This window comes from Alosa sapidissima, chromosome 1 (assembly GCF_018492685.1).
Source record: "Alosa sapidissima isolate fAloSap1 chromosome 1, fAloSap1.pri, whole genome shotgun sequence".
NCBI lineage: Eukaryota > Metazoa > Chordata > Actinopteri > Clupeiformes > Clupeidae > Alosa > Alosa sapidissima.
Genome location: NC_055957.1, coordinates 41,525,781 through 41,635,906, shown reverse-complemented (window position 1 = coordinate 41,635,906; position 110,126 = coordinate 41,525,781). Strand labels below are relative to the sequence as shown.

The following is a 110,126-nucleotide window of genomic DNA, read 5'->3' as shown; positions in this document are numbered from 1 at the left end:
TAAACATTTATTTATGTATTATTATTAATATCATCCTCACCTAGTCGTGTTAATGTTGAAGCTACCATACATGATCATCTTCAAAAACAGTCAACAAAACAAAAAAGTTATAGCCTTGAAGCTAATCTTCTTTCCACTTTTCCGACCTACGGTCAATCCATCGAAAACCTCTGTAATGATTAGTGCCGTTTTTTTTTAAATTAGGTTTACTTTTTTTTTTTAATTATTATTAGGTTGCCTCTGTGTAATGCTTTACCTTAACATACGGTCGTGTATGCTAGGTTTTGCTTATGAGTTACCGTCATAGACAGGTGGACTGAGCTTCTTATCCAAACAATACGGTTATCTCCCTACGGCGCGAAAGAGAGATTACGTCAAAGCTAGCTTCCCTCCAACCGAACAAGCTAACCATTCTTCTTACGGGTAACCAACGTTACAGACGAGGTAGTGGAGTCTGTTTTGCCTTTGTAGTGTTTATGTGGATTACACAGAAGCTACAATATCGGCACAGGATATATGTTATATGAAGTTATGGTATTTCAAAAAAATCCTAGAATGAATGTGTAGCACCCCTCTACTCTACTTAATAATAAATTGCACTTTAAAGTAAAAGGAGGTGCTTCTATGAGTTACTGTTAAGTTTAGGCCAGTTCTAGGTTCGGCATTAAGGGGGGAGTAAATTGACAAGGACACCAGTATGTAAAATGTTATAAATAAATAATGCAGGTTTATTAAATGCAAGAATATATTTTCTCTAAGAGAAAAGAAGAGAAAATATTAGTAAATAGAAAATAAATAATAAATAAATACAAAACCCTATAAAATAATAAAAGAGCTCTTAAAAATTCAAAGTATCAAATCAATAGTAAAAAACTCAAATGTACAAAAGAAAAGAAATACCCGGGTAAGGTGGTGTGAGTGTACAATGTCAGTGTATGTGTGAAGGCTTATCTGTATCCAGGGAACAGATCCAAGGGGTTGGTTATCCAGTATGAAAGGGCAGTTCAAGGGGTTGGTTATCCAGTATGAAAGGGCAGTTCAAGGGGTTGGTTATCCAGTATGAAAGGGTAGAACAGTTCAATCGATCCAAGGGGACTGACTCGCCATCCAGTGTTCCAGTGTACATAAAAAACCAATCGGAGTTCGAGGTTCAAACAACACAGGTCTTCAACAATCCGTAGAAAAATAGATATAAGGAAAGGTAAAATGATTCAATATGATAGATAGATTTAGAAAAAGTTAGATTAGAGTTAGATAAAGAGTATTATTTTTCTTAAGAGGATTATCAGTAACGTCTAATCAATTTCATTCAAGTGGAGTCTCGAGAGTGAAAAACAAACCCGTCACCTAGGAGATGACTATACCACAATAAAAGTATTTTAGAATACCTGCACTTTCAAGCAGACCAAAAAGAGAATGAAAAAGAAATACATATCATCATGTAAACTCAGCTTCTTGTTCTGGCTACTTCTTCATATTTATTCTATTTATTCATATTTATATATTAAAATATTTATTGAACTCAAACTGTTCTAAAACTAAAGTTATGGTCTTAGTAACCAAACTTTAAGGTGGGTTACACCCTCCCCCCTTAAATCACCCTGAGTCCCTTCATGGGTGTCTACAGGTCTAACTTTCGGAAAGCTATATCCTCAGGAGTGAGTGATTTTCTAGCTCATTAAAAGAGACCATGGCCCTATTAAGACCATCTAATATGGTGTGGGCGAAAGAAATAAGGGGGTTCCCTAGCTGGGAATACTGAAAGCGGCTGGGAGCTCTCCGTGATCTCTCAGATCTCCTGGTGGGAGGATCTTCAGAAGGCACTTCATCATCTGGCACCTCATGGAGTTCAGGTGCTTCCGAGGGCTCTTTCTCCAAGTTCCCAAAGAGGGGGTCATCTTGAGACTCGTTTGCTATGTCTCTCCAACAGTCACCCACGGGCTCAGGAAAGTAATTCTCACCGATCGCTGCTCTTTCAGCTTCTGCAGCAGCAACAGAGACAGGGCTTCCAGTGGCAGCAGCAGAGACAGGGCTTCTAGCGGCAGAGACAGGGCTTCCAGCGACAGTGACAGGGCTTCCAGCAGCAGCAGCATAGACAGGGCCTCCAGCAGCGTCAGCACCACGGATAGGACCCTTGGCAATGGCAGCACCATGGACACGACCCTTAGCAGTGGCAGCATGGACAGAACCTTCAGGAGCAGCAGCACAGACCGGTAAGGCATCATCCAGGGATTCCACAGGTAAGTATCCCTCATGCTTCTCAGGTCCGGCTGGGTGAACAGCTGGGGAGTCATGGCGGCACTTGGGAATCTTGTAGACTCTGGAGAATCTGGTCTCATAGAGAGCCGGGGGAATTTCAGAGCAGGATGAGTCATCACTCTCAGGGTCTGAAGCTTCACTTTCTGACCGTTGAACAGGATTGTTCCTTGTTCGCGGTCGTCGTGTTGTTCCCTTCTCAGATTGCTCTAGAGGTTCCTCATCTGTCAACACTCCACAAGGCAGCAGCAGGTCTCTGTGGAGAGTGCGTGTTGGACCATCTGTCCCCTCAGGTTGGACAACATAGACAGGTAAGTCATTCACCTGCTTGATCACTTTGTAGACACTTGACTCCCACCGGTCAGCCAGCTTGTGCTTGTTCCGTAGCCGCAGATGTCGAACGAGGACACGGTCTCCCTCCGCTAGAGCAGACGTGCGGACAGACTTGTCAAAGCGTCTTTTGTTTCTGACAGCAACCTTCTCTGCATTCTTCATAGCCAGTTCGTAACTCTCTTTGAGGTGAGACTTGAGCTTTGTCACGTATTGAGAGTGGGAGGTAGATTGGACACCTCTAACTGGCAGTCCGAACGCGATGTCAATCGGAAGGCGGGGGCGTCTGCCGAACATGAGCTCATAAGGGGAGAAACCGGTGACTTCGTTCTTAGTGCAGTTGTAGGCGTGAGTGAGGGGTTTCACAAAATCACGCCATCTGCTCTTCTCCTTGTCTTTCAATGTTCCCAGCATACTCAGGAGGGTGCGGTTGTACCGCTCAACTGGGTTTCCACGTGGGTGGTAAGGACTTGTCCTAACCTTCCTGATCCCAGTGATGGCACAGAGCTCCTTAATGGTGTGAGACTCAAAGTCTCGGCCCTGGTCACTGTGGAGTCTCTCAGGGAATCCATAGTGGACAAAGAATTGCTCCCACAGACACCGTGCCACAGTGCAGGCTTTCTGATCTTTGGTTGGAATTGCAACTGCGTACTTGGTGTAGTGGTCGGTGATCACCAGGATGTCTTTGGTGTTGCGGTCAGGTTCCAGGGACAGAAAATCCATACAGACCAACTCCATTGGTCTAGTGGTCTGGATGTTGACAAGGGGTGCTGCCTTATCTGGCTGAGATTTCCGCCTGACGCATCTGCCACAGGACTTGATCTTCCTCTCAACCTCCGCAGCCATCTTCGGCCAATAGAAGCGAGATCTGACCAGGTCAAGAGTGCGGTCGATACCAAGATGCCCCATGTCATCGTGCAGACTCTTGAGTACAGCTGATCTCAACTCATGAGGTAGCACGAGCTGACAGACTGGGCGGGAGTCACACTGCCGGTTCCTGTACAGGATGCCATTCTTGAGTTCCAGGCGGTTCCACTCCTTCGCCATCAACTTGAGCTCTGGAGAAGCAGCCATGAGCTGGGGTGTGACCTGTTCTCCTAACTCAAGCAGGGTGATGACTTGGCCTATGGCAGGATCCGCCCTCTGGTGTCGCCCAAGCTCTTCCTCTGAAAACCTGGGAATGGTGGCATGTCCTTCAAGGCAGTTGTCCTCTTCAAAGGCATCTGGCACCGCCTCAGGATGGAGTGCGAGGGATTCGACCAGCGTCACGGGTGAGTCTGGCTCAGTATTGCAGAGGAGGTGTTTGTGACAGGCAGCGGTGATCACATTTGCAGGTAAGTTGGTCTCAGTAGCTGAAAACAAGTGGTGGGAGGTGAACTGCTTTATCCTCTGATGCTCTTCCAGCGAAGCCTGGTCACTCATCACCTCACTGTGAGGACGTCTGGAGAGTCCGTCTGCATCCTGGTTCTGTTTTCCAGCTCTGTACTTGATGTTAAAGTCAAAAGTGGAGAGAGCTGCCAACCAACGGTAGCTTGCTGCATCCAACTTTGCAGAGGTCAGGATGTAAGTCAAGGGGTTATTGTCCGTTATGACTGTAAAGGTGTTGCCGTACAGGTAGTCATGAAACTTTTCGACAATAGCCCACTTCAAGGCCAAAAACTCTAGCTTGTGAGCTGGATATCTGGACTCGCTGGATGACAGGCCCCGGCTGGCATAAGCAATGACCCGGCTTTGCCCATCTTGCTCCTGATACAGAGCTGCTCCTATGCCGATGGTGCTGGCGTCAGTGTGTAGCACATAGGGCAGCTGTTGATCAGCGAATCCGAGGACTGGGGAGGTTGTCAGTCTCTCAATGAGGGTTTCAAAGGCCTGCTGACATGCAGGAGTCCAGCGGTCTGCAAACGGCTCTTTAGGGTGGAAGTATTTCACGCCAGTCTTGCTCCTATGTCCCTTCCGGGCGGGTGGATAACCGGTGGTGAGGGCATTCAGGGGTTTCACAATCTTAGAGTAGTCTCTGACAAAGCGGCGGTAATATCCAGAGAATCCCAGGAAAGACTGCAGCTCTTTGAGAGTCTTGGGCACTGGCCAGGTGGAAAAGGCTCTGATTTTCTCTGGATCAGTGTGAACTCCATCCCTTGACACGACATGTCCAAGGTAGCGTACAGAGGTCTGGAAGAACCGACACTTGTCTGGGGACAACTTCAGACCGTTGTCTCTGAGCCGTGTCAAAACGTGGGTCAGCCTGGTTTCATGCTCTTCCAAAGACTTGGAAAACACAATCAGGTCATCAATGAAGACAAGGACTTCTTTCAAGTTGATGTCTCCCATGCACTTCTCCATCAGCCGTTGAAAGGTGGAGGGGGCGTTTGTTATTCCCTGAGGCATACGATTGAACTCGTAGAAACCTAATGGACAGACAAAGGCGGTTTTGGGCTTGTCAGTCTCTTCCATCTCAATCTGGTAGTACCCAGACTTCAGGTCCATGACTGAGAACCACTGGGACCCAGAGAGAGCGGAAAAGGTCTCTTCCACATTAGGCAGTGCATAGGCATCTTGGATGGTCTGGTTGTTCAATTTTCTGTAGTCGACACACAGTCTGACGTCGCCACTCTTCTTCCTGACAACCACAATGGGAGAGGAAAAGGGAGATTCAGACTCCCGGATGATTTCTGCGTCAAGGAGGGTCCGGAGGTGTTTACGGACTGCCTCATAGTCTTGGGGATGGATTGGCCTTGACCGCTGCTTGAAGGGTGTTTCATCTCTGAGCTTGAGGTGGTGTTTTACTCTGGTTGCATGGCCATAATCCAACTCGTGGTGGGCAAAGACGTCAGAGAACTGCCTCAGTCTGTGTGTGACTCTGTTCTTCCAGGACTCTGGTACTGGAGATTCACCGAAGTCGAACTTCAAGTCAGGTGTCTCAGCTAAACATGGCTGCTGGTAGGACAGCTGACAACACTTGACTGTCTCAGGCTGCTTGGATTCCAGAGAAGGACTGGAAATGATGTCAAGAGGGGTGCTCAGCTCAGCAATAACGCAGTTCGCAGGTAGTGTGATGTCATGCTCTGTTTCATTTCTGACCCAAACAGGAAGCTTGGAGGGGTGCTGTGATGGCAAAGTGATGAGGCAAGTGTCCACAAAGATTCCACCTGGCAGGGCTGAGGCGGTTGGATGTTCAACTAGGGCACATCTCTCAGCGGTGACATTGCTGGTGCTCACGTGACCCTCTAGAGGAACTTTCCCTCCAGCGGGGACTACGTTGGGCTCTTTCCCTCTAAGCGTCACTGTTCCAAGGTGTCCACTCGTTCGCTGTTTCTTTCTAAGTTCCAGCATCTTCAAGATCTGTGTGTATCCAGGCAAAGGGGAAGTCAGGCTGGAGGTGTGGTGATCACAGTGCTCATCATAAAGCATGTCCAGTGTGTTGGTGCCAATCAGAACAGGTATGTCACTGCTGGAGCGGATGTCAGGGATGACTAAAGCCAGGCTGTGTACTTCAGGTTCTGTGTCAATGAACTCCTTGGGGAAAGCTATCTTGAGCTCTACATACCCGAGGTATGGAACAGACTGTCCGTTAGCTCCCTCAACTTCAAGGAGATGGCTCATGGGATGGATGGGCTGATGAGACAGGTGGTCTTGATAGAAGGACAGAGATACAGTTGTCACCTGAGAGCCTGTGTCAAGCAAGCCGTTGCAGTGCACGCCGGAGATGGTGAGGTTAGCAGTGCACTTATGACCGATGAGCCCTCTAGGGACGTTGGGATGTTGCTTTGAGCCTGCATAAGAGAGCCTTGCTTTAGTCGGTGGAGTGGTGGTGATGGGGCAGGGGGGTTTCTTAGTTCCTGTTTGCCCCCTAACAGAAACTAATGCTGGTTTAAATGAGCAGAACCTGAAACACCATGGACTCTATCCCAGGCCTGCTGCTTCTCTCTGAGCTCCCTTCTCTTAGCATCAACCAGCGCTGGATTTGCCAGGTCACTGCACACTGAGGAGAGGTGGCCATCTTCTCCACAGTTGAAACAGTAACCAGGTTTTGGCCTCTTGGAGACTGTCCCGTCACGCATGGGTAGTGCGTGGTTGGAGTTGGCCTTCAGTCCAGCTCTGTTTACGCCCTCCTTCTTCATTGAAGATTTTTTGGACTGCTCAGACTGTGAGGCTGTCAGGGAGGCAAGCTGAACTTTAAGTTGAGCAATCTCCTCTCTCATTTGCTTCTCACCTGCAGAGAGTGTCTCCGTGAACTGCGTGTCAATGCCGAACTCATCTACATTGCAGTCCCAAACGTGGTGATATTTGGACTGGGCTTTGGTTCTGGAAAGACCCAGGTGCTGAGACATTCTGCTGGATTTTGCAGCCTGTTTATCCTCCTCAGTCCGGAGAAGCAGCAACAGATCAGAGAATGGAGGCGGAGCATTCTTCTTGTTCTCAAGCTGAAGACTGGAGATGAGAGCGTTGTTCCAACAACCTCTACAAAACTGTTTTAACAGCTGGCGGTCAAAGTCATTAAATAGAATGCCTCCTCTTTGCACGACGCGGTTGAGTGCTGTCTGCAGACGGCTCAGGTAAGCAGAGGGCTTCTCGCCAGCATCCTGGTGGGTGTTAAGAAACTTTGCGAAAAGCTCATCGCCATCTTCAACTGTGCCGTAGGCAGAATCAAGGATGTGGAGATAGGCATTGACATGAATGTGAGGCCCTAAGTGTTTCACCAGGTTGGCTGCAGGAGGCAACAGGCTCTCCACAATCTTCCTTGTCACATGCCTTGCAGACACACTCGGGTCAGAAAGGAGAAACTCAGTGTGGCTGCGCCATGTCTCGTAGTCCACTTCATGGTTCGGAGTAGGCAGTCTACCAGAGAAGAACCGCAGCTTAGTGCTGCACAATGTGACAATGTGCTCCACTACCACCTTCTGCACCTCAGGCGTTGTGAGCTGACTCACAGGAAGTGTGTAGGATGGTCGTCTGCTAAGCGAGGGAACATCAGTGTCAAGCTGAACGGGAGGAGGAGTGCCACTAAGAACATTGGCTGCCATGATGGATGGTGAAGCTGATCTGTGGCGATGAAGAGATGCATGCCGGTCGTCAGAGGTTGATGCTGGGCTGTGCATTGTTGAGACACCTGAGCTTTCAACAGGGATGGACGGTAAGGAAGGGGGCGCTTCAGTTCCAAGAGAACCTTGGAGACGGGAGAGCTCATCATGCAGAAGTGACTGCAAGTCCAGACCGCTCAGTTTAGCTATGTCTCTTAAGGAGTCAAGGTATGTCTGTGTTAAATTACTTCCCACATACCTTGAATAAACACTAGACAGTTGCCTAATGCAGTGGACAGTGCTGGGGTCATCTGGGGAAGGCCTATAGAGTGGTAGCTGACCTAGCTTCTCTACTGTAAGCCCTGACTCAAACTCAACAATGACTGTGTTTTGTAATTCTGGATCAGAGCTACTTACGTGTATCACCCGTGAAAAAGGCCCATGTTCCTCTAAAAACCTAAACATTTCTCCATCTGCATCACTATCACTCATACCACTGACTAAGACTGAATTTGGCACTTTAACATTTTTTTGTCTAACCACATCCATTTCAAACATACAGTTTCAATGTAAAATCTGAGTTTCAATGTAAAATCTAAAGTCCAATAGAAAATATGTAAATGCAAAAACAAAATATATATACACTATAAATACTAATTACAAAATTGTCAACACTGCCCCCCTCCTGGCTCTGGCTCGCCAAGTTTTATGTAGCACCCCTCTACTCTACTTAATAATAAATTGCACTTTAAAGTAAAAGGAGGTGCTTCTATGAGTTACTGTTAAGTTTAGGCCAGTTCTAGGTTCGGCATTAAGGGGGGAGTAAATTGACAAGGACACCAGTATGTAAAATGTTATAAATAAATAATGCAGGTTTATTAAATGCAAGAATATATTTTCTCTAAGAGAAAAGAAGAGAAAATATTAGTAAATAGAAAATAAATAATAAATAAATACAAAACCCTATAAAATAATAAAAGAGCTCTTAAAAATTCAAAGTATCAAATCAATAGTAAAAAACTCAAATGTACAAAAGAAAAGAAATACCCGGGTAAGGTGGTGTGAGTGTACAATGTCAGTGTATGTGTGAAGGCTTATCTGTATCCAGGGAACAGATCCAAGGGGTTGGTTATCCAGTATGAAAGGGCAGTTCAAGGGGTTGGTTATCCAGTATGAAAGGGCAGTTCAAGGGGTTGGTTATCCAGTATGAAAGGGTAGAACAGTTCAATCGATCCAAGGGGACTGACTCGCCATCCAGTGTTCCAGTGTACATAAAAAACCAATCGGAGTTCGAGGTTCAAACAACACAGGTCTTCAACAATCCGTAGAAAAATAGATATAAGGAAAGGTAAAATGATTCAATATGATAGATAGATTTAGAAAAAGTTAGATTAGAGTTAGATAAAGAGTATTATTTTTCTTAAGAGGATTATCAGTAACGTCTAATCAATTTCATTCAAGTGGAGTCTCGAGAGTGAAAAACAAACCCGTCACCTAGGAGATGACTATACCACAATAAAAGTATTTTAGAATACCTGCACTTTCAAGCAGACCAAAAAGAGAATGAAAAAGAAATACATATCATCATGTAAACTCAGCTTCTTGTTCTGGCTACTTCTTCATATTTATTCTATTTATTCATATTTATATATTAAAATATTTATTGAACTCAAACTGTTCTAAAACTAAAGTTATGGTCTTAGTAACCAAACGTTAAGGTGGGTTACAAATGGACTTCTATGGGAGTTAGCAGAGAGGTGGTCCCTCCAGCCTACGTCGATTCTTCTACTTCCGGGAATTCGCCTGCCCCCTTGGTCCCGCCCCTTCTACTTCCGGTCCATGGGACCTATCTTTCAAAAAATTATGAACGGGAGTTAATGGAGAGATAACAATTATTTTTTGGTCCAGTTTGAATTGTGCCACAAATTTCACATATGATGTTTGTGAATTTAAAAGATAATTTTTCACGTCAAGAAAATACTGTTGTTCGATAGACTTCAAAAGTTATGTTGGTTTTGTGCGAATCCACTCAGTGGACTACAACGATGTACGTCACCAACGTAATGAAACGATAAGAGCTGTTATGCTAGTTAACGGTTGCATCTTGCTGCCTGCTATGTCACTTAACAGTATGTAATGTACAGTCTATGGACGAATACAACTTACCTGATGTGTTTAATCCTCTGACTCATGGTATTTTCTTCGGCAAGGAAAGCCCAATTAAGACCTGTTGCTGGTATGCTTGTACAATCTAGTGTGGCTGTGAATGAGCTAACGTCACTAGCGCGACTGATGGGTTTGTAGTCGTTGGACATCTGTGGATTAAGCCACACAGTCAACTCAATGTAAGTAAGATAAACGAGGATGCTAATTGTTCTCAGCATTGCCAGCATTGTGTATAATATGACTGTCACTTGGAGGAGACTTGTAGATAACTAACGTTAGCATAATTAGCTAACCGCTGCTAACGTGCTAGCATCGTCACGTCAGGCTGTGCACAGTAGTGTAACATTTATTCACTATACATTAATAAAGTTGAGTGGTTCTGCAATGTAGACTATGTTTCCGTTTTTTTGCAGTACCATGTCCCTTACATGACATGGCCCAGTGTCCTTGTAACATGCATGCAGCAAACCTAGATATGAATGTGATTTCAACATTTCTTTCAAGAAGACATGTAAACCACAAAGACCCGTAACGAGGGGTCTGGAATGTTGGTTACCTAGCAACCAAGACGCTGTCTATTGCTATAGCAATATAGCACTCGTGATCGAGGTATTCATTCACTATCCATGACCAACCCCACTCTCACTTGTGCTATATTGCTTAATTAACTCCTATGAAAAGACAATAATGTAAACATAATAGAATTGCTTGAAGACAAGAAAAAAATAATATATAGGCTACTTTAAGAGCAATATTCCTTGAATTTCCCCTTGGGGATCGATATCTATCTATCTATCTATCTATCTATCTATGTAACAGGGAATAAGTTGGTATGGGGACCGATATCTATCTATCTAACTTGGGGATCGATATCTATCTATGTATATGTAACAGGGAATAAGTTGATATGACCAGATTGTGTAGGAGGGCTAATATATAAAGGATACAAGGATACAAGGAGGTTTATTTGTCACATACATAGTAAACCTGTCACATCACCCCTATTCTTTCTTCAGCTTCACTGGTTACCGGTTCTGTCCAGAATCAAATTCAAAATTCTACTTCTCACTTTCAAAGTACTGACCTTGCTCCTCCTTACCTCTGTGACCTTCTGATCCATTACACTCCATCCCGCTGCTTCATTTATAACCAGAATCTCCTCACTGTCCCCCGCACCAGACTCTCTACCCTGGGTGGAAGGTCTATCAGTGCCATGGCCCCTAAGCTCTGGAATTCCCCCCCTCAATTCCCCCATGACTGTCCCTCCTTTCCTTTCTTCAAAGCTCTTCACAAGACTTTTCTGTTTCAGGAACACTTCTTATCTTCCGCCACTGCATAGACTGTCTTTTTTTCTGTCTTGCATTGTCTTGCTCTGATTTTGTAAAGCGACCTTGAGATGCCCCAATCCCCAAGATGTTTTCTAAGGAAAAACAATATCATACCCAGAGGAGACATTACACATTCCTTGCACCAAAAACAAAAAAAAGGCAAGAATTTGATAATTTGGGACATGTCGCTTGCTAATCTGGGACAATAAAATCTAATGGAATATATATTAGATACTACCATACTTTATGGTGCTACTTTGAAGCTAATTTATAATGGGAAAGGCTGATAATGGCTATGATAATGATTTTAAAATTAAGTTTGATGGCCATGCAAATTACGGGAGTTTTCCGGGAGAAATAACAAAACGGGAGGGTGCTGGGAGATGACCTTGAAATATGGGAGAAACCCGGGAAAAACGGGAGTGTTGACAGGTATGCATTAATCTTATTAATCTATGACCTATCTTCTTATTTTCAGCCCATAGGCTACTACTACTTCCACTGATTAGAATACACCGCGCGCTGTGTCTCCATCTGGCGCTCGTCCATAGCCTATTCTTCGACGACGTTAAATATTATCTTAGACCATGACTCCGCAAAGCCATAACGTGAAAGTTGCTCAGTCTGGTTAGAAGTGTTGGTAAGTGTCTGCTTTAAAACATTTGGATACTCTTACTTCTTCCGGTGCTGTTTCTCTCAAGGTAGGCTATGTTTGTGCAGCCAGGGCTTTGGGTGTGGGTCTTGAGAATTCCGCTCGCTCGTTTTGGTGAAAAAGTGAGAGCTACTTGACAAAATAGGCTATGGAGTTGTCATTAGCCCACTAACAGTCTTGGTTAGCTCTCAATTATGTTCACCAGACGGAATTCAGAACTCACTCACTGTATAACGAACAGTCTGTACCACCATAATCCATTTTTTAGTAGCCTAACTGGGAGATTCAGGAATAACTCAGTAGCCTCTAGGTTTGAAGACATCGCTGCTCAGAGCGTTACAATTGTAGGGCTGTGTTCTTGGAACACTGAAACATGTATGTAATCTGAAATTGAGCACAATATAGGGCCTATATAGTGTTTGCAATACATTCATTATTTAATCATGATGAACTTTGAAACCAGGTTGGAACGGAATCAGCATACTAACTGTTAGGCTACACTGGGGGGTCTATTTTGTTGCTGTTTCACATAGTTAGGCCATGTAGCCTACCGCCGTCATTCTCAGACTCCATCCATATTATAGGCTAGTCAGTGCCATAAATAAAAAATTCTGTAACCCTATAGGCATTTTTGATGAAAGGTAGGCAGGCAGGATATTTTGAAAGTTCAATGTCTTCTGATTATGAATAACACTGTATAACATTGAAATAAGGGTCTCAGTTTTTCACAATTGTTATTGAAACAATATGTGTAGGCCTATTGGTCATAGGCGAGACACTACAGGTGAATAGGGTAACATTTTTAACTTATAGGCATCTGTAGCTAATACCATGAAACTAGTTTGATACTTACATTAACACAAGTAACTTTTGTATTGCAAGTTTTCTGAAATGTAATAGGCTATATGCAAATGAGTCATCCAAATGAAGTAGGCCTAATTTGCATACACTTCCAAAAACGGAAATCTGAACATTGGATGAAGACTTAATTTTGTTGTATTGACACTAGATACGTTTTACTATAGGATAATTTTGGATATATCTTTTCATCATTCAATAAATAAAAAAGTAGTTGTCTGAATATTGGTCATTCAGTAGTCTTCGATATCGATTTTCGCCATAACATAAAATCTTATATTATTCAAGCTATGATTTAAAAAAAAATCCGCTGTAATAGCCTTCAGAATATAGATAAATCTGGAGACTTTGATGTAGGTAAGTGCTATGTTTCAGAATGTGAGGAAAAACTAATTAGAAGTCCAATCAGAAAAATCAGAAGTGTAGTAAAGCCCCACTGCCTGCGGACAACACCAGGATGGATAGCTGCTTCTTCTGACCTCATTCCACGAAACATGAGCATCCACACCTGGCCTTTCTGGAATTCACTTACAAGATCTAGCGCTCTGGGGAAACCCCACTCTCTGCTTGCGCACTCCATAAAGCTGATGAGCTTGGTTTTCGCATTTAGAGGTGGTGGTTGTTGCCTACCTCACCAGCCACACAGGGTCAGCGGTAAATCTACCTGCTATTGCTCCTCGAGAAGACTTATGCAGGAGTTAATGTTTTCAGGCGCGTGCCATGCCGTTTACAATTTGAAGATATGACTGCTTCAGAAATGTTTGCTAACTTCAGGCACAGATATTGTCCTTGCTTTAAGCCATGCTCGTGCACGTGGGCAGTCTTGCCAAGCTCTCACCGTGACTCTGCCTCAGGCCTTTTCGTGCTGGGCATTTTCTGAACGCTATGATGGATGCAACAGGTTTTGCTCATTCCATGCAGGGTGGACCCAGTTGGGCAGCCCTCTGCTGTCTGCTTCGTCTGACAGGCAAAGTTAGACAGGCAAAGTTATCAGCAGTTAGCAACATGCATTTAAGAGCAACTCACAGTCACTACTCACAGTCGTGACTGTGAGTAGTGACAACATTAGGCTATCAACTGTGACATGAAATGTTTGCGCTGCCAACAACACATCTCTATGTCCAGATAGAGACAACACAACACAATGTGTTGTTTCTAACACAGTCATTTTAAGAGTGCATGGTCTTGATGATGCTGCACTAGAATTGGCACTGGCAAGATCTGTGGCTACCTGGGCTCCATGCTTTTAAAAAACTGAGCTGATAAAATTTGTCTGCATTCCCAACCCCCTTTCTCTACTGACTGCACACACACAGCTGGTATAGCATTGTGAACACACCCTTTTTACAACACACCGGAGCCTCAAACCTTTAATGTTCCAATTCTTTTCTCCTGCTCTTATCTGCTCAGGGAGATATGACGCAGGCCAAGGTATGGACATTGAAACAACATTTCACTGGCTTTTTCTAAAGACCAGTGATTTTCAGCTGAAGGATGAAAGGCTTTTATCTCCAAAAGATGGAGGTATTTTTTTTATATTTACATTTTCACTATTCTAAATTGGATTTATTTTTGAAACTAGTTGAAAAGATGGAGGTAAATATGGATTAACCAAGTATGTTTAATATTATATCATCCATGTTAATATTGTTTGCATTGAACAAAAGTGCTAAGAACCATAAACATAAACATATTATGGTCTGTTCATTTCAGAAGTATTGGTTGAGGCTGTCTATCTAAGTGTGGATCCTTACATGAGGTTTGTAATGCTATATTCAGATACAGCATTGCAATGTTTTTGTTTTTAAATATACAGTTAAGAACAAAATTATTCATACCCCTGTGGGGTACTACAAAGCACGTTAGACATATCTAGGCTATGTAGACATATCGAGGCTTGACAAAGCCTTGACTGAGGGGTATACTGTACATTAAGTGATACTACGATTGCAGTTATGTGATATATTTGTCAAACTAGGCTTTCAGCTCAGATCTGTGCGCGTTCTCGGTGTTGGGATGACTTTGGCCAATCGTGTAACGTGGAGACGCACAAGACCGCCTCTATTTAAAAACAATTACTTCCGCATTCATGAGCGATACCTTAATCTACACTGCGGTCATTTTTTGTGTCCAACCTTTAACATCAAATAAATCAATTGTCATCAGTTGTTGTGTGGTATGCACGTCCATAAGGGATATTTGCACGCACAGCACTATTAAAGCGCATTCGAGCTCCAAAATGTTAGTAGAGGCGGAGCTCCACCTGTAAGATATATGACAGAATCCTACACGTGAAAGAACTTCGTTTTTAAGACAATTGATTGGTCAGTGTGCGGTAGATTACACAATTTGAGCTATAACTTAGCACATAACCTCCTCCCGACCAGGTTTGGTTGACAGCATAAGATACAGTGATGGCCAAAAGTATTGGCACCCATGCTAAAGGTGACTGAAAAGAGGAATATAAAATCATCTTTGGGAAATTGATCGTAATGCCTTAAGTGAAAAATGAGGAAATATCTAACCTTTAAGGACACCAATTTTCTTAGTGAATGAATAATGTATCATAAATAAATAAATGTTCTTCCTTAAAATACAGGGGTCATAAGTATTCCCACCCCTATGTTAAATTCCCATAGAGACATTGCATTGATGCTCATTGAGCTCAATGCAAATCAAACCAGCTAATAGGCTAACTGAAATAACACCCATGCCAATCTCTAGGTATGGTGAAGGGTATGTGATGATGTGGGGCTATTTTAATTCCAAAGGCCAAGGTAACTTTATCAGGATGCACAGTATTCTGGATCCATGAAATAACTGGCCTTTAAAAAGAAAAATCTGCCTGTCTCTATGGGAAAAAAATCTGACTTAGCTTATAAAAAAAAAAAATCTGAAAAAAAAAAAGCACATGGGCAGAGTATGCCTACACCGAACAAATGTGCCAAGTGCTACCTCTACCTCTTGGGTGGCTTAGAAAGGCATCTTTATCGAACAGATTTGCTTAAGTATGTGCTGGGCTTTGGGAGACACCTTCAATCCATTTTATAATTTGGAGTCCTCCAGTGCCAATAAGCTGTCACTTTTCATCTGACTGTCGCTTTCCAAAAATATTGAAGTCTTAAAAAGTGGTTTCGTCCCTTATCTCAAGAACCAGTGTTTTAACTTCAAATGGGATGTGCATTTTTAGGTTTTCACCCCCGAAATTGTACTGTGCCTACTTCAGAAGTCACTTTGGCCTACCATCAAATGCTTGACCTCTTTAGAAAGCGGAGACCCTGTAGTGTCTTTGGAAACAAACAGAATAACTGTGTGAAGTACTGGCACAGAGTTACAGAGAATATACCGCTTGTTTACACAGTGTAAAGATGGCGGAGAATGCAGGTAACAGTCGGGGATTTGCTATGATTTATATTAATTTAATACTTTTGTTTAACTCTGTAACCCCTAAAGACGAGAGACTGAATCTCCTGAAGAGGCGTTTATGAATCGTATGCACCAACACTGGCATCGCCAAACAAAACAAAACGACAACTAAAGTCAGCGACTCCACAGGCTAATATTTATGATAAGGACTAACGTTATAGGCTACTGCACGATATAGGCTACTGTTGTCATACAAATACAAGCATTTAATTATTATTATAGAATTTTGATTCTCAGAGGGCCTACTAAAATGGGTCATTTTTCTCAATTGCTTAATAGATGATTTATTTGTTTCATATATGTGTCTATTTATTTACTGCATAGCCTATCCTACATGGGGACCATTAGTAGTCTATAACAATGCACCAAAAACCTGCGAAGTACCTGGTGAAAAACCTGGTAATTAGGTGATTTCAGTGAGTTTAGATTGTACAACACAATGAACAATGCCAGGGACACGTATTGGGTTGTAGCCCATTTGAATAGTAATCTCCAAATCTCATGGCATATGATATTCTCAAGCACACAGAAAGGTGGAATATAACTTATTACAGCTTAAACACACTACAAGAATTCCAAAAATATATCATTTAGGCTTTTTAAGATTATCTATCCTCATATTTTCATATTAGATTTACATACAAAATAGAACCATGTATAGATTTATGTCCTCCAAAGTTTGCAGGAAGGTGGAATATGTTGTAATTAGGGATGCAAAATATTGATTAATTCATTAATCATTCATTGATTGACCTTATCGATCGATTAACAATTAACTGATTAGCGGCTTTTCCCCTGAGAATGTAAATTTCTCACGGTATCAATAGTGTCTTTAACATTATACTTAACTTATATTTAACTTATATAGCCTACTGAATAAAAATGCATGTTATATTGCTCAATTGATGTTTTATTGTACCAGTTGGGATATGGTACAGATAATGGCATTAGTATTTTAACAAAATAAATTATGCACAGAAAATTAAAATACATAAAAAAAATAATTGTGCACTGGCTCACCTGTTGCATGTAAAACATTAAGCAGCATAAAATAAATTTTAAATAGAAATTTAAACAAATGGGTAGGCTTAGCCTACACTATATTAAGCCTACATATAATATCTGGTAAACTACTTATATGAAAAACTTGAAACATTAGCAGCAACACTTATAATCCCCCTTGGTCTGAGAAAGGTAACAGTAAGATTACTAGCCCTCGAAACTTCAAATATAGAACTGAACACAACTTAAATCATCCCTGAGGTGACAGTAAAATTAGAGGGTGTCCCTTAGAACAGTCAAATGAAGATACTGTATAGGCTACCTCTCCTGAAACAAAAACATTCCTGTCACAATGTGTTTTGAATAGGCTCCTGACCTAGACTCCTATATTTTTTAAGAAAATAAGCATATTAACATGGTCAGGAGTAAGTTGTGTGCACAGTCTGTTTACAGTGAGGCCAGCTGCTGAGAATACACGTTCAGATGGGACAGACGTGCCCGGTATGCACAGATGGTGTGCCACATTTACCAGCCACAGAAATCTTCCTTCATTGACTTTTCACCATTCTGTGGGACTGGAATCAAGGAGTGGTGAGGGATCCTTCAGAAACATGTCCTTCTGGGGCAGGCGTGGCCTACTGATTAGCACTTCGGACTTGTAACCGGAGGGTTGCCGGTTTGAACCCCGACCAGTAGGAACACCTGAAGTGCCCTTGAGCAAGGCACCTAACCCCTCAGTGCTCCCCGAGCGCCGCTGTAGCAGACAGCTCACTGCGTCGGGATTAGTGTGTGCTTCACCTCACTGTGTGTTCACTGTGTGCTGAGTGTGTTTCACTAATTCACGGATTGGGATAAATGCAGAGACCAAATTTCCCTCACGGGATCAAAAGAGTATATATACTTATACTTACACTGTGACAATGTGTCAGTGATAAGTTATTCACCCCATAATCTGTTAATATATATAGCTCAAATGAGATGTCATGTCATGTCAGTTAAGAGTTTAATTAATTAATGACCATAGATTACCTTCATCCGTTCACCCAACAAAGTATCTTTGATACATTTAAGCAATATAAAGTATATATTTTATAATAGCCTTTACTCTCTAGATATTATTCAACATGAATTGGGACATGTCCCACCTTCCTCCACAGTTGTGTCCAAATAGAGAAAAGGCCAGGAGCTTCTTTCCACAGGAGCAATCCAGCTCTCAGCAGTCAAGTGTCTTTCTGCTTTGGGATGAGCCTATCAACAGGTAACTGCCTGGAAATCAGAATCAGAAAGAACATTTTAAATGTTTAGAGTACCAAGAAAGAAACTACAATCTCAGTGTTTCTTTTGACATGTTCAAACATACAGATGACTAAAGTTCACCTACTGTATACAACACAGGCCTATGTCTTGAAAATAGTGCACTAAAGTATTTGAGGAGGGTGGAATAAGTCTTAATTCATGTTAATGGTTTGGGTTAAGTGCTTAGTTATGGTTTGGGTTAAGTGCTTAAATTAGCTGTGTAGGCCAGAATGTATGTTGGTTCATCAATATGGGTCTATATACACTAGACATAGACCCAAGGTTGGACATGTCTTAATTCATATTAATTGACATCTACAGGCTTTAAGAAAATATATAGTTTAAGTGGTTGAATCAATAGTCTCTTACTGCTGGAGGCCAAAATGTATAAGCTGTACAGGAGGTGATCAGCCACACTGGTGCAGACATATTCACTGTGTAGATAAACTTAGGCTATAGAATTATGCATGGGAAAAAGGCCGGGAAAAAGAAAGTGTATCTATTTGCGTATCAACATTTACATCAATTGCCATCTATGCACTACTTATGCTAACAAACACCTGTCCAAGACCAGGTACCTGTCACAAGCACAGAGAGAGAGAGAGAGAGAAGAGAGAGAAGAGAAGAGAACAGGTAGCAGTTGGCGGACCATTTCCTCAGGTTGCCTGAGGTGCTGGTCCTGGGCCCTCATTACTTCCTAACTCTGAAATCCTATATTATCTCAGGCATTACAGAAACATGTTCCCTCACTGCATCCAGGGAAAAAATCCTATCTTAACTGAAGATAGGAATTTGCCCATTATAGAACCATCCTAACTCAAGAATTTCCTTACTTAGGAATTCTAACTTAGGATGGCACAGACCCGGTCCTAAATTCAAAATAACTGCCAAAACAACAACACTCACAACAACAACACTCACATCCACACCACTCACAACGACACTACAACAACAACAACACTCACAACAACAACTCACAACAACAACAACATTCACAACAATAACAACACTCAACTCACAACAACACTCAACTCACAACAACACTAACAACACCAACAACACCAACAACACTCACATCCACATCCCAGTAAGCCCATGACATTCTCTATTCCTGTATTGACAAGAAATAGAACACAAATGCATCGAGCTTATAGGGTAAACCAGTCCAATCTCCTACCCGTACCACATCAACCTCAGATTTCCCCCATGGATCATATTTCCCCAACACTTAAACTAACAAAACTAGCACTCCTAAATATCAGATCTCTTTCAAACAAATCATTCTTAATTCATGATCTAATTTGCACACACAACCTTGATTTTTTACTTTTAACTGAGACATGGTTAGATCAAGCAAACAGTGCTGCTACTCTCATCGAATCAGCTCCCCCAAACTTCAGTTTTTTGAGTGCTACCAGAGCAAATAAAAGAGGTGGGGGGATAGCCACAATTTTCAAGACGTCTTTTCAGTGCAATCAGTCGTCATTCGGTGACTTTACTTCATTTGAATATCTGTGTGCATGCATTAAGTCTTCTCCTCAGATTTTATTACTGACAATTTACAGGCCTCCAAAACATTCAGCTAAAGTTTTTCTTGAAGAGCTAGGTGAACTGCTATCAGTTGTTTGCATAGAGTTTGACTGTCTTATTATATCAGGGGATCTAAACTTGCATGTGGATAATCCTGAAAACAATTATGCCAAGGAATTCATTGCACTAATCGATACTTTCTCCCTAACACAGCATGTACAGGGGCCAACACACTCTCTCGGCCATACCCTCGACCTTGTTATCACAAAGGGTCTCGATGTCTCTACAGCTGTTAAAGACCTGGCCTTATCTGATCATTTCTGCGTGTTCTTTGATGTGTCTATGTCCCCACACACTCAAAACACAGCTATGATGGTAAAAAGGAGAATCATAAATGATCAGACAAGTGCTCTCTTTGAGCAAGCACTTTCACTAAAGTCAAGTCAACTGTCAGACTCTGAAGACTTATTTGATCACTTTAATGCAAAAATTGCAAACATTATGGATGACATTGCTCCATTACAATTCAAGAAAGTTAAGGACAAACAGAAAGCACCATGGAGGCAAAATCCAGCAGTTAAACTTCTAAAAAGAGAGTGTAGGAAGACTGAAAGAAAATGGCGTAAATACAAACTTCAGATCCACTATGAAATCCATAAAGAGATGCTCCGCACATATAACTCTGAAATATGCAAAGCAAGACAGTCTTTCTTTTCTAACATTATCAATAGAAGTTCAAATAACACTCGTATTCTATTTTCAACTGTTGATAAGTTAACAAATCCCCCCTCACAATTAGCGCCTGAACTTCTCTCAACTAATAAATGCAATGAGTTTTCATCTTTTTTTAAAGGTAAAATTGACAAAATCAGACTCAGCATATCTGCTCAATTACAAATTCAACAACCTGAACTTCCAGCAACAAACAGAGGGAAACTAAACTTGATGTCAGAGTTCAGCTTGATAGACTACGAAACACTTGAAAAAACGGTACAGAATCTCAGCCCTTCCACATGTGTCTTAGACACTCTGCCTACCAATTTCTTCAAAACTGTTTTTCACCTCATAGCGGCGGATGTCCTTCAAATTGTAAATGTATCATTGCTGTCTGGCACTTTTCCTAAGTCACTGAAAACAGCTGTTGTAAAGCCACTTCTCAAGAAGAATAACCTGGATGCCTCCATGCTAAACAATTACAGGCCCATATCCAATCTACCTTTTATTGGCAAAATTATTGAAAAAGTAGTCTTTAATCAATTAACCACCTTCCTAACATCAAATGGGTATTTTGATTACTTTCAGTCTGGTTTTCGGGCAAATCACAGCACTGAAACAGCTCTCATTAAAGTTTCCAATGACATACGCCTCAACACAGATTCAGGTAAAACATCAGTCCTAGTGCTACTGGACCTTAGTGCAGCATTTGACACTGTTGATCACAATATTTTACTACACAGACTAGAACACTGGGTTGGATTTACAGGCATAGTTATCATCTGGCTAAAATCATATCTACAAGAAAGGAGCTTCTTTGTTGCCATCGGAAACTGTACCTCAACAACAACGTCCTTGACCTGTGGTGTTCCCCAGGGGTCGATCTTGGGGCCACTATTATTCAACCTCTATATGCTCCCACTTGGACAAATCATTCAAAATAATTTGATTTCATATCATAGCTATGCAGATGACACACAAATTTACTTAGCTCTATCACCAAACAACTATGGTCCTCTTGAATCTATGTGTCAGTGTATAGAACAAATCAACACCTGGATGTCTCAAAATTTTCTTCAGCTGAACAAAGAAAAAACTGAAGTAATTATATTTGGTAAAAATGAGGAAAGACTTAGGGTTGCCACTCTCCTTGACACAAAAGGGTTGAAGGCAAAGGATACTGTTTAAAACCTTGGTGTATTAATTGACAGTGATCTAAATTTCAACAGCCACATGAAATCGATAACTAAATCAGCTTTTTACCACCTCAAAAATATTGTCAAACTCAGAGGGCTGATGTCAAAACATGACTTAGAAAAACTCATTCATGCATTTATCTCCAGCAGGGTTGATTACTGCAATGGACTGTTCACAGGCCTTCCTAAAAAGACTATTAAACAGCTTCAGGTGATACAAAATGCAGCAGCTAGGACTCTAACAAAAACTAAAAGAACTGACCACATTACTCCAATTCTTAAGTCCTTGCACTGGCTTCCAGTAAGTCACAGAATTGACTTTAAAGCACTATTGCTTGTTTATAAATCAGTAAATGGAGCAGGACCTAAATACTTGTCGGACATGCTTCAGCAGTACACACCTTCTCGTCCTCTCAGGTCCCAGGTGAAAAACCTGCTAGTAAAACCTACAGTTAGAACTAAACATGGTGAAGCAGCTTTTAGCTGCTATGCGGCTCAGCTGTGGAACCAACTTTCGGATGACATTAAAAAGGCCCCAACTGTAGCCAGTTTTAAATCTAGACTTAAGACCAAACTGTTCTCAGACGCTTTCTGCTAACTGTGCCGAGTTACAAATTCTGAATCTGCCTCGATAATTATTCTACTTTGTCTTTTATTACTTTTTTTACTACTTTTGCCTTTGTTTTTGCTTACTAATTATTCTTTATTTTTAAATGATTTTACCTTGTGTTTTATGTTTTCTTTTTATTATGATCTTTACCTTTTAACTATTCTTTGACTATATTGCCCTTCTATGCTTTTATTTGTTATTATCGTTTGGTTTTGTTTATGTAAAGCACATTGAATGACCTCTGTGTATGAAATGTGCTATATAAATAAACTTGACTTGACTTGACTTGACTTGACTTGACTAACACTCACATCCACACCACTCACAACAACACTCACAACACCAACAACACTCACAACAACACCAACAACACTCACAACAACAACAACACTCACAACAACAACAACACTCACAACAACACCACCCCAGCAATGATTTCAATTTCAGAGGGGTATTTACAAAACACGTTTTAAACATGTTTCATCCAGTCCTTCCAGTTGCAGAGTTCGCAGGGGCCTGCACAATAAATTGTTATAAAATCGCGATCTCGATTCACCCCTGTGCGCAATTTAATTTTTAAATGACTTCGATTCTCATTTCATTTTACGAGCCGACTGCATCACAAACGCTGCTACTTTCTTCTGTGAGTTTTAAAGCGCTCTCAAATGCTGTAATGCTCTCTCTCCCTTCTAAGTTCTCACAAAGGTCAGGGATTCACCCTCAGCCAATGACAAAGCGCCTTTTAGTCACATGTTTCACTGGTGGAGCGAGCACAGTGGCCTAGTCAAAGATCCTTGATTACTAGCAAGATAGAGCAACGTAATTTGTTACTATGGGAGCAAAACGGGACAGTTCCGGTCTGCATAAGTGGGAGTGTCACCTTACGTCACTAAATAAACTTTCTCTCTTAATAAGCAATAAGAACAGATAAACCTAATTGTGTTCACAGTATTATTGTCTATAATCATGTATGATACCAATGAATCATTCTTTAGGACATGATATGAATAATTTAATTAGTCATGTGAACCGAGCTAGCTAGCTAGCTAACGCTAGCTTAAAATGCTATACAAGTGGATGGGAGTAGCTATGGCAATACAGCTATGCGCTAACAAGTGACTAGTAGTTGAAGGACTTCGCTTAAACTTAATATACTGTTGCAAATTCACTTGAGTATAAACTATCCACTTTAACTAATGTAAGTAATGTTATTCAGCTAGTTGTCATTTCAAAGAAATTACACTTATCCGTTTAAAATTTTACCTTAGCTAAGAGGATAGCTAGCATGCTAACAATCGGACACTAACTGGCAGCAGCATGGTCTGATATTAAGTTATTTTATCACAAATCCGAACGCTAATTACACTTTTAGGCTTGAAATGATCCCAAACACTTACAGATTATGACAAAAATTTCCAAAAAACCCTCAACAAATCCAGAAAGACATAATGACCAATTTATTGGTAAAATTCCACAAGTCTCCATTGACATTAGTGCAGCGAGCATAGACATAATATACATAGACGCCGCATCGACCGCTACTCCTTACTAGCGCTGACGAGATTTGGAGCCGCCATCTTGGACCGGTCATCCACTCCACTCAGTGTAATCTGTTTGGCCTGTGAGATGAGCTGTCAGCGCACTTAATTAATCATATCTCACTGAATACCGAACAGATTCTCACTCGGTTTTTTTTGCTGCAAAGGTCATACATGTAGCTATGATACAGGACACATGATTTAGCGTATTTTAATATTCATAGTGGGTTTAACAGTAATAGAATATTCTGATATATGATATAAAGTGACCTGACGTCCGATATCAAAACTGGGAACATAATCCATCTTTGACAGCATAGACAAAACTAGTTTGATACAAGTTTAATGAGTTAAATATAGTTCACAGTTGACAGAAAAGTTCCATCAACAGCATTATTCACAGAAAGGTTCTATAAACATTTAAGTGAGATCAGTGCCATTCAGACATCTGAGGGGTATTCCAAGTAGGCCTATGTGGTTTAGTGACAAACTTGGGTAAATTGACAGAATAAGTTGTAAACCTTCCAGTAGAAAAGCTGTATACAGGAAACATGGTTGTGTGTATTTTAATATTCATAGTGGGCTTAATAGTAATAGAATATTCTCATATATGATATATTATAAAGTGATGACATCCAATATAAACACTGGGAACATAACTAATCCATGTTTGACAGCATAGACAGAAACTGGTTTGATACAAGTTTTAATGGGTTAAATTGACAGAAAAAATCCATTAACATTTTCAGTTCAGTGCCATCAAAAATAAAGTTTGATGAACAGACATTGGTGTGGCATAAGTAAAGGAAATGGAGTAACTGGGTTCAATATCAACAGCATTTGTTAGACAAGTTCCATAAATATTGTAAAGTGCAAGTTTGTAGGTTTGTTTCTGATCCTTAAAAAACAGACATTGGTTTGGCATAGTAAGTGTAACTTCATCAATTCAAGACAAAAAGGTGACTTGTCACTTGTACAGTGTCAATGGGTTCATCAACAGCATCTGTTATTTACAGTTCACAGAAAGCTTTCAGCCCCAATGAAGAGATTAAATAAATAAGAATTAAGAAACATTTTAGAAACTGCTAAGATCAGCCCCGTTCATTGCAATCAGTAAAGAATCGGGGAGTGTCTTCACAGGCTCAGTGAGACAGAGGTTACTGTCATGCAGTTGGTTCTATGATTTCGATAACTGGTGCATGTAATTTTGTATGTTCCCACCTTGCTAAAATTGCTTGGGTACACTTTGGCTAAGAAAAAAGTGCTTCAGACAGCAGGTGGGCAAATAAGATAGCAGTACATAGTGAAACTGGGTAAACTCCCTAAAAGAGGACTGAGTCAACCAGACGATGGGAAAATGGGACACAGAGTGGTGAATGCAGGTGATGAAGGTGGAGCTCATAAATCAAATATTCAGTCACAGTGTAGCAGATGCCCTCCAATACTGCAATGAAGAGCTGCACCTTCCTCAGTTCCAGGGATGTGAGGAGACTATTCAGTTCATTCACAGTCTCCTTGAGCAAGGCAGTTGTTCTGGGGAGATATAAAATAATTAAATTAATAAAATGAATAAAGGAATTTGAGAGGCATCTTATTCTTGTTAGGGTAAATGACATGTGAATAATACAGTGTTGGGCAAGCTACTTAGACATTGTAGTGAGCTAAACTATCAGTTACTCTGCTATGAATAAAACACTACACAATACTACCACCCAGTCAAATGTATTATTAACACAAACACAGCAGTAGGCTAGTTCTCTACATAGGAAGCTACTTTAAATTGTGCCAATTACACATGACAAGAAAAGTGTAGCTTGTGTGGCTAAGCCACTTGATAAATAAAGAAGTTAAGCTATTGAAAAGTTACTTTATTCAGAAAATAGTGAAGCTACCAACACGCTTAGGCTACAAGTAGCAGCTAGCGATTGCCCAATAATATAGGCTACAGTCTGTGCCACTTGTGTAAAATTCGCCAGCCAAATCTAGTATGATTTATTTCTACAATAGCCTTTTTGTGTCAGTTGTAATCTAAGTCAGTGTTATGGAATATGACTTATTAAGTCTCAGTTCAGCCAGGTGAACACCGAGTAAACAGCCTAGCTAGCTGGCTACGATTCTCATACAGTAATATCAAAGATCCTTGCTCCTTCTCAACTCTCTGGTAATATTCTATTCACAAAATACAACCATTAGTACGGTAATGTTAAATCTTACTTGAGAAAAGTAAATCCCCCGAGCCCTGTTTGCGATGGTTCGTCGATGTGAGCAGGAACATGCTGCACAGTACTGGCATCTTGTGTCTTCTGCTGCAACGCAACGAGGAGTATGACCGGTCCAAGATGGCGGCCGCATTTCTCGTTTCCAGCAGCCAATGCGGCGTCTATGTATATTATGTCTATGGCAGCGAGGGTTTACTCTGGTCTGCATAAAGGGGGATTCCCCCCCCCCCCCCCTTGCAATAATCGAACGCGGAAATTGTCGAACGTTTGCGCCTCTCGCTCCGCTCTAACCCTCTCTGGCCTAGTTTGGGAAGCCTTCGGGGCTGCAGCATCGTCCAACTAGTGCGACAGGAAATAAACAACATTGATGTTGATGAAAACGCAGTAGCCTAGCAGTGTTGGGGTAACGAGTTAAAGTTACGCACTACAGTACCGAAGGTAACAGAAGTAAGGTAACACATTACAATTAAAATTTCAGTAATTAGTTACAGTTACTGAATACTGATTCTGGAGGGCACTGTATGTACTATTTTTGGTAGCCTACTGTACTTAAATGGCCAGTACTTTCTTTATTCATTGAAGCCTCTCTATGTTTAGAGGCGCAATGTGCTATAGGTGCCAAAAAATCTATGTTTGGTACTGCAGTTTGCACTGCATTTGCTAATTTGTTTTGTCATGATTTATGTGTACAATAAACATTAGACTTAATGAAAAAAAATCGTGGCAGAGAATTGTGATATCAATTCTAAGCTAAAACATTGTGATTCATATTTTTCCATGAATCGTGCAGGCCTATAGAATAGTGTTAGAAATAAAACTACCCTTGAATTGCATTGCAATAGTTATACTTGTTCCCTGAAGTTGGTAGTAGGCCAGGGGTGGGCAAACTGCGGCCCGCGGGCTGGATCCGGCCCGCCAAGCACTTTAGTCTGGCCCGCCAAGTATTTAATTTGGTTATCAGGCTGCTCGCTATTTTTTTTCCTGTGATAGACGATGTTGGTTAGCTTTACTGCAAACTGCTCTCACTCTTCTTAGAGAACGTTTACAATGTCAATGTCAAAACATCATGTAACATAGAGATGATAGGCCCATCTCCTTTGCAGCTGATCTAACTTGAACGTTATGCTACTCCATTTAATTGGGAACGCGTCCGAGCACTCACGAGAGGGAAAGAGAGGGGCAGGTTCCAGCTGGCTTGTCATTGTTGATAATTGATATCTCCTTCTTATAAGAAACTTTTAAACTGAAATCATATGAAGGCAACAGTAGCTCCCACTACTGACCATTTATAAACTGTGAGAGGGCACAGCCAGCTACAGCAGTAGCCATAGTGGAGCGGAGCTGGCAGAAGATACAGTAATTGAGAACTAAACATGAATTGTTGTCAAAGCGACAGTGCACAATTTATAAATTTGTTAAACAGCATCAATTTAGCAGTATTTAATAAGCAATTAATATTTGGGGGGTCCGGCTCGCTGGCCAATTTTCAAAACCCAATGTGGCCTTTGAGCCAAAAAGTTTGCCCACCCCTGTAGTAGGCATATAAGCAACGGCGGATTGATATTACCTAGGCTACTACTAGGTGTCCCGATTGGAGTCGATTGGAGTGCGCTTTTCTGTTTACTTTTCAGCGCAGTACTACTAACCGGAGCAAGTAAAATTCCGGCGCTGCTAAGAAGCTAGTCCCTCAAAATGTAATGCGATCATTGAAATAAAAGGATAGAATAATCTTAGAAATAAAACTATCAACACAGACATTTACATCGATAGTCTGGCGTTATAATTTATTTGGGTGTCACCGGACAGTGGATGGGTACACTACTAACTGGATAGGACCGTTTTTGCTGCCACTGCTACTGAAATGTACTGTGAATCTGTGACGTGCCTCAAGATCTAACGGACTAATGAGCTGCACCTGAGAGCAGGTCTCCAGCTAAAAGGGCTGCTTCCTCTGCCCTTGGGAGGGCCATTCATACTTTGGGTTTTGGACATGCAACACTGCACTCAGACACATTACAAACACACAACATCCATGCATTACTGATGACTGACTTGGACACACCTCACACTGTTTGTTTGTTTGTTTGTTTGTTTGTTATTTGGTTAGTTTGGTTAATAAATCCATACTTTAGTTCAAAGTCAAAGTCAAAGTCAAAGTCAGCTTTATTGTCAATTTCTTCACATGTTCCAGACATACAAAGAGATCGAAATTACGTTTCTCACTATCCCACGGTGAAGACAAGACATATTTTACCAATTTAAGTCCACAGACAAACATAACATTCAAGTAAACAAAAAAGTAAGTAAATAAGAGGGCACATATAATAATGAAAAAATAAGAGCAGCAAAATTTGGTTGAAATTGTGCATGGACAGTCAATAAAATACTAGTGCAAAGTCAGGCCAATAAAAGGCTTGGGTAGTTCTGTTTGACCTAAGTAATAAAGAAAGTGGCATAGTGGTGCAAGTTATGTAAGAGCAGCAGAAGTGTTGTGTTTTCAGGACAACAACACCAAGTTGTAAAGTGTACAAGTGTGCAAGTGGAGTAGTGCAGTAGTAGTTGTAGTAGTAGTTGAAGATCCAACCTCTCGACTCCCTCTTCGGTTGTGGCCTTACCCCTAGGTCATAACAGCAGCCAATGTGAAAAATGTGAGGTAGTACAAAAACAGTGCAAGATGTACTTACCTAGGACGACTGAAGGAATTGCGACCAAACCAAAGACATGGGTCTAGTGCGAGAGGGTGGGGGTAGAAAGGAGTGTAGAAGTCCAACACATCGGACCAGCTTTAAAAAAAAAAAAAAAAAACAATCTTAATATAATAAAAGCTCAGTTAGAATCAATTCATAAGCATATTTGTTTGTGATACGTTCTACCTCTAAATGTAAGCTTACACAAAGGGAGATAACAGTATTTTTTCCGGCTTTCAGTTTTTCTGAACATGCTAGCGAATGTGTAATTTACATACCGGCTGGCTGTGCCTCTTAAATCACGAAACAATGAATGTCCAATGGCAGTCTACTCAGAGCATCTGCATTTGTGTGGTCTCGGCCTACCTTGTAGATAATGGTGTACTCATATGCTCCTAATGTGACAGCCCATCTCTGTATCCGGGGAGATGTCATCTGTGGTATGGCTCTCATTTCACTAAATAGTGAAATTAGCGGCTTATGGTCTGTCACAATGGTGAACTTTCTCCCGTACAAATATTTGTGGAATTTCTTCACTCCAAACACTACGGCCAGTCCCTCCTTGTCTAGCTGCGAGTCATTTTTCTCAGCGGCATTGAGAGTCCTTGACACAAACCCTATAGGTCTGTCTAAGCCATCTGGCATTTGATGGGAAAGCACTGCCCCCACCCCGTAGGGCGAGGCATCACACGCCAAGATGATGGGTTTGTTTGAATCATAGTGAACTAACACACTACAGGATTGAAGAAGCGCTTTTGATTCTGTGAATGCCTTCTGCTGCTTTGAACCCCATGACCATTTTCCCTCCTTTTTTAATAGGGCATGTAGCAGAGCCAGTAGCGTGGAGAGTTTTGGGAGGAATCTGTGGTAATAATTCAACAACCCCAGGTAAGCTTTCAATTCAGTGACATTTTTTGGTTCCGGGGCTCGGGCTATCGCATCTACCTTTTCTGTCAGAGGATGCAATCCACTGGCGTTTATCTTGTGGCCTAGGAATGCCACCTCTTTACCCATGAACTCACACTTGCTTCTTCTTAACCTCAGTCCGCTCTTCTCCAATCTGTGGAGAACTTCCTCCAGGTTTTCCAAGTGATTTTGTTCAGTGGAGCCTGATATCAGGATGTCGTCCAAATAAATGGCAACATTTGGAATGCCCCCTAAGATGCCCTCCATGGTTCTCTGGAAAATAGCTGGACTTGATGCTACTCCAAATGGTAGACGTGTATATTTGAACAGGCCTTTGTGTGTGTTAATGGTTACATACTTCCTGGATTCTTCCTCCAGAACGACCTGTTGATAGGCATGACTCATGTCCAATTTTGTAAAGTGTTGTCCCCCATTTAACTGCGCAAACAGGTCCTCAACCTTAGGGATTGGGTACTGGTCCACCCGTGATGCTCGGTTAACAGTGAGTTTATAATCCCCACATATTCGGATTGATCCATCAGGTTTTCTGACTGGGACAATAGGCGCCACCCACTCTGCAAACTGCACTGGTTCTATGATTTTGTTGTCCTGCAGCCTCTGTAGCTCTCTCTCTTAACTAGTGGCTTTACAGCATATGGCACTGGTCGTGGTTTACAGAATCTTGGCTGTGCCTCCCTATCCACATTTATCTTTGCTGTGACACCTTTCAGTTGTCCCAACCCCTCTTTAAACACTTCCGTGTGTCTTTCAAGTACCTTTTCCAGCTGTAATGGAGGTGCTGACTCCACCCTGTTGATCAGTTGATCCACCATGGCAAGCTCCTGTAGCCAGCTTCGCCCTAGTAGGTTTGGTCCTTCACCCTCCACTATCACCATTGGCACTGTCTTTTCTGTGTTTTCATTCTGCACCTGCACATGTGCCATGCCCAGCACTCCGAGCCTCTCTCCAGTGTAGGTTTTTAATTTTATCGAACAGGGTTTCAGTTCTGACATTGCTGTTTTCTTCCACAACTGCATGTATTGCTTTTTGCTTACTATGGTCACCCTACAGCCGGTGTCAATTTCCAATGTTACCTTCATTTCATTGATGTTTACTGTGCGAGTGATGGGAGCCACTTTGGATAATTCTTGTGACATGCTATATATGGTGTGAGTGCTAATGTCCTCTGTGTCACTCTCTTCCTCCCCTCTTAGCAAATGCGTCCGCTGCACTTTCCCAAAAACTGCTGTCACCTTTCTGACCCTTGTGTGTTGCTTTCTGTACATTTTGCATACCCGCCTTAGATCTGCAGGCCTTCTTAATGTGTCCCCTCTTACCACAGTTGTGGCAGAGTTCTGTAGCAAACCTACATTCAGCCACCATGTGCTGTCCTTCACAGCGGTAACAACAGGGGAGTTTACGGTGTGTATTCTCAGCAGACACCTTGTGGACAGTTGCTTGAGCTTTTGCCACGTGTGCATTTTGAACAGTGTCCTCTGCTAACATCCCTTGAAGATCTTTCACATCCTTTGATGCTGATTCCATTGCTTGGCATAACTTTAGGGCCCTATCGAATGTCAGGTCTACTTCCGACAACAGCCTCCGTTGCATTCTATCGTCATTCACTCCTCACACTAATCTGTCTCTCAGCATTTGTGGCAGTGTAGCCCCGTATTCGCAATGTTGGGCCAACTTCCTCAACTCAGCCACATAGACTGTAATAGACTCGTTGCTCTTCCGTATGCGTGAATTAAATTTAAATCTTTGCACAATTTCACTGGGTTTGGGGTTGAAATGAGCCTTAAGGATCAGCGTGAGCTGTGCATACGTTTTCTCTTTAGGCACTTGGGGGCTGACTAAACTTCGTAATAAACTATAAGAGGCTAAACAGCTTTCTGTCTGTCTTGGTCTGTGATATCATTTGCCTCGAAGAAAAATTCTAGCATTTCACTATATTCTTCCCAAGATTGAGACATAGCATCAAAAGGAGTAACCGTTCCTATCACCGCTGCCATTCTTCGTGGTTCGGGGATCTCGTGCTCCTCGTCTGAAAGGTTCGCCACACTTGCAGGTTTTCACCGTCTCAACTGAAACTTCTGGCTTTATTCCTCGTCGGCAATTGTGTGATATCCTTGAAGTGCTGAGGAATCACCACATTTGTATGTTCTCCAAACTGGTGTCTTTATAGACCTCTCCAGAATAAGTCCCGCCTCCTAACTTCCGTATCCATCCAACCTTTGGTCGTCAAATGTCTATGAGAAATAACATGGCGTTTTGAAAGATCGTACCTGTCAAACTCTGTAGGTGACAAAGTAGAAAAAGCTGCTGGGCAGATTGGTCTACACACTTCTGCCATCTAGTTTCCACTGGATTTTTTGATTTTCGGTGCCGTCTAAGAAGTATAGTCTATAGTATACTACCAGCCTTTTCTACTTCGCTACCTACAGATGTTTTACCGGTATGATATTTCGAAACGCCATGTTATTTCCCATAGACAATCGACGCCAGGAAGTTGGATGGATACGGAAGTTACGGAGGCGGGACTTATTCTGGAGAGGTCTGAAGGACTGACCGAACACGCATACACACAAGCTGCCACCAGAGCCCGTCTACGGAGAGCCTTGGCACTTCCTATTAAGCCCCATTGTATGGAAATTGGTTGCAGTTCCATTACAATTCCACTGGGGGTGATCGCGGGCGAGTGCAGGTTGAATGGGGGTCTATGGAGCTAGACGGCTAAATGTATCTCTTTCACCTGCTTGTCGTGGAAGAATCGTAGATTTTATTGTAGTTTATGCAAGTTCAATATAGATTTTAGATCAAAAGTTGAATGAACGAGTACTTATGTCCTTTCCATTTCTTACAGGTTGGGTCAGTGTTGCCCATATCACGCTAGCATTGTGCTAATGAATGATGTCATTGACATATTTGAAAGACTTTTTAGAAGACTTACGTGACTTCAAAAAATATAAGAATCAACAGTGTGTATTTTCTTTGCCTCTCCTAGCGAATGCAACATTCAAATTACTACTCAAAAAATTATATACAGAGAAAAGTGGATATTGAGGGGTAAAGCTCCATAGACCTCCATGCATTCTGCATTCGCCTGCGAGCGCCCTCAAGTGGAATCTGAGGAGGAACTGCAACCAGTCCAGAAACCGGAAGTAACCAGACAGTGCCAATTCTCTGCTGCCACCTAGAACCAAGGGGGCAGGCGAATTCCCGGAAGTAGAAGAATCGACGTAGGCTGGAGGGACCACCTCTCTGCTAACTCCCATAGAAGTCCATTCATTCTAGGATTTTTTTGAAATACCATAACTTCATATAACATATATCCTGTGCCGATATTGTAGCTTCTGTGTAATCCACATAAACACTACAAAGGCAAAACAGACTCCACTACCTCGTCCGTAACGTTGGTTACCCGTAAGAAGAATGGTTAGCTTGTTCGGTTGGAGGGAAGCTAGCTTTGACGTAATCTCTCTTTCGCGCCGTAGGGAGATAACCGTATTGTTTGGATAAGAAGCTCAGTCCACCTTACTGTCTATGACGGTAACTCATAAGCAAAACCTAGCATACACGACCGTATGTTAAGGTAAAGCATTACACAGAGGCAACCTAATAATAATAAAAAAGTAAACCTATTTTTTTTTAAAACGGCACTAATCATTACAGAGGTTTTCGATGGATTGACCGTAGGTCGGAAAAGTGGAAAGAAGATTAGCTTCAAGGCTATATGATAACTTTTTTGTTTTGTTGACTGTTTTTGAAGATGATCATGTATGGTAGCTTCAACATTAACACGACTTGGTGAGGATGATATTAATAAATATACATAAATAAATGTTTAACTTTGATGACTTTGAAGGCGAAGGAAGTGTGAGAATAATTTCAGTGTATCTATCATATGAGTTACAAGATTCAGTTCGATGGCTAACGTCACGAAGTTAAGTGTGAGTCTGCGCAGTACTGGGGGGACCAACTGAAAAATCGTTCTATTTGACTCAGTGCCCTCCCATTGAAAACGACGGAGTCTGTTCGTCCATTTCTTTTACTGTCTATGCCTAGAACTCCGGCGTCTTACTCTGCTAGTTGTTTCTCTGCTAGCCGGCATATCACCATAGAACATTAGCTCCCTCTAGAGGATATTCTGATGTATGCTTACGCATTCACTTCACTACAGTATAGGCCTAGGTTTGGACATTGATGGAGGAGCTGGGTGATAAGCTACAACTGCTGGACAAGGCCGCTGGACAATTTACATAGTAGCCTACCCTACAAACGTTTATTTAAATGGCACAAATCAGCACGCATGTAGCACAAATGATCGCGGCTATTTTGAGGAGATTTGGACACTGATGATGGGCTGAATGACGTCACACATGTAACACAGCGTGTTAACTTAAAAACATGGCTGCACAAATGTTATTTTTAACGGCGCAAATCAGCACAAACGATTGAGACCATTTTGGTGAGTTTTGGACATTTGATGGGGGGCTGGTGGCGTCACGCGAGTAATAAATAAACCATAATAACTTAGAAAACATAGTAGCACAAATGTTTATTTTGACGGCACAAATCAGCACAAACCTAACACCTAAGGGGGGGGGGCTGGATGACGTCCCACGTGTAACAAATAACGTGGAATATCTTAAAAAACATAGTAGCACAAATGTTACTTTTAACGGCAGAAATGAGCACAAACGTAGCACAAACGATTGACACTATTTTGGGGAAATTTGAACAAGTATGGGGGGCTAAGTGACGTAACTGACCAGAAAATGTGAAGTTTAATTACTTAAAACCCTTAACAGCACAAACGATCATTTTACGGCACAAACGTAGCACAAAAGAATAGCAGTGTTTTTAATCATTTTTGAATAACATGGGGGGCCAGCTTCACGCAGGTCTTTTAAATTACTTTTACCTAAATAACTGGAAACAGTAGAATTCTAAAGCAAAGGGCATTTTTGTCAGATAATCAGCGAAAATGTCACTGGTGCTGTAATGAATAGCCTAGTAGGCTATTTATAAGAATACAAAATTGTAAATCCATAATCTTGAAAGTACCAAAATAATCGTGATGATGTTTACCATAATCGAGCAGCCCTTAAATATTCCTAGGCTAGTTTCCTCCATCAAATTTCCAAGAATCGGATTAGGCCCACGGGTGGTAGGCTATTTCATGAATGCATCACAAATCAAAGGTTTGTTAGAGAGCGCGCCAACTACGGCGAGAGGGGCTGGGCAAGACCACTGCATGAATGACATCAACGCCGGCCTGGATTCTCCTCCTTTCTTCAGCGTCAACCAGAGAGATACGACCCATTTTGGAAGTTTTTGGCCCGTGCCTTGTGTGCATCTCCAAATCATCACAATGATCATCATAATTGAAGATCAGGTACGGCATGAAAAGTAATGTGTTGTCTTGAGTAGTGTTACCAAAATGTGATTATTTAGTTTCTAGGAAGTTCATCGTGTTAACGTTACATCGCTTGCCTGCCTCAGCCTACACGTTGTTATAAGCTAGCATAGAGGCTAGGTTTTGTCGGCGTTTTTAGCTGTATTGTTGACTTTTGTATTCTAGGCTTTTCGGTAGTTTGCGCATTTAGCTTACAGTATTAAGCAACCAATTTAATGTAGCCGCATCAACATTGTAATAGTAGCACAGGGTCAGATTAATTAATGTTAGTTAATCAATGTTAGCTTCATGCAAACGTGAGTATGTCTGTCCCCGTCGCAGTGGCGGGCATTTTGGGCTGAATGGCTGGAGCAAACTCGGAGTTTGCGTCCTGGCCCCATTCATCAGGCAAAGTTGAATGCTAGGCTACTTTACATTAGCCACTCGCATACACCACTGTTATACTGTGATAATTTTCACATTTTGCGAACGCGTTCAAGTTTAAACGTATTGCATTTTAAATAGCCAGTTTGATTAAACATAATGACACGCAAGGTGCTGCCATGAAGACCGGCTAGCCATGCTAAAGTTAGTGGGAACTGGCATGGTAGTGCGTTTAACGTCATGCTGGGTTTAACGCAATTGGTAGGCCTATTGAGTAGGATGTGACCCAGTGTTTTACTAGGTAGGCTAACGTTATTGATTACTAACAATACCCGAACAAACAATGACTTGCAAACGCAACATTTTGCTTTGTCACACCTCATCTAGTCCGGTCGATTTGGTAATATCCATTGTTTTTGATGCTGAACAGTATGTTGTGTATAGTCCAACACGTGACTCTTGTCCGTGGTTTGTCATGCGATAGGGATTAACGGTACTGTGTGGAGCGGTTTGAGTGCGATCTAGATGACGGCACGAGACACGGATTTGTCATTGTGGCTGTTCGACACCTCAAAGCCAAAATGCTCATGTGAAATCACCAATAACGTAATTTACTCATTGCAATCATGTCCTCGAATTTTTGGTGTCTACTGGTAAGATCCCTGCTAGTCTCCCGACCGCAATAGGCCAAGCCCTGTAGGTTACAGAAACAAATGCAGACACACTCCAGTACAAAGTCCCTAGTGTCATCTGAACTTTAGCCCATTGCTGCAACAAATATCCTTCAGTGAATGCTTTAAAACGCTGATAATATACATGTATCCTTGCAGGGTGGCTTTGACCAGGCATTGGCCGATGCAGGAGACAAACTTGTTGTTGTGGATTTCACAGCAACATGGTGTGGGCCATGTCAAAACATTGCACCTTTTTTCAAAGTAAGTGAACTTTCTACTTTATATTGTCCTCTTGCTCAGATTTCTGTGCTTAACTGCCCTACTAATGGTGCCTGCATTATTTAACTGCATGGGCTGTTTTATTATAGGTGTTATAGCCATTAAAATTAACCTCAGTAAGAGTATAGGCATAGGTTACCACCTGAATCATAGCACACTCTTAAATTCTATCTGACCTGTTGTAGTGTACTTTTAACTTGGCTACTTGGAGTTAACTATTGATGTTTTAGAAAGTACTTAGCTTCTTGTTGATATTTGACTAACATGTTTGAATTTCGTTTTTACTGATTTGCTCGCAATTTACCCGGATATCATAAAAATATTTATGTCTCACACGTAATCATGGGTGAGAGGGTTTTGAGAATCCATACAAGCCACAGCTTCATTCCAGAGAAATGGGAAGTCAGGGGCCTATTCAGTTCAGGGTACATAAGGATTGGCTCCAGAACTCCCAAGTTGTGTGGAATTCAGCATCAGTAACCGAGGCCAACTCATCTTGATGGAGAGAAACCTGAAAAAGTAGATGAGGATGTAGACTTCGTGAAGGGTTTTTGAGGCGAAAAAGATGAGAACTCTGGCGAACGTAAGGTAGAATAATTGGCCTTACGGTACAGTGTGTTTTGTTTGTTTACACCCCGACCCAGGGTCCCTTGCTTGGCTGACCTCCCTTCCCCGTGGAACAGTAATTTTAAACTTTTTTTCATAGGTGTCCCGCTTTTGTGCCTTATTTGACAGGATTACACAAAAACTACTGCCACAATTTTAATGAAATTTGGCGAAAGGGAAGCATGGAAGCATAGCATGGCTTTAGGAAGAAGCGGTAACATTTTGGCAGCTCTGGCCCGCATGGTGCCTCTGCAGACTTTGTTTTAACTAAGGTTGCGAGACACTGCATTCATGGGAGCCTGCTCCATTTGAATTTGACTCCAAAAATGTAATGGGTTCCGTTGTTGGCTCATGCTACCCCTCACCACCATGTTTCATGAAAATCAGGCCAGTAGTGTAGTGGACTTGCATAGTCCTTCCAACCAACCAACCAACAAATGGACAAGAGTGAAAGCATAGCCTCCTTGGGGGAGGGTCTGTTATGGATCCAGCGAGCATTGCCGGAGGTATATACTTTCTGTTGAGTGTCATTTTAGTCCCTGATTAACATTATAATCTGGTCTTCTCCCCTCTCATCTGCAGACACTGTCTGAAAAGAACACAAATGTGGTCTTCTTGAAAGTTGATGTGGATGAAGCACAGGTGAGTTACTTAGGCTAGTCTTTAAGTCTTATTGCTCAATTCAAAGTATTTTGCATCTGATTTTTTTGTGTGTGGCTGTTTACATTGTCTTTATTAAATGTGGTCAATATCAGAGTCCTACCCAGTGTGGACTGGTGACAGTCCCGTACTGACCCGCATATGCAAAAAACAACAACAACAAACAAACACACACACACACACAGCATGCAGCTAGCCCAAGTGACGGACTACCTTTGTAGCTCTCTTCCATTTCCAATGAGTGATGCTGTAACCTGCACCTGAGAGCGTGCTCCCAACTTCTGTGGTGCACCAGTGAAATGTTGGAATAACGTAAATAATGGAATAACCTCTGCTCTGCCAGCGCAAAATTCTAACGAAAGTTGATCAAGATTCATGTAAAAGTTGCATTGATTCCGATATAATTATTCTATGGTGGCTGATTGGTGCTAATGGCCTGCAATTTTTGACAATGCGTGCAAATCGATAAAGCTCTTGCAAATAGACAAAACACAAGCAACTTAAGAAAAAAAAATCTTGATCAATTTGACAACACATCCACAGCATATAGAAAACGCGCTGCAAATTCAAAACACAAAACCAAAATATAGCTGCAAGCAGAATAGGCCGGAGTAGCCACGGCGACAAGATAGAACTCAGCAGACACCCGCGATCAACACTTTCAACAAATGTCACATCAAACCATAGCTGATTTTGTAGGGCTGAAACAGGGCTGAGTATTGCCATTGCCTCCGCCAGCCAGCCCCCCCCACCTAATTACCCCTGCCCTTCCCTACCCGTCCCGTCCCGCCCCTGCACGCACGCATTAGAATTAACTGGATGGAACATGTTGTCATCAGTTTCACATCAAAAAATAAAAGATTGATAAAACACATCAGCAACTACACATCAAAATGCAATATTGCTAATTGCAGCACCCCCTACAGGTCAAAGGTCACCAAATTTTCTGAGCATCCTCCTAATGGGGCCATGAATCTATATACTAAGTTTGGTTATGATACATGACAGGGTTGCTGAGATATGAGCTCACTTCCTGTTTGGCGGCTTCGCCACCAATTTCAATTGGCTGTTACAGCCGAATGCTTCTGTCAGTTGTTCCAGAAAGCAATGCACTGATTAGGCATGGTCTGAAGATGGTCTCTGCCAATTTTGGTGAGGATCCGCTGAAATTTGTGACCTACGAAAACTTGTACGTGTTTTTGATTAAATCCAATATGGTGGCCGAATCAATTACGATGACATCACAAGTTGGCTTGGGTCGGCCTAAGGACTTCCAACAGTATTACCAGACACCACTAGTGCGTTTTAATTCTAAGCAAAACAGCAGCTACAGGCCAAAAGGCATGTTTCTTAATTACAGTGCCCCCTAGAGGTCAAAGGTCACCAGATTTATTGAGCGTCCCCCTGATTGTGTCCTGAGTCCATGCACCAAGTTTGGATTTTATACATGCAAGGGTTGCTGAGATATGAGCTCACTTCCTGTTTGGCGGCTTCGCCGCATATTTCGATTGGCTGTTACGGACGACCGGTTTTAGTTCCGAAGACGAAAAGGAGTATCTTTTGTGAGGCTTGGTCTGAAGATCATGTGTGTCAGATTTGGTGTCGATCGGACAAAATTTGTGACCTGTGAGAACTTTTTAGTGTTTTTGATTAAATCCAATTGGGCCTACGGGTCAAAAGTTTCGTGCGTGAACGCATGTCCAACTTTGGCCTGTTGGTGGCGCTAGAGCGCTCGAGGTGCCGGCATGAAACTTGGTGACATTAATCATGGGACTGTCCCTAATCAGTGTGCCAAATTTCACAACTTTTCACCAGACGGTTCTATGGGCTGCCATTGACTTCAATGACGGAAGCGTAATAATAATAATAATAAGAAAACATAGAAACACAATGGGTGCCTTCCCAGCTTCGCTGATTGGCCCCCAATTCAGACAACACAATGGAAGTGTTTCCGGAAGATACTTAAAAAGTGATGAACACGTCTGGACGCGCTTGGTGCCAATGAGTTAGATGTTGCACACTTGAAGCAAATTATGTTTGCAATTATTTTTGCAAGTGTGTTGGATGGCTGCTTTCATTTATTTCATGAACTGCACTAAAAACATATCACGCTACTTTGTTTGTCTTCCTCTGATCCGTTTGATCTTACTGAAGTAGATGAACTGGACTATTCCTTATCCTATACTGCCACCTACTGGTTACAAAAGGCAACAACGCGAGTAATTACATGGCTACAATATCTTTGAGATTGTATTTCTCCATAAATGCAGTCATATATGTGTGTGTGTGTGTGTGTGTGTGTGTGTGACCCTGCAAGGCAAAACCAGTCGCTTTGCACACAGTGCTATTTTGAGAAAGTCCACGATAAACAAACATACGGGTCAAATTGTCGAATTTCATGTTTTCGCATAATTCGACAGTATACAGTCTGACTTTATTTAGGTGAAGATTCAACACATTAGCAGTCATTTCCTTTGTCCAAGGTTTTACGGTAGAGCTAAAATTGACTCCTTACTCGTTACTCAATGTGTCAGCTCTCTATCGTTCTTGGCAGATGTAACCGAATATGAATTTGTGAAAGACTTGCCTTTCAGGGCACGAACGGTGAAAAGCATGAACTTTTAGGAATATCCTGGCGTCATTTTATGGACCAGGAGAAGTTTTCCATTGACGTAGCGCATTTTAAAAGTAGGCCTATAAACAATCTGTGTACACAGAACTTCCTCTCCCCTTACTTCCCCCGAAATACATTAATTATATTCTATAGTGACACCTTATGGCCGTCCCAGGTATTAACTAGGGGACAGAAAAAGACACTCACTCGGTTGATGAAACTGGACATAGTCAACCACTTCAAAGTCACGCTACCGTAAGGCTAATAATAGCTGTGTCCTCACACTATCGCACATGACAATTTACTTAAAAAGGTGATTTTTCTCCTCTTCTGACGTATCGTGACAGGAGAACCATGCCAACTTTGGATGCGGTTATCTTAGCGATACGTTTTGCAATACCCTCGATATACATATCGTTGGAAAGCTTAGTTAATGGCCGTTCATGTGAGTTAACTTAATTTTGTAAATTTTACCAAAGCGACTGGTTTCGCCTTGCATGGTCTCATATATGCCTTAATTACATGTATGCTTGAATTACATATGCCACTGTTTCTGTGGCATAGACTGTGACAAACCATTCTCCTTCCACATTTGATGTCATCTTTAACTGAGATTAATTCCTCATCTCCTGACAGGATGTGGCTCAGTCCTGTGATAATAGTTTTTTCTGATTGCTTAAGCACATTTTTTGTAACTATTGGCTATTTTTGCAAAACTCTACACACATAGGAAAACCTTTAACCAAATCAGCAAAACATTGTAGTTCTCTTGCAAAAGCTAACACACCTTGCTTACTGTAACACCTTTGTAAAAATGGTGTTTTTGTATCAAACAGTAAGCACAAGCCATCACAATAATAAGCACACAATGTGCCAACTGATGGTATGAATAAAAAACACATCTGGCTTTTGCTTTCTCTGTGCACAAGGTAGGCTATGTCAGTTCGAGGTCATTCTTTCGTCATAGTTCTGTAAACTCTGTTCATCCATTTGATGTCATATTTTAACTGAGATTAATTCCTCATCTCCTGACAGGATGTGGCTCAGTCCTGTGATATTAAATGCATGCCAACATTCCACTTCTATAAGAACGGAAAGAGGGTAAGAAACTCTTCTTTTCCTAGATCTATATGTGACTGCACATACATACGGAACATGGCTGTAACCCTATTACTTCAACTTTTTTTTTTTTTTTAATCTTCTACTGTCTTTATTGTTCAGTGGTGTTTTTTTTAAATATTTATACACTATATACTGCAGTTACTTTTTCTGCTGTAACTGCATGTTGTGTGTGACGTCTGTATGCTACTGAGACCTTGAATTCCCCTTGGGGATCAATAAATTATCTATCTATCTGAAGCTTTTCCGTTATGGTTGGTTCTTAATGTATCCTATTTTCATCAGGTTGACGAATTCTCTGGCAGCAACCAGGCCAAACTGGAGGAGCTGGTCAAAACGCACCAATGAGCATTCATGTCTTGTACAAATATATGGCACCACCAATTATGAGAAACGTCTCCCGTCATCTTTTGCACTTTCTAATTTGTATATTGATCTTTTTTTTTATTATTTTTTTTAGCAAAAACATATAGTAACATTTTGGTTAGAATCAACTACCTTTTCATTAGGTAATAAGTTCATAATAATTGCAAACAGTTTTCTTGTCTCCATATGATTGCTAGAGTTGTACCCTAAGCAAACTGGGACAATCGCTAGACAGAATTAAACATCTCTTGGTGTCAATAAATGGGGGGGGTAGTTCTGTATTTTTTTTGAAGGCTTGTGTGGTCACAGATCTGTCCTTGTGAGTGAGATGGCACGTTAACCTATAGTATTGCACCCTCTGCTATTATTGGCATCACTGATAAAGAGGACTAAAAGCGTTGTACGAAGTTCACATTGGTGAATTAGCTTAATCTCACATCTGAACGAATGAGAAACATTCAACCTATATTTCAAGTAAAAATCTGCCACAACATCCATCAAGTTTCCAGGTCAAATGATGTAGCCTATAGCCTTTTCAACATGGGAAAGACCAGGTAATACAGTTATGCAATAGAGAATGCATAAGGCAAAAGTGTGCTGATTGGGGAATGGATTAAAGCCACAGTATACACTTCACAATCTTATGAGGTATGTTTTTATCAGCAGCAGCTAGTACTGTCTTTATTTTAGTTCTGAATATGGTCATCATTTGAAGGCTATAATATAGTTATGTGGTTTGGGATCGGAACACCCCTGTGGAAATGTAAGAAAAGGCTTCATGGCATGTTTCCTACATACGCCAGCATGTTGGCATGCATTTTTCAATGCCCACTGGGATGTTAATTGAGTCAGTGTTTGTATTTGACAAGCTTGCTAGACCAAAACCTTTAGATCTGCAAGTCGAAAGAGGTGTAAGCACTGCAATTCTAAATAAAAGGAGTGTTCCATTTTGAGCTAAGCTCAGGCATTGTATTGTCGGTTGCACCGACCACTTTTACACAAGAACAAAGCTCCTAAGATTTGCTAACCAAGCACAACACCCATTTCCTAAAATCATACTTGCAATCATAACAGAATGCACTGCAGTCGCCTAACTGTTTTGGATACAACATGTACAATGCATACTCTGCAGTTTTTTTTTTTTTTTTTCATTTTTATTTCCTGTCACGATTCCCTACTATAAGACAGAACATTGGAGAGCAGCTCCTCTGGTCCAGTTAATACAAGTCACAGGAGAATGCCCATGGATTCTTTAAGAAGTGTAAATTCTACACAATCGGATCACGTCAATTCAGAAAATAAGGATGCAGAGGAGGATGTAGCTATCCACAGGTATGCAAGTAGGCCTACTTCTACTTGGCCTAAGATAAGAATGGAAATTACTGGGATCCGTTTGACTGGTAATCAAACTTATACTTTACTCTTTCTCATATACAGACATACAGTACACGTCTATCTTTTGTATAGAGGGAAAAAACAGCAAAAAACATTCTTTTCTACACAGGACATGTCTGGTACAGAGTGGTCACGGGAACTCTAGGGATGTTGTGTGTTCTCTTGCTGACTGTAGTTGTAATCCTCTCAGTGGAGAGATTGCATTTAAATTCCACCTGCAGTAACTGTACCTCAGAGAGAGACCTGTTGCAGACTAATCTTTGCAGAAGGAGAACACTAAAGTGAAAAGCCGGCTCTCTGATCTTGGTGAGTTTCTATTTGGAGATATGTGTGCTGTCCAAGCCTGACACATAGGCTACCTTACTGTTTAATGATTCACGTTCCCCCCACAACAACCCAATGCATGTTGAGACCATTGATATCACAGGTTTGTTTTAGTTAAGAAGGATTCTCTGGATAATATGTTTACAGAAGCCTGTCTTGAAATTGTATTACTTAAGTCCATGCCTTGGAGTATTAAATCTTCTCTATTTCCATTTAACTCAGTGAGACATCTGCAGGACGGATGGATCTTTTTTGCATCTAGTTTATACTATTTATCTACTGAGAGGAGGTCATGGGATGAGGCCAGAAAGGACTGCATATACAGGGGTGCAACCTTGGTGATCATAAACAACAGAGATGAACAGGTTTGTGTGTGTGTGTGGACTACAACTTAAAAGAATCAGGTGCCTGCACTCTATTTCTCCCATATGTTTAATGTGCTGCAACGTTTAGACCCTGAACGTCATTCTTTTAAGTGGTACCCAGCCCCATTTGCCCTGCACATCATCGGTGGGGATGTGGACACTACTACTGTTTTGTGTGTTCTAATAATTAGAAATTTAATTAGAAAAATAAATGTTGAATATTTATGTTGGTCGATACATTTTTGCACAATACTTAGCCATAGAGCATCCCACCATCATGATTCTGAACCCCCTACAACACAAATACAAATAGATATTTTTCCTGCCATGCTGCAATGGTGATATTTAAAATAAAAATTTTTTAAAAAAAAAAAGATGCCATACAGGGCTCTACAGTGCGCCCATTTCACTCGCACATGCGAGTAAAAATGATGGCGTGCGAGTGCAAAAAAATATTTAGGCGCACTGGTGCGAATGACTTCTAACCATGTCAATTTTTGTCTACAAAATACACCGCAACATCGAGAAACATTACTGTGCAAACCCTAGAATCACATCGCGAATGCAGCATAAAAACTGCACCTCCCATCAACGCTAGCAGTTTCACGTTGTGACTCGCTAGTAGTCGCTTCTATCAAATCCAAGAGCGCGCAGAAAAAGTGGAAAGTTAGACTAGCCAGCCAAGATGCAAAGATTGAAGAAATTAGTTCTTCTATCCACCGAATTCATCGGATATAGGAGGAACAGGATGAGAGTCTGAGAATGCGGTGAGAGAAGGAAAGGTAACCTAACATGTCTTTTAGCCCAGTTGACGTATTGGCAGAGGTGGAAAGTAACGAAATACATTTACTCACGTTACTGTATTGAGTAGTTTTTCTGTGTATTTTGTATTTTTTAAGTAGTTTATAAAATCGGTATTTTAAATTTTACTTGATTACATTTTGAGTGAAGTATTGTACTTCGCTACATCAAAAATCCCATCCGTTACTTGAGTAAAAAAAAAAAGGAAACGAAACGAAAACGGAAAGGGAGAGAAAAAAATCCCTAAACCACTAGTGATGATGATCAGCATGTAGCCTACAACAGGACATGAATCAAGCTGGCGCCATGCAGTCTTTCTGAAAGTGATGGAGACTGGATCACGAAATGCATCAGATTAGCCTAACCTATGAAAGTGTATTTTTCGCTATTCCAATCGGTTGTCTCAGTTTGTTTTAGCACTAATGATTGCGGAGATATTTAAGCAAACACCATGGGATTTCGTGTTTTGACGTTTGTGCTCACCTTTCTTTGGAAAGAAGTTTATTAGCAGTTGTTTCCCCTCATTTTGATGTCTCTCTTTTTCCTGTTTTGGCCTTTGTTTTTAGTAACCTGACTTGGCTTTCTTGGAGAAAGACATTGCACCAGCAGCACAACAATTAGATGTCCACTACTAGCGATGCTCAACTAAATAAACAAAAGATAGGCCTAGACTACCTTATGAATCGTGCAGGCGGACTAAACCATTAGCTCTTTAGCAAGGGAGAGTGAGAGTGACCTTACACAGTTTTCACTATGATTTGTATACAAAATCCAGTCAGTCAAACTTTAAATTTCGTCTGACATTCATTTTTGACATTTAATTTGGAAGTTAAAATATTCAGGTAAAATAAATATATGGTGGAAATAAGTATTGAACGCTTTTTTTTTTTTTTTTTAGTAATTAGCCTAAACTTCCAGTGAGTCTATTCGAAATTTTCACCACACATTATATTAACACACATATAAAAAATCCAAACATAAGAGTTTTGTGTATTAAAGTGGAATGACACAGGAAAAAAGTATTGAACGTGCCTACTGAAATTTCTTCAATACTTTGTGGAAAAGCCTTTGTTTGTAAAGACAGCTTCAAGACATTTCCTGTATGACAAAACTTATTGGTCGCAGTATCAGGTCTGATTTTGGCCCATTGTTCTAAACAGATTCCAGGGGTCCCTCTTGTGAATCCTGATCTTTAGTTACTTCCAGAACTATTTAATTGAATTGGCTGCGTTCAAGTCTTTCTGGAGCTTTCTCCGAGTGGTCCTTGCCTCTTGGAATTGACTATCCTTCTGACTCCCTGGTCAGAAATATTACGAGGAGATCCTGTGCATGGCTGGTTGATGATGCAGTGATGTTTCTTCCACTTGCAGATAATGGCTCCCATGCTGCTTACTGGAAGATTCTGATGTTTTGAAATGCATCTGTAACCAGTTTCATTGATATGTTTTGCAACAATAAGGTTGCAAAGGTCTTGGGAGAGCTTTTTGCTTTTATCCATCATGAAATGTTTCTTGTGTGACACCTTGGTAATGAAAAACCTTTTTATAGCCCATCAATATGTAAGCTACTAACCAAGCTTATATTAATTTGCACAGATAGAAAGGATAACTACTCTCTATACAGATTCCAGCTCGTTCCTTCCCTTTCCTTAGTGCTTTTTCTTAGCGTGTTCAATACTTTTCCCCTGTGTTATTCCACTTCATTACATGACTCTACTTATGGAGTTGTTTGGATTTTTGTATGTGTGGATTACCTGAGTTATTACTAATGCCTGGTGAAAATGTTGTGCCCCCTGTATTCCACTTTTCACGGGCCCTCTCCTCCATTGGGGCCCTATACTTCCCACTTTCCCCCCCAGTACGATGCCCTTTAATCTGCTGAACCTTCTGCTCGTTTCCAAATATAAAAAAAACTCTCTGCAACTCAATATTGGCCTGCCTGCCTCAGCTGCCTGTGAGGGGCTTTTCAGTTGTGCTGGATTACTGTTCACTGCAAAGCGACCCAAGGATGAGTGCAACTAACTTTGAAAATCAATTACTGCTCAAAGTTAAAGGAGAACTCTGGTGATTTTTCACATAGATCTCCATTTCTCAACGTCCTTTTCAGTCAAGTACCTCCACTCGGCGGCCATATTGCAACACTTTTTGGGCACTTATCGTGCATCTATTTCAGCAGAAATGCGTGTGCGTAAGGCTTCACAACACCAATCTTGCTCCAGCAGCGAGATCACAACAGATGATTGGCACGATGTCTTCACAGCACACCACATGATTGGCTCAATGTATTTTACAACACACCACATGATTGGCTCAATGTATTCACATGTCAACGTTTTGCCGCCGAAGGGTTGTGATATGTGTAGACATATGATGTGTAGACAACTGCCATATTGGTGTTACAAACTAACCCCATGCATTACTATGGAGGATTTTTTGAGTGCTGTATCTCCTCATTAGAAAGTCTTTGGTAAAACTGGTTGTTCTGGTACCCCCCCCCCCCCAAAAAAAAAAGTAACTAAGTAACTTTTACTTAAAGTACATTTTAAATGAACTACTTTTTACTTTTACTTGAGTACATTTTCAGATCGGTATTTTAACTTGTACTTGAGTAATATTTCATCAAGGTATTGGTACTTTTACTTGAGTACAATATTTTCGTACTTTTTCCACCTCTGCGTATTGGCTGCAATATGCAAAATATAGCTGTAGCGAACAGGCACAAAAGTAGCCTCCCGTAATACTCCCATTTTATTCAAAGGTAGAACGCTACTGACAACTCCAGGCTTCCACGCATGCTTGTTTGTTTACACCGAATACAAGCTGAAGTGCAAAACGAAAGTAGGCCTAACGTTTGCCTACTGCCCCCATCAATGCAGATATTTCAAATAAAAAATAAAAGGATAAAAAAATATATCCTTGATAGCCTATGTTGGGTTTTGTGGAAGAGATAATGGACTGTTTTAGTAGTAGTATTAGGCAGTATGCAGTCAGATAGGTCACCATGGGCATATTTGGATTAGCTACAGATGGATTCACAAATAAATAAATTAGCCTACATTTGTCAGGATACTTGATATACAGGCTAAATGCAAATATGGCAATGTATTATATTATTTTACATTAACAAAATGTAGGAAAATAGAACAGACTGAAAATAAAGTAGGCACTGATCTTTAAAATCCTGTTTCCTGTAGCCTAAATGTTCTCATTCTTAATATTCGCAATTGGTGCACTGGCATGTTTAACTGTTAGCTGCAGTGTAATGTTAGATTATGTGTAAGTTAAGTACAGAAGTGACTGTGCGCCCAAATTTTTGTCTGTGCTCCTAATTTTTTTTTACTTGGGCGCACAAGTGCTCCTGGAAAAAAATGTTAGTGTAGAGCCCTGCCATATGTTTCTGATGAAGGTGGCTCTTTAAAGGCCATTAGACCTCAGTCTTTTTGAACCAGAATCAATGGAGCATATAACCACTGACTGAAACTTCTTGTCTTTCTAGTCCAACCCCAGCCTAGGCTACATCTTTGTTAAACATCTTGTGTAAGTTAGGACACATTTCTTTGTCATGTAGGAATTTCTGACCAAAATACAAAATGAATACTGGATCGGGCTAATGGAAAAGGATGGAGTGTGGAAATGGGTAGACGGCAAGGCCCTCACTGATGGGTGAGGCTAATCTACTTAAAAAGTAATGTCCAGTCAGACTCATTTTTTATGCAGCTGATGATGCACATTGTCTACTGAAACTGTTGTGCTTCCATGTTGTTTTAGGTTTTGGGATAAAGGTCAGCCAAATAACTACGTTGGAGAGGAGGACTGTGCTGAGATCAGATCTAGATCAGATTTCCACAACTGGAATGATGATGTGTGCTCTAAGTCACAACGTTGGTTGTGTGAGAAAAAAAGACTGTAGGCTTCCACAGGGCGACCCTTCCACATGATCATTCTTAAACAGCTTCAGCTAGTGATTTGGCAAAGCTTTCTGCATGAATCAGATATGCTTGGTATATCCATTACTCCCAGAAAGACTCGGAGAGAGAATGAGAATCAAAGATTTTAATTCACAAAGAAATTAACTAAGTATTGGAGTGTAACATTTAATATAATTAACAATCTAAGGCGTAGGCCCCAATATATAAAGACTTAACAATATTAGTGAGGCATAAGTTCCAATATAGATTTTGAACTTGAGTGCTAAAGCATTTCTCATCTATCATTGTGAAAGTGTAGCACAATGTGTTTTAGATGCTTCTGTAATAAAGTTTTATTCAGCAAACAAACATGCTTGAGTTTCGAATAAAGCAGTTCATAGTCTCTACCGATAACCTCTGAACTCTGAATAAAGTCTGATTTTGTTGTCATATTATGAGAGTGAGAATTTATATTCTTATTTACAGTATTGAGCGTGTCAACATTTTTTCAATAAGAATATTTCTGATGAGGTTATTCACATGACATTTTCACCATTAACTCCACACATACCATATAAAGAAATCCAAACATTAAAGGAAAACTTGGCAGGATTTCCCCCTCTGCTGGAGAAATTGTGCATTATGCTATTTCAAACTGGGAAATGGTAACGATAAAGCACATGGATTTGTTTACAAGCTAGCGAACGGTTAGCATAAGTTTGGCAGAACTATGTGGATGTTACAAGGTAAGAAACACGATTTAAAACTAGTTTCTTGTTTCTCACTTCTCTTTCCGGGACGGTAGTCTCAATGTTGCAAGGTTGGTTTTTCGCCTGAGGACGCTAGGCGCAGCGGGGAGTCACCATTTTCACCGGAACAGGTCATTTAACCATCCAAATGATTTCTAAACGGGTTTATTACGTTGAAATAGTTGCCACGTTCCCCTTTAAAGTTAGTAAGTATAGTTATGTGTAATACCGTGAAATGAGACAGAAAAAACGTAATGACCACGCTAAGAAAAAATAGTACACCAAAGCTAGGAAAAGCTACCAAAAGGAACCAGATGAAATCTGTTGGTATAAAGTAATTATACCTCCTATCTGTGAATTACTGTCAGCTGGGTTTTGCTGGGACATATTGATTGGCTAAAAGGTCTTTTGTTACCGAGGTGTCACAACAAACATCTCATGATGGGTAAAGCAAACATCTCTCCCAAGACTTTCGCAAAATTATTGTTGTAAAACATATCAATGAAACTGGTTTCAGATGTATTTCAAAACATCAAAATATTACAGCAGGCAGCATTGGGGCCATTATCTGCAAGTGGAAGGAACATCACGGCATCATCAACCAGCCACATACAGGACATATACTTACTGAAAGAAAATGTTGACTTCAATACTTTCTCCCTGCTGTATGTATTTTGGCTTATAGCCTAAAACTTTCAGATATCTGTCAACCGAAAAGATATTAGAACCCCTTTCCACATCTGAGCGATATGAGGAATTCTAGAATGGATCTATTTTTTTGTGGTAGTTCTTTCTCCCATTGCCGCACAGCAGCTTTTTCCAACTGCACTCCGCAAATATGTCACATGCAGGTATGTGAGAACATCCACAACTGAGTTCCCTTGAGCTGGGAATATCCACCTGTTATGTGATGTTATGGGAATATTCACCTGTTATGTGATGTTATTGGAATATTCACCTGTTATGTGATGTTATGGGAATATTCACCTGTTGTGCCAGGACACTATGCTTCTTTAAACAGCATTTTTTGTTGTTTTCACATCAATTTTTTCCCCATATCACATGAGTTTTTTTTCTAAATAAGTTCAAAAATGATTTAGGCTACTCAATGGGGCTATTATATATTATATATCTCATATGAAGGTTTGCAAACATGACTCCTTTCATGTGAGTTTGTTAATAACCAGCCAAATACGATACGATACGATAAAACTTCAGCCAGGGCTGAAATTCTTTTTGCATCCCTGACATGAACACACAAACAAGGTCATGGAGGCTTGTAACCCTGAAAGAATATTTTGCTTGATTAATGTAGTTGGTTTAAATAAATGAATATTGGCCCAAAATATTGTCTTCCATTCAGAGCCATTAGATATTGATATTGGTATCGGCCCTTAAAACTGCAATGCCACACCAACCTGAGTGGCAGGCAGATAGCCGCCAAGGTACACCTGAAGAGTGGACACAGGCACCCCAGCTCAAATAGATGCTGTAACAACATTAGTACTTATTCAGTGGGACACAAGCGGTCGCAATCATTATCAGCACACCAGTCGGCAAACACCTACCACTTTAAAGCGTAAAGAGTTGGTGTAAACGGCTCTCTCGTATTCTGAATGGTCCCCACGACTGAGGGGGGTTGCCCAGTTCTCAGTCTTGCTCATTCATAGGGGCCAGGCAGCCAGTCGCCAGTTCATTGCTGTGGCAAAATGTCAATTCAATGAAATGACATTGTGTTTTTGAAAGAAAACATGGGTTTGTTTAATTTCATGTTTTGTGGTTTAGTGCACTCACAGAGAGAGAGAGAAGCACACATATACACAAAAACAAACACACTATGCACACAAGTCATTTACATACACAAAAGTTGCAAGATTAGGGGATGGAGTAGGAGATGGAGACAAATTGACAAGCGTGATTTAAATTTGCAGAGAGAATGTGCAGGATTGGGTGGCGGTCATACTTTGTACCGATTTGTGTATTACATATGTCACTGTTTCTAGACTGTGACATAAACCATTCTCTTTCCACACGTTATGCCGCCCCTTTGAGTTGGAGAGTCAGGTAGAAGGTGCTTGTGAGCTGTTGATCCACTCTGTTAATCCATTTGATGTCATCTTTAACTGAGATTAATTCCTCATCTCCTGACAGGATGTGGCTCAGTCCTGGGATATTAAATGCAAGCCAACATTCCACATCTGTAAGAACGAAAAGAATGTAAGAAACTCTTCCTTTCCTAGATCTATATGTGACTGCACATACATACGGAACATGAAGCTTTTCCATTATGATTAATGCATCCTGTTTTCATCAGGTTGAAGAATTGTCTGGCAGCAACCAGGCCTAACTAGAGGAGCTGGTCAAAACGCACAAATAAGCATTCATGTCAGGCATTGTATTGTCGATAGCGAAGACCACTTTTGTTGGAGTTTCATAAAAAAAAATATGATGTAAGCACAAAGCTCCTAAGATTTGCTGACCAAGCACAACACCCATTTCCTGAAATCAGACTTGCAATCATAACAGAATATAGGCTAGTAGTATAATATAATAGGATATAATATAATATAACATATACTATAATATGTAATAGTGTAATATAATATGGCAAAGAAGACACTGCAGTTCCGTAACTGTTTTGGATACAACATGTACAATGCATACTCTGCAGGGTTTTTTTTTTTTTTTTTTCATTTTTATTTCCTGTCACGATTCCCTACTATAAGACAGAACATTGGAGAGCAGCTCCTCAGGTCCAGTTAATACAAGTCACAGGAGAATGCCCATGGATTCTTTAAGAAGTAAATTCTACACAATCGGATCACGTCAATTCAGAAAATAAGGATGCAGAGGATTGGTCAAGAATGGAAATTCCTGGGATCCATTTAACTGGTAATCAAACTCACACTTTACTCTTTCTCACAGACATACAATAGCCTTCATGTCTGTCTTTTGGGAAAAAAAACAACAACAAAACCAAAAAACATTCTTTTCTACACAGGACATGTCTGGTACAGAGTGGTCACGGGAACTCTAGGGATGTTGTGTGTTCTTTTGCTGACTGTAGTTATAGTCCTCTCAGTGGAGAGATTGCATTTAAATTCCACCTGCAGTAACTGTCCCTCAGAGAGAGACCTGTTGCAGACTAATCTCAAGACTTTGCAGAAGGAGAACACTGAAGTGAAAAGCCAGATCTCTGATCTTGGTGAGTTTCTATTTTGTTATACGCGTGCTGTCCAGGCTACCTTACTTGTTAATGAATTACCTTTCCCCCACAACAACCTAATGCATGTTGAGATTACTGAAGTCTCGGGTTTATTATTTAATAGATGGACTCTATTCATGGATAATGCGTTTGCAGAAGCTGTCTTGAAATTGTATTACTTTGATGTAAGTCCATGTCATGGCGTATTTAAAATCTGCTCTTCTATTCCCATTTAACTCAGAGAGACATATGCAGGACGGATGGATCTTTTTTGCATCTAGTTTCTACTATTTATCTACTGAGGTGAGGTCATGGGATGTGGCCAGAAAGGACTGCCAAAACAGGGGTGCAGACTTGGTGATCATAAACAACAGAGATGAACAGGTTTGTGTGTGTGTGTGTGTGTGTTGGCTAGCCTAAGAAACAAAAAATCTAAGAATTACAGCATGATCAGGGTAAGTGCATGACATTTTCTAAGACTTGAATAGATTTGAATGAAATATTTATTTCATAAGACGCAATATGTTTCTGATTAAGGTGGCTCTTTAATGGCCATAATACCTTATGGCCATCTAACCAGAATCAATGGAGCTATCACTGACTGACATTTTCGCCATTCTAATCCAACCCCAGGCTAGGCTACATATTTGTTAAACATCTTGTGAAATTTAGGACACATTTCTTTGTCATATAGGATTTTCTGTTCAGAATGCAAAAGGAATTCTGGATCGGGCTAATTAAAAAGGATGGATTGTGGAAATGGGTAGACGGCACGGCCCTCACTGATGGGTGAGGCTAATCTACTTAAAAAGTAATATCCAGTCTCATTTTTTATGCAGCTGATGATGTACATTGTCTGCTGAAACTGTTGTGCTTCCATGTTGTTTTAGGTTTTGGGATGATGGTCAGCCAAATAACTACGTTGGAGAGGAGGACTGTGCTGAGATCAGAGAAAGTGACTATATTAACAACTGGAATGATGATTTGTGCTCGAGGTTGGAATTGTGGTTGTGTGAGAAAATAAGACTGTAGTTTGCTGTCTGCCTTCCACTGGGCGACCCTTCCACATGATCATTTTGAGTGCTAAAGCATTTTTCACCTACAGTATAATTTTGAAAGTGAAAGTGTAGCAGAATATGTTTTAGATGCTTAAGTTTTATTCAGCGACCAAACTATGCTGGAGTTTCAAATAAAGCAGTTCACAGCCCCACCTTGTGGAGAATAACATTTTCTTATTGATAACCTCTGAATAAAATCTTTTGTTGACACATTATTAACATTAAAGTTCATGGGTAAAGTTATGTGTTATACCGTGAAATGAGACAGGAAAAAAGTATTGAACACAGTAAGAATTACTTTAATTGCGGCTTCGCCGCAAATTTTGATTGGCTGTTACGGGCGAACGGTTTTAGTTCCGAAGACGAAAAGGAGTATCTTTTGTGAGGCTTGGTCTGAAGATCATGTGTGTCAGGTTTGGTGTCGATTGGACAAAATTTGTGACCTGTGAAAACTTTTTAGTGTTTTTGATGAAATCCAAAATGGCGGAAAAACCATCATGGCGGAAATTGACATCATAGAGTGCGTTGAACTCGGTTTGGTCCAAGGATTCCAACGATACCTCATTTTTGACAATCGGCCATACGGGTCAAAAGTTACGTATGTGAACGTATGTCCAACTTTGGCCTGTTGGTGGCGCTAGAGTGCTTGAGGTGCCATCATGAAACTTGGTGACATTAATCATGGGACTGTCCCTAATCAGTGTGCCAAATTTCACAACTTTTCACCAGACGGTTCTATGGGCTGACATTGACTTCAATGACGGAAGCGTAATAATAATAAGAAAACATAGAAACACAATGGGTGCCTTCGCAGCTTCGCTGCTTGGCCCCCAATTAGTGAAAACTGCAAAACCTAGTGGATGACCTGCAAAAGCACGTCACTTGCTCAAAATGGATAGTCCATTCCTCAAAAGCAGGTATTCATGTCAATGAAACTGTCAGTGTCATCAACATGAGAAGTCTTGACACCATCGTTTATGAACAAGATAGTCAAATGGCTTTGTCATGTTTTCATTATGACAGTTCTCTCAGTGTTTTCCAATGCAAAAAAAGGTCAGAACTCGGTGACACTACCTGAACATGCTCAAGACAGCACTATACAGTACTTGTACAGCCATTTGAAAACTACAGTACAGTTACACATTGCTGTAGTTAGGTGAGTAAGTGAGTTCAAGACACTGAATACGTACATTTTTACTGTATGCTCTTTGCAATTCTACAGCATTGTGACAGAATTTGATAACTAGTTCAACAATTTTGTATGTAATGACTCAAGCAATGAAATGAAGACTATTAGTTTTATTGGGAACGACTATTCAGCATTCATAAGTATAGTTCATTTTGACTGACATGATATAAGCAAATGATAATGTTAAAAAACAGCAGAGAATTGTATGAAAGCAACTGATACATGTCCAAAAGTATTTGCAATTTGTTCAGAGGAAGGAGAAATTGCTACTATGATGTGCACAAATGACTAAATGTTGTGGAGGTTGAACTACTAGTTATGAGAATTTTAATTCTGATCTGAAAAAAGCACCAAAGCGACTGAGAAAAACTGTAAAAAGGTTTTTCATTACCGAGGTGTCACACAAGAAACATCTCATGACGGGTAAAAGCAAACAGCTCTCCCAAGACATTCAAAACCTTATTGTTGCAAAACATATCAAATCGTTACAATCTTTTATTACACAGCTCTTCATAATGCTGAAGATCGCTCAATTCACTTGCATGGACCTTCCCACCAAAGATTCTAGAACAGAGTTCTAGAATCTTTGCTTCCCACGTTCAGTGGTCAGCTATGTAAGGGATAATGGACGACACGGTGGTCTGTTCACAGAAGTTAATGCACGGTCGAGGTTGTAAAACGGCCCCGACGCGAAGCGGAGGGCCGTTTAAACCTCGTAGTGCATTAACTTCTGTGAACAGACCACCGTGGAGTCCATTATCCCGCTTATTCCACTGTTTCCACTTGCGTTGTGTTCATTTCCTGTTACAATTTAAACGTTTTAATCGCTAACACTGTCTTGTTTGTAGAACTAATTTCTTCCGACACATATCAACTAATTTCTCAACTCACAGGACAAACTGCCATTAGTTCTAAATGGATGGTTGCTACGGCCAAAGGCCAGTCGTTAGTTCTATCTCTCCCGTTGTCAAGCGGGCGTATCCCAAGATTCTAATGAACTTTAGCTTTGAAACATCGCTATTTTACTTAGCCTGCAGTTATCCATCTAGCTAAAAGCCACCTCCGTCATATGCTACAATGTTGCAATGTTCTGAACGTCTGCATTTTACAGCTCGGATGCAACGTGACAGTTCATTTAAACTTCACAATGAGTTTGGCGAATTAATATACAAGTGTGATATGGCCAAAACATGGATCTACTTCATAGGTGTGCAGATAACATACGGTTAATGGTCGTTCTAAATTACGTAGGACAATGGGAAATTCAACCAAGCAGTGGAATAATTCTCAATAACAGACCGTTGCTAAGTATAACAGACCGCTGTCAAGGAAAATGGGATCTGTTTCGACCTCCCTCTGACCGTCACTACGGTCTAAAAAAGGAATGATCACCTTCGTTCTGCCTATCACCGAGACCATATGTCAACAAAGTCATGCCCATGACCTCCGGAAGCAGAACGACTCGAGCTTGTAAATAGCGGAGATTGCTCCCGGTTCAGTCTCTCACCTTGATCGCCTCATCTGAGACCTGTGATACGTGAGTACGTACTTTCACTGCTTTCTTGCTTTGACTGTGTTTGTTAGTCTGCATGTGGCAGTAACCTGTGTTTTTTTCAGAAAACTTCGTTTAACTTTGTTTAACTTGTTGACGCCTTTCCTGAGTTCACCCCATACCGCACGGCGGAGGGGCTAGTGTGAGCCTGCTGCCTGCGTTCGCGCACTGCTGCGGGCCGCCGTTTCAGTGTTATTTTCCTTTTGTGTGTGCCAGGTTTCCGGGTTGTTGTTTGTTAACTACTGTGTACCTTATCTGGCTGTTCGCGGCTAGTTGGGCTTGGTGTGAGCCTGCTGGGTGCGTTCGCGCACCGGCGTGGGCCACCGTTATTATTTCTGTTTACTGCTCTGGCAGCCGGAACCTGTGTGGGCCTGATCAGCGCGTATGTGCTCGGCCGCTTAGGCGCTAATGTTACTGTGTGCTTCTTGTTAGCTTGTTGTTGTTGTTGTGTGCTAGGCTACTTGCAAAAGGTAAGTTTAGCTGTTTGTGTCTGCTAGGTGCAGTCTTGCACGAGGTGCGGGCTGCTGTGTGTCTTTTCTCCAGTTGTCCACTGGTGTACGTCGGCGCGTGCGTTCGCGCACTGGTGGCCGCCTTCTTTGTGTATCTGTTGTGTACCCCGTCGCTGCTGTCCGCAGCTAGCTGGGCCAGTGTGACCCTGCTAAGCGTGTCCGCACGCTGCTTCAGGCCACCCGTGTACTGTATTACACCACTGCTGTATCTCTTTACGGGCTGCTGCTTGCAGACCCAGTGCGTTGTACGGCCAAGGTAAGTGCCTTATTGTATTGTGTTGTATTGCATTGTGTTTTTCTGTGGTAGGCTATGGCGGTACACTACTGCAGAGTCTGTAGGGCCACGATGGCCCCCAATGACGGGCATAGAGAGTGTCCCGCTTGCCTTGAGGCCGCCCACCTCCTGGAGGATGTCGACAGCCCCTGCAGCGCAGCCTGTGACCTTCCTAGGGAGGAACGGCTCCGCCGGGCTGACCAGGCATGTGGCCACGTACGTGGACGGGACAGGCGGCGCTCACCCGACCGACCATCCCACTCTCATAGGCATGGCCGTAAGCATACGCACAAGCGTAAACGGCAACATGAGTCCCCTTCCAGGCATGATCAGGTGGAGGTCCCTGGACCTGCTAAGCGCTCGGCTCCAGCTGCCGTGACCGAGGGTAATGGCACGGAGTCGCTTCAGATTCTCTCAGCTCTCCAGGCTCTGGCTAGGAGGATGGACAGGCTGGAGGGTCTCCAGGGCACGTCATCCCCTTCTCTGCCCCCTGGCCAGGAAGGTCTCTCCCCATCCAGGCCTGAGAGCCATGGTGCGGATGTTGATCTGGGTGATGTGGATGTGCTGTCGCTCCATGCCCCTCGTTCTACGATCGATGACGTAAGCGGGGACGGCCTCCTGGATGAGCTACATTCAGACATGGTGGAGCCAACTGATGAATCCACGGTGCCAGGGGAGGTCCCCGTCGGCTCCTTGATGTCACGGGTGTTGAGTGCCTCCAAGATCCTGGGTCTTCAGGCCCCTATGCCAGACATGGCTTCCCTTGGGGGCGTCTGGGAAGGCGTCTCGCACAGCAGCCCACCACCCTGTATACCCGTGGCAGTGGATTACACGAAGGTGCTGCGGACGGCATGGGGTAAGTCGCTACAGCGCCCCCAATTCAATCCAGGTTGCCGTCAGCTGGCAAAGGCTGCCTATCCGGCCGACTCAGGGCTAGGGGATATGCCACCGGTCGAGCAGTCCATCGCCGCCTGGACTTCCCTGGGGCCTGCCAATGCATCTCCCAATCCACGCTGCCCGCGTAAGGAGTGTGCCAAGACGGACCGTCTCATCAGTCACTGCTTTGACGCATCAGCACGGGCAGCCCGTATGGGCAACGCCCTGGCTATCACTCTGGCGGCTCTGCGAAAAACGATGAGCCCGGAGGACCATGATGCAAGGGCCCTGGTGGATGCAGCACTGTCAGCCCACTCCCAGCTGACGCGTGATGTGGGGAGTGCTATGGCCTCTGCGGTGCTGTGCCGTAGACAGGTGTGGCTTGCCCAAACCTCTCTCCCTGATGCCATCAGGACAGACCTGTTAGGTCTCCCCGTGGTGCCTGGGCATGTGTTCCATCCAGACTCCCAGGGGGTGCTGGACAGAGTGGAACAGGCTGGCGCTTCTAGAGAAACTGGTCAGCGTGTGTGCCACAGGCGGGCTCCGGTTCCCCACAGGGCAGCATCAGGTAAGTATGGGCGGTGGCAGCCCGCCCGAACACCACAGGTAAGTATCAACTATGCTGCCCCACGGGACCGGCGCTTTCGTGCACCAGACCAGAGCTCAGCCCCAACTCCCTGGCCCAGAGGACAGCAAAGACCTCGACGGGGCGCAGGCAGAGGTGCAGGCTTCGGTCCTGCCTAGGGATCCGGGGCTACCCGTCGATTGCCCTTCCCAGCTGTCCAGGACCTCCTGGGAAGGGATTGTGCCAGTTTCAGGTCCTCCCATTTGGCCTTTCACTGGCCCCCAGAATTTTTACTCGCGTGGTGGCAGCCGCGCTAGCCCTGGGCTCAGTATGGGACTGCACAAGTGGACCTGTTTGCGTCGGCAGAAACGACTCACTGCCCAGAGTGGTACTCTCTCGTGGGACAGGGAGGCAGTTTGGGCCTGGATGCTCTGTCACAAGACTGGCCGACAGGCTTGTTGTACGCTTTTCCTCCATCGCCTCTTGTACCTCAGGTCCTGCGGAGGATCAGGGAGGGCCAACACACAGTTCTGCTGGTTGCTCCACGGTGGCCGGCGAGGCCTTGGTTCCCAGACCTTCTCTGGCTCCTGCGGGGTCAGCCATGGCAGTTACCCTGCCGGGCGGATCTTCTGTCACAAGCAGACGGGCAGATCTGGCATCCGAACCCAGGTGCCCTGCGCCTGTGGGTTTGGCCCCTGCAGAGTCCGTCATTGAACAGCTAGCTGAGTCTGTGCAGGAGACTCTGAACAACGCCAGGGCTCCTTCTACTAGAGCTTGCTACGCACTCAGGTGGAGGATCTTTTCGGATTGGTGTGCCAGCTTGGGTCTTGAGCCAGTGGTTTGCCCTGTGCCACAAGTTTTGCGCTTCTTGCAGTCCTATTTGGATCAAGGCAAGGCAGTCAGTACTGTGAAGGTTTATGCCTCGGCCATTTCAGCCTTTCACCAGGGTGCGGATAACAGGCCCTTGGGTAGGCATCCACTGATTGGTCAGTTTTTAAAAGGGGCCCGCCGGTTGCGTCCAGTTCGCACTTTGCGGGCACCAAACTGGGATTTGCCCACCGTTTTAATGTCTCTTACTGAAGGCCCGTATGAGCCCATTTTAGATGCAGATCCGCGATCTTTGTCTCTGAAAACTAGCTTTCTCCTGGCTCTTTGTTCGGCCAGGCGCGTCTGGGAGCTGTGCGCCCTCTCCGTCAGCGAAGACTGCCTGAGGTGGCAGGCAGGGGGCACTGGCGTGTCACTTTGGCCTAATCCAGCCTTCCTGCCTAAGGTTCTAAGTCAGCAGTCTATCAACCAGGTTCTGGAGCTGACCCAATTCCAGCCGTCTGCTGCCTCACAGGCAGAGCGCGACAAGTTGCTCACTCTGTGCCCAGTCAGGGCTTTGAGAGCTTATCTGGCCCGTACGTAGTCATTGAGGAGGGAACACACTCAACTTTTTGTCTGTTATGGGGCGGCGAAGCAGGGACTACCGCTTTCCAAACAGCGGCTGTCGCATTGGCTGGTTGAGGTTATTTCCCATGCCTACCAGGCTCTGGGAATGCCGGTCCCTTCGGGTACAAGGGCTCACTCCACCAGGAGTATGGCTACGTCTTGGGCTGCCCTTAAGGGGGTACCAGCAAGCGATATCTGTGCAGCGGCTTCATGGGCGACGCCTTGCACTTTTACCAGGTTTTATAGGGTGGACGTCACTCGCCCAGCTCCGGTTGGCGACGCTGCCCTCATGTCCGTGACCAAGCGAGGTTTTAATGGTTAGCTTAGAGCTCCTCGCGACTTTTTTGGTATGTGTCATCCCTTTTTTAGACCGTAGTGACGGTCAGAGTGAGGTCGAAACAGATCGTAAGTTACGCATGTAACTATGGATCTGTGAGACCGAGGGATGACCGTCACTATCCTTGTCGCTCGGACCATCCTGAGGCGCTCAAGGTAGGAGACTGAACCGGGAGCAATCTCCGCTATTTACAAGCTCGAGTCGTTCTGCTTCCGGAGGTCATGGGCATGACTTCGTTGACATATGGTCTCGGTGATAGGCAGAACGAAGGTGATCATTACTTTTTTAGACCGTAGTGACGGTCATCCCTCGGTCTCACAGATCCATAGTTACATGCGTAACTTCCGTTTTGTGCTTCTAATTCACGTCTTTCATATCACTACGCAAGGACTGGAACTTCATTCAAAAGTGAAAGCAGATGGTTGATCAGCTGTGTTCTAAGTAAGGGATAATGTATAGAACACCGGTCATTATCGGGAAATAGGTCCCGACAGGGCGAACTGGTCATTATCGGGAAATAGGTCCCGACAGGGCGAACTGGATCCCGACGCGCAGCGGAGGCTTACTAGGCACCATTGGGGCCATTATCTGCAAGTGGAAGGAACATCGCCATATCATCAACCAACCACGCACAGGAGCTCCTCACCCAAAAATGACCCCAAGCATTTTCTATGGACTTTCAAAGGTTAACCCTAGAAACCTGACCATAACGGACTTGCATATGGCCATACCAAATATTCTAAGTAGGGAAGCACCTGTACTGTATATGTGAAGTGCATGAGTGTGCTTCATGAAGTTTTATAGAATGCCATCACTATGGTTGAGTATGTGCCCTGACTATCATACCAACATCCATGGTTTTTGATGTGGCGCTGAAGCTGCAGACTTGCTACCCTGTAGCCCCAAGTTTGAGGCCTGACTTATCCCTCTATTTGCTATTGGCCTACCCCCTGTGTTTCTCTTTTGAGACAAATTGCTTATAAACTTTCAGAAAGTCAGGTGCTCATCATTTGTATTATTATAACTTCATATCTGTAAAATATTGATTTTCATTCCGCAATGGTACAATGTTGCCTGGGGGCAAAAACTATATCCAACCTTGCTATTATCATTGGAACGTTAAAGTGAAAAATACAAAACAACAGGTTTTTTTAAACCTGTTGTTAAAAAATAAATTTGACTCGTAAGATCACTATGATAGCCTCTGAAGGCATGCTGAGTTTTGTGGAATTCCGTTCATGGGGGGCCATACAATAAATGAATTTATGTGTACATATAAGTGACTGTACACCAATCAGCCTAGATGATGGAGTTGAGCGAAGGGTTGCACACACCCACATGCACAGATGCACACAAACACACACACAGGCATGCACACGCACACAAGCACTGAAGATACCAGGATTCTAAAGCAACGTTACATCACCATAGCAGTGTACTATCATCCCAAATCCCAAAAATATGAAGTTTGGTTCCAAAATGCTATATCTCCATTTTTAAAAGCATTAAAACTTCAAGTCATGTAATTGTGAATTTCAGGTAATATCAATACAATTTCAATTGTGTTGTTTTCATTGAGTTAAGTTAAAGCTATACCCAATTAGCCCAGCTAATACACTGCAAAAAGGGATGTGTCAAAAAACAACACATGTGACTGTGTAGATAGCATTTTGACACATGTTGTGTAGATTTTAGCACACATTGTGTATTTTTTATAATCTCCAGCTATGGATAAATTGACACCATACATGTGTTATTCACTAATGGAACAGCATTTGTGTTTGCAGAGAAAATAAATACATATATTTTATCTGGTACCTATGAAACGCTCTAGGACTAATAAAAATCATGAAGAATACAAAGTCAATATCACTATGAAGTGCCTTTGGTGTCCTCATCAGACTCACTCAGTCATCATGAAAATGTAGCAGAATAATGAAAGTCTGAGGTCTTATTATAAGTGGCCAAACACTTGCACACATATCAGTACAAGGATAAGTCTCTTAAAATTTGTTTCCTTCATTTTATACAATTTCTTTTCATTGGATGTACGTGATTTTGGCATGTCCCACACACTGCTCGGCTAACTACAGTGTGTGTAATAAGTGGTTAAATGATACTAAATCCAAAAAATGTTTACATGGTTTTAGTGTCCACAATAAGTTATTTGATAAAACAAGTCATTTTGATCATGTATATTGTATTTTCATAATCATATTGAACATTTTGCATGTGTCCCTGAAATTGCGGTCCACCCTGTCATTATGGGGTAACTGTCCCTTTAAGAAACCCACTGATGTTTTCAGTGACATCACTACGAGCATTTTTTCTTTCTTCAATGGAGGCTGAAGCAGTGGCGAGTTGCAGAGTAAGTATTTACACTTATGTTTCATAATTTTCATCATATTATGTGTGTAGTTGGATGTTGTCAAGCTTAACATGTCCACTCTGTCATAGTGAAATATCAATTGATAGAAAAACCTATCAGAACTTTGAAATATATTTGTAAAACAGTACATAGTCAGCTTGCTGACTGTAGCATGTTGCTAAGTGAAGATCCACCATGTGCTCATTAAATGCTAACATTAGCCAAAAATGTCCACCCTGTCATTGTCCACCCTGTCAGCAAGCCTTCCATGATAGGGTGGACATGGTTCATGACAGGAAGGACATGTGCATAGTTTAGGCCACATGCTGATAATGTTACACATATTACAACAGCTATTACACACATTTTATAACAGTACATGCTATACATAGTAAATTTGGACAATTGGACAATTTGGACAATTTTTTTGGCGATATCGGTATCAGCAAGCCTAGTTTGATAAGGCAAGCCTAGTTTACAGGGACTGCCAATTAAAATGTGTAAGGGAACATTTTGAATCGTCTTTTTCAAGGAATGAGATCAAAAGGAGCTGAGATAGCAAGGAGATATCGGGAACGTCGTGATGCTGACCCAGACAGAAGAAGAAAGTACCTTGAGAAAGAAAGGGTCAAATGGAAAAAAGACAGAGAGACTGGAAAGAAGAAGGGTGTCAATGAGCTCAGTGAGAGAGAGAAGAGGGCAAAAAGAAAAAAATGGAAAGAGGCAAAAAGTCAAGCCAGAGCCAGAAACAGGGCTAGTGCTTTGCTACAGTCAGAGACACCACCCAACTCCCCTGCTGAAACTCCTGAAAATCAGCGTGAGCCAGGGCCCTCCAGGTTAGATCATTGGAAGTTTAGCTGATGAGACTTATTAGAAAGTTTAGATTTATTTGAAGGACAATTATCAACTGTTTATGTCCACATAAAATGACATATGAAGGGTTCAGATGCAAAAGCCTCTAAATGCCACTTACGTCAAAAATGAGATAAAGATGGTGAATGGATGCTCTCCACACATAGTATATGTTAACCTTCTAACACTGTTCCGGTCAAAAATGACCGATTTAACCATTCCCTGTACCATAAATATAGCATTTTTCATCAGACTGCCTCAAGATCTTATGATATCCTTCACAAAAGGCTTTTGAACACATCAAATTTATTTTGACTACTTTCTTTGAATTTTGAGTGATTTATTCAACGTAGAAACACTTTTTTTGTTTACGGTCAAAAATGACCGCCATAGGAAATGAATGGGAAAGAGTATAATTTTCATCCAGGAGACAAAAGACATCTCCTTACACACACTCCTACAACTTACCACCAATGTTCCCACACACATGCATGCACACACACACACACACACAAACAGACACACATACAGTACACACATGTACACCCACTCACAGACACACACACACACTCAGTACATGTTGTCAGTTCATGTTGTCATGTTGCCACATGTACGTGTGAACCACCAATGTTCGCACACATAGGCATTCACACACATACAGAAACACACCCACCCACACACACACAAACAGACACACACACACACATGTACACGCACTCACACACACACACACACAGTTCCTGTTGTCAGTTCATGTTGTCATGTTGCCACATGTGCAGGAAAACCACCAATGTTTGCACACACATGCATGTACACACACAGAAACACTCACACCCACACACACACATTTACACCCACTCTCTCACTCACACACACACACACACAGTTCATGTTGTCAGTTCAAATAATTTAACTTCAAAACCCACTAAATACCACTCTTTCCTGGTCTGACATTGATTTATAGGCAAAAACCTATAGGAGCCTGATTTTAAATGCTCATTTAAAAGAAAAGTGGTCAGATGGATTTAGAGGGTTTTTGCATCTGAACTCTTCATAATGATAACTAACTTGCTAAAATCGTATAAAAAAATCCTTACAAATATTTTGTGTTTCAGGCAACGGCATCAAGGGGAAAGCATTCGAAGGAGTGCGAAGAGAAAACTGAAAAAACAGATTGAAATATTAGAGGCACAGCTCAAAAAAGAGAAAAGTAAAACTGAGAAATATAAGAAGAGGTACCATCGGGCCAAGAAAGAAAGTCCGTCCAAATCACCACGTACAAAAGTCAATGCTTTGTTGGCACGTCAAAAAGTGAATTCACCCATCAAAAGAGCTCTTCTTTTCCATACATCCCTGATTGAAAATATTAGAAGAAAATATGAACATGCAAAAACAAACAGAGAGAAGCAGCTGATAGCAAAAGTGGTCAGTGGAAACATTCTAAAGAAGTATAAGCTCCAAAAGCATGCCCAGACTGCTTTTGGCTACTCTAAGAAGATAGCAAAGTATCCTGTGGATCTGACCTACCGTGGGAGGAGGTGCGTCAGTCGAAATGACATTAGGAAGAAGGTTACATCATTTTTTCTTCGAGATGATGTTAGTCGAATGACAACTGGCCGCAAACAAACAGTCACACGGCTGAAGAATAAAATGCAAAAGAGGTTGCTTACTGACACAATGAAGAACTTGCATAGGAGGTTTCTCTCTGAGCACATTGGCCACATGTCATACACCTCCTTTTGCCGTCTCAGACCCTTTTGGGTGGTAACCCCCTCTACCTCTGACCGTGACACATGTCTCTGCAAAAAGCATGAGAACTTGCAATTCATTGCCAATGCCTTGCAGAGCCAAGGGTTACTGTCCTCAAGAAACATTGAGGAAATGTCTGAAGCAACCATGTGTGACCCGAAAGCCAAGGTCTGTGCTTATGGTGAGTGCAGTGAATGCCTCCTAACTTGTCACCCGATGCTGAAAACCCCTGGGGAAGAGAACATTAGTTTATTTCAGTGGATGACAGAGAAGATCAAGAAGGATGAGAAGGTGTCAACAATAACAGTGAAAAGGGAGATAACAAAAACAGAGCATGAGCTTAACACAGATTTCCAGGAGAGGCTTGTTCATTTTAGGAGCCATGTCTTCAACATTAAATGGCAATTTGATGCCTACAGGGAGCTCAGGAGGAGTCTGAAGCCCAATGAGTCCCTCTTGCATATAGATTTTAGCGAAAATTACTCATGTAAGTACAGCGAAGAAATACAATCTGTGCATTTTGGAGGCTCACACAAGCAGGCCAGTCTGCACAATGGAGTGCTCTACACCACTGGTGAACAAGCGCCACACACCTTCTGCTCCATATCACCCTCCAGAAGACATGACCCTGTGGCCATCTGGGCCCACCTTGATCCAGTTCTGAAGGTAGTGAGAGAACGACACCCTCAAGTCAGCACACTTCATTTTTTCAGCGATGGGCCTGCAACACAGTATCGACAAAAGGGAAATTTCTTCTACCTCTCAACAGAACCCTACAAGTATGGCTTCAAAGAAATAACATGGAATTTCTTTGAGGCTAATCATGGGAAGGGGGCACCAGACGGTGTAGGTGGGGCCCTCAAGAGGTCAGCAGACTGGATTGTAGCCCATGGAGGAGACATTCCTGATGCCCAGAGCTTGTATAACAAGCTGAAAAGCCTGGACACATCTGTCGAGCTGTTCTTCATCCCAGAGAGGGATATTGAATCAAAGCCTGAGATACCTGCAATAGCTGCCGTAAAAGGCACTATGAGAATCCACCAAGCTATCAGTCTGACACCCGGCCAAATGAAATACAGAGACATTTCATGTCTATGTAAAAGGGAGAAAGGTGTTTTGGACTGCCCCTGCTTTAATCTTCAAGAGGTCACTCTAGCTAATGTTCCTGTTTCATCTGACAAGTCCCCAGCATGTGGAAAGACACCAGATAATCCTAGGAGACCAGAAATGATTGAGGTAAAGCACATTGGAGAGTGGTGCGTTGTTAATTATGACAATGAAGCATACCCAGGTATCATCATGGATGCAGAAGGGCATAATGTGAAAGTTAAGTGTATGCAACGCCATGGCATAAACCAGTTCAAATGGCCAGGTCTTCGGGACGACATCTGTTGGTACCATGACTGGCAGGTACTTTGCCTAATACCAGAACCACAGGCTCTGAACAAGCGCTCTTTACAGATTGAAGCGTCTGCGTGGAAGTATGTGGAACAGCAACTGCAGAACTGAGCGAGCCATGTCTCTTCAGAAAGGGAGAGACTGTTTGGAGATGCGTCCAAGTGATCTTTCTGAAATATTCTGTTTTTTCAAATCAACTGTTCTCCACTTAAAAAATGTTTTCTTCTTGTTCTACAGTTGAATGTTTGACTTTCACTGTGCAGAGTTTAACGCTAGAAGGCCACATTAATGTCTCATTTTGGGCATCTTTTCAGTGGCTGCATGCAGGTAGAGTGGATCAAAACTAGTCTGTTCAACTGGTAATTTCCCCCTACATGGGAAAAGGCATTTTTTACACAATTTTCTTGCATTGTTCCTTGCATTTATGGGGCCATTCAATGACATTCCACAACATGTCCACCCTGTCATGCCCAGGGTCCACCCTGTCATGTCTCTGTCCACCCTGTTATTTTCATGTTCTATGAAAATAAACAAATTATTTCCACAAGTTAGCAAAATCTTTTGTGTGATTCCTTTATAAGCAAATGAGGGCCAAATAGTATTGTTTGACAAATTGACCAGATATCTTTGTTGTTAGATTTTATTTAGAAAAGAAAGTGCAACTCTCGCAGATTTTATAGAGAAACAAATAGTTTGCCATAATTTCATTATTATCCAAATACTTTTCCCATTAACTAAAATGTATTGTTGAGAAAGGGACTAAATAGCTTTCTGAAAATGTACATTTTATAATCACTATGTAATTACAATGTATTTACTCTGTTTTGAAATTGTCCATGACAGGGTGGACATATTTTGCTGTTTGCATGTAAATTGTCTGCTTGCAGTTAATTTATAAAAAGTGTGGGAGCTTGACCAATATGTATTTCTAACAGCATAACATATACTTAATACAATGAATATGAAGTTCAATGGAAAATCTCAGCTTTTTTGGGGGGGGATGGGGAAGTCTCAAAGGCACCTTATGGTGATATTGGGTGTGTTCGAAACGGGTAAAGTTGCTGCCTTTTAAGCTATCTAACTGGGGAGCAAGGCAGCAAGTGCGGTTCGAAACCGAAAAAACAAATTCTGCTGCCTTTTAAGATATCTTAGAATTCCCAAATAACGGTCATTTTTGAAGGCAGCATCGATGCACACTTCATGCTGCCTCCTACCCATAATCCCTTGCGGCAACGTCTGAAACAGCTGTGAAAGGTAAACAAACATGGCGGATGACATCGGTAATGGCTGCTGAATTTGTTTAAAATGTCATTTGTGTGATCTTATTTTGCTTAGATTTGCAGATTACAGATTAGAAATAAACAATTTACTATCTGATTATGCCATTGTTGTAACCATTAATAGCGTCTGGTCTGATATATCTGCCGGCCGTAAAACTAATTTATACCGTTAGCCTGCTAGCTTACGTAAGCTAATTTAGTTTAACGTCAGGCCTTTGCTAACGTCATACCGTAGTGTTAACCAAAGATTCTAGAGTGCTACGCTCATTTTTAAAAGATGCATTTAATCCAAAGTCATGTCTAGTGAGACAGCTCTCTATGTAGGGAGGGAGGCAGTAGGCAGCTGTCTCCCGTTTGGAACACACCCATTGACTCATATCTTAATGTCGAATTATGAAATTAACGGCTGTTTCTGTGTTGACCAATCACGTCATGCCACTGTCTTTTTGAAATGCTGTTTCCTTCTGCCCTTTTCAGTTTTCACTCACTCTGACCAGCATAGGAGTTAAGATGCAGTCAGACTTGGAGACCGATGTAAGTATTTTTGTATTATGTTGTAGCGTTTACATTTATCAGCGAGCTGATAATAACAAAAATAACCTTCAGATATGTATAAGCTAAGTTTGTAATGAGTCTAATGTTAGCTGGCTCGTGGTTGATGTAGCAGCTAACGTTAGTCTCCTATGGATAGCAACTAGCACTAGCTAGCTTCTGTGAACATAGCTTCTAGCTTCCACAGATAACTTTAAAGTTACATTAAAGTTAACAGTTGGGCTACATCGAGTTTTGAAAAGGAAATGGCAAGGTACAGAACCATATTTTATGATTTAGCATTATTTGGCAATAAATAGCTCTCCGTAGGTTATTTTCCCATTGCTAGAATAATATTACATGTTAAGAAATGCTAACGGATAACGTTAGCCCTAACCATTACCTAAACTTAACGTTAGCCGACTGGGCAAAGTAAGCGTGAATTCATAAGTTAAGTTAGCAACTAAATGAATGTCAACATTATTATTTAAAGTTAAGTTAACGTTAGCGTTAATGAGGCCAGACAAAATAACACTGCGCCATGAATTTAGTATTTAGGTTATTTATCGATATAGACGTGTTGGAAGTGTGCCATAAAGGTTAATGTGGGCACTGCAGACATTTCAACCTGCTACTGGGTCAGCGGCAGACATGTTACATGAGCATGCATTTATGAGAGAAGGAATTTAACTATGACTGCTTCGTTTCGCGTGCCTTTTACTGGCAAATTACTGGCCTAGTTATGTTGTTGTCAGCTTGTCACCACACAGTAACCATTTTTGTAAAGTGAAGAGGGTTGTGTAACGTTACAGCCCAAGTTTAATGTAGTGATGAAGTTAACTCTGAATATGCTTGACGTTTACTAGCCTGGCGGGCCATCCTATATCATTGAAATGTACAGGCTGAGCAAATTAATTTGCCGTCGCTAGGGTGTGTCTAGATTTCTAGGCTAACTGACTCACGTTCAAGTTGATCTTTATAACTGTTAATTTTTAGTAGCCTAAATACGAACCTATCCATAACCCTTTTGCTATGTGACTCATCATTTTACATACAAAAATATAAATAATGTCAGACAGCGAATTAGTAATTATTTAATCCAGGTCCTGCTAGCAGGGGATGCTGCAGCACCCTCAACACCCCCCTTCCCACGGCCTTGATTTTAAATTTAATTTTGCTTTGATAACGACCCTGATGGCTTTGACAAAAAAAAACAAGTCTTTACCATTAATGTTCACTGTGGTGGATGTTGTGAAAAGTGAGCCTCATTTTCACGCAGAAAATATTGAAAATGGCAACCGTGTGACATAATGACATTGATATTCATTCACACACTCCTCAAGCTATACATAAGGGTAAATATAATTGAAAAATATAATTGACCACCCTTTCTCTTTGTTCCCAGGACCTTGCTCTTGAATCTGAACCTGTCAAAGTTCTGGCTACTCTGTTTAAAAATGAAAAAGAGTGCTCAAGGAAAATTTACACTGTTCACAGTGCTGAACATCTCATAAATAAAACCATGTCGGAGCAACCAGGTTTTGCATTTGACAGAGTTCAAAAACATAATAGTGATTTCCAAGAATTTGTTGATGTTGACAGAAATGTAGAAATAAAGAACTTTGACAGATTTCAAATCTTCATATCAAGCGCAAAGGCACTACCCCAAACAAATGCTGGAGAGGCCTGTCAAATACAGGTATTTTATTTTTGAACTGTAAATGCATTGCTCATGTGTGTATAGAGCTCTGGGCAGTATGACCTGAAATGCATGTCACTGTGTATTGTTCCATGTACCAAGTAACCATAAATGAAATTACAGTTAGTTTTGAAACTTTAATACATAAGTAAAATACCATTTTGTAACCATGTTATCAACACATGTTTGTCTTTCAAGGTGTTATTAGTTGTCTTACATTCAGTTGAATTAAATGGGCACAAAACATAAATATAGGAATCTGGGCTCTATACTGAACATAATATTATTTTTATGTTAAAAGTCATCTTTCCCTCTACTTTCATAAATATAGCATGTTCCAGTGCCAGATGAACAGGGAGGCCTGCAATCTTTACTTAACAGCAAAACTCCAGAAGTACTTGAGGAACACAAGAGAACAGGAACACTTAAAACTGAGTCAAGGAGACATCTGGTCAAAGTCTTGATAAGTCACTTGGTGGAGAAGCATGGATTGTAAGTATTTATTCCACTGCCTGGTTGAATTTCCCATTGTCCTACGTAATTTAGAACGACCATTAACATATAGCGGGGGGGGGTGTTGAGTCAATAAAATGGCCGTACCACACTTGTATATTAATTAACTCGTTGTGAAGTTTACATGAACTGTCATGATGCAAAATAAGCTATAAAATACAGACGTTCAGAACATAACAACATTTAGCATATGGCAGAGCTTAAGTTCATCAGAATCCTGGGATATGCCCGCTTGACAACAGGAGAGATAGAACTAATGACTGGCTATCCATTTAGAACTAACGACAGGCCTTTGGCTATAGCAACCAACCATTTAGAACTAGTAACAGCAGTTTGTCCTGCAAGTTGAGAAATTAATTGAAATGTGTCTGGGGAAAAGTAGTTCTACAAACAAGACAGTTCTAGCGATTAAAATGTTTAAATTATAACCGGAAATGAACACAGCGCAAGTGGCAACAGTGGAATAAGCAGGATAATGGACTCCACGGTGGTCTGTTAACAGCTCCTTATTACAACCTCGACCGTGCATTAATTTCTGTTAACAGACCACTGTGTTGTCCATTATCCCTTACATAAACTCTGTAACTTGACGCTGAAGCTAAAATGGCAACTTTTCAGGCCTGATTGTAATCAAGAATCTGTGGATTTTTCTCTTCTCTGTCCCACCCACACAGTTACCCACCAAGTGCTGAAAAGCTCGCCCTTGCAAAGGGTATTATCACCACTTTCCCCTCCTCGAGGGTTCAGATTGACGGCAATGGAGATGGATATGTGAGTTAAAGGCCAAAACAACAGAAAAATATGTGTTTTAAACTCTGGAATTAAATATTTTTTCATCCCTTGGCAGTTGTCAAGTAGCATGTAATGTGTCTTAATACATTTGCTTTTTTACTGTCTGTTATATTTACAGTTATGTCATTAGACTGTTTGTGTTTGTGCAAAAAAAATAAATAATGTATTCAGGAGCATTTTTATGATCCATCGTCTCATTCTGGCTTCTTGGAGATGAGGCTGCGTAACATTCGGCGAAAGCTTGAAGCTGGTCAGCCGCGTTACACAAAATGCAAGAAAGGGTGTGACACAGGTAGGGATACAAAAGTAACACTTAATTTTAAGGTTCAAATGAGTAATGTTGCCTAACACATGCCTTACAAGTCACTAATACAGGCATTAATTAGGTATATGTTAGTGGCTAACATGTGAACCTTAAAATAAAGTGTTACCGATGCAACTAATGATTATTTTCATAGTCAATTAATATCCTGATTATTTTCTTGATTAATTGATTAGTTGTTTGATCGATAAAATGGTGAAAAAATGTTGCACATTGTTTCCCAAAGCCCAAGATTATGCCTTGTTTTGTCCACAAACCAAAGATATTTAGTCCACTGTCCTAGAGGAGTAAGTAAAGCTGAAAATATTCAAGTTTAAGAAGCTACAATCAGAGAATTTAGATGTATTTTCCTTAAAAAATGGTTGGCGATTAATTTACTGTAATGGTCAACAACTAATTGATTAATCGTTGCAGCCCTAGACACAGGAGCAAGATCAGAGCAGGACCAGGGGGAGAGCAGTGAGACCGGTGAGTGGATCACCCTGATGAAACGACTCAGGCCTTCTTCAGAGAACATTCCTTCAATCAAATCAGCAATGGAGAATACATACACCAGGCGCAGAGCATGGATATCAAAGGCAACTCCTACATTGACTGAAATCTTCAATGAATACCCACGCTTTTTGGATATGCCAAATTTGGTAGGTTTCCCATTGTAAAATATCTGACACTGGGTTGCAAAGGGTTGCAAAATTACGGGAATTTTCTCAAAGTTGGAAACTTTCCATGGAAATTAATGGGAATAAACTGGGATTTTTTAATATGGCAAGTTAGTCTATAACAGGGAACTTAAATGTAGTGGATAAAACTCCATCTTGCAGCATAATATTAGTTAAAACAACCTGATTTAATGCAGTTTCAGTCAAATTTCTACCCTGCACATACTGTACGTCAATCCCATGTACACAGCAATCAGCATAGGTTACTTGACATAAAGGAAACCTATGGTGCGTTCATGTGCATGAGGAAAATCAATTCCCAATAACTTACATAATCTATAAGGTTTGGTTGGGGTGGTATGTTGTGTCATTTTTATTTCTTTTACCATTTTCTGTGATTCTAACTGAACAAACTGATAGTCAGTCAATGTTCCAACCAATTGGATTTTGTTGTTGAGTGGCATGGTGTATCTTGGGCAGTTCAGTGGTTTCTGTGTTGCTATCTTAGCACGCTAGTAAACCACAGGCAGAGAATGGGATTCCCGCTAGCATGGTAGCTAGCTTTGAAACAAAATGTTAATGTCTGTATATGAAACAGTAGGAATTACCAAAAAGTCCCAGTTAATTCCCGCAAATTCCCATAATTTCCTTTAATTCCATGAACGTTTCCAATTTGGAATATTTCCAAAATTCCCCATCTTAACTTCCCATGGAAAGTTTCCGCTAAGTTTCTGGAAATTTACCGGAAATTTTCCGCCCCTTTGCAACCCTAGATACTGTTAGTAACACTGTTGACTTAGAATATATTCTGAAGATGTCTCTTCTTTATGTAAGATGGATATCGAGTTTGGCAAAATAACAGCTGGAAAGACAGACCAATTCATCAGGAAATGGGAAGCGAGCATCATTCCAAAGCTGAGAGCAGTTGCTGCCTTGGAAAAAGGTGGTGTTGCGTCACTTACAGAGGGGATGGAAGACCAGACAGATGGTATGTGGTGGTGTGTGTGAATGTGTGTAATGATATGGCATGCAATATCTCAAAGGTTAAGTTCAGAATATAGGAACCCTTGTCTTATTTCCTACTTACCAATAATATTAATTAGTCCTTTCTCAGTGTAATCCATGTTGGTTGATTATGGATAAGCACCTCATACATGCCTGGTTAAAACCGACTCATTTACTTTGTGAATATAGTCTGGGGACTCATGATTGGGAAACATGTCCAATGCTAACATCATGACGGGGGTAGACTTTGGGTTAACTTTAAAATTATTGGTCCAATTACATTGATCAGGGATTCCTAATGTTACTTCCTACTTTACCTACATTTTACAAACTGACAATATACAGCATCAATGATCAGGAAACCTTTGCTGTACATAAATTCATTATACATAAACACATTCTTCCGACTGCAATTTCTGATGTTTTCAGGCATTGCTACTACTGTACTACTACTACTACTACTAACCCTCTCTGGGGTTTGAGGGAAACAATTTAATCCTACTTGGAAACATTTGTTGTACCTTAAATCTGTTTTCGTTTAATTTTCAGATGAAAAGTGCTATACCATGCTGGTTGTTCTGACACATCTTCTGCCACCAATGCCCGGGAGTCGCTGCAGTGTGAAATCAGCAATAACATTCCTTATTGATTTTGTACCGGTATGTTTTGAAATTATGTCTGTAAGAGCCAATGAGGGGCCAGGTACGGTGGCCGACGGGTGCAAACGCCCTGCAATTTATGACAACTCATGCAGATAAAACACACGCAACTTAAGAAAACATCTTCATCAATTTGACAACATATGCACAGCATTTAGAAATTGCGCTGCAAATTCACCTGTTGTCATTAAAGGGTTCAGGATTTTGGACATAGGACCTCATTTCCAATTTAGCAAGTGTGATATTTATCAGTGGAGACCATTTTCAACACGTTTCATCCAGTCTTTCTAGTTGCAGAGTTCGCAGGTGCTAGGCTAGCGCAAGTCATTAGTATGTGTTAGCTTGCCACTAAAAACAGTCTTACCCACTCCACAGTACACCCGAGGCAAATAAATTATAACACCAGACTGTCGATGTAAATGTCTGTGTTGATAGTTTTATTTTTAACATTATTTTATCCTTGCATTTCAATGATTGCATTATTGCATTACATTTTGAGGGACTAGTTTCTTAGCAGCGGTGGAATTATACTACTAGTACTGCGCCGAAAAGTAAACAGAGAAGCGCACTCCAATCGGGATACCTAGTAGTAGCCTAGGTAATATCAGTCTACCACTGCCGTTGCTTAATTGCCTACTACCAACTTTTATTTCTAACACTATTCTACTAACACAGACATTTACATTGATTGTCTGGCATTATAATTTATTTGCCTCGGGTGTACTTTGGAGAGGGTAAGATTATTTTTAGTGGCAGGCCAACACATACTGATGACTTGCGCTAGCCTAGCACCTGCGAACTCTGCAACTAGAAAGACTGGATGAAACGTGTTGAAAACGGTCTCCACTGATAAATATCACACTTGCTAACTTGGAAATAGATAGATAGACAGATACTTTATTGATACCCAAGGGGAAATTCAAGGTCAAGGAAATGAGGTCCTATGTCCAAAATCCTGAACCACACCTTTAATTGAAGGTCGTTTGCACCGGTCAGCCACCGTAACTAGGTAATTATTAAATATTTTTGTTAAAATAAAAAAAATAAAAAAAAACAGTTTAAATATTTGTAATGATTTCATTATAATTCATAGTCTAGACTAACACTGTTTTTTGACCATGCCTATGACTATTGAATTTGATATTTTTGAAGGAAACAAGAGAAAGTTATTTTGTCTTGTCGCCCGTGTTACAATTATTGTTTATGTAGCTGCAAGTGGTGACTTACAGAAGAATAATTACACCAAAATGTTACCTATGCAGTATAGTATGCACATTTAGGCTTATTTTTAATGGTGCATTTTCAACTCTTGCATCTTTTTCATCTTCTCTAAGCCTGGAACCAGTATTGCATCCCTCTGCGACAACTCTGAGATGGCATCAAGGACCCAGCCACAGCTGATCTGTATGTTGGTTGATTATGGATAAGCACCTCATACATGCCTGGTTAAAACCGACTCATTTACTTTGTGATTATAGTCTGGGGACATATGTAAAAATGTATTAATGCATCTGTGTTTTCTGATATGACTGTTATATGTTGTTACATGTCATCCATTAGTCATAACTGTAATTGTATATTTTAATATGTATTCATGCTTCTGATATTATCTCTTATCACTGCATATCCTGCTACACTTAGTGTAGTTTTGTTGTACTTTGCACTCATTAAATGGCAAATATATTTTGACATTTGTCTCCCATTATTTTTTAATGATTACATATGCTTGGTAATGTAAACACATTCAGTCAATTCTTTTAATTGTCAGCTACACATAATCAGCACTTAATATTATTAAATGACATATTTCAGTGTAAAAATGTCTCACACACACTTAATGTGTAAAAAGTATTGATATCACACATTTGTGTGTAAAATTACCTGACACAATTTCTGTGTTAAAATGGCTCACACATCTATTGTGTAAAATTTGACACAACATGTGTAGTCCCTGAACACACTCACCACATGTGTTAAAATTCTACACATGATGTGTCATTTTTAACACATCTCTTTTTGCAGTGTACCCAATTACAATTCTACTGAAATTACTTGGAAAACAAAAATATAAAAAAAAAAAGATTTATGAAAATTCATTAAAATGCAATTTGGAAACTCTTTATATATTAGGCCCTTTTCTAATTTAGTTTTACTGAATTGCACAAGCCAGCTTTGTTCCTCTTTAAATGTGTTAAGTTACCACATGAGGGGTGCAATAAGAGAGAGGAACCAAAGGACATCCTCAGTCGATAGGCAGCAGTAAAGCAACATGGAGGCGGCTGTGGACATGAACATCTATCAAAACTCCCCTGATGGGCAACATACTCAGGCCCCTGCATGCAGACATCACAAAGGTAAAACTGAAGAGACTCTAAAGGAGTTAGCAGTGTTGTTCCAGGGCAAATTTGTACAGAAGGCTAACTGTTTGGCTCTTAAAAGCATACATTTTTCTCATCTATCAGTTCTGACAACAGAAAATGGGTGTGCCATGTGGCTTACATGCCTGTAGCCAGCTGAGGTCAAAGAGGTCTGGACCTTGGTAATGTTTTAAGAGCTAAAAGTTAGATTTGAAGCTAAATATTCACCTGAATTAAAAAAAAAACAATCGGCAGTTGAAAGCGTCTCTGTGCCAAGTGCATTCTTAATTCAGTTCAAATGTGTTAGCGGTATTAGTGTTTGCTGTGTGTGTCAGTGTGGGCAAGACTGATCCCATCTTAATGACAGAGGGTGGCTGACTTATGAGCACACATCAGTGAAAGCTGTTTGAATTGACGCAGGTTGTATGTGTGTGATCATTCAGCATTGTTGGGGAGCCGAATGGCAGCTTGATAGTTAAATGAAATGGAAGGTTAAGGTCCTTTGTGGCCTAGACCTGGGAGAGCATCAAAAATAATATTTATTATGTTTTAATACAAAAATTAAACTGCTGAAAACGTCTCCTGGGCAAGTGCACTCTTAATTCAGTTCAAATGTGTTAACAGTATTCACTTTTGGGAAGTAACTGAATACATGTATTCTGGATTACGTATTTGAAATACAAAATATGAGTAGCTGTATTTAAATACAGTTACTACTTAAGTGGGTGGTATTCAGAATACAGTTACACTGATAAATGTAAGGGATGTACGCCATGCCTTTTCAAACTTAAATTCAAATATTTTTTAACCACACCGTGTAGCCTTTGCATCTCTCAGGTGGTTCCTTTCTCTTTCCCTCTCTGTTTATATTGATAGCCTATGAAAGACCTCTCAGGGAATGTAGAATGTGAAATATGTTTTGTTGTAGGCCAATATGCCTATATCCAGCCAGCATGTTTTAGGGAAGTACAGGTTCTCGTTTCTTGACGGTATTCTGCAAAAATGCAACTCCCCTTGTGCTGTTGAAATTCATTAACAAAAATATGTATACTTTCTTTGGCATGTGGTAGCCTGTGCAGACAAAACATCTCTGTTCTTCTTTGACACACTGTTTCATAGCACACAGCTTATACTATATATCAATCCATCTTTATTGTAAAGCAGATTGTGGGTTGTTGTTGACACTATGAGTCTTTCAGCTTCAAATAACCTGTGTGTGTGTGTGTGTCAATGTGAGCAAGAACATGCATTAGATACATTTCTTGATACAACACACACACACACATAGCCTGGCGGGCCATCCTATATCATTGAAATGTATAGTCTGGCATCAAACAATTCACCTCGCTTAATCCAAGGGGCGGGCAGAGAATTGTCTTTCAAACTGCCTAAGCATGCAATAGGCCAGCGCTACGACCATATCCGTATCTGGTCGGCAAAACGGCAAATACATCCTTCTTCGAAAGGAATGACTTAAGTGCATTGTGTTGCTCAACTTTCAAAGAAAAGCACAAGTCCAACTTCTCCAAAGTTGACGCCAACGCCGATTCAAACAACCACTCTCCGTTCGCCATAGCCACCTTCCTTGTTGTTCACCGTCACAGGACTGTCGTCTGTTAAGCCCGCCTTAAGACTCTCTAACAAAATAGAGCGCTGTGATTGAATAACATCCACAGTGTTAGCCAATAGAAATCCCTATGGTTTGATACTAGACGTACAGGCTGAGCAAATTAATTTGCCGCTGCTAGGGTGCGTCTAGATTTCTAGGCTAACACACACACACACACACACATTAAAAAAGTTTCTAAATTATTTTCTTGCAAGTAGATATAGGCCTCCTGTAATGTGCAATTGACGACCAACCAACAACTGGACCTCAGTAGGCTCTCCTCAGCCAACTCGGCGTGATTTAATCTTCACCTTTGCTGTCATAGCGGTATCTTAGTCACTGTGACGAGAAAACATGGTAATCATCATACAAAGATCAACGCATAAGGAATCCATAAGAACATAGAAAATGGAAAGATAGAATAGAGTCACATCTCCTACTTGCTGGTAAGTTTTGAAAATTCTGTATCAAAACGCTTTTAAGTGAATTACTTTCTGATGCAAATGATTACATCTAAATCTAAATATATGTATAATTATATGTATATAGATATATTTACACTTAGTTATCTATTCATTTATAGATACTTTGTTTTATTGTAGGAAGACCTCGTCCAGAGGGTTGGCTTTCTTATGGTAGCTGCTACTATCTTTCAGCCTCACACAAAAACTGGACTGGACCAGTGCCTAAAGAGGGGTGCAGATCTGATTATTATAAGCAGTCAAGAGGAGCAGGTGGCTGGCATCATAAACGCAATGATATTGATTATGAATTAGTTTTAGTCTCATTTTTTTTCCCACAACGGACTACGGGCAGAAATTAGCAATATTTGCTACAACCTGGCATAATGTATCTCCTAGTTTTTATACAAGGTTAAAGTTTTTTTTGCACTGCCCCTGCTGAATTAAATAAATGGCAATTACAGTGATCTTCTTTCAAAGGAATTTGTGAGAGCACTCAACATGAGAGCTTGGATCGGGCTCAGCTACAGCAAAAAAAGGCAGGGTCTGGAAATGGGTAGATGATGCTCCCCTGACAAATGGCACTGGGTGAGAATGGAGAGATTACAACGACGTAGGAATATTTACAAATAAACATGCTATAAGTGGATAAGATGACCAGTGTTGGGTCAGATTACTTTGAAATGTAATCCATTACTGACTACAAATTGCATGGCAATTTTTGTAATCAGTAACGTAATCAGTTGGATTACCAAAAACATGTAACGTAATCTGATTACTTTTAGATTACTTCAATAAACATGTCCCTTAAGTAAAAGACACCACCACTGAATTGATGAAAGAATTCTCATTCTATTTTTCTCTTTATTATTCTCTTTATTATTTCATTACATCTAAGAAATCTCTTTGCTCTGAGTAAGGCATTCCTGTGTGAATTAACTGATCTTTTCCTCCAAAAAACTTAATGTAGCCCCCTGTTTTAGTGTTACCATTTACTTTGAGGTCACCATGTCACATTTTCTGAAAAAAACCCAAAACTAATACATTTCTATAGCTATTCTCCACTTTGGGGGTGGTGTTTTGGTGGTTGAAATTTTCACCCCATCCAAAAATTGATCACTTAGTCATCATGGATGTGATCATGGATCACTATTCTCCAAACATGCACAACTCAGCTTAACCTTTATAAGGGCACACCTGGACAATGAATTTAGCTTTCGCTGGATTTTTTTGACCCAGGGACATGGCCTGAGATTGAAGGACACCATATCCATTTAAATTGTGGGGGTGAGAAAATTATTCCTTTGGGATGTTTTTCAATCAGGGGGACCTGGTGACTTTCTCAAAGTAAACGGTAACACTAAAACAAGAGGCTACATTAAGATTAGGAGGAAAAGAGCAGGCAGTGTGCTGGGAGACCTGCCCCAATAGTAAATAAGTTAGTAAGTAAGTTTGATCCCGTGAGGGAAATTTGGTCTCCCAATCCGTGAATTAGTGAAGCACACAGAACACACAGTAAGATGAAGCACACATTGAGGTGAAGCAGCACACCAACCCGGAGCAGTGAGCTGTCTGCTACAGCGGCGCTCGGGGATCAGTGAGGGGTTAGGTGCCTTACTCAAGGGCACTTCATCCGTGGATGTGGGCATGGGAGAGCAGTGCTCAACCACTTCCACATTTTTTCTACTGGTAGGGGATCGAACCGGCAAGCCTGTAGCTTGTCAAATTAAAAGAGAGCTAGGCTATCATAAAAAGGTTGCATTGTTTGCATGATAAAATGTAATCAGGTAATCCCCAACAATGTAACTGTAATCTGATTACACAATTTTTTATTGTAATCTGGGCTGATTATAATTACTTGATTTTTGTAATCTGATTACGAAATCCAGATGACATGTAATCCGTTACTACCCAACCCATCTCTTCATACCTGGAATGATGAGAGCTAGTACTAGAATACACCTTATGGTGCAACCTGGACACATCGTCAGTGATGCTCCCGGGGTCATAGGGTGTTTCTGGGTCTTACATCAGACACCCTCACCCGGGCAACCCAGCCGGGGGTGATCAGGTCCCGTTACATCAGCCGGGGGTGATCAGGTCCCGTTACATCAGACACCCTCACCCGGGCGACCCAGCCGGGGGTGATGTGTCCAGGTAGCGCACTACGCCACGTGTCCCCCCTCTTTATCCAGAGCCACCGTGAAGCTTTTTCAGCAGCTTCCAGGATGTTCTTGATGGCTCTTTGCCTGTGCAGTCCGCAAATCCCTAAGAGTCCCAGGACACGGTGTAAAGACTGGCCTGCGAAGCCCCTGCAGCCCACTTCAACAGGCTCACAGCGGGCCTTCCACCCATTCCTCCGACACTCAGCTACCAGGTCCGCGTACCTGGCCCTCTTCCTTTCCTGGGCTTCCTCCATCCGATCTTCCCAGGGGACAGTTAGTTCCAGTAACACCACCTGCTTGCTTGCCGCGGACATCAAGACCATGTCCGGTCGGAGTGATGTGACTGCAATGGTGTCCGGGAATCTCAACTGTCTCCCTTGATCAACCAGGAGATGCCAGTCTCTTGCTGTTGTGAGCAGGCCCCCTTGGGCCTTTCTGGGGGGCTGAGGCTTCTCACCTGCTCGGACAAAGGCAATTTCAGACTTGGTTGGGTGATGCTGCTTGCTGATGTTCATGCCAGTGCAGATGGTGTCTGCTACTGCCTTCAGGACCTGGTCATGGCGCCAACGATAACGCCCATCTCCCAAGGCCTTAGAGCAGCAGCTGAGGATGTGCTCTAGTGATCCCCTTTTCTGGCAGAGTTGGCAAGCAGGTGAGTCCACCAGGCCCCAAGTGAACAGGTTGGCAGGGCTGGGGAGGACGTCATACACTGACTGTGACTTTCAATTTCAGTGGATATGCGAGAGGGCACCGTACTCCAGTCACTGATGCAAGATGGAGGCATTTTGATCTATATTCGTCTATTGGGCTATTACTTTATTTGAAGATCATTATTCACATTTTGACATTTAACACAATAACCATAATATAGATAGTTTGATTATATGTAGCCTAGCTGCTGTAATCTTCTGCCTAAAAATCCAACATATAGTATTGATTGTGACTAAGATTGATATGCAGTGAGTAAATAGTCTATGAAGGAAAGTACAATTCAGTTTATGCTGAACGTCAGGGGGCTACACCGGGAAAATAGGTCTAATCACATCCGCTTATTAAGTGATAACATTGATTCTGACAGCAATTCTGCGATCGTGAACTTTGGTAATACTGTTAACCTGCTTTTTAAATTTGTTTTATCGTCTGTTTGTTATATTGTTTTGTCCAAATATATATATATATATATATATAAATATATATTTGTTTTGTCCAAATATATATACCGGTATATATAAATATAATAAATCCTGATTTGGGTATCTTAATCAGTGGTCCAAACATATACTAATACCATATACCATATAGGGCTGGGTGGTAACTGATTACAAGTAATCTGGATAGTGTAATCAGATTACAAAAAACAGGTAACTAATAATCAGACCATATTACATTAGTTAAAATATTAACCTTTTTAGCCAATAGATGAGTGCCTTGGTTTTTGAAGAACATTATAAAATATTCAATTTATTCTTTCAGTAAATATAAGCAAAAACAATATTTGAGTATCAGTATATTTATACGCAAGGTGACTGAAGCAATTAAGTGAATAATATCAAAGTGTTAATGTACATATGGAGCATTTTGCAAATATATCCTACATTTCTCGAAATGGGCACGTTACCTCACATCAACATGCATGCATTATACCACATTTCACTGCTTGACTAAAAAACATATACTTAACTCGTGTTAACCATGAGGAAAATATTTAACATAAGTAGTTTCTGACAAAAGTTATGTTTTGTGCAAACATGTTTGTAGCTAGAAGGTAGAAGTCTTTTTTTGTGAATTGTGTGCATTTCCCTTCCTTTGTTTATAGCCCATGTTCCATATTAATCGTAGACTATCACAGCGAGTGCATGCAAAACATGGTTTTCTTTTTAACTGTGAGCCACACACACACACACACACACACACACACACACAGTATAATTGTTTCAACTTTACAGGGAGTGACCAAGGTAAACAGATTTGTGACTGCCTGTACAAACACTGGATTTATGGAGTTAGTTTAATGCCATTAATATTTTGATCATGTGAAAAGGTGTTCACATGTGTAATATATTTGGGAGTAGGAAGGGAGGACCATTGTGTGCATTTGCAAGTGATATTATCATGTACAAAACATTTTCAAACATGCAGAAAATATTTCTACAGATACTACATTTCTTTGCACATGCACAAGTTATTTTACACAAACTTTATTACGCATGTGAACATCTTTTCACAAGCTCAAAATATGAATGGCCTTAGAATTAACCCTATAGGTAAGGATCCTGTTCATGTTGCACAGACGCAAACACAGTCTAAAATCTGGCCCCATAGCTATGGATTAGCTACTAGCAGCAATGCACCAATGTTTTTCCCCTATCGACAGTACTCGGTGACCTCGAACAACCGGGTCCTATGTTGAAAACGGCCAGAGTACTCCTTTAAGAATGCACTTGCTATAGAGAAGTTTTCAACTACTGATTTTTCATTTTTATTCAGATGAATATTTAGCTTCAAATCTTATATTTAGCTCTTAAAAATGATCAACCTCAGTGACCTCATAGCAGGTTATGGGCCTGTGTATGGCCTAATTGTTCTAATATTGTATAATGACAAAGGCAACATAGAAGGTTAGCTGGTAATCAATCATGACATCCAGGTTTCTTGCAACCTTGGTAGGAACCACCTATAGATAGGTTTGATGATTTCAATGTTGTTGCAAAGGATTATGGAAATCTGGGTAACACTCAAAACAGCTGAATTGCTGTTATGGAAGAAATGTACCTACACCTATGAATAACGGGAGTCTGAGATAAGGCTTGTCTTTATACAGTAGTTAGTTAGAGGTCAAGTATGCATCAGAAAAGTATGCACCATGAGACAACCTTTCATTCAGTCATATTTATATCAAAGGAAAGCAGAACTAACTGTTTTCAGTGAGGATCTGATTGTCTTAGTTTCAATTCTACATGTCTGGAACATATGCTGATTCAGTCATATAAAAAGGTAAATAGTTGCACTAAAAATTGAGAAATGAATCATTGAAAAATACTTTAAAGGTTTAGTGTAAAGGACCCGTGTATACTCATGACATCAATTTCATATACAGTATTTTATGTATTTTCATTGGAATCCCTTAAAATACGGACACTGTACCCTGAAAAACATGCAATTTAACCTGTCCTCGGTGTGTTTAAGTGTTTAAAAGTTAACAAAAGTGTAAATATACTTATCAATTGAATTGAGTGGTTAGATAAAATGTCACATAATACATGAAATTAACTTTACATCATTATTATACATAAAAACTGCTAATCATAGTTGTTGGTGCATGCAACTAAGGACACAGGTCCAGGTTTTCAATTATTTGATATTTCAAAGAAACAGCTGCCGTTACAGCTTATGTGTCAACACCGTCAAATATGACACCATTAGTTTAGAATTTTGGAATAAATGTTGACGTTTTTGCTTAGGTTATAGAGACAGCTTGCTACTGAGGAAAAACTAAATGGCTCCAGTGTACAAGCCATGGTTAAGATGGAAAAAAAACATAGAATTTTGTCAACTCCATCAGGTTTTTACATCTGACAGTGTTGACGTTTAAGCTGATGGAGTTGAAAAGTGCTCCCAAAAACTAGTCAAGTCAAGTCAAGTTTATTTATATAGCACATTTCATACACAGAGGTCATTCAATGTGCTTTACATAAACAAAACCAAACAATAAAAACAAATAAAAGCATAGAAGGGCAATATAGTCAAAGAATAGTTAAAAGGTAAAGATCATAATAAAAAGAAAACATAAAACAAAGGCAAAAGTAGTAAAAAAAGTAATAAAAGACAAAGTAGAATAATTATCAAGGCAGATTCAGAATTTGTAACTCGGCACAGTTAGCAGAAAGCATCTGAGAACAGTTTGGTCTTAAGTCTAGATTTAAAACTGGCTACAGTTGGGGCCTTTTTAATGTCATCCGAAAGTTGGTTCCACAGCTGAGCAGCATAGCAGCTAAAAGCTGCTTCACCATGTTTAGTTCTAACTGTAGGTTTTACTAGCAGGTTTTTCACCTGGGACCTGAGAGGACGAGAAGGTGTGTACTGCTGAAGTATGTCTGACAAGTATTTAGGTCCTGCTCCATTTACTGATTTATAAACAAGCAATAGTGCTTTAAAGTCAATTCTGTGACTTACTGGAAGCCAGTGCAAGGACTTAAGAATTGGAGTAATGTGGTCAGTTCTTTTAGTTTTTGTTAGCTGCTGCATTTTGTATCACCTGAAGCTGTTTAATAGTCTTTTTAGGAAGGCCTGTGAACAGCCCATTGCAGTAATCAACCCTGCTGGAGATAAATGCATGAATGAGTTTTTCTAAGTCATGTTTTGACATCAGCCCTCTGAGTTTGGCAATATTGTTGAGGTGGTAAAAAGCTGATTTAGTTATCGCTTTCATGTGGCTGTTGAAATTTAGATCACTGTCAATTAATACACCAAGATTTTTAACAGTATCCTTTGCCTTCAACCCTTTTGTGTCAAGGAGAGTGGCAACCCTAAGTCTTTCCTCATTTTTACCAAATATAATTTACTTCAGTTTTTTCTTTGTTCAGCTGAAGAAAATTTTGAGACATCCAGGTGTTGATTTGTTCTATACACTGACACATAGATTCAAGAGGACCATAGTCGTTTGGTGATAGAGCTAAGTAAATTTGTGTGTCATCTGCATAGCTATGATATGAAATCAAATTATTTTGAATGATTTGTCCAAGTGGGAGCATATAGAGGTTGAATAATAGTGGCCCCAAGATCGACCCCTGGGGAACACCACAGGTCAAGGACGTTGTTGTTGAGGTACAGTTTCCGATGGCAACAAAGAAGCTCCTTTCTTGTAGATATGATTTTAGCCAGATGATAACTATGCCTGTAAATCCAACCCAGTGTTCTAGTCTGTGTAGTAAAATATTGTGATCAACAGTGTCAAATGCTGCACTAAGGTCCAGTAGCACTAGGACTGATGTTTTACCTGAATCTGTGTTGAGGCGTATGTCATTGGAAACTTTAATGAGAGCTGTTTCAGTGCTGTGATTTGCCCGAAAACCAGACTGAAAGTAATCAAAATACCCATTTGATGTTAGGAAGGTGGTTAATTGATTAAAGACTACTTTTTCAATAATTTTGCCAATAAAAGGTAGATTGGATATGGGCCTGTAATTGTTTAGCATGGAGGCATCCAGGTTATTCTTCTTGAGAAGTGGCTTTACAACAGCTGTTTTCTGTGACTTAGGAAAAGTGCCAGACAGCAGTGATACATTTACAATTTGAAGGACATCCGCTGCTATGAGGTGAAAAACAGTTTTGAAGAAATTGGTAGGCAGAGTGTCTAAGACACATGTGGAAGAGCTGAGATTCGTAGTCTATCAAGCTGAACTCTGACATCAAGTTTAGTTTCCCTCTGTTTGTTGTTGGAAGTTCAGGTTGTTGAATTTGTAATTGAGCAGATATGTTGAGTCTGATTTTGTCAATTTTACCTTTAAAAAAAGATGAAAACTCATTGCATTTATTAGTTGAGAGAAGTTCAGGCACTAATTGTGAGGGGGGATTTGTTAACTTATCAACAGTTGAAAATAGAATACGAGTGTTATTTGAACTTCTATTGATAATGTTAGAAAAGAAAGACTGTCTTGCTTTGCATATTTCAGAGTTATATGTGCGGAGCATCTCTTTATGGATTTCATAGTGGATCTGAAGTTTGTATTTACGCCATTTTCTTTCAGTCTTCCTACACTCTCTTTTTAGAAGTTTAACTGCTGGATTTTGCCTCCATGGTGCTTTCTGTTTGTCTTTAACTTTCTTGAATTGTAATGGAGCAATGTCACCCATAATGTTTGCCATTTTTGCATTAAAGTGATCAAATAAGTCTTCAGAGTCTGACAGTTGACTTGACTTTAGTGAAAGTGCTTGCTCAAAGAGAGCACTTGTCTGATCATTTATGATTCTCCTTTTTACCATCATAGCTGTGTTTTGAGTGTGTGGGGACATAGACACATCAAAGAACACGCAGAAATGATCAGATAAGGCCAGGTCTTTAACAGCTGTAGAGACATCGAGACCCTTTGTGATAACAAGGTCGAGGGTATGGCCGAGAGAGTGTGTTGGCCCCTGTACATGCTGTGTTAGGGAGAAAGTATCGATTAGTGCAATGAATTCCTTGGCATAATTGTTTTCAGGATTATCCACATGCAAGTTTAGATCCCCTGATATAATAAGACAGTCAAACTCTATGCAAACAACTGATAGCAGTTCACCTAGCTCTTCAAGAAAAACTTTAGCTGAATGTTTTGGAGGCCTGTAAATTGTCAGTAATAAAATCTGAGGAGAAGACTTAATGCATGCACACAGATATTCAAATGAAGTAAAGTCACCGAATGACGACTGATTGCACTGAAAAGACGTCTTGAAAATTGTGGCTATCCCCCCACCTCTTTTATTCGCTCTGGTAGCACTCAAGAAACTGAAGTTTGGGGGAGCTGATTCGGTGAGAGTAGCAGCACTGTTTGCTTGATCTAACCTTGTCTCAGTTAAAAGTAAAAAATCAAGGTTGTGTGTGCAAATTAGATCATAAATTAAGAATGATTTGTTTGAAAGAGATCTGATATTTAGGAGTGCTAGTTTTGCTGTAAGTGTTGGGGAAATATGATCCATGGGGGAAATCTGAGGTTGATGTGGTACGGGTAGGAGATTGGACTGGTTTACCCTATAAGCTCGATGCATTTGTGTTCTATTTCTTGTCAATACAGGAATAGAGAATGTCATGGGCTTACTGGGTCCCAGCATGTTCTCAAAACTACTGTCAGTACCATTTATATTGCAGGGACCCTGAGAATATCATGCAATACAGTCATCATATAATTGTCCCCTGCTGCTGCCATCTGTATTTTCCACTGCACATTCCATGCTATATGCCGGCTGAGAAAATGAACTAAGAGGTTGCTGCTGCTTAAGAGATCCTTCTAAACGGGGAGGGGGAGGGCGAGGGGGTGGAGGTGCCCTTCGCTTCTTTGGTGCTAATGATCTTGGGCTAGTAAAACTCTGCATGGCTACTGGTAGCAGTCTCTCCATTCTTGCAGGGAACATCATGTGCTTGGGTGGGGATGGTGATGGGTATTCAGGGGATCCTGTGGAGTTTGAGTGGGTGGTGGGATGACGGGGTGGGGATGATGATGGGAGATTAGGGGGGTTTGTGTGGCCTGGGGAGTTTGATTGGGTGTGGGTGGTGATGGGAAATCAAGGAGGTTGGGGTTGAAAATTGATCCAGAGTCTCCATCTGCCTGCTGAGGTTCTGGAAAGTTTGTTGCAGATGCTCCACTTTCAGCATGTATTCCAGTAGTGTATTCCATGTTGTTGTGTCTTTGTGGTGACAAGGAGACGACGGAGGTGGGGAGGGGAATCGGTACTGGTGTTACAACATGACCCTTCCTTTCTGATATCCTCTCAGCAGCTTTGATAGGTGCTATCTCCTCATGCTCATCACATCCATTTGTTTGCTGAGATTCCAGGGAGTTTGACGCCAGTGATTGACTTTGAGTCATTTTAGCAGCACCCATCTTATCTTGTCCAGTGGACATGGCTTGGCATTGTTGAGCTGGTTGTTTATGTTTCTCCAAGGTCTGCATTTCAGTGGAGGGCCCCACAGCAGGGGAGGTTGGGCATATCTCTGTTTCAGCCTGTGCAGAGTGTTTTGGTTTAGCTGAGTGGTTGAGGTCATCCGCTTGTTCCGTCTGTATGGCCACTATGCGCTTATCAGAGGCTCGGCTCAAGGTTGGCAGAAAAAATGTTGGGTGCAGGAGAGAGAGGTGATAGTATTCGGTTAAGATCTTGGCCCCAGTCCAACTTAGCTCTGTGCTATTTGGTCTGAAGTATTCCCTGCGATTCCAAAAAAGGTTAAAATTGTCAATAAAATTCATCCCAACTGAAAAGCATGTTTTTGCGAGCCAGGTGTGAAAATACAAAGCTTCCCTCTGCTGGGAGTGGGCCACTGATGAAAATGTGTATTCCAAGCTCATATAGGGCCGAGAAAAGTTCCTTGAAATCTTCTTTGACATACAGCTGTTCTCTGTAGATGTCATTTGCTCCAACATGCACAATGATGCGCTTGATAGTTGCATATTTTGACACCAGTTCTGCAAGCTTGTTTTTTGTGTCAGACACTGAAGCATTTGGGAAACAACATACAATCATCCTTTCCCCATTTATATGTCTCACAGTAGAGTCGCCAAGAACGAGGGTTGTGGGATGAATAGGTGCTGCTTCTTGTCTGTGCCCATCTTTCTATTGTTGTGGTTTGATCGCTGCCTGCTTTGGGTCTGTTCCCTGGGAAATTCCTCTCTCATGTCCCGGAGGCATTCAAATCTGTTCCATAGTGTTAGGGGCTGTGGGCTTCCATAGGACCACAAGCCCTGTAGTAGTTTGCTGATCTGTCTGTATTTCTGATACGAGGCCTGAAGTTAACATCTGAATTTACTGGTGTTGAGGTAATTACAGTTCTTGTATTACGTTTTTTGTTTTTTGGTCTGGCACCTTGCCTGTGCCAAGGCTCTGTACTCACATTTCCCTTTGTGAGGTCGATGCATTCATCTGCTCTATTAGCAGTGATATTAGACTGCTGGGTTACATTCTCTGCATTTCCAGTAGTTGCTGTACTCACTTCATGAGATGCCTCTCGTAGTTCATCTGTCGTTGATGGAAAGGCATGCATCTTTGATTCCAAAGTAGAAATCCTCTGTTCTAGCTCAGTACATTTTCGGCATGATCTCCTGGGTCTCTGGCCGGAGGAGCGCATTTTATTTTAATCCAACTTCAAGGTGAATTGCCGTTCAGTTTTTGCTCGTTGACTTGGCTGGCTCATTTAAAGTAAAAAACTAACCACTAAAGTTTCAGATTTAAATGTACTGGTTTCACTGTTTTTGCTAAACTAGCTTGTAAATGAAATAAAAGAATGAAAAAGAGTGGAAATTGCTAAAAGGATAGGTGAAGCAGGAGCAGTGTGAAATGCGTCCTACTCGCTTGAGTAGGAGAGAGAGAAGCCTATATGTATACATGTACAATGTATAACAACCACATCAAATAATTATAAGCTAAATTAGAAGAGGCCACGGGACAAGTGTCAGTGAATATCAAATATCCATCAGGTGTACAATAAGCTCAAAGGTTACAGTGACTTTAGAACAACTAAGGGGTGTTTTCAAGCTTGACAAAAAGTGATGTCCCAAAAATCTCACTTAGCTGTTGTGGAGCATTTGTAACCTATGCTCTTGCTTGCATAGGCTGTGACAAGGCTCAACATAGGAGCACACAAGGCTGCAAATTCTCCTGTACTCCTTTTATAAGTATAAGTATATATACTCTTTTGATCCCGTGAGGGAAATTTGGTCTCTGCATTTATCCCAATCCGTGAATTAGTGAAACACACTCAGCACACAGTGAACTGAACACACAGTGAGGTGAAGCACACACTAATCCCGGCGCAGTGAGCTGCCTGCAACAACAGCGGCGCTCGGGGAGCAGTGAGGGGTTAGGTGCCTTGCTCAAGGGGACTTCAGCCGTGGCTACTGGTCGGGGTTCGAACCGGCAACCCTCCGGTTACAAGTCCGAAGCACTAACCAGTAGGCCACGGCTGCCCCACCAACTAATTCACTAATTCACCGATTGGGTTAAATGCAGAGACCAAATTTCCCTCACGGGATCAAAAAAGTATATATACTTATATATATATTTTTTATTTCTGTCGGATAACAGGCACCTCTGAACTGACCACATTTCAGCCCTCTAGAGTAAACGTTTCTCAGCTAGATAATTTTTAATTAAGCATAAGAAATAGTAGTTGTGTATGGTTGTGGCAGGGAGTAGTACGGATCAATCTCAGTAGGCTGTCTTACCCTCAGCCAACTCAGCATGATTGAATCTTCACCTTTGGGGTCATAGGGGTACCTTAATTGGCTTAGTCACTGCACAACGAAAAAACATGGTAATCACTGATCATACAAAGGTCAGCACGTAGGAAATCCATAAGAACATAGGAAATGTAAAGATAGAATAGGGTCACATCTCCTACTATATGACTTACATGCACATTTGATACACTTTTCAGAGTACAGATTGTACAGACTGATTGCAGTGAGTTTTGGGATTCTCTGTGTTCTGCAAGTGGCTCTTAATATCTACCTGCGTCTCGCTGGTAAGTTTTGAAAAGTCTGTAGGCCTATATTAAATTACTTTGTGATGCAAATGATTACATCTAAATCTAAATATATGTACAATTATATATTAATATGTTTATTAATATACATTTAGTTATCTATACATTTATAAATACTTTGTTTTATTGTAGGAAGACCTTGTCCAGAGGGGTGGCTTTCTTATGGTAGCTGCTACTATATTTCAGTCTCACACAGAAACTGGACTGATAGCCGGGACCAGTGCCTAAAGAGGGGTGCAGATCTGATTATTATAAGCAATCAAGAGGAGCAGGTGGCTGGCATCATAAACGCGAAAACACTTGATATTGATTATGAATTATTTTTATACTCATTATGATCTTCTTTCAAAGAAATTTGTGAGAGCGCTCTCCGTGCAAGCGTGGATTGGTCTCAGCTACAGCAAAAAAGACTTGGTCTGGAAATGGGTAGATGGTGCAACACTGACCAATGGCACTGGGTGAGAATGGAAAGATTACAACGACATATTTCAATATTTACAAATAAACATGCAATAAATGGATAAGATGACCTGAGTGTAATCCTGCTGCTGTCCACAGATACTGGCTCAAAGGAGAGCCCAACAATCTGAAGATGAAGGAGAACTGTGGTGAGACGTGGGTTCGTGAACCATCTCTTCAGACCTGGAATGATAACAACTGTGACTTTGAATTACCGTGGATATGCGAGAGGGCACCTTAGTCCAACTGATGCAAGATGGAGGTGTTATGAGTGATTTTGAGCTACAGCACATTTGTCTATTGTTTCTTTTTTGAAGATCATTATTCACATTTTCACATTCTGTATAATACTGTATGCACTGTGTGTTAAACAGTGCATACAGTATTACTATACTATTCTAAGCTCTCTTTTGCTGTTGTTTATTTCAGGTGTCTTTTAGTCATATTTTCTCTCATTCCTGAAGGGCATAATAAAAAAAAAAAACCTCACCCTCACCAAATGGACTGCTGATATCATTCTCCTCCTGTAGTGGCGTTGTTCTTACATTTTTATTAAAAAAACCCAAAAACTGACAGCTCAAATCACTGTCTAAAAAGAAAATCACTATTGTTGGAGAAGAGAACTCTGATAATACAGCTTGTTAAGGAGACATCCGGTGAGTTTTCACATAGATCTCCGTTTCTCGAGGTCACTAAGTACTGTCGGTACGGAAAAAAACAAAAACAATCAGTTTTACCTAGCTCGACTTGCTGCAGCCAGCATTTAACTCCCAGGCAGCTATGGTGCTACACTCTGGGGGCATGTTCATGAGCCCCCATGTTCATGCCACCAGAGTGTAGCGCTGTAGTTGCCTGGCTGCTTGAGCTGTAGGCTGCAGCAACTCGAGCTAGGGTAAAACCGATTGTTTTCATTTTTTGTACCGACAATACTTGGTTGACCTTGAGAAACGGAGATCTATGTGAAAAATTGCTGGATTTCTCCTTTAAGAGCCTCTTAAGAGCATGACTCATACATACAACAGTATTGACTATGTGTGTGCATATGATAGTGTGTGCTGGGTATGTTAAAGAAAGGGGTCAACTTATCACAATGAATGAACAAGTGAAATTTCAGGCGTGAAGCAGCACTAAGTTGTCCATGGCTTCCCCAGAGCTCACTTTGAAATCAACATTTTCAATTTCCCATGACCGTCTCCTTCCATCTGTCCCAGACATCTACTCTTTGATGAAGTGGAGGTTTACTTACATTGTATGAGTGCCAACTCTATTGCTGTACTGTTAAATTAGACTACTTGAATTTCCCCTTGGGGATCAATAAAGTATCTATCTATCTATCTGTCTACTTGTATGAATCAAAAGGACATACTGGCCAGTTCATTTCAGTTACACATAGACCAAGTGAGCCAGATAGGAAAATCCCTGGGTCTGTGGGCGACACAAAATACGATGTGGCTAAAATAACGCGTGGCAAGTCAAAACATGTCAGGGCTGCCAACTATTCAGATCAGCTTGGAGTGAGATTTATTAATGGAGACTGAGTGCACACTAAAAACTTTCAACACCCAGTCAGTTTGTCACTGATATTTATCTAAAAGATTGAAGATCATTACGATCAATACATTGTATCGTGATGGGCCATTATCTCTTAGCAGCTCCTTTCTAAGTGACGGGTTTTGGAACGAGTGGGTCTTGTGGAAAGAGGACATGCTGTGTTTATGACAGGACTGTGTGATGTTTTCTTCTTTAACAAACATACTATCACTCTGTCATTTGCAAACTTCCGTATGTGACAGTTATCAATCTCAGTACAACAGGCCTCAGTGTACAGGATGGAAAGGAAAGGAGAGAAAACACAGCCTTGAGTCAGTAAAAGATCCAGTGTCCAGTGAAATGTCCATGTATTCTCACTCAAGATCTGTTTGTGAGGAAGTCTAAGATCCAGATATTAGTAGGCTTATCCACCTTCTCTGTGTTATTAAAGCCTATGGGTGTTAATACTTACAACCACTAGAGTAGCAATTTCTACAGTAGCCTACTTTACTTCATATCTCACAGTACAATACTTTAAATGCTTATTTCAGTAAGTATGGGGATTTCTTTTTTAAAAAAAAAAGGTGGTGGCCGTACAACCTTACGACAAACATGGCTGCGCCCATAGTTGAGAAGAGGTTACATGTAATTTCTTTGCATTTGTACTGTGTTGGTCATTTTAATGTCGATGCAATGCTACACTAGATTACATTGCTGCTTTAATCCGGTCACCAATTCATGCATTGCATGGATTTGTTTTCCAGCCATTTAGCTAAAGAGGCTACATGTAGCACAAAACAATAACAATGACTAGCCTGCTAATGCCCCTTGTGGCTCGAATTTAAATTGAAATAGGCGAAATTGAGTCACATTTTTTTTTTTTATTATTAATTCACATTGACCATACCCAACAAGGGAGAATAAGGGACGTGTTCTCGTGTTCTAGACCAATGTCCAGCACTAACGAGACAGCTGCTGCCCTGCTGGCATCCATGTTCTTCCCAAAAAGACTACAAACCCCAGCGTTCGCGCTAGCAACTCATTCGTACATGTCGTACGGGTGGGCATACCAGGATTTACGATACAAAAGGAGAGGGCCATAGCTTTAACCTTTGTAGGTTCCCAGGGGCAGTTTCTCATACGAGCAATATGGGCAGCCGCCCAGGGGTGCGTTTCTAGGAAGCGTTGTTGGCTAACTTGATAGTTTGCTCTGTCGTTCTTGGATTTGGTGTTTCTAGAAAGGGTAGTTTGAACTCTCAGTTTTGAAAATGAACGTTAAGGGACATGTTTGTGCATGCCTGTAGCCATCTATTCTGAAGTAGTCAAAGGCGATTCTAAACGAGTCCAAAAGTCGAAACAGGACCCATCATCAACATTTCTGTGTCCACCACTCTAGTTCATTCAAAACAAACCAGAAAAGGGACTCAAAGTGCTAAATACCGGAATTATCCTTTAAGTCACGAAATAGACAATAGAATTTGCAACACCCTGAAATTCGTCTAGGCTATATATTTTTTTCAACATAGATATTTAACACAAATAATGACACATTGAAAGTGTTGTGAATCAGAATCCTTTCTGTAAATGCACATACTGTACTCTTGTGTCTTTGGTCTGTATTCAGTAGGGCTTGAAAACGAAATTATTTTTCAAACGTTCCGTTCCGAACGGTTCAGGTAGGCCTATGTTTAACGTTTTCGTTCTTGCATACGTTCCGCCACCAACATATCGGTCCTGAACCGGTTCGGAACGCAAAATATTGTTCGTTCTTAAAGTTCCGGCAGTGTTTGGCGGGCCTATCAAGTCTATTTTTGTGGACTTTACCTTAGAATAGACGTACTCATTATTTCCCCTTGATTTAGCCTATACCGTAGCTATGCCCAAAAATAATAAATCACAGGTGGCATCCAAAAACATTCAGATGGGCTATCCATCCCATAGCCTACAGAGTGTAAGCCTAACCTATGCCTATAAATAATTTCTCATCAAAAATATTTCTGGATACGTGCTAAACTCCTTACCTGGTTGTAGCCTACAGTAAGTTTTATCCATATGGAGATCTTCAAAGGCTTGCGCTATAATTCCAGCCCTGTTTATAAACGAACCTGTCTGTTGCTGACAAGGCCTATCTCAAATTTCCCGTTTAACTCTTCTACATAGAATAGGCTATAATTGCGCAAACATTTCAAATCCCGACTTTAAAACGACAAGGCGTGGACAGGCAAAATAGGCTATTACGCATAGGCTACAAACAATTTCCAAATCAGTTTCAGTAGCCTACGCTACGAGCTGGCCTAAGATCCGAAGTGGCAGACGGATAGGTTACATTACAACAGCAAGACAAAATATACACATTTGGACCAAAGGTCCATTTATTCTTTTTTTTTTTTTTTCAAACTGCAGAAATCAAATTATTAGGCTGTTCGCCTACAGTAGTTGGCTACATAGCGGCTTGTTAGCTCACATTAACAGTGTAGATGCGGGCTTGTTTTTCGCAGATTAAAACATATGGCATTTAGACATTTTCCCAAAAACTCAATATAAATTCAATAATATCCCCATAATGGCGAATTTTTGGGCCTACACTTTTGTCTAAGCTAGAGGTTTTTTCCCTATTAAAAACATTTTGTCAAATGTTAATTGATATAAGAAACAAGATAGTTCCATAGTTCCAAAGGTGATGAAATTATAAAAAAAATATTATTTTATCACTCGGCTAGATATATTGTTACTATTATTCTATTATTCTATTAATAATAATAATAATAGTAATACTTAGAGCTGCTGAGAGAAAATGATATAAATCCAGAGATGGAAATGATCTTACTAACTACCAGTCTTTGCTATCACCTTTTCCATTCACTGTTATACTTGCAAAAAAAGACATTCTATCAGAGCAAGATTGAGAGCGCAGCTGACAGTAGAAAACTTTTTTCAACTTTCAAGTCTCTTCTCAATCCTCCACCAGTTATTCAGCTACTTCGCTGTCATCAGATGACTTTGCAAAATGTTCACTGATAGTTGCTTAAACAAGTGCTTAGTTTGATGAGCCCATTAGAAGAGCTTTGCCCTGTGAGTTGTTGGACTTTCTCTCCTCTGGATGAAGAAGAGGTTTCTATACTGCTTCAGCGAAGTCATCCAACAACATGCAAGGGTTAAGTCTTTGCTAACAAAAAGTACACTTCATACAATTGATGAAGAGCTACAGACCTGTCTCCCTTCTTCCTTTCTTGTTGGCTTTGGAGGAAGTGTTCTTCAAGCAAGTCTATTACTTCCTGTATCAGAACAACCTGGTAGACCGTATGCAGTCTGGTTTCAAGAGTGGTCATTCTACTAAAATTGCTCTGTCTGTGACTAAAGCATTGAGAGTATCTAATGTAACCTATGTTGTGTTTAACCTACGTGGTTCAGCCCTGCACACGCCCGGACTCAAACCAAAACTTCCTTGGGTGAGACCTTTTTCCCCCAATGGATTTGACTATCTATGCGGACTACTTTACCTGTCTTTACCACCTGAGGACTGTTTCCCATCAGATTTCTGCATGCCTGATATTTCAGTCTGGATGACAGACCGACACCTTCAACTTCTTCTCTCAAAAACTGAGCTTTTGGTGTTTCCAGCTAAAACAGCTATTCCCCAACAGATTACCATCCAGGGGGTCGTTTCTAGAAAAGTTAGCAACGACATTGCTCAACCACCATGGTACGACACAACTTGCGACCAAACAACGACACTGTTACACCTGTTTCCAGAAAGCATCGTACCTGTGTCGCAATTCGCTACCTCCGACGTTCGAACACCATAGTTCCAACAACGTTGTTGATGATGCAGCGATACATCATCATCATCATCATCATCATTGGTGGAAACAGTGGCAACGTGTAATACCCCACCCCCTAGAAATGTTCTGTTACGGTCTATGTCGACATGTTTCTAATCTAAACCGAGTAATTATAATGCTGGTATTGTCATTGCCATCAGCCAAAACCTAAACCTATTGCAAGCATATAAAACAGTTAACTTAAGCAGACCAATATAAGTCATTATTTGTGTTAAATATCTATGTGTTGGAAAAAATATATAGCCTGGACAAATATCTGGGTATCCCATAGGTTATCAACTGTCTCGTGGCTTAACGCAGGGGCGTAGCAAGCGTGGGGGATGTGGGTGTTATAACGTACACACTTTTGCTGGAACACGATTCTATCCCCCACACTTTTTGTCAGATTAAAACGAAAGTAAAATATGGAAATAAACGCTCTCGTAAAGAGTTGGAACCGTATGTCTAAAAAGGGCGGGCTCTGATAACGCGCATACACAGAGACACAAATAGGTCTGTTGATTTGATTGAACGGTCATCCAGCCAATCGCGTCAGTGAAGAACCACAGTCGCTCTGGGGGTCGTTTCTAGAAAACATCGTTTGCTAACTTGCGTCGCAACCTTGGTAGTTCGCTCCATGGTTCTTGGATTTGGTGTTTCTAGAAAGGGTAGTTCGAACTCTCAATCGCAAACAAGGACGCAAAGTTTGGTCGTTTGAACTATTGCCCCTAGGCAGTCGCACTTGTGTCGTTCCTTGGTAGTTCCTGTTGGTGTCCGGAGCGCCCAACCAAAAATCACAACCGCCTAACCAAAAATTGCGAAGTGGATGTTTATCTCGTGACTCAATGATTGATCTATCCTGTAGCTTAATTTTGATTAAGACACTGACTCCCCTACTTGGCTCATTCTTGCTATTTATGTTAATTCAAGTATTGCCTTGCTTTTAGTATTATAATCTTCCCCGACCCTTATAACAGTAGTGATAAATGGTGTAGTGGCTAAAGCAGATGACTTATTATTCCAACGTTGTAGGTTCGATTTTCTTATGATGTGATTGTCCTCTTGCTTCTCGCTACCTGCAGGTGAACTAGTGTGACACGATTAAATTGTTTTTGACTGATGTCTTGTACCTATGGTCTCTCGATGTAGAGTAACTATATACATAAATATGTATGGTCAAAACCTACTGTGTATCGTAGGCCTACTCTTACTCAGAGATGAAAAGAAGAGACAGGATGCGAACTCCGGCCGAGCGTGTAGTAGTGCACTGATGCGTTGCCGTTAAGCCACGAGACAATTGATAACTTTAGCGATACCCAGACATTCGTCCAGGCTATATATTTTTTCATAGATATTTAACACAAATAATGGCACATATTGGTCGGCTTCAGTAAAATGTTTTATATACTTGCAATTAATAGGTTTAGATTTTTGCAGATGATAATGACAATGCCAACATTAATCACTCGGTTTAAATGAGAAAAATGTCAACATAGGCTGTGGCAGAGAATTTCTAGGGGGTGGGGTATTACACGTTGCCACTGTTTCCACCAATGATATCTATCGCTGCATCATCAACAACGTTGTTGGAACCACAGTGTTCAAACGTCGGAGGTAGCGAATTGCGACACAGGTACAATGCTTTCTGGAAACAGGTGTAACAATGTCGTTGTTTGGTCGCAAGTTGCGTCGTACCATGGTGGTTGAGCAACGTCGTTCTAGAAACGACCCCCTGATCAAATTCTAAATGTGCGTCTTTCAAAGCTGTGTTGCTGCTTAGGTCTGCATTATAACATCTGCAGTGATCAGATTTGAGGTCGAATTGAAATGATAATTGTTACCACATTATGCTAAACGAAAATTCACTGTCCGACTTACAGTTTTTGTCACAATGTAGAAATGGGAGTCAAAGTGAAAGCGGGAGTGCACGCACTAAGGCAGTTGTTGTTTCTGCAGAAAGGCCCTTGGCTACACCGCTGTCTCGCTATCCGGGAAGAGATTCTTTGGACGCCGCCATTGGCCGAATACCGGTGAAGCACCCGATTTGGTTCCCCCGGAATTCCTGTTTCCTTTACGTCACTGTTTTGAAGTTCTTGCGTTGTTGCTAGGTTACCGTGCGTATTCACAGTTCTGTATTGCGTTTTCCGTGTTTTCAGCTACGGTAACCGACTAGAGCTTCCGTGTAAAGACCTAGAGGGGAAACATGAATTGCATGGGGAACCAAATCGGGTGCTTCACCGGCGCCCATTGACTTACATTGAACACATGTAAACAAAACCTCAATTATGTGCTCAAACTAACGCCGCTGACTTATGACAACAACCATTCCACTTTGATACGAAACTACATTTTTGTACAACATTTATCCAGCAAAAATTACAGAATTTGATCAAGTAATGTGGAGAAATATCGATATTAAGAAAATTGCCGCTGCGTGACGCCGAGTTAATGGCATTTCCCCTTGTCCATGAGTCACGTATAACAGGTCACGTCGGTGGCCGTTATCCCTCACATGTCAGAGTAATGACATTCAAAAACGTACCTCTATATTACATTACAATTTATAAAGGAACGAAATGTCAAAAGAATTAATCAATATGTTAGCTGGATGACACTAATATTAGTAAGGAAAAACAAGATTTTTACCGTAATGTCCAGAGAAATTACATATGTTGTGGCGCTATTGCGCGGCACGGCCAGCAGATGACATCATTGCACTACAGCAACCAGGAACCAGCAATGAACCTAGACACTCGAGATTTGTCAGCCACAACGCACCATCTGAAAATCTGAATTGTGAAGTAGACCTACTCCATAGTCACGTGTGCCTGTTCATTCATTCCATGTCAATAGAACAAACCAAATTAGAATAGGCTAGTAATGCAATACTACATACAATACATATGCATGGATATACTATATATCACACACACACACACACACACACACACACACATATATACATATACAGAGAGAGAGAGAGCAATACAGAACAGGTTGTCGGTCTGAACTGAAGTTAGTGCTGCATGTAAACACACACTTGTCACGCTACATTTATATGTGTATGTGTATGTGTGTGTGCATATATATATATATATATATATATATATATATATATAATATACACATATACATATACATATATACAGAGAGAGAGAGAGCGCAACACACACACACACACACACACACACACACACACACACACATATATACATATACAGAGAGAGAGAGAGCAATACAGAACAGGTTGTCGGTTTGAACTGAAGTTAGTGCTGCATGTAAACACACACTTGTCACGCTACATTTATATGTGTATGTGTGTGTGCATATATATATATATATATATATAATATACACATATACATATACATATATACAGAGAGAGAGATACATTTATATGTGTATGTATGTAATGTGTGTGTGTATACAGAGAGAGAGAGGGCAATACAGAAGAGTTTTTGCTGTATGTAAACACACTTGTCACACTACATTTATATAAATGCACAAATAGGCTGACACCAGACATAATTTCACTGCATTTCTTACTTCCAGTAACTATATGCATGTGACAATAAACTTCCTTGTATCCTTGTATCCTTGTTGTGCTGCTACAACCTTGTTACTCTTTGATACAGTGGAATAAACCTATTAAGTGTACCAGTTAACTACTTACATGTACATATGACATGTATGTTGTGTCTTCGATGTCTTGGAACAGGTCTACTAATTCACTACATCAACTGTGTTGGTACACACTTATTGCTCTTTGATACAGTGGCATAAGTACTAAGTACTTGGGCAATTCCATGGAAAATTACGTTTTTTCTAACATCCATAACGCCAATAAAATGTGATGGTATGGTATGATGTGAATGATTACATGAAATTTGAGCATTTGCTATTTTTGGCTGAAGAATGTACATGAGAAAAAATTCACAAAAAATGAATAGTAACATTCACCTCATACAAATGCCAAGGCATTTCACTGGCGTTATGGATGTGACAAAAAGTAAATTTTCCGTGGAATTGCCCACTTACAATTACATATTACATTACATGTTGTGTCATTGGTGTCTTGGAACATGTCTGCCATTACCCTGTAGTACATGTATCAACTGTGTTATTTATTACTCTTTTGATACAGTGGAATAAACCCATTCAAATAAAGTGTACCAGTTAAATACTTACATGTACATATTATATACATCCTGTCAATGATGTTATGCATCCTGTAATTGATGTGTTGAAACGTGTCTGCTGTTGCACCACACAGTACATCATACCTGTCAACATTTAGCTTTCCAAAAACGGGAGTTTTTTTTTCGGGGGGCTGGGCGATATATCGGTATTACGACTACAACCGATATATTTTTGAAAACGATATGTAGTTGAGACAATATCGTAATACCGGTATTATGTCAAATAATGGGCCATTTTATCAAAGCCACTTGCTCTTCTGTGTTCAGACCATTCAGATAGCCGCAGCTCTGCTCAACTGCGCCCCTTGCGTGTGCACGTTCTCCCTCGCAGCACTACAAACTTTCAAACATGACGGACACTGAGTCAGATTTTGTTTACCTTGATCAGAGGTTGGTGCTGATGCCTATTCCGTCGGCACATCAACGGCTAGACCGAGAATTCTCGTTGTGAATCAAAATTCCACTGGAGCTCCAAGCGGTTTTGTACACGCAGATTTAAGTTACAACACTGTTTACAGCTCTTCGACTCACGGTAAAATGTCATTTTTGGTATAGCCTAGCTAATTTAAATACACTGATGAATGCTTGCGTTTAGCGATATACAGTAGCAGATCTAGTCCTCAGGGAGACAACCTACACGCTGATTTTATTAAGAGGATATGCACGCGACTCGCGAGCAGTTAGGGCATATTTTTTTATGATTCCTGAAACCCCATTCAATCGTGCATAGGGATTTTTCTTACGAACCGGAACATGCAAAAATGCACGCATACAAACGTAGCGTCCATCACACTCTTGATGAGTGACTCAGTTACGTTGTTTAAGTAGCCTAATTGTTTAAAACTATTTTTGTTGTTGATAGCAACATGTCTAGGCCATCATAGTCTACATTTGCATTGTGTGACAAAACTGCAGGTTTTTTCAATATTGTTGTGCCCAAAATAGCCTATTGCATTGTGCAGTACAATGTAGGCCTGCGTTGTCAGTCAGGGTCAACTTTTGGTCTTTTGTTATTTGCACAGCTTTATCAGAGCAACTGTAGCCTATGCCTATTGTAGGCCTATGTTATTGTTTACACTTTTTTGCACAGCTCTGTTAGAGCAGTCTGAAATGAATATAATTAAAACTGGCTGTGTTGTCATAATTGTTGTGTTGAGTGAATATATGAAGCACTTCGCTCTTTCTGTTTGAAATATCAATATCGTATCAATATCGTATATCGCCAATCAGCCCCAAAATATCGGGATATCAGTTTTGGTCCATATCGCCCAGCCCTAGGGGGGGGGGGGGTCAGTGTTTATACCGGATCTGTGTTTGCATAAATAATACGTTTCATACACGTGTTTCAACACTGCATTTCGGTCGTTGCTTTTACCTTACCATTACCTTACGCATGCCAGTTATGTATCCACCAGCTGCCTGCCTGCAGCCTACTTCCAAAACGCCAAAGCTGCTTGCTGTCAGATTTGGTTCCGAGGGAACAAGTTCAGTGTATCACTATCAACAACACTCAATAACAGTTTATGTGATGTGTTAATCAATTAAATTCCCAACAATTTCACAACAGCTAGTTCTGGAGTTCTGGAGCCAAAAATAGCAAATGCTCAAATTTCATGTAATCATTCACATCATACCATACCATCACATTTTATTGGCGTTATGGATGTTAGAAAAAACGTAATTTTCCATGGAATTGGCGGTGGTAGAGTAGTGGTTAAGGAGCTGGGCTAGCGTGCAGTAGCCTGAAAGTTGTCGGTTCAATTCCCGGCTTCCACCGTTGTGCCCTTGAGCAAGGCACTTAACCCCAAGTTGCTCTGGGGACAATGTGATCCCTTGTAATATAGCTGACATATGTAAGTCACTTTGGTCAAAAAGTGTCTGCTAAATGTAATGTAATGTAATTGCCCAAGTACTTAGTACTTATGCCACTGTATCAAAGAGCAATAAGTGTGTACCAACACAGTTGATGTTGTGAATAAGTAGACCTGTTCCAAGACATCGAAGACACAACATACATGTCATATGTACATGTAAGTAATTAACTGGTACACTTAAACAATAGGTTTATTGCACTGTATCAAAGAGTAACAAGGTTGTAGCAGCACAGCTGTTACATGTACACTGAAGACAATGAGGCCTTGACTGGAGCTAAGAATGATTTGTATATCAAATCTTTCATGACCAGATTTACCCCATCCAGCAGGTCTCAGGTCATCTCTTTGCCTCTGATGAAAATTTAGGCAAATTGGCAACGTTTTGTAAAAGCACTCAGTATTACAATGTAACAACTATAGCCTATGTAGGTACCCACAAATACATAATGCAAGTACAATGATAGTACAGTACCTGATAGTACATGTTGTTACACAGGTTGTACCACTGTACCTAGTTAGGTAGGTACACTGTAACAGCGACACATTAAAATAAAGTGTTGCCGATGAATTTCCCCAGTAGTGGACAATAGACTCTTCTAGCCTACACGTCACATGTAGCCTACTAGAAGTGATGTTTCAGCTAGAAGTGATGGTTCATAAATTAACCCTCCAACTTTGCTGATGCACAGAACAGGTGTGCTGAGCTTTGTTTTTGGTTCTTCAAAGTGTTGTAAGTAAGGTGGTGTAAGTAGCCTATAGGCAGGTGGTGAGACAGGTCAAGACATATGGTGCAGTGAAACACTATACAGTTGATTTTCAGAAGGTGGTTTAGAGTAGTATAAATGAAATATAAATATGTGCCCTGTATTACCTTATAAGAGCAGAATAAATATGGCTATGAATAACAATGTCAGTTGATATTATTTTAAATGTTGGTGACACTACATTAATAAGGAGAATACCAATAATAAACAATAATGTGAATGCAATATCAATGGGCAATAAATGCAAATCAACAAATACTATAACATACAAACAATGACTCAAGCCTAAGTGCATGGTGAACAAATATGTCTTTACACCCCTGTTGACAGGTGCATGCAAAAACACAGAAAGCAGACAAGGATTTTGTTTTTATAACACATGTAATAAGCAATGAACATTTGAAGATGTATTGTTTTGTTCTTCTAACATCAATAGTAGTTGTTCAGAGGTTGTAACATAATGATAAATACATGCTGCCTGTCACATTATGAATTTATACCCTGTCTTGTCTTGCACATCAGAAGCAGCAGCACTATGCTATTACATCGTTCACCGTAGGGACTAGTATGAGGGAGACTGAGCTGCCAATCTCTCTTAACAGGTCCTGCATCATATCTACAAATATCTGTTCTGCTCTGCACAAACATAAGCAGGGTCTGATTTAGCGTGGCAGAGTGCTGATTGACAATAACATGGTTCCCTGCAGTGTTTGGTGGATTCCCATTGATGTTTGTGCATTCTGCTGTTTGACTGTACATTTTATGTGTGGCATCTCATTCCTCAGTTGTCTAACATGTTTTCTGACGGCCACTGATTGCATTAGCAGCTGAAAGACCAACTTGTAACAAGGTCCCAATTGTGGATACACCCATTAACAGTCCTTGCGACCAATGACATCTGGATCAACTACAAACTTTTGATTGATTTTCAACAATGAACAATTAGTTCAGTGTAATATGTTCAGCTCTCTCCCCCATCTTAATAAGTCAACATTATATGATATGACCCTATTTTTACATTATAGCCTATATATGTTATAGCCTAACCCTTATCTATAGGTGACTGATGAGATTCATGTTAGCATATATTCATTGGCGCCACAATTAATATTGGAGCTATTTCACTGTCGCAGACCCAGACGTGCTTGGTAGCCTAGGCTACGTAGTCATAGGCCAACATGAGACTTAAGCCCCCGTGTCGTCATGACTTGGTTAGCTTATGTTCTTACTGTTGTTATTATCTGTAGGACATATTGTCTGTGGAACACAATTGTAGGCTAGGCCTAGATTTTCAGTAAGCTTATATATCAATGATAAAGCTTCTTTACTTTTTTGGTGTAATTATTTTTTTATCTATGTAGGCTATTTCTTTAATGTTACATTATTATTTTGTTAATACATGGAATAAATCACCACAAACACACGCGACTGTAGCCTATTGGCTTCTGTAGTCTACCCGTCTTGCGCAGCGTGGCTAACAACGCCCCTAAAACAAGTGTAACCGTCGGCTCCTCGAGGCTTATTACTTAAACGAAGTTACAGCAGCTATTAGGCCCGAGGTGCAGTGAAATGGCGTCATCTGGTGGTCATACAATTCACCCGCTCTTGGACCCGAAGTGCAGGAGAAGTGGATATTCAACCACGCCATCCTTCAGGTCGCAGCGACACGTATGTGTACTTTATGTGCTGTGTCATGCTGCCATCTAGTGGTTGTGGAATATTTAACAGCCATTATAGTTCTGGGAATAGATGTGCCCTCGAATAAATGTTGCACTTTGTTACAAATTATTTGGGTAATCCATCTGATAAATTGTGTTTTTCTTTTTATACTTCGTACCTTTATAAATTAAAGTGTATCATGAAGGTACCTTTTTCAATGTCATTACTCTGACATTCGACATTAGTCGACCATAAATTTGGGCAATGGGCACATTGTTAGGGGTTGACACTTTGCATAAGATTTCTCCACATTACTTGATCCAAATTCTGTGATTTTTGTTGTATAAATGTTGTACAATTATGTAGTTTCGTATCAAAGTGGAATGGTTGTTTTCATAAGTCAGCGGCGTTAGTTTGAGCACATAATTGACGTTTTGTTTACATGTGTTCAATGTAAGTCAATGGGAGCCGGAAATCCATAAATAGCGGCGTCCAAAGAATCTTTTGGCGGATAGCGAGACCGCGGTACCCCTGTGGAGTCAACTGACACTTAACTTGAGCAATGCCGAGTTTGCAAAATACATTTGTTTGGAGACTCAGAATGCAGGCCAAGGTACATGTAAAAAGGAAAGAAATAGGACGCATGTTTTGTGAGTGATTAGGTCAGGTCATAACTAGGACAATGTTAGGCAAAAGCCACATTTACGCTAGGTTTAGAAACGTGTTTATTTATTCTGTCAGTAATGGAGTACCACTATTTTCTACTTTTCTTTCTTTGTCATTGCCAGCGCTGAATATGCATGGTGGTGGTGGCGGCATTTCTCAAACTCAACAGCAGTGCAAGATCTGGACAGGCTGATGCTACGCACCTGTTAAGCAGATATTGGTTGAACATTTTATTTGTTCCATGGTGTTGAAATTCGAAATGTTTTCCCTCCAAGGGTACAGTCAGACCAACAAGCAGGGCTGTGTAGCTATTGTTGGTAGATTGTAAGATAATGTGTCAAATGTCAATTAAATGAAGTGTCAAAATAGTTTGATTAACTAGTACCATTTGTGTATGTATTAAATAAGTATGTTTCATAAATGTATACTTATATTTATATTATAAATGTGTTTCTATCCTCTTTAGTTACAGGTATTGAGAAATGTCCTTGCTTGATGACTGGATCAGGAAATGCCTGTGATGCTTGGGTATTCAGGCAAGCTACAGGTCAAAGATGTGTAACCTTGGATGTCCAGTGACCGCCGTTTTCCAGAAGAAGAAGGTCATAAGTTCCAGAAGAAGGTTTAAAGGACATAAAATGACCAAACATTTGAGGATTTTGCAAGGTGTAAGTTTGTATTACTATTATTGTTTACTTCTCTTACATATTACATACAATGATCACATTGGATCTGTTTCTGCTATTTGCAACTGCCATCACTTATAGTCACCCTACTCACACACTGCTCTTATGTTCCTTATTACAACATAGCGACAGATAGAGTCATTATAATTTTGTGTCTAACTATAACTGGACTCCTCAGGGTTGATACGACTACATGAGTCGTCAGACATTTACCCACTCACTCATTTTCCCGTTGCTCACATTGTTCCTTCCCCAACTGGTACACTCACTTATTAGCCTGATGTCGTTATACTCAATTCCTGTCAGAATTTAAGTCTGGCGCTCTTCGTTGGGATGTGATTATGGGGTGTGTTTCAACCAATACAGGGGAAAGAAATGCTTGCCAAATGCCTGTTATCTGTTGCAAAGCACTCTGAACTGAATCTTCCGTATTAAAAGTGCTTTATAAATAGAGGTGGTTATTATTTAGAGTACATGTACATGGTAAGTAACACTAACCAAGTGGATGTTGAAATTGCAATAAAGGGTGTTAACTCATCAATGGTCACATTTATTTTTATGCCAATTTTTAAGCCAAAAACCTTTAAGCCAGCTCCCAGCTCATACCTTTTCTCAAGCGTCAACCTAAAGCAGCTTTTTAAATTTTGTACAGGATATCCATGGCAAGGAGGTGTCGAGAAAACCACCCCTTGGAACATGAGGACATCGGCATCGTTGTGGAGGCATCATTTTGGAGAAACCTTGGTCTGTTGCACAAGGCTGTGCAGTGAAGCCAGAGACTTTCTAATGAGGAGACACAGCACTCAAAAAATCCTCCATAGAAATGCATGGGGTTAGTTAAGTTTGTAACACCGTTGTATACACATATCCCACCCCTTCCTCGGCAAAACGTTGACATCTGAATACATTGAGCCAATCATATGGTGTGTTGTGCAGACATTGTGCCAATCATGTGTTGTGAACTCGGTGCTGGAGTAAGGTTGGTGTCGTGAAGCCTTGCGCACGCGCATTTCTGCCAAATAGGATGCCCGATGAGTGCCAAAAAAGCATTGCATTATGGCTGCCGAGTGCAGGGACTTGCCTAAAAGGACTTTGGTGAAGCTAGGGGTCATATACACATTGAATCAATGTTGAACTCTTCAATTCTATTACAAATTCATGCAAAAAGTTGTCATTCAGATGGATGGTGATAAGCTCCTACCCAAGGTTCTCAATCTTAAGAACCAAATCATTAGATGGGCAAGTGGGCCTCTTCTTTCTCTTCCCTGCTGTCTCTCTCTCTCTCTCTGTCTATCGTTCGTCCTCTCTCTCTCGGCACACTTTTACACACACATACACAGTCATGATTGACTTGATTTGAAAGATTCAATAAATGGTTGTGAACTTTTCTTTCTCACTGACTTTCTCTCATTCTTTCTTTCTCACTGTCTTTCTCTCATTCTTTCTTTCTCACTGTCTTTCTCTCTCACTGTCTTTCTCTCATTCTTTCTTTCTCACTGTCTTTCTCTCATTCTTTCTTTCTCACTGTCTTTCTCTCATTCTATCTCGGCACATTTACTTCACTCACTGGTAAGGTGTTTGGCTTTGGTCAAAGGTTCACAACTATTTATTGAATCTTTCTTTCTCTCTTTTGGTGCACACACTCTCTCTTTGGCACTACTGCCTTTGCTTTTGCTTTGGTTTGAGAGCGGGAAAATTATTATTTTTTAAAGCAAAGGGTCCCAATGTGTGTTCATATGTGTGTTTCTGTGTTGAACATTCTTTTTAATAAAGACAGTTATACCATTTCTGTTTGAGATTTAAGTTAATACTATTTAATTATTTAATACAAATATTAAGCAAATTCAACTAAATCTATATGGCTGGATGTAGCTAAATTAAATTGTGTGCAAATGGTTACCTAATACTAATTTTTACTCAAAATATTTTATTGGAGTTTGCTTGGCTTGATTTAGTTGTAACTACTCAATTTAGTTTAGCTTTAATTGCAAGAAAATATTAAGCAAATTCAACTAAATCTATATGGCTGGATGTAGCTAAATTAAATTGAGTGCAAATGGTTACCTAAAAAAAATTAAGTAATTCTTGCATGTCATTTTTTTCAGTGTATCTATCTATCTATCTATAAATAAATAATATGGACATGTGACTGGAGTCTCTTCCTACCAGGCTTCCAAGCAAGGAAACCCACCTGACCATTTAAGCTCCTGAGCTAGTTACTTTTTTTTTCAACCGGGCATGTTCTATGACTCACGACCTGAAACTTTAGAGTGGTTCCATAGGCCATTACCAGTTTCATTATTTACATTTTTTATTAAAACACGATACTGTATTATATAATTATTGTGGAATTTATTAGAGGAAGACCATTGAACAGTGATAAATAAATATTTCATATATGACCAAAAATTCGTACTAAATGTGGGCTAATTTGCTATAAAATAACAAAAGTGTGATCCAAAGCCTGCTAAAACACAGGATTGTTTTTATCTTAAACAATAAATAAAAGCAGTATAAGTTAATAAATAAATAATATAAATAGATTGCATTGCATCCAAAAATTTCAGTAGCTGAAAGCTGGATCCATATGAGGTGCTGAAGTGGTGCTGCTGGATATGGACATGATTCAGCAGCCTTGGCTGGAAAAGGTTGTCATTGTCAAAACGCTGGTCCTTGTTTCATGGTTTTCTGCTGTAAAAAATAATATATTGATTAGATTGATACAAAATTCATGCAAACTATTCAATGCAATAATAGTAAATACAAAATTAGCCTCAATCTAATCAAAAGGTCCAACATTCAACATTTTACTTACTTGGAAAGGATCTTTTCAATGACTTTCTTAACCCAAGGAGCCTTGGTGTCCAAGCAGATCTCCTGAGCAGTGCCTTTTAGTGTTGCACTGCAGGTGGTAGAAGACATTCGAGACAGTTAGAGATGATGCCAACCAATCAGAGAAAAGAGAAACTATTGTTTTTTTCTACAGGACAGGCGTACGTCTCCATTACTCTGTTGCCCTTCAAACTGCTCTGACCTATTTGCATGAACACTCAAAAGAGTCAATGCTGGCAAAGGCCCTGGATTCCAAAGAGGCAGAACTCACATAATTTCTGTGTCCTCACAGTGGGGGGTGGGAGGAAAGAGCTCCACGCTCTCGATCAGTTTTCCAATTCGTCGGCTCTCTGTCTCGATGCAACGGCATCGAGGCTCCACGCCAAGGCCTCTCAAACTCATGCCTGCAGTCAGGAGATGAGTACCTCAACATTAGTTATACACTACATTACAATGTAATGCAGACAGCAGCTAGCAGGTGGGATAAACACCGTAAACACAAGTTTGTCATCCAAGGTAGTTGTAAACTCACCCTCTGACATGGTGGTGATGGCAAGGAAGGTGGCAAAAATCACAATGAAGATTCGACTCATTTTTCCAAAGGCTTTTAGGAGGCT

General features: G+C 40.9%; 6 protein-coding genes and 2 long non-coding RNA genes across 13 annotated transcripts in view; 6 read left to right on the top strand and 2 right to left on the bottom strand.

Moving 5' to 3' along the window:
* The first annotated feature begins 11,671 nt into the window (after nucleotides 1–11,671).
* On the top strand, nucleotides 11,672–14,431 carry LOC121719395. The gene is made up of 3 exons (XR_006034261.1): nucleotides 11,672–11,799; nucleotides 14,019–14,132; nucleotides 14,322–14,431. It is a non-coding gene; the product is annotated as an uncharacterized LOC121719395 (long non-coding RNA).
* Nucleotides 14,432–18,165: 3,734 nt separating this feature from the next.
* LOC121706706 lies at nucleotides 18,166–29,162 on the bottom strand. The gene is made up of 3 exons (XR_006031109.1): nucleotides 29,105–29,162; nucleotides 28,824–28,922; nucleotides 18,166–18,302 (listed from the first exon to the last, which is right to left on the bottom strand). It is a non-coding gene; the product is annotated as an uncharacterized LOC121706706 (long non-coding RNA).
* Nucleotides 28,919–53,788, top strand: LOC121706695 (CD209 antigen-like protein E). Its single transcript, XM_042088652.1, has 8 exons — nucleotides 28,919–29,714; nucleotides 51,528–51,593; nucleotides 51,691–51,826; nucleotides 52,103–52,268; nucleotides 52,378–52,581; nucleotides 52,823–52,965; nucleotides 53,276–53,370; nucleotides 53,472–53,788. The coding sequence occupies exons 4-8, from the start codon at nucleotides 52,241–52,243 to the stop codon at nucleotides 53,611–53,613; spliced, it is 612 nt and encodes a 203-aa protein (XP_041944586.1). The 5' UTR covers nucleotides 28,919–29,714; nucleotides 51,528–51,593; nucleotides 51,691–51,826; nucleotides 52,103–52,240; the 3' UTR covers nucleotides 53,614–53,788.
* LOC121706646 (thioredoxin-like) lies at nucleotides 34,880–49,082 on the top strand. 2 transcript variants are annotated; one of them, XM_042088568.1, is made up of 7 exons: nucleotides 34,880–35,133; nucleotides 36,348–36,452; nucleotides 37,659–37,718; nucleotides 41,386–41,451; nucleotides 41,755–43,919; nucleotides 48,288–48,382; nucleotides 48,488–49,082. In XM_042088568.1, exons 5-7 carry the CDS (start codon nucleotides 43,692–43,694, stop codon nucleotides 48,627–48,629), a joined length of 465 nt encoding a protein of 154 aa, XP_041944502.1. In that variant the 5' UTR covers nucleotides 34,880–35,133; nucleotides 36,348–36,452; nucleotides 37,659–37,718; nucleotides 41,386–41,451; nucleotides 41,755–43,691; the 3' UTR covers nucleotides 48,630–49,082. The 2 variants fall into 2 exon arrangements, with proteins under 2 accessions (XP_041944502.1, XP_041944493.1); XM_042088559.1 differs by lacking the exons at nucleotides 48,288–48,382; nucleotides 48,488–49,082 and having other exon boundaries at nucleotides 34,976–35,133; nucleotides 41,755–42,097.
* Nucleotides 53,789–56,253: 2,465 nt separating the features above from the next.
* Nucleotides 56,254–75,871, top strand: LOC121706515. Of its 3 annotated transcripts, none has more exons than XM_042088352.1 (10): nucleotides 56,254–56,365; nucleotides 68,497–68,553; nucleotides 69,956–70,249; nucleotides 70,581–70,741; nucleotides 71,437–71,533; nucleotides 71,726–71,846; nucleotides 72,291–72,517; nucleotides 73,370–73,523; nucleotides 74,090–74,199; nucleotides 75,534–75,871. In XM_042088352.1, exons 2-10 carry the CDS (start codon nucleotides 68,530–68,532, stop codon nucleotides 75,624–75,626), a joined length of 1,281 nt encoding a protein of 426 aa, XP_041944286.1. In that variant the 5' UTR covers nucleotides 56,254–56,365; nucleotides 68,497–68,529; the 3' UTR covers nucleotides 75,627–75,871. The 3 variants fall into 3 exon arrangements, with proteins under 3 accessions (XP_041944286.1, XP_041944278.1, XP_041944269.1); XM_042088344.1 differs by having other exon boundaries at nucleotides 56,254–56,369; XM_042088335.1 differs by lacking the exon at nucleotides 56,254–56,365 and adding an exon at nucleotides 67,999–68,019.
* LOC121704376 lies at nucleotides 63,043–66,850 on the top strand. The gene is made up of 2 exons (XM_042084766.1): nucleotides 63,043–63,576; nucleotides 64,708–66,850. Exons 1-2 carry the CDS (start codon nucleotides 63,275–63,277, stop codon nucleotides 66,848–66,850), a joined length of 2,445 nt encoding a protein of 814 aa, XP_041940700.1. The 5' UTR covers nucleotides 63,043–63,274.
* Nucleotides 75,872–76,400: 529 nt separating the features above from the next.
* Nucleotides 76,401–92,766, top strand: LOC121706654 (CD209 antigen-like protein D). Of its 3 annotated transcripts, none has more exons than XM_042088589.1 (5): nucleotides 76,401–76,553; nucleotides 90,912–90,998; nucleotides 91,206–91,291; nucleotides 91,371–91,477; nucleotides 91,578–92,766. In XM_042088589.1, the coding sequence occupies exons 1-5, from the start codon at nucleotides 76,469–76,471 to the stop codon at nucleotides 91,717–91,719; spliced, it is 507 nt and encodes a 168-aa protein (XP_041944523.1). In that variant the 5' UTR covers nucleotides 76,401–76,468; the 3' UTR covers nucleotides 91,720–92,766. The 3 variants fall into 3 exon arrangements, with proteins under 3 accessions (XP_041944523.1, XP_041944515.1, XP_041944533.1); XM_042088581.1 differs by having other exon boundaries at nucleotides 91,152–91,291; XM_042088599.1 differs by lacking the exon at nucleotides 76,401–76,553 and adding an exon at nucleotides 78,914–79,214 and having other exon boundaries at nucleotides 91,152–91,291.
* Nucleotides 92,767–109,130: 16,364 nt separating this feature from the next.
* cxcl8a (chemokine (C-X-C motif) ligand 8a) overlaps nucleotides 109,131–110,126 on the bottom strand; it is a 1,127-nt gene continuing 131 nt past the window's right edge. The window contains exons 1-4 of the mRNA XM_042088639.1: nucleotides 110,042–110,126; nucleotides 109,781–109,913; nucleotides 109,493–109,579; nucleotides 109,131–109,368 (exon numbers count right to left, since the gene is read on the bottom strand). The exon at nucleotides 110,042–110,126 is cut by the window's right edge and continues 131 nt beyond it. Of these exons, the coding sequence (XP_041944573.1) occupies nucleotides 109,356–109,368; nucleotides 109,493–109,579; nucleotides 109,781–109,913; nucleotides 110,042–110,102 (294 nt within the window). The 5' untranslated portion in view covers nucleotides 110,103–110,126 and the 3' untranslated portion in view covers nucleotides 109,131–109,355. The remainder of the gene's footprint in view (nucleotides 109,369–109,492; nucleotides 109,580–109,780; nucleotides 109,914–110,041) is intronic.

Excerpts from the sequence above, each read along its gene's own strand:
- LOC121706646 (XM_042088568.1), top strand. The coding sequence starts at position 43,692 with ATGTTTACAGAAGCCTGTCTTGAAATTGTATTACTTAAGTCCATGCCT. Across the intron at positions 43,920-48,287 it reads TAAACAACAGAGATGAACAG|GAATTTCTGACCAAAATACA; the intron begins GTTTGTGTGTGT and ends TTTGTCATGTAG. Across the intron at positions 48,383-48,487 it reads GGCAAGGCCCTCACTGATGG|GTTTTGGGATAAAGGTCAGC; the intron begins GTGAGGCTAATC and ends ATGTTGTTTTAG.
- LOC121706695 (XM_042088652.1), top strand. The coding sequence starts at position 52,241 with ATGGAAATTCCTGGGATCCATTTAACTG. Across the intron at positions 52,966-53,275 it reads TAAACAACAGAGATGAACAG|GATTTTCTGTTCAGAATGCA; the intron begins GTTTGTGTGTGT and ends TTTGTCATATAG. Across the intron at positions 53,371-53,471 it reads GGCACGGCCCTCACTGATGG|GTTTTGGGATGATGGTCAGC; the intron begins GTGAGGCTAATC and ends ATGTTGTTTTAG.
- LOC121704376 (XM_042084766.1), top strand. The coding sequence starts at position 63,275 with ATGAGATCAAAAGGAGCTGAGATAGCAAGGAGATATCGGGAACGTCGT. Across the intron at positions 63,577-64,707 it reads CGTGAGCCAGGGCCCTCCAG|GCAACGGCATCAAGGGGAAA; the intron begins GTTAGATCATTG and ends TTTGTGTTTCAG.
- LOC121706515 (XM_042088335.1), top strand. Across the intron at positions 72,518-73,369 it reads TTTTGGATATGCCAAATTTG|ATGGATATCGAGTTTGGCAA; the intron begins GTAGGTTTCCCA and ends TCTTTATGTAAG. Across the intron at positions 73,524-74,089 it reads GATGGAAGACCAGACAGATG|ATGAAAAGTGCTATACCATG; the intron begins GTATGTGGTGGT and ends TTTAATTTTCAG.
- LOC121706654 (XM_042088581.1), top strand. The coding sequence starts at position 76,469 with ATGGAGGCGGCTGTGGACATGAACATCTATCAAAACTCCCCTGATGGG. Across the intron at positions 90,999-91,151 it reads TATCTACCTGCGTCTCGCTG|GAAGACCTTGTCCAGAGGGG; the intron begins GTAAGTTTTGAA and ends GTTTTATTGTAG. Across the intron at positions 91,478-91,577 it reads ACACTGACCAATGGCACTGG|ATACTGGCTCAAAGGAGAGC; the intron begins GTGAGAATGGAA and ends TGCTGTCCACAG.